General features: G+C 55.3%; 6 protein-coding genes and 1 pseudogene across 9 annotated transcripts; 3 read left to right on the top strand and 4 right to left on the bottom strand.

The window, feature by feature from the left end:
* Nucleotides 1-1394: 1394 nt before the first annotated feature.
* Nucleotides 1395-18070, bottom strand: LOC122902347 (serine/threonine kinase 11 interacting protein). Its single transcript, XM_044241679.1, has 25 exons — nucleotides 17974-18070; nucleotides 17719-17804; nucleotides 15087-15292; nucleotides 14818-14892; nucleotides 14441-14536; nucleotides 13939-14046; nucleotides 13745-13816; nucleotides 12508-12634; nucleotides 12177-12280; nucleotides 11952-12047; nucleotides 11679-11720; nucleotides 11350-11496; nucleotides 11067-11151; nucleotides 9977-10300; nucleotides 9622-9815; nucleotides 8307-8423; nucleotides 8031-8205; nucleotides 5323-5553; nucleotides 5125-5228; nucleotides 4014-4111; nucleotides 3741-3919; nucleotides 3439-3520; nucleotides 3158-3228; nucleotides 2414-2661; nucleotides 1395-1789 (listed from the first exon to the last, which is right to left on the bottom strand). The coding sequence occupies exons 2-25, from the start codon at nucleotides 17777-17779 to the stop codon at nucleotides 1640-1642; spliced, it is 3192 nt and encodes a 1063-aa protein (XP_044097614.1). The 5' UTR covers nucleotides 17780-17804; nucleotides 17974-18070; the 3' UTR covers nucleotides 1395-1639.
* A 9660-nt stretch (nucleotides 18071-27730) lies between these two features.
* LOC122903481 lies at nucleotides 27731-28360 on the top strand (annotated as a pseudogene).
* An 11142-nt stretch (nucleotides 28361-39502) lies between these two features.
* INHA (inhibin subunit alpha) lies at nucleotides 39503-42922 on the bottom strand. Its single transcript, XM_044240857.1, has 2 exons — nucleotides 42285-42922; nucleotides 39503-40455 (listed from the first exon to the last, which is right to left on the bottom strand). Exons 1-2 carry the CDS (start codon nucleotides 42556-42558, stop codon nucleotides 39620-39622), a joined length of 1110 nt encoding a protein of 369 aa, XP_044096792.1. The 5' UTR covers nucleotides 42559-42922; the 3' UTR covers nucleotides 39503-39619.
* A 710-nt stretch (nucleotides 42923-43632) lies between these two features.
* OBSL1 (obscurin like cytoskeletal adaptor 1) lies at nucleotides 43633-62793 on the top strand. 2 transcript variants are annotated; one of them, XM_044241675.1, is made up of 20 exons: nucleotides 43660-44671; nucleotides 47080-47349; nucleotides 47428-47679; nucleotides 47811-48113; nucleotides 48295-48591; nucleotides 49565-49837; nucleotides 51005-51277; nucleotides 51868-52140; nucleotides 55232-55504; nucleotides 56264-56539; nucleotides 56614-56901; nucleotides 57088-57363; nucleotides 57940-58209; nucleotides 58356-58628; nucleotides 59623-59889; nucleotides 60756-60868; nucleotides 61301-61457; nucleotides 61618-61779; nucleotides 62107-62211; nucleotides 62516-62793. In XM_044241675.1, the coding sequence occupies exons 1-20, from the start codon at nucleotides 43660-43662 to the stop codon at nucleotides 62791-62793; spliced, it is 5691 nt and encodes a 1896-aa protein (XP_044097610.1). The 2 variants fall into 2 exon arrangements, with proteins under 2 accessions (XP_044097609.1, XP_044097610.1); XM_044241674.1 differs by lacking the exons at nucleotides 55232-55504; nucleotides 56264-56539; nucleotides 56614-56901; ... (7 more) ...; nucleotides 62107-62211; nucleotides 62516-62793 and adding an exon at nucleotides 52525-52832 and having other exon boundaries at nucleotides 43633-44671.
* A 989-nt stretch (nucleotides 62794-63782) lies between these two features.
* On the bottom strand, nucleotides 63783-70308 carry TMEM198 (transmembrane protein 198). 2 transcript variants are annotated; one of them, XM_044241678.1, is made up of 5 exons: nucleotides 70211-70308; nucleotides 69233-69983; nucleotides 66355-66930; nucleotides 65072-65274; nucleotides 63783-64684 (listed from the first exon to the last, which is right to left on the bottom strand). In XM_044241678.1, exons 2-5 carry the CDS (start codon nucleotides 69396-69398, stop codon nucleotides 64547-64549), a joined length of 1083 nt encoding a protein of 360 aa, XP_044097613.1. In that variant the 5' UTR covers nucleotides 69399-69983; nucleotides 70211-70308; the 3' UTR covers nucleotides 63783-64546. The 2 variants fall into 2 exon arrangements, with proteins under 2 accessions (XP_044097613.1, XP_044097612.1); XM_044241677.1 differs by lacking the exon at nucleotides 70211-70308 and having other exon boundaries at nucleotides 69233-70080.
* A 10-nt stretch (nucleotides 70309-70318) lies between these two features.
* CHPF (chondroitin polymerizing factor) lies at nucleotides 70319-75511 on the top strand. Its single transcript, XM_044241676.1, has 4 exons — nucleotides 70319-70868; nucleotides 71929-72502; nucleotides 73070-73249; nucleotides 73802-75511. Exons 1-4 carry the CDS (start codon nucleotides 70567-70569, stop codon nucleotides 75059-75061), a joined length of 2316 nt encoding a protein of 771 aa, XP_044097611.1. The 5' UTR covers nucleotides 70319-70566; the 3' UTR covers nucleotides 75062-75511.
* Nucleotides 75512-75681: 170 nt separating this feature from the next.
* ASIC4 (acid sensing ion channel subunit family member 4) lies at nucleotides 75682-98133 on the bottom strand. Of its 2 annotated transcripts, XM_044240854.1 has the most exons (10): nucleotides 97488-98133; nucleotides 82833-82977; nucleotides 82608-82735; nucleotides 82244-82406; nucleotides 81496-81552; nucleotides 78979-79132; nucleotides 77323-77414; nucleotides 77156-77235; nucleotides 76710-76814; nucleotides 75682-76523 (listed from the first exon to the last, which is right to left on the bottom strand). In XM_044240854.1, exons 1-10 carry the CDS (start codon nucleotides 98067-98069, stop codon nucleotides 76410-76412), a joined length of 1620 nt encoding a protein of 539 aa, XP_044096789.1. In that variant the 5' UTR covers nucleotides 98070-98133; the 3' UTR covers nucleotides 75682-76409. The 2 variants fall into 2 exon arrangements, with proteins under 2 accessions (XP_044096789.1, XP_044096790.1); XM_044240855.1 differs by lacking the exon at nucleotides 81496-81552.
* Between the last annotated feature and the right edge of the window lie 7482 nt (nucleotides 98134-105615).

Below are 105615 nucleotides of genomic sequence, written 5' to 3'. Positions count from 1 at the left end.
TCACCCATGAATGAATACATCACCTAACATCTCACTGCTTCAGATACGTACAGTCCACCCGGCTTGCCCGTCCTGGACAAGTGGAGAATTGTGCAGGGCTGAGTGGGCCGGGCTCCCTCTCTGTGAGTGGGGCTGGGCCTAGAGAGCAGAGGGGAGGCAGGGAGGCTCCATGGTTTGTAGACTGCCCTGGCTGTGAAGTTGTATGAGCCTGAACACAGCAGGGCTCCTCCTTTCACTGATGTGACCTTGAACACGTTGTTTTAACTCCTCTAAGCCTATTTCCTGTAACAAGATGTCACCCCTTTCCCAGGACCCCCCATGAGTAGCAGAGACCATCACTAGGCACCTGGCTCAGCGGCCTCCGCATTAAGTGCTCAGTAGAGAAGAGCCACTCCAAAACCACCCAGCAGACTCGAACAGAGCCCACCCTCCGCATGCAAGGGCGGCCTGACGAGCCTCCAAGGCTCCCTGCCCAAGCCTTCCTCCCAGGGCCTCTCTACACAAACATGTGGACACCACTCCTGCTACATTCATTTTCAGGAGCAAAAATGAAACCCCAAGACAGGCCAGCTCACGTCAGAGTGCGGATTTATGCAGTTAGGACCCTTTCTGTGGCGCATTATTTGATTTAACTAGCCTAGGCCAACAAAAGAGAGACAGGAGGGGGGTCTCCTTTAGTTCACATAACCTGAAGTCCCAGGGGCACCTGCCTGCAGGCACAGCTGGATCCAAGAACTCCAAACACACCTCCAGGACCTGGCCTGTGTGCCCCTGATCTCGGCTCTGCCTCTCTCTGCATGGCTCCGCTCTCAGGAAAAGGCTGGCAGCTCTGGGCTCACCCTCTCAACACCCCTCACAGGGAAAGTATACCTCTCTCTTGGGTGCTCCAGCAACCAAACTGAGTCACGTGACCACCCCTGAATGGATCACTGTGGCATCAGGGTCAGAGGTGACAGCATGGGCTCTACCCAACCAGGCCCCTGGGATGCACGAGGCAGGGCTGAGAGGAGGCGACTACTCCCTCCACAGCCCCAAGTCCAGATACCTACTCCGCAGACAGCCCCCCATACTGAGCGCCCACTGCCAGCGGCAGAGATCCTCATTAGGGCCCCCGCTGGAAAGAGAAAGCGAGAACCCAGCTGGCCCAGCCGTTTGTCCCGCAGTGATTCCCACGTCAGGTCCCCGTAACAGGCATGGCTGGCTGAGGCCTGGGGCCCATGGTTCAGGGATCCCATTTGCTCCCATTGCCTGGGGCAGAGGGGGTCTGGAGATGCGGCCTCACGGGACTGATAAGGCTTGGGCTATCCACTGAGGGAGAGCTGTGGGCAGGGCGGTTTCTGTGAGAAGTGGAGAGCAGACCACCTGACTGACACACGGAAACACTCCCCATGGCATCTGGAAGGGAAACCATTTTATTGATACCTGAGAAAAAGTGCAGGAGAAACATTCCTACTGCCCATGTAGCCTGTCCCCTTGGGCTAGACCAGGCCAGGCGACTTCTCTCACCGCGTCTTGAGCTGTGGGCCGTCTGGGGCCTCACTGACGAGCGCCCACGGCTGGAGAAGTTGGCAGCCAGACTCGGGACAGAGAGCTTCAGCAGCCAGGGCTCCAAGGCCGGGGCGGGCTTGGCAGGGAAGCCTCACCGATCGAGATCCAGAGTCTCTTGGGTCACTGTCCGGAGTCCGATGGAAAATAGCTCCTCCCAGGGCTCCCGGATCCAGGCCAGCAGGGCCGTCAGCTGCTCTGGACACACAACACGAAGGGCCCAAAAACTCTCCAGCCGGGACACCTGGAAAGCAAGTGGTAGTGAGGGGAGACTCGTGGAGGATCTGCCGCCCCTCCCTGCCTCAAGGCCTGCTCCTGCCCCAGGCCTGTGTCTTCCACAGAAGACTCAGACTTCGGGCTTTTTAAGCAGAACACTTACTGAAGGCCCCCACACAGAGGCTTCCATGTGTACTGTCTTGTTTCTTTAATTCACCCTCTTTTCCAGAATGTACGGTCTGAACTCCAAGAAACTGGTTGGAGTTTGATTCCTGATCGACCACTTGTGACCCAGACAAACTGGTTAATGCCCCCAAGCCTCAGTTTCCCCATCTGTAACAGGCCTAAGGACAGAACCTCGTCCCACGGAGTCTAGGAAGAGCAAAGGGCTGGCACCTGGGGCCCCTTCACATGCGAACACCAAGCAGCAGCCGATGCGTTACTGAAGGCCTCCCCCTGACACAGGCTGGGCTCCAGGTCCTCAGGCTTCCACTGCCCACAGCAGCTGCCCTCTCTGCCTGCTGCTCCTCCAAACCCAGCGAGCCCCCCAGCTACTCACCCCACTTCTTTGTGCGCCCTCCACCACAAGGGCCCATCGCAATTCCACCCCAGCCCCTGCCTCTCCCTCTCCCTCTCTCATGTGCGCACACACCTCATCGTAGAAAACCAGCCGCAGGTCCCCTGGGGCGCTGCGATAGAGCAGCACAGAGCTCAAGCTGCTGAGGGGCCACTGCTCCCTGACACGCACAGAGGGGCCCGGCCCCAAGGGCAGGGACGTCTCAGAGGCTTCACCAGATGCTGCCGAAAGAGCGGGCTCCACCGGGGAGCCTGCAAGGTCTTCCTCTAACAGGTACAGGGTGGACAGAGTCATCAACAGGGACACTGGGCAGGTGGCAGGGCCTGGAGGGAAAGAGATAGGGTGAGACCCAGAGTGGAAAGCCACAGAGGAGCCCAGATCCCCAGGGCGGCCTCCTGGTGCCACTCTAGAGCGATGAACCACATCATGCCAAGGTGGTCACGGAGCAGCCCCTGGAGGCCAGCTCTCCTTTTTGTCCAACTCCTGGCATCTCTAGACTCCAAAACCCCTGAGGCCAAAGACAGAAGGAACCTGCCCCACACCCAGCCCGCCAGGAAAATCCGTGCGCTCCTCTGACAGGATGAGCAGACCCAGCCCATCTGCTCCACCTCACAGAAAGCCTAACCTCAAAGCAAACATCTCTGAGGGCTCAGGAAACCTGTCACCCCACTCAGAGAGGCCTGAAGACCGAGGCTGTCATTTGGGTGTGCCTGTGAAAGAAGTCCAGATTCCAGAAACTGAAAATACTACAAGGGCACAGAGGCACAATGCGGGCGCCTATCCAGGGGCCTGAGGCAAGACAGAAGAGAGAAGCCTCACCTTCAACCAGGAACACCTGAAGGTAGAAGAACAGGGGAGGCTCAGAGGAAGGGTCTGTCTCCAGCAACGGCCTGAGGGACAAGGAGTGGTCAGCCCGGGGGTAGGAAATACTGAGAGGAACAGGGGGGACGAACCCAGGCGGGGTCAGGAGGCGGGAGCATGACCACAGGCAGGCCCAGAGGCTCAGGGCCCAACCCCAGTGGGTGCTTGTGGAGGGGGCCCCCGGCTCCTAGAGCGGCTGTCTGGGCACCAACCATGGCCTCAATCTTCTACCCACTCACCAGAGGCGGTGCTTCGGGGTCACCTCCTCCTCCGTGGCACGGACACTGCTCCTCCAGCTAGGGGGCAGAGCCTGTAAGACATCTGGACGGAGCCAGCCAGGGACAGGGAACCTCAGAGACTCCAGCTCTTCCATCCCAACCTCTCCACCTTCCTGATTTCAACTTCTAGATTCCAGAAACCTCTATAGGGGATGAGTCCCGCTACCTGTCCATCTCCACCGTGGCCTTGAAACGTGGGCAGCTGTGACCCCTCGGCCCCCACTCGCCCTCCCCACCACTCCCCTCCCTCTTCCCTCTCTCACCAGTGAGTTCATCTAGAAAGGCCCGGCAACGCTTGGCATCTCGGGGCAGCAGGACACAGCTACCTGCCCCAGCAGCCCACTCCAGCCGCAGACTCTGTCCTGCCAGCCCCAGCTCGATGCCGCTCAGGTCGTGCAAAGGAACGGCCAGGGCTGGCTGCAGCCAGCTAGCTGGAGGCCCGCTGTAGGGAGGGAGAGCCAGAGCAGCGGCAAAAAGTGAGTGGCGGGACACCCAGCGGGAGCCCTGCCCCGTCCCTGGCGGCCCCACTTGCTCACCATATCTCCCCAGTCACCTTCAACACATAGAGCCTGAGGTCAGACACCACCACAAGACACACAGACTCCCCAGTGTGGCCTGCCAACACCAGTGGCACCTAAGGGGAAGAGGAAGGCAATGAGAAAGGGGACAAGGGAGGCAGCTGCCAGGCTGAGCACAGAGTCACTACCGCTGACCCTCCCCACTACTCACACATCCAGCCTCGCCCGCCACCCCCCTGCACCCTGGCCTGCAGGCGGGCTCAAGGGGTTTCCCTGCCTGGCATCGCACTCCCTCTGACCTGGCCTCCACACTCAGCCAGACTCCTGGCAGGACTCGGGGAGAACAAAACCAACGGCTGCTCCCCTGCCTCCGGGGCTCCTGCGGCCCTTGGGATCAAGTCCAAGCTCCCTGGCAGACACTTGAGGCTACCCGGGAACAGACCCCTGCCTGCCCCTCAGGGTCCCTGCCCCCTCCCGACCCCACCCCCTGTCGCCCCAAAGGCAACAATTTTTCCCCACTAGCTGCCCCTCCTTTAGGACCCTGACACAGGTGCTGCTTCCTTTCCCCACATCACACCCCCACTCCCGGAGAACTCATCCTTCAAGACCTGGATTAGATCTTAGATTGGCTCCCGGAGAAGCAGAGGCCCCATCACTCCAACTGAATCTGATGCCTCAGCCTGATTCTAGCACTTTCCTAGCTCATGATCATCGGGTTTCTCACACCAAAATATAAGACAGATGGCAAGACTGCTTTACTCTAAACCCTAGTGTCTTGCCAATGCCAGGTGCTCGCAGAGGGACCGATAACACCAGGTCCTTGTAGTAGTGACAGAAGGCCCCACGTGAGTCAGGTTGCGGGCTGGGCAGCTTCCAGACCCCGGAGCTCACTGATGCTAGCACACTCTACGAGGTAGGCATCGCCATCCCCGAAGCAGAGTGCCAACGACAGGTCACTGTCCAGGACCGTGTCCACAGCCACACTGCAAGTGACTGCAGGAGCTGCAACTGGGCACCTGACCCAGAGCTTTCAGAGCCCCTGTGCAGACACCGTCGTCTGCGGGGTACACAGCAGCCCCCCGTCACTGGCCAGAGGAGGAACACAGGGCAGCGCCGGGCTGGCACAGACCTTGAGGCAGCACTGGAACTCCTCCTGGGTATCGGCGAACACCTCAACATCTAGGAAGAGCCGGAGTCGGTGGTCCACAGAGCGGAGGCCACGGCGCTCAGGGGCTGGGGGCAAGCAGGGGGCCATTAGCCTGCCCAGGCTACCACCGCGCTCTCCCGCCTCCCTAAACCACCTTGGTCCTGTTTCCCCGCTACTCACGGGGACTGAGGCTCCAACTGTGGCGCTCTCGGGAGACCACCGTTTGCGACGGGGTCCCGTCAGCCCTGCTGCTGTGGTCACTGTGGTCAGGAGAGTCACAGACAGGGCTGGCCGTCTGCAAGGTAGCTGGTGATCGTTCGTCTTGTCTGTGCTCCCTGTCATTGATTCCCAGGGACCGAGCCAGGAGAACCACATGATCACTACCACAGTTTGGACACACAGCAGGGGATTCTGGAAGGATGAGCACAGTCCCTGTGAAGCCCCACACACAGCACCACAATCCCGCACTCTGTCATGTTTCCCACCCCCTCTTGGACTCACCTTGGCCAACATCCCTAGTTTCCTAGGCTCCCCACCATTCCCAACAGGCCCCCTCCACTTCCTAGGCAGGCCAGTTCACCAATTGCTCTCCATCCCAGTGAGGGAGGAGCAAACCCAGACCCAGGGCCCACAGTCACCTCAAACTATACCCCCCTTCTTATTTTAGGCTTTCCCAGAGAGGATCAAACTCAGCCAGACCCTGCCCTGGCCCCCTTCCACAGCCTCAGGCTATCATGTGCTCTGAAGCTCCACCAGCCTCGTCTAAAAGCCCCAAATCAACAGATCAGGAAGGCAGGGTGCCAGGTATGGGTCCAATTCCAGGCTCCGTCACTTAACGGCTGTGATCTAAGCAATCCCAAGCCACCTAAGCTCTCTGAGCCTGGTTCCTCCTCTATAACAGGGAGCGCAGACAGTGCCTGTCCTATAGGGTTGTCAGGATGGGTGATGGGATCAGGTAAAAAATCCAGGTCAGGGGGGTGCCTGGGTGGCTCAGTGGGTTAAGCCTCTGCCTACGGCTCAGGTCATGATCCCAGGGTCCTGGGATGGAGCCCCACATTGGGCTCTCTGCTCAGCGGGGAGCCTGCTTTCTCCTCTCTTCTGCCTGCCTCTCTGCCTACTTGTCATCTCTGTCTGTCAAATAAATAAATAAAATTAAGAAGAAAAAAAGAATCCAAGTCAGGGATCGGCAGTGAGAGAGGAAACATTCTCTGAGCAGCTGTCGTGGGCATATGCTGGACCCTTTGACAGTGGAATCAATACTCCCTTGAGGTACGTGGGAGGCTCAGTGTTAAAGCCTCTGCCTTCAGCTCAGGTCATGATCCCAGGGTCCTGGGATGAGGCCCTTGCCAGGCTCCACGCTCAGCAGGGAGTCTAGCTGTCCCTCTCCCTCTGTTCCTTTCCCCACTCATGAGACTGATGCACTCTCTCAAATAAGTAAACTCTTTAAAAAAAAAAAAAAAAAAAAAAAAAAGAATTGGGTGCCTGGGCAGCTAACCATCTGCCTGCAGCTCATGTCATGATTCCACCGTCCTGGGACGGAGTCAGCGGGGATGTGGCTTCTCCCTCTGCCTGCCGCTCCCCCTGCTTGTGTTCTCTCTCTCTCAAGATAAAACAAGAATCCTGACACACCCTGTCCAAGACCGTGTGGCTGAGGCTGGAGCAGCAGCAGCTGCCATTTACACAGAACCTCTGATTTGTGCCTGACACTGTACCTGGTATCTTCCTGTGACATTTAAATCTAACAGCACAGAGGATGAGTTCACGCTCTTCTTGCTCCAGATAAGGTAACCAAGGCTCAAATAAAAGGAGAACATAGCATTCAGCAATGTCCAATTTAATGACCCAACGAAGGGACCCCAGGGGCCATATAACCCTGCACAGCACAAAAAGGTCTCAAAGAGGACGAGGCTATTTCCACTGCATACATTGTGTTTCTGGACCTCTGGGGAGGTTCAGGGTGGGGGACAGTGAAGGGTCCATTTTCTCAATAAATTTTAAACTCCTGTTCTAGCTGCTGCCAGGAAGACAAAGTGGCTAATAAAAGTTATGCATTTCGGGTTGCCTGGGTGGCTCAGTCGGTTAAACATCTGCCTTCAGCTCAAGTCATGATCCCAGGGTCCTGGGATTGAGTTCCGCACTGGGCTCCCTGCTTGGCAGAGAGCCTGCTTCTCCCTCTCCCTCTGCCTGCCGCTCCCCCTGCTTATGCTCTCTCTCCCCCTCTCTGTATCTATCTATGGATCGAATGATTGACAGATACATATTTTTTTAAAAGTTATGCATTTCAACACAAATGCTATCAAGGATATCTCTTTTCCTCTTAAAATCCTTAAAGAAAAAAAATTTTTAAGATTTTTAAAAATCTGTAAAAAAATTCTGACTGATCTGCAATGGAAAAAATATAGAACAGGGTGTGAAGAAATCCCATGAGGCACCACTTGATCTCAAGTAGCTCATAAGGTCAGTCAAGGCAGGACAACCTCAGCCAACTCACAAAGCACCTTACTCAACAGCCAACCATGCTCAGAGGACAGCACTACACCCAGTACTGCAGTGAGGGTTAAGCAGCTTTTATGGAGTTTCCAAGTATTAGCCAAAAAAGCAGAAAAAGCCTGCAAGTTATGAAAAAATAATGAGTATGTTTCAAGAATTACAGAGATTGTATTTCCTGACTTTTAAAGAGCAAAAAAAGAGGATCTAATTTCTTTTGCTCCTTGTCTTTTTTTTGGAGGGGTAAATGTACCAGACAGTTTTATTTTCCTTCCAGACAGAAGAGCTGGTCCCCACCTCTTCCTTCCCTGGGTTCCCGCTTTATATTCCCTCCCTCAAAGCCAATATCTCTGAAATGGTAGGAGTCCCATGCGCAGGAAGGTCAAGGGTAAGACGTGTACCTGTCTTTTGGAACAGAGGCCTCCAGCCTTCCTCACTGTCTAACAACCTGGGCTCCTCTGGCTTGAACTCATGGCCACAGCGTAGACACTGGAGTCTGCCCCCCAGCAGGTCTCTCACTTCCCCAAGCTCACGCTGAGCCGCGGTGGCTGCTGGGGTCAGCACAGCAAGCAGCTCCTGAAACAGGGTGGGCCAGAAGCAGCTGTGAGCAGTGGACCCTGGCCCTCCGCCTTTCAGGCCCCCCCCAGTCCCGTGAGCCTCACTCTAGGCCCCGTTACCTGGAGAGCTGCATGGGCATCGGGCTCTAGCACCACATAGCGACGCAGCTGCCGGTCACGGCAAATGTACGAGAAACGCAGAGCAAGGACAGGGGCCCTGGGGAGCGGATCTGAGCCCTGTGCACAAAGTGGGGAACCGGGTAGAAAAAAAGGAGGGAGGGAAAAAATGTTCATCACTAGCCATCAGGGAAATTGAAATCAAAACTACGTTGAGATACCACCTTACACCAGTTAGAATGGCAAAAATTAACAAGGCAGGAAAAAAACAAATGTTGGAGAGGATGTGGAGAAACGGGAACCCTCTTATACTGTCGATGGGAATGCAAGCTGGTGCAGACACTTTGGAAAACAGTGTGGAGATTCCTCAAAAAATTAAAAACAGAGCTTCCCTATGACCCAGCAATTGCACTACTGGGCATTTACCCCAAAAATACAGATGTAATGAAAAGAAGGGCCATCTGTACCCCAGGGTTCACAGCAGAAATGTTGACAATGGCCAAACTGTGGAAAGAGCTGAGATGCCCTTCCGCGGATGAATGGATAAAGAAGATGTGGTCCATATATACAATGGAGTATTACGCAACCCTCAGAAAGGATGAATACCCAACTTTTATATCAACATGGACAGGACTGGAAGAGATTATGCTGAGTGAAATAAGTCAAGCAGAGAGGGTCAATTATCATATGGTTTCACTTACTTGTGGAGAATAAGGAATAACACGGAGGACACTGGGAGAAGTAACAGAAAAGTGAATTGGGGGAAATCAGAGGGGGAGATGAACCAAGAGAGACTGTGGACTCCGAGAAACAAACCGAGGGTTTTTGAGGGGGTGGGGGCTGGGTCAGCCTGGTGGCAGGTATGAAGGAGGCCACGGATTGCATGGAGCCCTGGGTGTGGTGCATAAACAATGAACCCTGGAACACTGCATCAAAAACTAATGAGGTACTGTATGGTGACTAACATAACACAGTCAAAATTCAAAAAAAAAAAAAAAAAAAGAGCAGAAATAAAAGAGTTTTTTTAAAAAAAAGGAGGGAGGAGATGAGAGAGATCTGGAAACCGCAGCTCTGGATGTCTCGGAAACGCTCTAGCTCACACCCACACTAGCTCAGCAGCCCCGCTCCTCAGCCCAGCCTTCCAAACCGTCTGGGACCTCGCCTTCGCCCCCCGCGGCTCCCCTGCTCTGCTCCAAGTGCCAGCCAGACACTGTGGGAAACTCGCAACCCAGCGCCCGGCACCCAAGAGCTGTCTGCCGAGGGGGCTCCAACGACAAGCCCAGCCCCGCTTCCAGGACCCCCCAGTGCTGGCGCTCACCTCGAGTGCTGCCTCGCTCTCGGGCTCCACCTCGGCTGCCTCTAGGCTCTGGAGCTCCAGCCGAGCCAGGGTCCGAGCAGCTTGGAGCTCCACCTCAAACAGGTGGCCGGAAGTGACCCGGAGAAAGCACTCCCTACCGCGCACGCCCTGGGGCCCCTCCAAGGGACACACCAACATGGGGCGACACAGTTCGGCTGAGGAGAGACCAGGAGAACAACCCTGTAAGAAGCAGAGAGGTATCCCCGACTCCACCCATCCAGAAGGGGTCAGCCACCCCGAGTCCGGGTTTGCCCAGCTCTCCCAGACACACCCAGCAGCACGGGGCCCGGGCGCTGAATGAGCGCTCACTGCTCACCTTCCACTTCGCCCTCCTCCTGCTCCTCCTCTTCCTCCTCTCCTTCTTCCTCTTTTTCCTGCTCCTCCACCTCCTCTTCCTCCCGGGGCTCCGGCAGGAACCTGACCTCTGCCATTTCCTGCGGTGACTCCTTCTCTGGGGGCGGAGGGCCAGGCACAGACCCTGGGCTCAGGGGCAGTGTGCTGAGGGCAGGGGTGCTGGGGGTAGCCAGAACAGGGGTACCGGAGGTCTCCAGGTGATTCCTATACTGCAGCCAGTCACAGCCAAACCGTTCCCGGAAGCTGTTCATGAGTTCGAGTTCCCGATGCTGCTGCACAAACCGCCCTGGGCCGGTGGTGGGGTGCACCGCTTAGCGAGCCTGCGCCCTCACCACGACCCCCCAACGACCCCAGCTTCTTCTGCAACTGCTCCTTGGGGTGAAGTCAGAGGACGTGTGATGTGATGGGGGCTGGGGATCAGAGGGAGGCTCAAGGCTTCCCCTCAGCACCACGTCCCAAAGCGTGTCCTATGGAGCCCTGTGCTCATGGGCAAGTCAGAAGCACACAGCATACGCTGTTGGGGAGTGTGCTGGAGGTCCTGAGGTATCCTGCAGGGAGGACGCCTACTAACTCTGGTCAGCCCAGCCTTTCCCATGCAACCTTTTCAGCAAGTGACCTTTCTACATCCCATACAATTCAAGTTCCTGGAATAACACTTTGGAAAATGCTGCCCAGGGTCTCTTTTTTCCTTAAACTAGAAAGAAGGAGGAAAGCCTAAGAGACCCTCTGCAATGCTCTGCTCCAGCTCAAACAATCCCTCCGACCCAGCAGACTGGGGCGGGAGCCTTAAGACAAGACTAGGGCAGGGCGCCTGGGTGGCTCTGTCCTTAAGTGTCTGCCTTCCACTCAGAACATGATCCTGGGGTCCTAGGATCGAGCCCCCTACATTAAGCTCCCCACTCACCAGGAAGTCTGCTTCTCCCTCTCCTACTCCCACTCCCCCTGCTTGTGTTCCCTCTCTTGCTGTATCTCTCTCTGCCAAATAAATCAAATCTAAAAAAAAAAAAAAGACATGAGTAGGGCAAGGACAGCTGGGGCTGCCAGTGACTTACCAGCCGGGGAGGGGTCCAGAGTCCGGGGCTCTGCGTCGGTATCACTGGGTTCCGAGATGCTTGCTCGCCTCACACGGACTCGGCTCTGAAGGCGGACGCAGGACAGATGGTCTAGGAGAACTGGGTCCCCCGCCCTGCTGTCTGTGGCCACATACCCAACTTTACTCAGAAAGCCCCACCCACAAGCAAGGATGAGGCCTTTCTATTCCCAGCCCATCCACAACCCAGAGCCCCCAAAAAGGGACCTGAGCCCAGGCACAAGGGGGTCCAGGACACTGTTTACCTTAACCTTCCGGGGCAGATGCTGGGCTACCACACCCCCTGAGGAGATGCTGTCACTCAAGTCAGGGCCACCTGAGGTTTCGACAGTACTCCCCGCTGACCAGGGCACAGGTGGGGCAGAGGAGCCAAGCCCCGAAGAGGTAGAGGTCTGGCAAGCGACAACAGGAAGGAGAGCAGGGCTGGAGCCGGAGCTGCACCTCTGCCCACCAGGCTAGCTGAGGGAGGGGCCCTACTCTGTAGCTACCCGGAGAGACCCCCACCCTCACACCCCGTCATGTCCTCCCAAATCGGTCCTGGATGGCCTACTCCTGGTGCTCCCAGCACACTAACCTGCAAGTCAGTCAATGACAAGACTTTCCCATCAAGAAGGAACTGGGCAAAGATAAAAGGGAAGGGGCCGAGTTGGTGGCCGAGTACCTGCCCGCCCACCCAGGGGGGCCCTCCCTGCCCCACAGGGACCAGCGGGAGGGAGCAGCTGAACAAGCAGGGGGTCCTGGGCTGTGGTCCCTCCCCCAGGGCTGGGGTGGGGGGGGGCGGAGGAGGGGACAGGAGGCAGGACAGGCAGCACAAGGAAGGCAGAGCAAACAGGAGAAGACAGCTCACGCCGGCCGCAGCGTCCCTGGCGCGGGGTGACAAGTACTGGGCAGTGGCCACTCGATGCGCGGGGTGAAACCACAGAGGGTTCCCCTCCAGGTAGAGCTGAAGGGCAGAAGGGGAGACTGAGATGGGCCGTGAGGAAGGGCACTCACCAAATCAGCCTGGGAGGCAGGGAGAGGTCCCAAGCTGGCTCCCAGGTCCCAGAAGGTCCTGGAAGCGTTCAGGACGCACCTTGCGGAGCTCAGCCAGCAGCCACAGAGGCGTCAGCTCCCTGTGGCCTTCCAGAAGGTTGTACGCCACATCCAGGTGCCGCAAGCTCCTCAGCTGCTCCAGGCCTAGGGTGAAGGCGAGCAGGTAAGGGCATGGGAGGGGGGCTGTGCTGATGGAGGATAGAGCAGAAAGACCAGCCAGGGCACCTCAGACCTACCCGCAAGCCCACCTGAGGCTCTGGAGGCATGAGGGTCCTAGGCTGAGTCTCACACTGCCCCTCTACCCCTTCACACTCGCCCCACCCTCTCCTACTCCCCGGCCCCCCACCTCCTTCCCCAAACTACCCCCTCACCCTGCAGGCTCCGGAGCTCATTGCCTCGAAGTATCAGGGTCCCCAGAGCAGCACTCGAGGGTCCCATTCTTGGCACCAAATGCAGGTGGTTATAGGAGATGTCCAGGTGGTAGAGCTCAGACAAGTCCTGAGAGGGGGTGGTGACAAAGATTTTCTCCTTGACCAGACTCGAGCCGGGCTTCTCTGAGCCTTCTTTTCAAGTAGGCCTAAAAAGTAGCCTTCTTTTCAAGTAGGCCTTTTCAACTTTGGTCCAAAAAGACTACATACTCCCTGCACAAATGAGTTCATCCCATCCTCCAGCCCCCCAAAGTCAACAGAGTTAAACAAATCCTAGAATAGTTCCTAATAGCTCAGGATCATATCCTTGGGAGGACAACTCCAGCCCCTTACCTTCCCCCCTACAATAACCCAGGCTGCCAGGAGAATTCAGTTTGTTTCAGTCAACAGCTGAAGACAGAGCCCCTGTCTCCCAGCCTCTGTAGGAAGGTAGGAGGCTAACTCTGGAAAGCGCCAGTTAGCAAACCCAGATGGATTTCATATGGACCAACACCCCCTTCCTGCTTTTTGTAAATTTCCACTTCCTTGACTCCAGAGAAAACGGAGTAGTTCCGTGAAGGAGAGAACCTGCTTAAGCCCCTGCCTTCTCACGCCCACTCCCTCACTCTGCCTTTAAAACATCCAGCAATCTCTGCACAAATCGAATCTGAGATTCATTCACCCTAAAGTCTGTTACAAATTAAAACGGTTTTACTACTGATTATATACCCTGATGCCTTATTACTACCGCACTAGCGTGTGACTAAAATCTGTTCTCACCACAATAACTGCTGTCCAGCTTTTTCTCTGAGAGTGAGACCTGGGAGAAGGTTCCTCACCATCATCCCCAAGCTACCTTTCCTGAGCTAGACGCCGGGCTAAGTAACGTGACACAATCTCCAGGACCGCTCTAATACTACAAGAGCAGGTACTCCTAGCTAGGATTCCTGCTTGACAAGTTAAGAGGGCCCCAGTTTAGTTTGCCCCAAATCACCCAAGGATTAGGAGTTGAGATTTGAATGCTGGCTTCTCTTATGCTCCCGCCTGAGTCCCCAAGGAGAATGGCTTCCAGGATGTAGCCCCACCTGGGAGAGGGTGAGGGAGGGGAGTAAGGTGGGAGCAAAACCAGGTCCAGGAGAGATGTTCAGAGTGGAATGATCAGAGCCCCAGGGCCAGCCCCAAGCAGCCTACTCACACTCACCATCAGGAAGCCCTCACAGTCCTGGACTTGATTGTGGCTCAGATTCAGGAAGCGCAGAGCTGACAAGAGACGCTGGGGTGGGTGGGGGGAGGGTGGGCAGCAGACAATCAGATACCTCCAGGTAGCCAGCTGGCCCTCCCCACTAAGGGCCTCCTCTGTCTTTCCCCAAACCCCCTTCCCTCTGAGGCACTCACCAGGGAGCTGTCTAAGGAAGTCAGTGCATTGTAGCTGAAGTTGGCAGACAGCAGAGCCAACCAGGGCAGGGCAGAGCACAGGTCACCACCGCAGGCGGAGAGGAGCTCCTGAGATAGGGTGCTCCATTACCTCCACTGTCCCCTCCTCCCCATTCCAAGCCATTGTCCCCCAGCCATTCATTCATTCTTTACATACTAAACTTGGCCTGCAGAGACAGACTGAAAGCAAACCCAGGGACCTGCCCTCAGGAGTCTGTTGTGGGGAGAATGGGGAGATGGACACGAGAATACTGAATATAAGATGATAAGTGTGACCATAAACATACAGACAGGAACACAGCACTCCGGCAGCACCACAGAGGGGGCAAGAACACTGTCCAAAGGGACATGGGAAGCAGGGAAGGCTGCAGAGGGAATGTTCCCTACAGAGGGAACAGCAGAGTGTGGTCCTCTATGTCGTCCCTAAGAACAGGGATCTGGGCCCAGCCCTTATCCTCCTTACCTCCAAGGCCTGGATGCTCCTGCTGCAAATCAGGGTCTCTAGCTGGGAGTAGATGCCACAGAGGCCACGGAGGCAATGAAGAGGAACACCTCGGAGCTGAGGGGAAGGGAGGGAGAGAGGAGAGAGAGAGGGAGACAGACAGAATTTCACAAAAGACAGAGGCTTCACCTCACTTCCTCCTTTTACGGGGAGGGAAAAGATGACAAAGCCAACCATGGTTGAAGGCAGTATTAAATGAAAGAAAAGATGCTGTGTTACTGCAGAGTAGTGAACACACTCAGGCCTGGCCCACCCACCAAAGGGGGGCCCTTCTTCCCATTCCCAAAACATTGTCTCAAACAGGGCTTTGCATGCCGGCATCCTCCAATACTCCATACCTCCAGCTGCCGAAGGGACTTGAAGGGAAAAATCTTGATGGGCCCAGGGAGGGAAGAACCAGGAATGTGGACCAGCTAAAAGAAAAAAACCTCATGTCACCGAGGCCACACACCTCCTTTCCTTGGTCTCTCCACCCTCACACAGCCACACACAGTTCTCACACCTTCTTGATCTGGGCCCTGCAGACTTCTCGTGCCCCTGCCCCTGCCCCTCCCCGCCCCCAGCTCTTGGGCTCTTCCCACACCCTACACTGTTCCCACTGTAGGACCTTAAGGGAAAGAGTTTTCTGCAGCACATCAAAGAGGAACTGAAGCTGGAGGATGACAGGGGAGTCGGCGGGGTGAGAGGGCAGAGCCACAAAGCCTGTCTGGCCAGGGCCCCATGGCCCCAGATGCAGCTCGAATACATGGTTCAGCTGTTGCAGGGTGGCGGTCAACAAGCTCAGGGTGGAACAGCCGGACAAGACCACGTCACCTGCAGGGAAAGGCGCAGACAATAAGGAGAACATGATAAAGGGGTCTTTTTTTTTTTTTTAAAGATTTTATTTATTTATTTGACAGACAGAGATCACAAGTAGGCAGAGAGACAGAAGGAAGCAGACTCCCCGCCGAGCAGAGAGCCCGATGTAGGGCTCGATCCCAGGACCCTGAGATCATGACCTAAGCTGAAGGCAGAGGCTTTAACCCACTGAGCCACCCAGGCACCCCAACAAAGGAGTCTTTCCCTTTATTCTGAGACTCTGTGACCCTGGGATACACCCACTCCAATCCATATTGTAGAGCTCCTATTGCTGGGGTCATTCTCTCTCCTCCTTGCTCAACAGTCTTCCACAGCTCACCTCCAGCTTCACAAAAATCCTAACTCTTCAGTCTGATGACAGGAGTTTGTGTTTGCTACAGCCAACCAACTTTTTCAAATTTTCTTTCACCGTCTGGTCTATTCAAGGTGCTGGGAATACAGTAGGCTGGGTTTACAGATTCCTCATTTTCTGACACATTCCCTTCCACTCTGCCCAGTTGAGACCTTCCTCCTCTAGAAAGGCTTCTCAGTACGTGACACAGCTGCCCTTCTATACTATAATCACTCACTTGACATAAAAGCTGGTTGGGTGTTTCACTTTTTTTTTTTTTTTTTAAGTACATTCTGCACCCAACGTGGGACTCAAGCCCACAACCCCAAGATCAAGACTTGCGTGTTTCACCGCTGAACCAGCTAAGTGTCCCATGTGTTTCATCTTTACTTCTCTGGGATTACAAAAGTAATATGCACACTTACAGAAATTTTCTAACCATCCCAAAATGCATGTCACAGAGAAAAGAACCACTCGTTATAGCACTGAAGCATTATTCACCATCTCCATGTTAAAATTGCTCTCTCTAATAAGACTGTCATCTTTGAGGACATCTTTTGATCACCTTGGTATCAATCACTGCACCTAAGAAGTATAGCTATGAGGTAGGCATGGAGAAATATTTTTTTAACTTTTTTTTTTTTAAAAAAAACAAGGATAGAGTCAAAACATGTTACAAAAATATTACAGAAAGGTACCCTACATTCTCCACCCAGTTTCCCCCAATGTTTACATTTTATGTAAACATGACACAATATCAAAGTCAGGAAACTGAAACAGTCTGTACCTATAGTTCTCTGCTACTTGTCTGGCAGTGGCGTGGATTCCTGTAACCACATCACAATCAAGATACAAAACTATGCCAGCACCATTAAAATCTCTTGCTACCTCTTATAGTCACACACACACATACCCCATCATCCCTAACCCTGGAACACCAGATCAGATTTGTGCTGAATGAACTGATAAATCCTGCAACCTCACATGAAAGATGTTCAGATACTAGACACTAAGGCTAGACGCAGACAGGGTTCAAAGACTCTTCTCACCCTCAAAGAGCCTCCTAGTATAGAAGAGATAAAACATGTACACAGTTAATAAAACAAGTCAGAGGGTAAAACCGCTCTAAAGAGAGATTTCACAGGCACCACCAATGCGAGTACAGGCAGCGGGCAAGTGGCTAACATTAATCAGGTGGTATGTGGCAGACAACTTTTTAACCTCACTTAAACTTCATCGGAATCTCCTAAAGAGAGGCACTACTGACCACCCCTTAAAGAGATGGAAACTGGGGCTTGGAGAAGAACACTAATTGAGCTGATATAAATGGCAGTAAGTTGTTACTTCTGTCTGATCTCAAATCAAGGCTTGCTTTACCACAACGAATGTCAACCATACATTGAACAACCAGTGTGGCTCCACCGAGCCCAGGAACTGAAAGAAGAAACTGTAGTAACAATAGCTACCAGTTTTCAGCCCTTACATAGTATGCAAACATTGTCCCAAGCCCTTCACGCGGGTTAAGATTAACCCCCACAACAACCATTTGAGTTAAGTACAATCGTTATGCCATATTCCTACTGTGGAAAACTGAAGCTCAGAAAACTTAAACAACTTTGCCGCGTTTGAAAGAGTTGGGATTCCAAGCCAAGTGCATCTGACTCCAAATCTCGTGCTTTTAACTCTACTAAGGGTTTTGCCACTAGAGCAATGATTATGCCAGTCCCAGGTATCCAGAGATTTACAGCCAAGTAAAGATCCCTTTCCTCTTAGAGTATCAGAGAACGCATTGAGGAAGTGGTACTGGAGTTGGGTCTCGAAGGATGGCTAAGGTCTGAAATGTCAAAAACAAAGGACCCCGTAAGCAAGGGCACCAAAGAATAAACTTCAGAGAAGTAAAAAAAAAAATAAAATAAAATAAAAATTGACGCCAAAAACCTCGTAACCTTAAACAGCTGTAACTCTATGACTTCTAAGGCGAGAGTGTCTCTGGAAGGCAGGGTGCACCCCCACCTTGCCGCAGCCCCAGATCAACCGTGTACCCACTCACCGGAATCACGCAGCAGCCCCGCGAGCCTCCACACTAGGGAGTCCCGCTGGGCGGTCGTCATGGCCACGGGACGCTGGGGGCGGAGCCTGGGAAAAGAGGAAGCGGAAGAGCCTCAAGTGGGTGGTGGTACCAAAATCCCAGGACGTCCGCGCAAACCGAGGACTCGCGGGGAGAAAGAAGTAAGAAACAGGGCGAGGAAGAGCGTCCTCCCAGGTACCCTTTCGAGAAGCGTAAGGTCCGGCCACCCACACTGACCTTCTGTGTGCTCCTCCCACCAGCTCTGCAGTCCGGCATCTATCAATAATGACCAGGAAGTCCCGCCCCGGAAGGAAGTCGGGTAGGCGGGACAACCGGAAAGCACGCCGGAGCTGCCGGAAGCCACGGTCTCAGTCGTGCTTACGTGTTCGACAGAGGCGGGGACAGATTGGTGCGGATGGGGCGGTCCCTCGGCAGTCAGGCCCGCTGGGGCCCGGACTCCAGCCCGCAGTCCCTGCCCCCACCACTCCCGCCCCATTTATGGGCCTCGCTCAGGGTGGGTCTCCTGCTCGGCTCTCCAGAGCCCCTCTAGGCCTGAGAGGAAAACCTGACTTCTTGTTTGCAGACTGGGCGTGGAAGCACAGTTTGGAGAAATGGAGTTTTCTCTGTGAGGAAAGGACTCGGCCAAAGCGAACGAAGGAGAACGCGTTCGCCATGTGAAGTTTTTTGGTGTCTGCTGGAAGAGCTGGGGCTTGCCAAGATACACCTCTGGAGTTACCCTAACACTGTTACCTAATGTCCCTCCAAACTCATTGTTTTTTCTTTCGCTAGGTCAGACTCACACTGGGATTGGTAATGTGTCACGTGTATCCAGGCCTTTGCTTTTTGTGTTTCCTTCCATAACCCCTGAATCTAAGGATTGTTATGCCGGTTTGAAAATGAGAAAGCAGTTTCACAGAGGCTAGGTTACCTGCGAAGGTCGTTCAATTAGTAACCAGTTTAGTCAAGACTGCCAGTTTCCTGGCTCCCAAGTTCCCATTGTACCTTTAACCTGGCTCCCAGTCAAAAAAAGGAAGTCAAGTACTGAGCTAGATTAGGGAAGGAAAAAGGTAGTTTCTCCTTCCCAGCAGGCCTGGTGGCAGCCCTTTCCCATCCCAGTCCCTGTCCCAAGGGTCAGTCCCCGCCCCCATCCTGCCTGCTGCCCTCTGTCCAGGTTCTCCCTCCCACTCCTGCAGTGAAATAAAGCCCTCTACCAGGCCAAAAAAAAAAAAAAAAAAAAAAGTCTTGTAGCAGAATTTGATTTTCAAGGAAAGTTTTCATTTTTGTTTTTGAATAAGTGCCTTTTCTACAGAGAAAAATCAAAATGAATCATATGCCAGTTTAGAGTGGCAATATAGTTATCTTTATCTCAAATTGCAAAATTGGAAGGATCTTATTTTCTACAGCCAATATATTTGAAATGGCAATTTATGTCCCTAAACCACACAGTTCAGTGTTTATGGGATACTACGCAATCTGAGCCAAAATGAAGTAAGCAGAAGCACACGGTGACCAGCAAAGCAGTAGGGACTCAATATATTTTTGTTGAATTATTAATCCCAGAGCAGTGATGATTGTCAGTCCCTGTTTATCAGTCATCTGGAACTAGGAAGGGAGGGTTCTCCCACACCATTTCTGCCAACTCTAACCCTCTTAGGCGAGAAGAGACAATTTGTTTTCAAATTCCTGACCTTACAGAGCTTTGAAATCCGTGTCAGGAGTCGATCCAGTCACAGATGCTGAGAAATGCTCCATTCACATGCATAGACCCTGTAGCCAGATTTGCTCTATATCGCCTTGCTTCCCAGAAATGTGGAGCGGGACAAAGAGAGCAGCAGAGAAAGCTAAAAACTACAGATGGAGAGGAAAACATCTACTGAAAAGCAACACAGAGAAACTAAGCAGTTCTTGTTTCCAGGCCCCCTCCTGAGGCCCACTCCCCCTTCTGCCCTCAGGCTGCAGAGGAGGCCTTGGCCAGCTTCCAAAGAATTCCAACCCCCTCCCTTTTTTTGCCTTAGAGTATATCTCTGTAAATTGCTACCATGGGAACCTTGACTAAGACAAAACCTGTTTAAAAAAATTAACATCTGAAATGGAAAAACAAACAACAACAAAAAAACTCCCATTGGCTGAAACAGAAAAAAAAAAAAAAGTATATACCTGGAACATTTTGAGAAATATATGAAGAAAACCAGAGAACTTTAAAGACATTAACAATGACCTAAATAAATGAAAAGTCAACATGTTCCTGATTAGAAGATTTGATATTCTGATGATGTCAATTTAATGCAATTTCCATCAAAATCCCGATGTGGAGATTTTGGAACTTAACAAGTTGATTCTGAAATTCCTCTGGAAGACTCACATGAGCACAGCCAAAACATTTTGAGGGTAAAAAAGGAGTAGGAGGCAGTCATAGGGTCCTTGCCCTAGCAGTAGCAAAATGTCCTGTAAAGAAAGCAGCAGTAACCGGGACAGCATGAAACTGACAAAGAGGTAGACAAAAATGGTTAGATCAGTAGAGCACAATACAGAAATAAGCATGATTATATGGATTTTTTTTTTTGCTATACGTGATAAGTTGACTTCAATGATAAAAATAATGAGTTGTTCAGTCGTTTGAGGACAATAAGCTGTCCTAAAATCGGAAATGCTCAGCTGCACCTTCCAGGCATACGACTAAAACCTCCCAAAGTTAATTGTGTGAGGAAAGCAGTGAATTGAAAGCAGCTGCCACTGGTAGCACCCATGACATCTTTAATTTCCCTGGGGTAGCCTCTACAAAATGCTTGTGATCAAAGGCGTTAAGGAAAGGCAAGCCGGTTACCAGCTTAGGCGGCAGGGGTGCAGCTCTGGAAGGGAGGAAAGAGTCCTCATACGAGGAAAACAGAGTCAGAAGCGCCCAGGAGGCTCAGTCGGTTGAGTGTCCGACTCTTGATTTCACCTCAGGTTGTGATTTCGGGGTTGAGATCCAGCCCCTCCTTGGGCTTCGCGCTAGGTTTGGAGGGAGTCTGCTTGAAATTGCCTCTCTCCTTCTGCTCCCTGCTCCCCTACTGGTGCTCTTTCTCTCCTTCTCCCTTTCTGCTTCTCCCTCTCCCTCTGCTGCTGCTCCCCCTGCTTGTGCTCTCTTTCTCTCTGCCAAATAAATAAAAAAATCTTCAAAAAAAGAGACAAAGTCAGCCACCAAGAGAATACAGACCCCAGAGTCCTGTCCTGCTTGTTTCTGATGCCTTCGGAGCATGCAGACCTCTAGACCGTTGTCCACAGGGGAACAGAAATAACAGCTCATTGTTAGGACAGGAGCCATCATCTTAGATCTGGACCTCACTTCTGTAGTGCCCCAGCCTCCTGCAGCAGATCCGATGATGGAGACCTAAGGATTCCTCCAAAATGAAAAGTTCACGCCTGAAATTGAGTTGTAGGGAGGGTGAAATTGGATGATCTACTTGTTTCATTAACTAGGTATCTTCATGGAGTAGGGGGGCGGGGGGACAGGGCAATTGGAAAAGAATTAAGAGGTGTGAATATTACCTACAAAAATAGAGTTGTGTTAAGGAGTCTGCCCTTGAGCGGCATCCCCGTGCCTGGTTCAGACGGCACCAGGACCCAGTGGTCAAAGGCAGCAATCTCACTATGTAAGTTTCCACACATTGATTCTCTTGGCTCTGCTACCAGACCTAGCCACAAAAGACTGCCCAGGAATTGGCCCGGTTACCAGAATCAAACATATGGAACAAATCAGCAGCATTACAGGAGGTCTGGCATGAGAACGCTGCGTTAGACCGTGACCAAGCGAGCCCATCAGAGCCTGGTTCCAGGAGAGACTGAACACAAGGCACACGAAAGGAAAGCCAGAAGGCAGAAGCCAAACTCAACTCAGGATGAGAGAAGCCAGGGCCTGAGAATGGCTGCCTGAGAAGGCAGCAACAAAATAACAGTATCGCAGTGACCCAGCAACAGCTCAGAAAGCCCAGCCTAGGGAATTTTGCAGTTCTGCTGAAAATGAACTGAGGGAGTCCCTGAACGGCATTGTAGTAAACCCAAGGTGGCCTGAGAGTGCCTTTAAGTCTTTTCATTGTCTCTCCTGGAAACTGCTGGGACCATATGAGAAGGTTTCAGAAATGTTGCAAGGAAGATGGGAACCTTGCGGTTAAAGGAAGAGATGAACCAAAAGCTGTCCCTCATTCAAGCCGCTTGGCAAAGTGCAGAAGCTGGCTGGGGGAAGAGGAAGGGAGGCAGCTGAGAGAAGAAAGGAAAGCAGGCAGGATCCCAGAGAGGAAGAAAACATTCGTTTCAGGCATAACCCCCCAGAAGCCCTGTGGGCAAAGTTGGGTACATATGTGATACGAGTCTTCCATCCCAATTCTTGCTGCACACAGGGCTGGAGAGGGGAAGGACACAGTCCCCAGCAGGGGAGGCAGCTGCAAGTGCATTCACCTAAGACCTGCAGGGGGGGACAAGGAAAACCAAGAAAAGTGAGATCAAAGGGCTTCGGGTTTCCAGGACCTGGGGAAGGGGAAAGGCAGTGACTGCTTTGCAATCTCAGAGCCTGGGTGTAACGTCAAAGAGTGAGAGCAGCCTTTCCTTCCCTCATTCGTTCCACAAATATTGGCTAAGCCAGGACTGTATCCCAGATCCTGTGCTGGATTCCCAGTAAATAAAGGAGACAACAGTATGGCTCTTGTTCTCCAGAAGCTGGCAGTGAGGTAGAAGGACAGACACCAACAATCACATTTCAACATTGTGTTCACTTCCTATTGTCGCTGTAACAAATTACACCCAACTTAGCTGCTTAAAACTGCCCACATTTGTTATCTTACAGTTCAAGGTCAGCAGTCCAAAATGGATCTCACTGGGCTAAAATAAAGGTGTGGGCAGGGCTACGTTCATTTTTGGAGATTCTAGGCCAGAAATCTGTTTCTTATCTTTTCCAGCTTAAAGGGGCTGCCCACTTCCTTGGCCCCCTTCTATCCTCACCCCCAGCGGTGGCCAGTTGGGTTTTTCATCACATCAATCCCTCTGACACTAACTCTTCTTCCTCCCTTTTCCACATTTAAAGACCCTTGTGATTATGTAGAGCCCACCCAGATAATCCAGGACAATCTCGTTATTGTAAGGTCGAGCTGTTCGGCAACTGTAACCGCATCTGGATTCTTAATTCTCCCTTGGTATCTAGCATAGCATTCGCACAGCTTCCAGGGATTAGGACACTGACCTCCTGGAGGAAGGGAAGAGGCCATTATTCTGCCTGCCATCAACATTGGTGTTACGGTGGAGAGAGGCCAGTGGGAGATGGTTCCAGTCCCAGATTACAGACGGAATACAAGCTGCAGCCTTTCCTTCCCATCCCAGCTGGTTAGAAGTGAAAACTTACAAAAGATAGAAAAATAAGTAATACAGGAGCACCTGGCTGGCTCAGTCAGTAGAGCATAGGACTCTTGATCTCGAGGTGGCAAATTCGAGCCCTACGTTGGGTGTGGAGATTACTTAAAAATAAAATCTTTTAAAAAAAGTAATATAAATTCATAATCACCCTGGACAACAAGGAGAGCCCTTGGTGGAGCCTAAACCCTGAGAATTCCGAGAGCTAGTTGGCAGGTGGGAACTGGTCAGAGAAGAAAACCACAGCCCAAAATGTGCAGAGCTAGAGACTGACCACCACAGGATTTGAAAACAGCACCGAAATCACTCCAGGCTCAAAGAGGGTGGAACCTGGGGGCTTTGGGGCTCAGAAGTCACCGACAAGGCACTGATGACTCAGGATGTCGCAACAGGCACCACCAAGCCTGTTAACCACGCCACACACTCCCCCTTCTAGTCTCCTGGGGCTGAGAAACTCCAGCAAGACTACCTGCCTCCGGGTGAGAGCAGTGGTTAGGAGATCATTAGGTGAAAGGAAGGACAGCAGTGGTCCTGATGACTGATGACATGGAGGAGGAAAGGGAAGCACCGTTTGCAGAAGACGAGCAGCCCAAATACCCGCCATCGTGATATGCCCCCCGCCAGCTATTGACAACATAGCACCATCGCACCAGGACTGGTCTCATCCCCCTTTTGTTAAGGAGCATAGACATGGAGAGCACAAACGGTCTAACGGGAAATCTCAGATAAAAGCTGAGCTTCTAAGGAGCAATTACCAAACATAAGAAGAAAATCAACATCTTGAAAGAGCTATCAAATCCAGCGTTGAGAAGAACTTTTGCCCAGTGAAATAGCTCATAGAGCAAGAACAAGACTTCAGAATAATTATAACATTCTTGGAGGCAAAGGATAACACATGCATTTTTAAAAAAACAAAAACTGAAAAACTGAACATGCTTACAAAACAACAAAAACCCCTCAATAGAACACCCCAAATGGACACTGTTTTTATATCACACAGTACAAGGCAAAATGCAAACATGATTATTCATGTACTCATTTTGTATTCAAAATATGAAAAATTGAACGTGATTATGAAACAAAAATCCTCCAACGGAACAACCAAAATGAGCAATATGTTTTTGTATCACACAGCACAGGACAAAATACAAACACAATTGTTCATTATATATTTCGTGTTGAAAATAGGAAAATGTGAGCATGATTATGAGACAACAAAAACCCCTCAACAGAGCAACCAAAATGGGCAATATGTTTTTGTATCACACAGTACAAGACAAAATAAGGAAAATATTTATTGAAAGGAAAATCTAAGATATATGGAGGACCAATTTAAAACTTTCAATATCAGCTAATAAGAGTTCTGAAGTAGGGGCACCTGGGTGGCTCAGTGGCTTAAGCCTCTGCCTTAAGGCTCAGGTCATGATCTCAGGGTCCTAGGATTGAGCCCCCTATCGGGCTCTCTGCTCAGCAGGGAGCCTGCTTCCCCCTCTCTCTGCCTGTCTCTCTGCCTACTTGTGATCTCTCTCTGTCAAATAAATAAACAAAATCTTAAAAAGAAAAAAGGGGCTCTGAAGTAGATGGGTGGCTGGGGGGCTTAGTTGGTTAAGTGTCTGCCTTCGGCTCAGGCCATGATCCTAGGGTCCTAGGATCTAGCCCCATGTTGTGAGCCCCATGTTGGCCTCCATGCTCAGTGGGGACTCTGCTTCTCCCTCTCCCTCTGCTCCTTCCCCTCGCTCTCTCTTCCTCTCAAATACATAAATAAAATCTCTTTTTTAAGAGCTCTGAAGTAGAAAATACAATATAAGAGGAAGTTTTTATTTTTTTTAATTTAATTTTTAAAAATCAATTAACTCAAGTATAGTGTAGTATTAGTTTCAGAGGTAGAGTTCAGTGATTCATTAGTTTTATATAACACCTGGTACTCATTACATCACATGCCCTCCTTAATGCCCATCACCCAATTACCCCAATCCCTCCACTCCCCTCCTCTCCATCAACCCTCAGTTTGTTTCCCTTGTTTTTTTTTTTCCCTAGATTTTATTTATTTGTTTGACAGAGAGAGTGCACAAGAAGGGGGAGTGCAGGCAGAGGGAGAGGGGGAAGCAAACTCCAGCTCAGCAGAGTCCAACTTGGGGCTCATTCCAGGACCCTGGGATCACGAACTGAGCTGAAGGCAGATGCTTAAATGACTGTGCCACCCGGGAGCCCCTCTCAGTTTGTTTCCTATACTTCAGAGTCTCTTACTGTTTCTCTCCCTCTCTGATGTCTTCTTGTTTTATTTTTCCCTCCCTTCCCCTATGATCCTCTATTTCTTAAATTCCACATATGAGTGAAATCATATGATAACTGTCTTTCTCTGACTGACTTACTTTGTTTGCACAAACCCTCTAGTTCCACCCACGTCATTGCAAATGGCAAGATTTCATTTTTGATGGCTGAGTAGTATTCCATTGTATATACACACCACATCTTCTTTATCCATTCATCTGTCGATGGACATCTGGGCTCTTGCCACAGTTTGGCTATTGTGGACATTGATGCTATAAACATTGGGGTGCAGGTGCCCCTTCAGATCACTACATTTGTATCTTTGGGGTAAATACCCAGTAGTGCAATTGTTGGGTCGTAGGGTAGCTCTGTTTCCAACTTTTTGAGGAACCTCCATACTGTTTTCCAGAGTAGCTGCACCAACTTGCATTCCCACCAAAAGTGTAAGTGGAGTCTCTTGGTTTTTCCACATAAAGTTTTGTGTCATCTTCAAAGAGTGAGAGTTCAACTTTTTCTTTGCTGATTTGGATGCCTTTTATTTCTTTTCATTGTCTGATTTCTGATGCTAGGACTTCTAGTACTATGTTGAACAGCAATGGTGATAGTGGACATCCCTGTCCTGTTCCTGAACTTAGGGGAGAAGCTCTCAGTTTTCCCCCATTGAGAATGATATTTGCTGTGGGCTTTTTGTGTATGGCTTTTATGATATTGAGGTATGTTTCCTCTATCTCTACACTGTGGAGAGTTGTAATCAAGAAAGGATGCTGTACTATGTCAACTGCTTTTTCTGCTTCTATTGAGAAGATCATACAGTTCTTGTCCATTCTTTATTAATATAGTGTATCACATTGATTGAGTTGTAGATGTCAAACCACTCTTGCAGCCCAGGAATAAATCCCACCTGGTCGTGGTGAATAATCTTCTTAAAGTACTGTGGATCCTACTGGCTGGCATCTTGATGAGAATTTTTGCATCTGTGTTCATCAGGGATATGGATCTGTAATTGTGAGAAGAAGTTTCACTCAAATAAATAAAAGAAGGAAATGTCCCAAGAAGAGAAAACCATGAACCCTTCAAATGCCAATCAGGATCTTTTTATAAAAGCAACATGCAGATCTGTTGTGACAGTGGTAGATGCCAGGAATGAAGGAAACCCTGGCAATTTCCAGTGGGGGTGGGGAGAGATGAACTACAAAGTTATGACCATTGTATTGACAGGAAGTCTCTCACTGAAAAGCAGAGGCAAGAAAAAAAAAGGGAGAGAATTTTTAAAGTTCAGAGGAAAAAATCTCTCTCTCTCTCTTTTTTTTTTAATGAAAAGTGGCCTTTATTTTTTATTTTTTAATATATTTTTAAGGGGGCTCCATGCCCAATCTGGGACTCGAACTCACAACCCCAAGATCAAGAGTTGCATGCTTTACCAACTGAACTCACCAGATGCCCCAAGAGGAAAAATCTCTTTGAATCTAGAATTACGTACACAGCCCAAACATGATTCAAGCATGAAAATAAAAAGACTTGGGGCGCCTGGGTGGCTCAGTGGGTTAAAGCCTCTGCCTTCAGCCCAGGTCATGATCCCAGGGTCCTGGGATCGAGCCCCACATCGAGCCTGCTTCCTCTTCTCTCTCTCTCTGCCTGCCTCTCTGCCTACTTGTGATCTCTGTCTGTCAAATAAATAAATAAAATCTTTAAAAAAAAAAAAAAAGAAAGAAAGAAAAGAAAAGAAAAAGACTTTTTCAGTTGGGAGTGGACTCCGGAAGTTTAACACTTAGAGACTTACTGTGAAGTAAATATAAAGGAGGGTAGATCAGCACTAAGAGAAAAATGAATCTGAGAGGAAGAAGTGAGGAAGCAAACAGCAATGGTAAGCAAAGATTTTAGTAAATTCATTCAAACTAAAAAGTAGGAAAAAATAGGCATGCAGACCCACACAGGAGGGAGGGAGTTTAAAAAAGAAATAAATGATAAGATTGGAGGAGTTGGCTAGAGAGGGCTGGAGGGTAAGAGAGGAAGTCTACAGGGTCAAGCCCCGTCCCCCCCGCCCCCCACCAACACACAAGATTTGCAGAATTTTTTTTTCTTAAGTAGGCTTCACACCCAAAGTGGAGCTTGAAAGCAAGACCCTGAAATCAAGAGTCACATGTTCTACTGACTGAGCCAGCCAGGGCCCCCAGAATTTATAGAATGTAATAAGAGGGTAAAGACCTGGGGCACCTGGGTGGCTTAGTTGGTCAAGCGTCAGACTCTTGATCTCAGCTCCAGTCTTGATCTCAGTGTTGTGAGTTCGAGCCCCACACTGGGCTCCAAACTGGGCATGGAGTCTACTTAAAAAAAAAAAAAAAAAAAAAAAGTGAAGACTAAAAATAAGAAACCTGAAAACAACCAAAGTGATGACGTATCAAGAAATAAATTGGCCTGGGCAGAATTAGTTAAAAATGAAATGAAAGGCAAATCTTCCAAATGTGACAGGCCTACAGTTACAGTCTTTAAAAGCGCATGCACACCACCGCGAAGGTTTCCTGCTCTTAGAGATATATTCCCTTGGCTGAGGTGCTGACCACCACATCACTGACTGTCTATGAAAGTGAACACAAATGCAGAGGATCACATGTAATTCAAACTTCAACTGGAAAAATTGTGAGTGACCTTTACAAAGATACAAGGGAACATGGGACTGTCCCTCTAAATAAAGCTACAAGAGCTTTGAGTGATGACAAATTGAAGTCATTTGCATGTAGAGGGGACAGAGTGAGGCATTCCTTTCGTAGGCAGTCTCTATACATCTATGGAGAAAATCAGCCACAAGATGTTCAGATTTTGCTTACAACAGTTTCAGCAACAACTTGCGTTTAGATGATGAGGAGTCAAAACCATACAATGACCCAACAAATGCTGAATTTCTGGAATCTGTTAAGAGAAGGGTGACTCTGCATGTATGCCTGAAATCCAGCAACTTATATTAGAAATCCTTTAACATGACATTACTGGTGTCAGAATATTTCCAAAAAGAGACTCCCCTCGAACTTCAGTGACTGGCTTGTGGTGGCCAAGTGAATTTGGGTATGGAGGATCGTCAAGGTCAAGTATACCGAAAACCTAGAATAAGGTTCAGGGCTTTTAATGGAGAAAGGCAAAAACTTGGAAGCCTTACCCCTGAAAGAGCACACCTTCCTCCCCAGAAGTCGAGGAGAAGTCACTACTTAATGTAGCTGTGTTTATTCATGATTCAGGGACAACAATAAAAATTCAAACCCGGGGCGCCTAGCTGCCTCCATCAGTAGACAATGTGACTCTTGATTTCAGGATCATGAGTTTGAGCCCTACATTGGGCATAGAGATCACTTAAAAAAAGTTTTCAAACCCTGTTAGCCAACGATAGTCATTTGATACAAAGATTCAATAGTGTTGAATCCCCAGGTTCCTGGATGTTGGGGTCTTTTTTGTACAGTCTTGTCCCGATTTTGCGACTTACAAGACTTTATTCTTGGGACGTCATTTCCACAGAGCTGATGAAAAGCCTACCACAAGAAGCAGATATTCTTTTTTTTTTTTTTTAAGATTTTATTTATTTATTTGACAGAGAGAGAGAGAGATCACAAGTAGGCAGAGAGGCAGGCAGAGAGAGAAAGGGGGAAGCAGGTTCCCTGCTGAGCAGAGAGCCTGATGTGGGGCTCGATCCCAGGAACCTGAGATCATGACCTGAGCCAAAGGCAGAAGCTTAACCCACTGAGCCACACAGGCGCCCCAAGAAGCAGATATTCTTAATACAGACAATCCTGGAACATCATGAGGGTTGGGGTGCTGACCCTTCCCCCCACAGTTGAAAATCTATGTATAACTTTGACTTTCCCCAAACTTAACTACTAATAACGTATTGTTGACCAGAGCCTTAATGATAACATAAAGTTGATGATCATGTATTTTGTATACTATATGTAGTATATACTGTATTCTTTTTCAGAAATCTGAAGAAAAAATTGTTGATAAGAAAATCATAAGGAGGAGCGCCTGGGTGGCTCAGTTATTAAGCATCTGCCTTTGGCTCAGGTCATGATCCCAGGGTCCTAGTATCGAGTCCCACATCGGGGTTCCCTGCTCAGCGGGAAGCCTGCTTCTCTTTCTCCCACTCCCCCTGTTTGTGTTCCCTTTCTCATTCTGTCTCTCTGTGTCGAATAAATAAATAAAATCTTTAAAAGAAAATCATAAGGAAAAGAAAATAGATTTACAATACTGCACTGTGTTTATCAGGAAAAATCTATGTATGAATCGACTCTCATAGTTCAAACCCATGTTGTTCAAGGATCAACTATACTATGATGTTTGAGCAACTAAAATAATATTGCTCTTATCCATGAAGCAGAAGGTAGGAAGGATTATGTGCCATTTTAATATAATAAAATACTTCCAGCATTAAAACAATCAAATTATTTTTATTACTTAAATACATTTTAATACTTAAATACATTGAATACATTTTATACATAAATAGATTTTGGTCCTATTCTGTCTTCCAGCCTAAATATAGATAATATTGGACTAGAGATGGATCTTGAAATTACTGTTTGAGTTTTTAGTTGCAGGGCGGGTTTATGGTGATAGCCTTTTCTTTTTCTTTTTCTTTAGTAAACTCTACACCCAACATACGGCTCAAATTCATGACCCCATGATCAAGAGTGTCATGCTGTACTGACTGAACTAGCCAAGTGTCCCATGGTGATTGATAGCTTTTAAATATCGAGTCAAACCAATCTGTTACATTCTCAATATTAATATAATAACACTTATTTGCAGGAAAAGGGAACAAAACCCCCGTTTTGATGAATGCATTTGGTAGAATTTGCACTAAACTTCCTTGGTGCTTCATTGGTCAACAGCCATTAAGTAATTGTTTTATGGGACACCTGGATGGCTCAGTTGGTTGAGCGGCTGCCTTCAGCTCAGGTCATGATCCCAGCGTCCTGGGATCGAGTCCCACATTGGGCTCCTTGCTCAGCAGGGAGCCTGCTTCTCTCTCTGTCTCTTCCTGCCACTCTGTCTGCGTGTGCTCTCTCTCTCTCTGACAAATAAATAAATAAAATCTTTAAAAAAAAAAAAAAAGAAATTGTTTTATGGGGCGCCTGGGTGGCTCAGTGGGTTAAAGCCTCTGCCTTCGGCTCAGGTCATGGTCCCAGGGTCGTGGGATCGAGCCCCGCATCGGACTCTCTGCTCAGCAGGGAGCCTGCTTCCTCCTCTCTCTGCCTGCTTGTGATCTCTGTCTATCAAATAAATAAATAAAATCTTAAAAAAAAAAGAAAAAAAAAGAAGTTGTTTTATGAAATTAAGTTGAAAGTTTTTCTATGCTATATACTGGAGAGTACCTGTATTCTGATTTTGAAATAGTTTGATCATATAATAATTATTTCTCTCATTTAGGTTTTTAAAAAATATTTTACTTATTATTTAATTGAGAGAAAGAGAGAGCATGAGCAGTGGGAGTAGCAGGCAGAGGGAGAATCAGGCCCCCTGCTGAGGAGGGAGTGCAACACAGGACTTGATCCCAGGACCCTGAGATCATGACCCAAGCAGAAGGCAGATGCTCAGCAGGCAGCCACTCAGAAGCCCCTTCTATTTATTTAGTTTTTATACATCTTTTTTACTTATCAACTTAGGTACATTACTAGTATTAAAAAATACAGTTTGGCATTGTATTTTATAGAGCTGTGATCATCATAAACCAGAAATAAAAGGACACAAATGTCAGCAGTCCTTGAGAAGATGTGATAAAGAACACTTGATTTTTATTTATTTATTTTTTAAGGTTTTATTTTTACTTTTTTTTAAGATTTATTTATTTATTTTACAGATACAGAGACAGACCCTGCCCCTGTGCGCATGTGCACGTGTGAGCAGGGGAGGGGCAGAGGGAGAGGGAGACAAGTGAACTCCCCGTGGATTGGGGAGCCTGACAGGTATTCAATTCCAGAAACCTGAGATCACGATCTGATCTGAAATCAAGAGTCAGATGCCACCCAGGCACTCCAAGCTTTTATTTTTAAACAATCCTTACACCTAACATGGGGCTTGAACTCACAACCCTGAGACCACATGTCCCACCCTCCACTAACTGGAGCCAGACAGATGCCCCCAAGAGTACTTTAAAATGGAGTTATTGGGGCACCTGGCTGGCTCACTGGGTTAATGCCTCTGCCTTCGGCTTAGGTCATGATCTCAGGGTCCTGAGATTGAGCCCCACATAGTGCTCTCTGCTTGGCGGGGAGCCTGCTTCCCCCCCCCTCCCCGCCTTCCTCTCTGCCTACTTGTGATCTCTCTCTCTCTGTCAAATAAATAAATAAAATATTTTAAATAAATAAAAAATGGAGTTATTAGGGTGCCTGAGGGTGGCTCACGGGTAAGCGACTGCCTTCGGCTCAGGTTGTGATCCCAGGATCTTGGGATCAAATCCCGCATTAGGCTCCCTGCTCAGTGGGGGGTCTGATTCTCCCTGTGCCTGCTACTCCCACTGCTCATACTCTCTCTCTTCCTGTGTCAAATAAACAAATAAAATAAAATGGAGTCATTCCAGTCTCTCCCAGAGCCTGTCCTTATCACATTCATTTATTCACTCAACACAGGGGGACCCCCAATTTCTAGGGGACCCACTTTATACACTGAAAACTGTTGTAACTGCTCAGTATATTCTATTCCAGGACAAAACTAGTGTAGAATCTCATGAATGTTTTTTCTGTTAGACACACCGGATCTAAGGACTGACAGCATGTTTGCATTTCTGCTGAAGCCAAGCATTTCGTGGGCTAGGCTGGCTACATCAGGAACAACAGAAAAATGCTTTTTCTTCTTCCCAGATATGACTTCATCTTCGGTCTCTACCCCTCATTAATAATAAAGTAAGAGTTTCCTATCACTGCTATAACAGAGTACTACAAGTTTAGTGCCTTAAAAGAACACAGATTTTCAATCTTACCGTTCTATACATGAGAAGTCCACCGTGGGTGTTGCTGGACTAAAATCAAGGTGGCAGGGATGCCTGGGTGGCTCAGCCAGGTCAGCGTCTGACATCAGCTCAGGTCACATGATCCCCAGGTGCTGGGATGGAGTCTCTGAGCGTCAGCCTCCTTGCTCAACAGGGAGCCTGCTGCCCCTCCCCCGCCACCACCTGCCCCTCCCCATGCTTGTGCTTTCTCTCTCTCTCTCTCGCTCTCTCTGACAAATCTTAAACAATAAAATCAAGGTGACAGTGGGGCTGCATTTTTCTCAGGAGGCTGTAGGGGAGAATCACTTCCTTACCTTTCCAGCTTCTAGAGCCTACCTGCATTTCTTGGCTCGTACCCCCTTTTTGGCACCGTTCAGGCCCCCCCTCCCATAATCCCATCTCTCTGCAACAGCCAGGGAAATTTCTCTGTGTTTAGGGGCTCATGTGATTAGATTGGCCCACTGGATAATCCAGGATTATTACCCCATCTTAAATCTGTAGGAACCTCAATCCCCCTGCAAAGTTGAGGGGCCTTTACCATGTTAATTAACACATCACAGCTTCCTTCTGGTTGCTCCAGGGGAAACCTGTCCTTCACCTCTTCCAGTTTGCAGAGGCAGCTGGCATCCCTTGGCTCAAGGCCATATCATGGCAATCTCTGCTTCTGGTCTTAAATCTTTTACAGTTTTGATTCTCTTGCTTCCCTCTTACAAGGACCCTTGTGATCACACTTTTTAAAGATGTATTTGTCTATTTCGGAGAGAGGGAGGGGACAGAGGGAGAGAGAGAATCCCCTGCAGGCTCCTTGCTGAGCGCGGAGCCCAATATGGAGGTTATCTCTCTCCATCCCAAGATCATGACCTGGGCAGAAATCAACCAACTGAGGCAGCAATCAACCAACTGAGGCAGCCAGGCTCCCCTCCTTGTGATTATGTTTATTTAGCTCACCCAGATGATCCAGAATAATCTCCTCATCTCAAAATGTTGGATTTCATCATATCTGCAAAGTCCCCTTTTTCATATAAGGTTAACTACTCACAGATTTGGGGGTTAGGACATGAACATTTTTGGAGGGACATTATTCTGCCTGCCATAGCTGACCTTTGCCCCCAAAGTCTGCATCCAACCCATATAAACGCATCCCAGCCAAAAGTGCTCAAAAGCCTCAACCCATGACAACATCAACTCAAAGTCCAAAATTTTATCAGAATCTCACCATTGGGGCGCCTGGGGGGCTCAGTCTGTTGGGTGGCTGCCTTCAGCTCAGTGATGCCAGGGTTCTGGGATCGAGCCCCACATGGGGCTCCCTACTTCATTAGGGGTCTGCTTCTCCCTCTCCCTCTGTCCCTCCCCTACTCCCTGACCTTGTTCCCTCTCTCATTCAAATAAATAAATAAAATCTTAAAAAAAAAAAAAAAAGATCTCACTACCTCGAAAGTCCCAAATCTCATTATTTAAATTACTTGACATTTGGTGAGGACTTGGGTATGATTCCTGGGGCACAGTTTCTCTCCCTCTGTGCACCTGCAAACCTACAAAACAAGTTCTCGGCTCCCAGATATAAGAATAAGACAGTTCTAGAAAAATAGTCACAGATACTCCCATTTAAAAAGCAGAAAATGGAATGAATGATGGAGCCACCAATGTCCCAAGCAATGTAGAAACCCAGCCAGGCAGGCAGCGTTCATTAGCCTTTAAGGCCTGGGAATAATCTGTGGCTCCTGGCTCCATCCTCTGGGCCTGGAAACTCCGCAGCAGAGCAGGCTTCCCTTTCCCACGAGAGGCACCACGCGTTTGCAGCTGACGCGTTTTATCAGCTGGTTTCCTGCCTGTAGATGAGCAGTTCTTTCGCACCTGCTGTGGAGTGTTCTGGTCTTAAATCATCTTCCTAAGTTCTTTTTAGTGAATTCCTGCACTCACTGTAACTTTTAAAAAATGTGTAATCAGGGGCGCCTGGGTGGCTCAGTGGATTAAGCCCTCTGCCTTCAGCTCAGGTCATGATCCCAGGGTCCTGGGATCGAGCCCCACATTGGGCTCTCTGCTCAGTGGGGAGCCTGCTTCCTCCTCTCTCTCTGCCTGCCTCTCTGCCTACTTGTGATCTCTGTCTGTCAAATAAATAAATAATCTTTAAAAAAAATGTGTAATCAGGGTGCCTGGGTAGCTCAGTTGGGTAAATGTCTGCCTTCGGTTCAGGTCGTGATCCTGAAGTCCTTGGTTCTAGTCCCATGTCATCTCCCTGCTCAGCAAGCGTGTCTGCTTCTCCCTCTCCCTCTGCCTGCTGTTCCCCCTGCTTGTGCTCTCTTGCTCTCTCTCTGCAAATAAATAAATAAAATCTTTTTAAAAAATATAATCATCTCAAGAAAGATTATGTCACAACGAGCAGAAAGACAGCCATGGGTGAGGTCAGTCATTTTGCATCTGCTTATCAGTAAAGAATGTTGTTGGGGAAAAAAAAAAAAAAAGGATAAGACTTTCAGAGATTGGAAGTGACTGAGCAAAAAAAAAAAAAGACGGCGGGGTCAGGTGGGGGACGCGTGGGTGGCTCAGTCATTAAGCATCTGCCTTTGGCTCAGGTCATGGTCTCAGGGTCCTGGGATGGAGCCCCCTACCAATCAGGCTCCCTGCTCAGCGGGGCGTCTGCCCCTCCCCCGTGTTTGTGCTCTTTTGCTTACGTTCGCACTCTCTCTCAAATAAATGAAATCTTTTTTAAAAAATGACAGAAAGAAAGAAGTTGCCATCTTCACAAGTGTCCTGGGGCTGGATTGTCTTCCTTATCAATGGACACATTTTCATCTCCTCACCTGGGCAAATTTGAAGAAGAGTGGTGAGGAGAGGCCAAGTGACCACGTATCCTAGAGGCGGAATCAGACTTCCGGAGTCCCAATCCTGGCTCTACTACTTCTTAGGGATGTGACTCTGGGTAAATTATTTAATCTCTCTGTAACTCAGTTTTCTCATCTGTGCAATGGGTATGGCATCGGTGCATGACTCATAGGATAGTTATGAGGATTGCATGCACTTTTACTTGTAACCTATCCGGCACATAGTAAGTTCTGTATATGTGTTTGTTATCTAAATACTTAAGTTAATAGAAGAAGATTATTTGGCGTGGGGTGCATGATTTCTAAGAAAAACAAAAAAAAGGTAAAAGGTAATAAGGGATAGAAATAAAATCAAAGAAATTCCCCAGAACATAAAGTAAAAGAGTTTCAGTACAATGCATAAGGCATGGTACCATTTGTGGCGGGGGGGTGTCTATTTCTACAAGGTATGTGTCTGTACGTAAACTCACAGAAATGTGTCTGGCAGGATATTTAGCTCTCTAGAGGGGACAGTCAGACAAGGAGAGCCTCTGCGTTATTTTCCACAGCTGAATGGTTACCATGAGAACATATCTATGTGTTCTTTGTTTTTTGGGTTTTTGATTTTTTTGTTTGTTTGTTTGTTTTTGTTTTTGTTTTTTTGCAAATCAACGTTCAAGAACAAAGCCCCCAGGAAGCAATGAGGAAGAGTGGCCAGGTCGCTATCTGGGAGTGAAGAGAAGTCACAGAATAGATGACATCAGAATTGGATCTTCAAGGAGGCATCACCTGAGGAAAAGAGACTGCTGAAGCCAGGGCAGCGGGAGAAGAAAATGATGTGTATGAGGAAGGATCGGAATTTATCTGAGCAGAGTTCTGGCCTGTGTGGTTGGGCAGGGAGAGGAAGGAAGGGACAGGTCTGAGACTGGGCTGTGGGGATGGGTTTAGGGTCGGTTGGGAAGGGCTGTTAGACACACAGAGGAGGTTGAACTTTGTGGAGACGACTTTTTAAGCTGTTATGGGGCATGATTACACTAGAAGTATCCTTTGGCAGCCAGGTGGGAAGTGGACCAGACAGGTAGGGAATGGTTGCTTGGCGACTGGTTAAGGAGACTGCTGCACTGCCCCTGGAGAATTGCCCCGCAAATGACAGAACAGGGTCTGCACGTGACAGCATAGGGTCTGTGTAGGGTTGGAAGAAGGTCTGGGTTTTAGAGAGAACTAGGAGGAGGCATCCACAGTACCTGCCCTCAGCATCAACTCCCCATTTTTGTGGTAACTGTATCCTGCTTTGGGGGACCACGTTTTGTCGCCTTTGTCCTCTGTGCTTTTGGCTCTGGGCTCCAAGGGTAGGACACAGGATGTAAGTCATTAAGGCATGCTGTCTGCTCAACCACCTTTCCTGGAGCACATGATCCCAAGCAGAACAATCAGGGGCACCAAGACCTGTTCTGGGACATCCACAAGCCGTGAGACGATGGGAACCTGAAAGTGCTGAAGCCCCTGTGTGCCCAAGGGAAGGGAAGCCTATAGCTGGATCTTGGCAGCATCCTTGGAGCCCCAAATGAAGCTAAACCTTAGCCAGCTGTGGCCACAGACTTCTCACAAGCCAGTGATTTTTTAAATTCAGTTCAATTTAATTTAGTTTGGGGTTGCCTGGGTGGCTCAGTTGGTTAAGTGTCCACCCTCAGCTTGGGTCATGATCCTGGGGTTCTTGCTCAATGCGGAACCTGCTTCTCCCTCTCCCTCTGCCTGCTGATTCCCCTGTTGTGTGTGCTATCTCTTGCTCTCTCTCTCTCTCTGACAAATAAATAAGCGAAATCTTTAAAAAAATTAATTTAGTTTGGTTTAAGTCAGTTTCAGTAGCATTTTCCGTTCAAACTGAACTGAATTAAGAGTATTCAGCGTTTCTGGGCGCCTGGGTGGCTCAGTGGGTTAAGCCGCTGCCTTCGGCTCAGGTCATGATCTCAGGGTCCTGGGATCGAGTCCCGCATCGGGCTCTCTGCTCAGCAGGGAGCCTGCTTCCCTCTCTCTCTCTCTGCCTGCCTCTCCATCTACTTGTGATTTCTCTCTGTCAAATAAATAAATAAATAAAATCTTTAAAAAAAAAAAAAAAAAGAGTATTCAGCGTTTCTAATGATTAGCCCTGGGAACAAAGAGCATCTCTGAAATCTATTGCTCTTGGTCTTCTGGTAGTAAATAAGGACAAAAAGATGTCCTTAGCCACTGTCAGGCCCTCTTAGGGAGAGGAGGATGTGTCGCTCTGATTTGCTAAGTTAACAGAATTTAATAAGGCTTTTGAGATTCTGGAAGGGGTGGCCCAGGACTGTGTGACTACCAGACTTTGGGATTTCACAGAATTCAGCAGCAAAGTTACAAAGACAAATCTTAGGGTCCAAATTAGAATCCCAAGTGGTTTGTTGTTTTGGTTTTCTTTTTTTTTAAGATTTTTTCAAAAGAGAGAGCGGGGGAAGGGAAAGGTATGGGGAGGGACAAAGGGAAAGGGAGAACAAGAGACTCTCGGGCAGATTCCCCACTGAAAGCAGAGCCTGTCCCAGATATCGTGACCTGAGCTAAAACCAAGAGTCAGATGCCCAACTGACTAAGCCACCTGGGCACCCCCAAAATTGCCAACTTTTAATTTTGGTAAGTAATCATAAAAGAATATATCATAATACCATAAAAGAAATAATATTTTTGCACTCTCTCTCTCTCTCACGCACACATATCGACACATACACACACAGAGAAAGGATAACTTTCAAATAAAGTATATCCCTTTCCAGTGAAAATGTCCGGCGGGTTTGTAAAGGACACTACCTTGTCCTCACGATTCTCTCTCTGTCTCAGGTACGAGAAAACTTTTTACCAGCAGTGCCTAGTGGAGAATACCGTGTCCCTCGGTAGAGCCCTCAGATGTCATCCACATTCCTGGGATAGGGTAAGACTGAGCTACACAGGCCCAGGCCTAGGAGGAGGATTGCAGATCCCAGGGAAAGGCCTTTCTCAAGGAGAGGCTTGGCAGGGGAGGCTCTGGCAAGGGAAGCCAGACAGCGAGCGCATGAAGCTCGGAGAGACTGGTGGAAATCTCGTTCCCACCACTGCCCGAGTCCAGCCAGCCCTCTCGCCAGTCCACCACCTGAGTGGGGACCCCAGGAGCCCAGAGTATAGACTAGTTGCAGTGCTGGGTCTAGAGGAGGGTGCTTGGAGAGACTGGGGACAGTGAACAGGCAGGGTCCCCCCTCTGGAGCAGCAGCGGCCTCGCTGGGGTTTCGGCATCAACAGAGACTGGGGCCAAGCTCCAGAGTGTGGCGTGGGCTGCTCTTTTGTGCCCTGAGGAAGAGTAGCTCCTTCAGCTCAGCTCAGAGAGGGGGAAGACATTAGCCTAAGGGTGACGGGATGGAAGTCTTGCCCCTCCACAGCCCCTTCCTAGAGCAGGCACTTAACCACCCAGTGAAGCGGGGTTCATAGGAAGGAGATTCTGACGAGTCACCGTTAGCAGGCACGTGCACTGCGGTCGTGCGGTCACTATCAGAAAGTGCTCCAACTTTCAGTCAGAGGGACCTGAATATCCCTGTTTTATAAGGGAGACTGGATGGAAACTACTGGCTGAGAGCCAAGACCCTGGGGCAGGGCAGGAGGACAACCGGATGGAGGGGCTGGGGGAGAGTGAACAAAGCATGGAGGAAGGCCAGGGAAGCAGGCCCAGACAAGGCAGGCAGGAATGGAGTGATGGGAAACATAGTGGGAAAAGTACTCTCTGCACCCCGCTCTGGACACGGAGTATATGTACGTGCATACACAGACCCGAGAGCTTGTTTCTCTGGTAGTAGGCTCTGCTCTTCCAGAGTGTTCTCCCCGCTCTCTGCCCTTGTCAGCTTCCAGGCCCTGCCAACTCATCTGTCTTTGCCTTATCTCCCACCCAAGTTCCTGAGAAACCCAAGATCTAAGCTGCTCGGAATGTCTGTCTCCAGTGAGGCCCTGAAAATCATCATCTCCAGCCAGCCTACAACTCCCCTGACCTTGAACTAGGGGTCCATCAGCTCGGGCAGAGAAGAGCAGGGGTTCCAGCGGTCTCCGGAGCGGCCACCAACAACTCAGAACACTTTGTGTCTTCTGCAAGAGTTGCAGCTTCCCACCGGAGGCATACCCAATCCCAGCTCTGGAACTCCATGATTTCAAGGTCGAGTGAGGCTATGTGACCTGAGATCCTATGATCCCATGCTCCTGGGGCCCAGACCTGCCCCCCACCATATCAGAGAAGCCAGAGGATGTGTGCCAAGTCATATGCACTGTGTTGTTTATTGTCCCATGTTACCCATGGGACAGGGGTGGGATGGGGAAGGGAGCCCTGGGGCAGAGAGAGACGGAAGGAGGGGGCAGTGGGAACCATCCGTTTTCTGAACTCTGCCCTTTCTTCCAGCTGGTGATGGGTGCGGGCTCAGCTACCAGCAGGACGGAGTCAGATACAACCACAGTGTTGTGTGAGAAGGTTGGGCACCGTCTCATACTTGAAAGAGTAGCCGCCGTCTGAGGTGGTACGGACACGTAGGGGCCTCATGGTCCCAGGGAGGGCAGCACAGCAGGGCTGTGCCCCTGGCAACAAGGAAAGAGGTTGGACTGGGGTGGGAGGAACCCCGGGCCCTGGCAGGGACAGGTCCGGTGGGGCAGACAGCCCACATCCCCCATGGCAATAGTGGAAGATGAAACTGGGCGGGTATACAATCCACCGGTCCCAGCCCAGCTCCTGGAAGGAGATATTGAGGGCGGCTCTGTGACAGTCGACATAGGAGGCAGGTTCCTCTGGAGGCCTCTGGAGCAGACGCAGCGCCGCCGCCGGAGACCAGGGCCAGGGCAACGGGGGAGTGGAACGTCGGGCTCGCTCCCCCACACTGGGTGGCCTGGCCCGGGTGTGGGCCACCAGGAAGGGTGTGGCCTCGGGCCGGGCTGAGCAGGAACAGAGAGGGCAGTGGAGCAGCAGCACCAAGACTGGGTTGGTCAGCAGAGGGAGGGCAGAGGGGGCGAGCTGCAGCACCGCCCAGCGAGGGGGTGCCTGGCCCAACGACATGGGCACGGCCATGGGGACCCCCGATGACAGCGCCAGCAGGCTTAGCAGGGGCCCAGAGCTATTGGAAGCCACTTTGCTCCGCCTGTCCAGTCCCGTATGGAACCACAGGTGGGCTGAAGTCACTTGGCGGCTGCGCGTGTGCTGGGATGGCCGGAACACGTATGTGAAGAGGCCGTCCTCTGCCTCTGGGGTCAGCTCTCTAGCCACTGGCTGGTCCGTGCACCTGGCACCTGAGGAGACAGAGGGAAGGAAGAGGGCAGCCCCAACTGGGAGAGCATGGGACCTCTCCTCTTCCCCAATGGCAGGGACGGGACTGCTGGCCACCAGCCAGCCATACTCTGAGCACTCTGCCCATGCACAGAAGTTCTCCATTTGTTATTTCATCCCTAAAGGACTTTAAAAATACAAGATGCTGCCAACTTCTCTCCGAAATGGTTTTACCAATTAATATTCCCGTCAGCCACATATAAAAGAGGCCCTGCCCGCCCTTCATCAGCGCTTGGCATTGTTAGACCTAAATGTTTGCTCACCGGTCATGTGAAACAATCTTGAATGAAGGTGCCTTGAATACAGGGGCATTTGTTTTATTCCCCCAGAGAGCTTTTAAAAAAATTTTTTAAGATTTTATTTTTAAGTGATCTCGACACCCAACGTGGGGCTCAAACTCACAACCCCAAGATCAAGGGTCACACGCTCTCCTGACTGAGCCAGCCAGGCGCCCCACCCCGTGTATCTTTTTTCTTTTCTTTTTTAGATTTTATTTATTTATGTATCAGAGAGAGAGGGCGAGAGAGCAAGCACAGGCAGACAGAGTGGCAGGCAGAGGCAGAGGGAGAAGCAGGCTCCCTGCAGAGCAAGGAGCCCGATGCGGGACTCGATCCCAGGACGCTGGGATCATGACCTGAGCCGAAGGCAGCTGCTTAACCAACTGAGCCACCCAGGCGTCCCCCGTGCATCTTTTTATATTGTCAGAAATACTGCATGATACAGTCTTTAAAACAATTCCGCGTTTAGGGGCACCTGGATGGCGCGTCCGTTGAGCATCCTACTCTCGGTTTCAGCTCAGGTCATGATCTCAGGGTTGTGGGATGGAGCCCCCCACTGGGCTCCACACCAGCATGGACTCTGCTTGATATCCTCTGCCCCTCCAGCTTGTGCTCTCTCTTTCTTAAAAAAAAAAAAATAATAAGTATTTTTTTAAATTTCACTTAAAAAAAATAGGTTCACATCTGAAAGAAAAAGCAGCAGGGGTGGGGGGTTGGGAGGAGAAAGCATATCACCCAGGATAGAGGGCAGTGCTTTCTAAGAAAGGCAGTTGGCGTCCTTCCACAACAGGTACGCAGATAGGGGAAGGACTAGAGATTGGGACGACACTGTCCCACGCATTCTCTCATTTAAAATCTCACGATTGATCTATTCTGCGGATAAGGAAACAGGGTGACAAAGAGGAAGGGACATTTAACGACTAAGTGGGCAGGCTGGGATTCTGCCTGATCCCAAAGCCGCCCTGAGTCACTGCGCTGCACAAGGCACAAGACCAAGGCACAAGGAGGAAGGAACTCCTCTCTGAAGCAAAGGATAAGCCGGATTACGAGAAAGTCCACCTGGAAGAGGGCTTTACTGGTTCCATCAGTGGAACTGCAAAACACACATAGGGAGATGAAAGGCAATTTAAGAGAAAGTAGATTAATTTCCTGGAAAGGTTTCCCAACAAATCTTACCCCTGCATTTCTGATATCTTTTCAAGTCTCAGCTAATTGGGCCAAAAGAAACAAGGTTTGAAGTAGGGAGCAGAGGCAGAGGAAGAAGGAAAGGTGAAGGAAAGGGGCCCAGACCCAAATGTCTGTCTCTAGAGACTCTTGGTCTCCCAGATGAATGTCTCCCAAATGCCTCCCCTGAGCCTTGCACCTTTTCGCTTAATCCTGAGAGGTAGGCATTATTGCCCATTTTCGGGTGAGGAGACGGGAGATTCAAACCCAGACCCGTCTGGCCCTGAAGCCCACGCTGTATGTACCACACTGCTTCTCCAAGTCGCCCTGCCGGTTCCCACTTTCATTACCTGTAGCTGGGAAAAGGATGGCCTGGGAGACATCCTCCTCCTCCCTGGGCTCAGAGCCCCTGCGCAGGAAGCCCCCCTGGGCATGTCTTCGGGGCAGACGCCTGCCTCCAGGATCCCCGCCTTCCCCGGCCAGTGTGGGGGGCCCCAGAGCATCCAAGAACAGGGCCCTCACCTTGGCCAGCACAAGTGCCCGGTCCAGCTCTGGCCCATGGCAGCCATGCCCACTCTTTGGGGACAGCAGCAAGAGGAGCAGGAATGGCAGATGGGGCGACATAGTTCACCTAGCCCTGCCAACTGTGAACCCGCTCCCTGCCCTGTGCCCCTTCTGTCAGGGTCTGCCCCCTGCTTCCCCACTCTGCCCTCAGCATCCCACCACCGGGCCTCTTCTACCCTTCTCATCCTGATCTCCCCAGTCCTTCCCACGCCCTGCAATCCAGAGTGGCCCCTGCCCATGGCATTGAGACCTCCTATCTCTGACGCAGATGTCTGTGGCCCTGAGCCTTATCTTCCACTCCTGCCAAGCGTGTGGGGGAGGGGGCTGGTGAGGGTTTTCACCCCGAGTGACCTGACCCACACATACCACCCCTTCCCCTACACACACACACACACACACTCTCTCTCTCACACACACACACACACACAGCCACATCCCTATACCCAGCACAGAGGTGACATCAGGTGGGACAGGAGCCTCGGAGCTGGGGTCTGCCAGCTCCTAAGAGTGTTATTCGTCGCAAAGACAGAATGTGCCAGCCCCTCAGACCTTCTTGGGGCCCCTTTCAACCAAGCAGTTGCTAGGCCAGTCCTGGGGGGAAGGGCTGAGGCTGGGGCTAGAACTGGGGTTAAGGTGGGGGGCAGGTGGTCCCGCCTGCTCTAAACTTAGCCCGGAGGAGCCAGTCTGGGCTCTTGTCCCTCCAGCTGTGTCATCAGAGAATATTTTTGGGATTGGCAGCTGCAGGCGCCTCTGCCACTCAGGCCCCAGCCTGGCGGGCGGTTGGGGACCTGGCGGCTGGAGGTGGGAGGGAGGAGGGGAGAGAGGCCCGGGCTGTGGGAGGGGGCTGGGAAGAGAGGCTCTCCGGAGCAGGAAGCCAGGCCGCGGGCAGAAGAGGCTGCGGGGCCCCTCGCAGCAAAGGCAAACAGGAAGGACTGCCCCTGAGCGCTCGGCTCGGGGCCCGGGAATCGCCGCCGCCACAGAGCCGCAGCTCCCGGCCGAGGGTAAGGAGACGAACCGGGAGCCGGCGGCCGGGGGAGAGCTCCGAGGCCGGGACCCAGCAGCTCACCGCCTCGCAGGCCCCCGCCGCCGCCCCCGGCCTCCGCGCGCCCGCCGCCCGCCCTTCCCCCGCGCCGCTGCGGGCGGGCCACGACCGCCGCCACGATGAAGGCGGGCTCCGGGGATCAGGGGAGCCCCCCGTGCTTCCTGCGCTTCCCGCGGCCCGTGCGGGTGGTAAGTGGCGCCGAGGCCGAGCTCAAGTGCGTCGTCCTCGGGGAGCCGCCGCCCATTGTCGTGTGGGAGAAGGGCGGCCAGCAGCTGGTGGCCTCGGAGCGCCTGAGCTTCCCGGCCGACGGCGCCGAGCACGGCCTGCTGCTGAGCGGCGCGCTGCCCACCGACGCGGGGGTCTACGTGTGTCGCGCCCGCAACGCGGCCGGGGAGGCCTACGCGGCGGCCGCCGTCACCGTGCTGGAGCCGCCGGCCCCCGAGTCCGAGCCCCAGCCCGCCGAGCGCCCGCTGCCGCCTCCCGGGGCCGGGGAGGGCGCCCCGGTGTTCCTGGCGGGGCCCCGGTCCCAGTGGGTGCTGCGGGGGGCGCAGGTGGTGCTGACGTGCCAGGTGGGGGGCCTCCCCGCGCCCGCGCTCTACTGGGAGAAGGACGGGATGGCCCTGGACGAAGTGTGGGACAGCGGCCACTTCACGCTCGAGCCTGGCCGCGCCGAAGGCGGCCAGGGCGTGAGCCTAGCGCTGCGCATCCTGGCGGCGCGGCTGCCCGACTCGGGCGTCTACGTGTGCCACGCCCGCAACGCGCACGGCCACGCGCAGGCCGGAGCGCTGCTGCAGGTGCACCAGCCCCCCGAGAACCCGCCCGAGGACCCCGATGAGGCCCCCAAGCCGGTGGTGGAGCCTCTCAAGTGCGCGCCCAAGACCTTCTGGGTGAACGAGGGCAAGCACGCCAAGTTCCGGTGCTACGTGATGGGCAAGCCGGAGCCCGAGATCGAATGGCACTGGGAGGGCCGCCCGCTGCTCTCCGACCGCCGCCGCCTCATGTACCGCGACCGCGACGGCGGCTTCGTGCTTAAGGTGCTCTACTGCCAGGCCAAGGACCGCGGGCTCTACGTTTGCGCAGCGCGCAACTCCGCGGGGCAGACGCTCAGTGCCGTGCAGCTGCACGTCAAAGGTACTGAGACGCACCCCCCCATCCCCGCCCGGGTTTCCCGGGCACTGAGGAGGGGCCTCCAGCGCAGCCGCAGAAACGGTGGGGGGGGGGGAGTGGCGGAGTAGTCACATACCTTTAACTGTCCGCCTCCCACCCCGCAGAGATTCGGAAGTAGTAGATCTCCAGGGTACCCAGGAACTACTTAGCAACCCCCCTAAGGGATTCTGAGGCTGAGAGTGGAAAATGACCCTTTGATAACCGGCTTTAAGGAATGATTGATGGACCAGCCAAGAGGGAGTGCTTTTAGTCCAGTGGATTTCAGCCTTTTTGTTTTACTCCCCCTCCCTCAATTGAAATCCCATGTGGGGCCCCAACATAGGAGACTGATATAAGAAACATTTTAGTTCTAGGTCCAGATTTATACCATGTACTTATAAAGCCTATCAGTGAGGACAAGCGTCTTATTTTATTGAATATACACTGAATTCCTAACTGGGTCTCCTCGGTGAGTCCTGTGGGAAAGTCTCGGGCTGCAGGGAACACACTGAGAAACTCCTGATTCACACCAAAGGGAAGCTTGAGGGAGGAAACATGCCCTTTCACGAAATTGCTCGCCATGTTCGAAAGAAGAAGGTGAAGGAGAGGAAATTTCTATTGCACAGTTGAATCATCAACAATATTTCACAAATGCTTACAGTGCTCATAAACAGAAAACCCGAAGGAGGGGGAACGCAGCCCCCCACTGGAAGGTAAACTCCATAATTGGAGCTCATCACAGCTGGAGGGATTATACCGTCACTAGTTATTACCCACCTTGTTCCCTCGGAAGAAGAAAAGTTGGCAAATACCACGAGCCCTGCCTGGTGCTCAGTCAGGCGTATGGTCCCTGTGTTGTCCTGCTAAGGTCTGATATACCCCAAACCTGAGGGGCCACACTAACTAACACCACCAGGAAAGAAAAGCCCAGTGGGAAGGCAGAGCTTGCCTACACCTTTGGGACAAAGTTGATGCCCCAATGGCCTCATAACCCACCGGTCATTTCTATCATCATTTCTTTTGGTAAAGTGCCATTTTGAAAATGATGAAAGGACTTTTTATATATATTTTTCACCACACTTTTAAAAAAACATCTTGTGTATTTATTTATTTATGTTCACCAGGATAATTGTACCCCTTGACCATCATCCTCTATTCCCCTTTCCACCCTCCCCTCTGGTACCCAGCAGTTTGTTCTCTATACTTAAGAGTCTCTTTCTTGGTGTGCCCCCCCCACCACTTTTTTCCCTGTTTGCTCGTTTGTTTTGATTCTTAAATTCTACATACGAGTGAGATCATATGGTATTTGTCTTTTTCTGAGTGACTTATCTCACTCAGCATTCTATTCTCTAGCTCCATCCAGGTGAAATCAACTAAAGTATTTTATTTTTTTAAATGTATTTTTTAAGATTTTATTTATTTGACAGAGAGAGACACAACAAGAGAGGGAACACAGCAGAGGAGAGGGAGAGGGAGAAGCAGGCTTCCCTCTGAGCCGGGAGCCTGATGTGGGGCTCGATCCCAGGACCCTGAGATCATGACCTGAGCTGAAGGCAGACACCTAACGACTGAGCCACCCAGGCGCCCCGATTAAAGTACTTTAAAAAAGAAATTCCTGGGACGCAGGTGGCTCACTGGGTTAAGCCGATGCTTTCGGCTCAGGTCATGATCCCCAGGGTCCTGGGATCGAGTCCCGAATCGGGCTCCTTGCTCAGCAGGGAGCCTGCCTCTCTCTCCTCCTCTGCCTGCCTCTCTGCCTGCTTGCGTGCTTTCTCTCTCTCTCTTTCTGACAAATAAATAAATAAAATCTTAAAAAAAAAAAAGAGAGAGAGAGAGAGAAATTCGACTCAGACCCTTGCAGAATTTGTGTAGGGCCCTGAGAGACCCCAGGGAACAACTTGAAACTCACTGATGTGTTCCAGTGAGTTCCAAGCCCTTCCATCCCTTTCCCAACTTTAAAGTCAGGAAACTTGAGTGGCTGACTCTAGATTTTGGCTTCGGTCTTAACCCTGGGGTCCTGGGATCAAGCCCCACATCCCGCATCAGCTCTGCGCTCAGTGGGGAGTCTGCTTCAGGATTCTCTCTCTAAAATAAATATGTAATTTTTTAATGAATATGTACTTTTTAAAAAATAATAAAGTCAGGAAACTGAGGCCCAGGATCACCAGAATGGCCTTGCTCAAGGTGATGTGGCTGACGAGTGTCAGGGTCAGATGAGAGTTTAGGCCATCTCACTTCCCTTCTGGTGGTTTTCCTGTGATTCTAGAACCCCTGCAGGCCCTGGGAGAAAAATGGCAGGAGCTCATTTGGGTTTAGGCAGTTGATGATGCAAGAAGTCCTTCCCCTGGCTGGGCCCCCTTCAGAGCCTTTTCCTGCCTCTCCCCTCCACACAGAGCCCCGCCTCCGCTTCACCAGGCCCCTGCAGGACGTGGAAGGCCGGGAGCATGGGATCGCCGTGCTGGAGTGTAAAGTGCCCAACTCTCGCATTCCCACGGCCTGGTTCCGCGAGGACCAGAGGCTGCTGCCGTGTCGCAAGTACGAGCAGATCGAGGAGGGTACCGTCCGGCGCCTCATCATCCACAGGCTGAAGGCAGACGACGACGGTGTCTACCTGTGCGAGATGCGGGGCCGGGTGCGCACCGTGGCCAACGTGACCGTCAAAGGTGGGCTAGCCAGCGGGAGGATGCCGGGGCGGAGGCCGGCCCAGACCCCAGGCTGAGGGATTTGCATGCCTGTCTCAGGGCCCATCCTGAAGCGGCTGCCCCGGAAGCTGGACGTCCTTGAGGGAGAGAACGCCGTGCTGCTGGTGGAGACACAAGAAGCTGGGGTCGAGGGACGCTGGAGCCGTGATGGGGAGGACCTGCCGGCTACCTGCCAGAGCAGCTCTGGCCACATGCACGCCCTGGTCCTTCCAGGGGTCACCCGAGAAGATGCTGGCGAGGTCACCTTTAGCCTGGGCAACTCCCGGACCACCACTCTGCTCAGAGTCAAATGTGAGGGCATGAGCGCCTGTGGGCAGGAGGGCCACCAGATGCGTGAGCCTGGGCTGGCGAGACGGACTCACGGTGGGAGGGCCGCGGGAGGCTGGAGCAGGGCCGGAATGCACACCCTGCCCTTGTCCTAGGTGTCAAGCACAGCCCACCGGGACCCCCCGTGTTGGCAGAGATGTTCAAGGGCCATAAGAACACGGTTCTGCTGACCTGGAAGCCCCCCGAGCCAGCCCCTGAAACCCCCTTCATCTATCGGCTGGAGCGGCAGGAGGTGGGCTCCGAAGACTGGATTCAGTGCTTCAGCATCGAGAAGGCCGGAGCTGTGGAGGTCCCCGGAGACTGTGTGCCCTCCGAGGGCGACTACCGCTTCCGCGTCTGCACGGTCAGCGAACACGGCCGCAGCCCGCATGTCGTGTTCCACGGGTCCGCTCACCTTGGTGAGTCAATCCCGTTGGCCCCCACCTGATGGTAGCCGTGCCCCGGTCAGGCCCTCCCCATCTTCTTTCCTCCCTTCCCCAGCCTTTGGTCCCCAGCCTGTTCTCGGCCTTCTCTGTGCTGCGCACCATTGCCCTCTGCTGCCCCTCTGGTTCTGATGGCCGCGCTCTGTCCCCATCGCAGTGCCCACGGCTCGCCTGGTGGCCGGGCTGGAAGATGTTCAGGTGTACGATGGGGAAGATGCTGTCTTCTCCCTGGATCTTTCCACCATCATCCAGGGCACCTGGTTCCTTAACGGGGAAGAACTCAAGAGTCACGAGCCGGAGGGCCAGGTGGAGCCCGGGGCCCTGCGCTACTGCATCGAGCAGAAAGGCCTACAGCACAGGCTCCTCCTGCGAGCCGTCCAGCACCAGCACAGCGGGGCCCTGGTGGGCTTCAGCTGCCCGGGCGTTCAGGACTCAGCCGCCCTCACCATCCAAGGTTGGTGCGGGTGGGGACCAGGGCAGACAGATAGGGCACAAGGCCCATGTCAACCTACATGCAATGTAGAGAACACTCCTTAGTATCTTCACCTCATAGCCACCTTCTCTGGCGTGCTTTGTGGTTGAGGGGATTCGGTCACTTTTTATCTCCAAGACATGGACCCTGGTCCCTAGTACCTGACTGCTTCCTGTAACCTGTAATGTTATCAAAGCAACCTCCTATGTGCCAGGCACAACCCTAATCGTCTCACATACATTGTGTTCATTAACACAGTTCTCTCAACAGCCCTATAAGGTAGAGCTCTTTTGTTATCCTGTTTTACAGATAGAGCAGCTGAGTCACCGAGAGGCTAAGTGACTTGGCCAGAATCACCAAGCTGAGTGTTAGTGCTGGGTGATGAGGCTAGGCAGTCTGGCTCCAGAAGCATCCTGTGCCACCTGGTGACACAGGGAAGGAAGGAAATGAGGCCCCCCTGAGCAAGACAGCTCTCGGTGGGCATCTGAAAGTGCAGGGACATGTGGCACTTGCCATCTCTCCATTGCTGGCATGTGTAAGGCCAATTGAGGAATTCCTGGGTGCCCAAGCACAGGGCCCAGAGGCGGTCAGCTGCCGGCACCCTGGGGGGAGGGCAGAGTAAGAACCAGCAACCAGAGTAGCATTTCCAGAATGCAAACTGGGATGTTGCCTGGAGGGCTGGTTGATAAGGCAGATTCTTCGGCCCTTAGACATGTGGGGGGTGCCTAAGAATCTGCATTTCAGCAAACTTCCTAGGAATTCTGTACACTGCACTTGAGAGTTGGTGTGTAAGCCCCAGATGATTTTTTTTTTCAATTCCAACAAATGCACTGACAATGACTGCATTGTGTAGCCTGACGCAGGAACACCCCACCCCCCCAGAGCAGAGAGGGGTGCTGATCCCAGGCAGAGGGTGACGAGGGTGCTGCCTGTGCCCACGCCTCTCCCCACACAGAGAGCCCCGTGCACATCCTGAGCCCCGAGGACAAGGTGTCGTTCACCTTCACGACCTCAGAGCGGGTAGTGCTGACCTGTGAGCTCTCCCGGGTGGACTTCCCAGCGTGCTGGTACAAGGATGGGCAGGAGGTGGAGGAGAGCGAGTCGCTGGTGGTGAAGATGGATGGGCGCAAACACCGTCTGATCCTACCGGCTGCGGAGGTTCGGGACAGCGGCGAGTTCGAGTGCAGGACGGAGGGGGTCTCTGCCTTCTTCAGTGTCACCGTCCGAGGTCAGCAACTGTGGCGGTCCGGGCTCCTGCCCCTGAGGCTGACTCGAGGGGGCCATGTAAGCCCCACCCCTCGGTCTGCCTGCTTGGGGGGTCCCTTCCAGGGATAGCCTTGCGGGTCAGGAGACATGTTTTCAAATTATTCTGTACTTGCTTCTAAGTCTGCCTTTCACCAGCACCCTCCAGTGTTCTTGCCCTCCACATACCCTGCTCTGAGTAGGGGGTGGGGAAACAAAATTCAAGGGAAGGAGAGACAGGGGGGCCTACCAGGAGGTGGACATTGTACCAAATACTTCATATATATGCTATTTCGTGTAATCTTCATAATTGGATGAGAAGGAACAGATCTCCAATTCACAGAGAAAGAAACTGAGGCTCAGAGAGGTTGTGCAACTTACCCATTATCACACAGCCAGCAAACACCATAGCTGGGTTCACACCCAGGTCTGTGCTTACCCAACTGCCTCAGGTGCCCCAGGTCAAAGGGGAGCTTTAAGTGTAGTGGTCCAGTGGTTCTCAAGCCAGTTCATGTTCTGGGAGCTTCAGAACCACTCTGGAAGCTTATTAAAAATGCATATGCCCAGGACCCCCCAGACACCAGACTGTCCAGGGCAGAGCCCAGGGATCCGCTCTGGGAGGGCAGCTTAGGAACCCCTGATTCAGTTCATCATCTCCCTTTGAGTGGAAATCTATTTCAGCCCCATTGCCAGGAGGTCATCCAGCTGCTGCCTGCATGTGCCCAATGATGGGGAACTTACTACCTGTAGAGAGCAGCTGTATTACTTAGCGGCACTGCTAAGTGGTTCCCACCTCCGACCTGTCCTGGGGCCAGTGCTCCAGGGGCTCTCTTGAAAGCCGCAGCAAGCGTGGCACTCATGGGGCCCATGATAGTGACCTCCTCTCAATTGAAACAAAGGCTGGCTATGCCTCCCCCCGGCCCGTGTCCCCGCGGAACCACTTCTGAACCTCTTGGGACTCAGGGAGCTACCTCTGACCCTCAGGTGCCACGCAATCTCATTGCCTTGCCAGCCACACACTCAGTACTCCACGTCCTTGCCCAGACCCCCTGCACAGCATGGCCCTCAACTCTCCAGCGTCTCCCCAGGAGGAAGTGGTCCTCTGTGTGGGGGAGGGGGGTATCTGTGTGACCCCGTCTCTGCTCCCCACCAGACCCCCCGGTGCATATCCTGGACCCCCAGGAGCACGTGTTCGTGCACGCCATCACCTCAGAGTGTGTCATGCTGACCTGCGAGGTGGACCGAGAGGACGCACCCGTGCGCTGGTACAAGGATGGGCAGGAGGTGGAAGAAAGTGACTTCGTGGTCCTGGAGAAGGAAGGGACCCACCACCGCCTGGTGCTGCCTGCTGCCCAGCCTCCGGACGGGGGCGAATTTCAGTGTGTCGCTGGAGACGAGCGTGCCTACTTCACGGTCACCATCACAGGTGGGGGGCCAGGCAGGCCCGTGGGATACCTTCCGGGCAGCCACTGTCCCCAGGCCATGCTTCTCTCTCCCCTTGGCTGATCCCATGCCCCTCCTTGGCCTGCACCCTGAGGGTCAGTCACCCATAGGAAACGTGTTGTCATTAACACTGGCCAGGGCTGCATGATCCACAGGGAAGCTCTGCCCTCTCTGTTCCCCTGCAGAGGGGACCTTTAGGAATGGCAGCTGTACAGCGAGGCGGGGTCTGGGGCAGGTGGGCCCCTGCACTAGGGGACTTAGAAGATCTGAGGAGCCTGTGGGAGACTCTGGCTTCATCTGGGCACCCAGCCCACCTCTCCGTGGTTCCACCTTTCATACGGTCCCTGTCCCAACCCTGAGAATGTAGCACGTTTCTTTAGCAGAGGGTGCCTCCTTGCCTGTGATGTGCTTTGGTGACTGTGGTGGGGTCTCCCACCCGGCGTGGCTAGTCTGAGCAGCCATGAGACCTAATCTCTCCGACACATGGCCCACTTGCCAGGAGGAGGGAACGGCACAGATCAGGCAGGGCAGCGGGGCCCCTGGGTCCCAGCTATGACTGTCCCTGTCCTCCAGACGTCTCCTCGTGGATCGTGTACCCCAGCGGGAAGGTGTATGTGGCAGCCGTGCGCCTGGAGCGCGTGGTGCTGACCTGTGAGCTGTGTCGGCCTTGGGCCGAGGTGCGCTGGACCAAGGACGGCGAGGAGGTGGTGGAGAGTCCCGCACTGCTCCTGCAGAAGGAGGACACTGTCCGCCGCCTGGTGTTGCCCGCTGTCCAGCTTGAGGACTCCGGCGAGTACTTGTGTGAAATCGATGACGAGTCGGCCTCCTTCACCGTCACTGTCACAGGTGTGGGTTCCCCCCAGCTGCCCGGAGCACAGTTTTGAGCCCTTGGGGGAGCTGGCCCGGACCCCCTAGTTAGCTCGCTGGGGAGGAGGGAGGCAGGGCTGCGGGGCATGGACCAAGGATCCCTGCCCCGAAGACCCTGGAGCCCCTGTTCCAGAGGGAACAGTCTCCTCCCTGGCCCAGGGCCACCGCAGGGAAGAGCTGTGTTCCAACGGCTTGTTTGCTGAGCACTTCCTGTGTGCCGGCCACTGGGCCAGGGGCTGTGGACGCACGCGGGCTCCGTGCCCTGAGAGCTGCCAGATTAGCTGGCAGCTGTTAACCAGGGGTCGCAAACGGGCAGTCCTAGGGCCCCATGCAGCCCACAGATGTGTTTTGTTTGGCCTGCAGAGTCTTACCAAAGTCAGGACAGTTCAAATAACAATCCGGAGTTATGCGTCCTCTTGAAAAAGCCGAAGACCCGGCGGCTCTGGTCCCGTTTCCCCCCGTGGCGACGAACAGCTGGCGCTGAGTAGCAGCTGCCCCCATAACACGGGGCCCACGGTCCTCGGTCCTTGCCTCCTCGCCATGCCTCTCTACCCCTCCCCAGACTGCTTCAGCCTCTGACCTTCCCACCTGGCCCCTGTGGGCGTTTGAGTTTGCGACCCCTGTGTTAAACCAATAAACGCGCAAATAAATGTACAGTGGACACCTCGTGACAAGTGCTGTGAAGGATGAGAGCCGAGGGCTCGAGAGAGGAGAACAGGAGAGTCAGGGCGGGCATCGGAGAGAGGTCCCGTGCCACCCGTAGGAGCCAGCCCTGGGCTGGGTCTGGACACTTGGCGGCAAGCGAGACATATTCACTTCTCCCTGGGAGCGCACAGCCCGGCAGGAAAGCCAGACACGCGAGACGGTCTTAGATGTGCATTGTCCAGTGTTGTGATAGGGTGCGGCGGGAGCTCGAGGCCGGGGGGCTGCTGGCCCTGTGCGCAGGCAGGAAGTGCCTTCAAACTGGATACTTGCAGCAGGAGCTGAGTTAGCTAAGCTAACTCAGTGGGATCAGGCGTGGACTGAAGGTTGTGGGGAGAATGTTTAAAGCTGGAAAAGCACAGGACGACTATGGAAGCGATGGGTTCATTCGGTGCTGGAAACGAGGGCTGCAGCCCACGGTGCCATTCCCAGTGTGTCGGGGGGAGGGGGAGCGTGATAGGGGAGGGTTGTTGCAGGGCCTAGGCAGCTCTGGGGGGCACAGAAGAACCCCGCTGGCTTCACTGGAGTGCCCACCCCTGTACCTGGCACCGTCTCGTTGCCCTGGCCCCTGCCCGGGCCCAGGAGTAATGACGCTTCAGTCCAGGCTGAGCAATTTAGCACCCCCCACCCACGAACACACACTCTCTCTGCATTCCAGATGCAGCCTGGCACACACAAGCCACAATGCCAAAGAGGCCTTCCTGCACATGTTCTGTCCTATAGTGAGGCCCTTCAGGCTCTGGCCAGACATAATGGCAGCCACACACATTTCCGCCCACACTTGGCCTCTCCACAAAACACCAGATTCTTCACGGGGAAGTTGATACAAGCACCACCTTGGCTTTGGGCCAGGGAGAACCAAGTCTGATGCCAAGCTGAGGTCCCGCAGCTGTGCCCACACCCCAGCCCCATCACCGTACCCCATCTTCACCCGAGTGCCCTTTACCTCCCCCTCCACCACAGGCAGCCACTCCTCTGCAATTTGCCAGCCTTGCTGGTCCCCAGAGAACCAGCCGGCATCCTCTAGAGTCTAAGAACCAACCGTCAGGGAGGTGGGTGGTGGAGGCAGAGGACTTGAGTGTGTGCTGGTGAGCTCACCCGCCCATGCGCACCTCTGCAAACAGTGGGACCGGGAAGCTAGCAGTTCCTGAGACTCACCACCAGGGGGCTGAAGGTTAGAGGCGCTCTGAAAGTGTCCTGGAAGCTAGAAGATTCTGAGACAGACATCCAGGGAGCTTGGGAGCAAGGGCAGGCTTGGGCTCAGGGCAGGGCACCAGTCACTTCTTGTGTTGACACAGCTCCTTTTCTGTGGAAGAGCGACCGGTTTGGAGCAGTTGGAAATGAACTCCCAGAATCAGTGTTTAGCGTCCCTGGGGAACCTTCCGACAGGTGTTGGCAACTCATGCACAGATGCAAAAATCATTACCGAGTTCTGCCAACCTTGGCTTGCAATCCCTATCACTGCTCACAGAGTCTGAGCCTCACTTTCCCAGATGCCGGTTTTTCCTGTCCCCACCCCCCCACCCCTTGCCACAGAGCAGGTGTAGCCAGGTGTTACCTCTTTAGAGGTTGGGTAATCACTCTGTGCCTCAGTTTCTTTGTCTGGAAAACAGGGATAAGACAATACTTACCTCTTCGGATCGCTGTGAGGGTTCAATGTGTAAGGTGCTGAGGGCTGTTCTGGAATGTTAGGAAATAATACTTGTTATTAGAATCCCGGATCTCTCTCTCTCTCTCTCTTTTTTTTTAAGATTTTATTTATTTACTTGACAGATAGCACAAGTAGGCAGAGAGGCCGGCAGAGAGGAGGGAGCAGGCTCCCTTCTGAGCAGAGAGCCTGATGCAGGGCTCGATCCCAGGACCGTGGGATCATGGCCTGAGCCGAAGGCAGAGGTTTTAACCCACTGAGCCACCCAGGCACCCCAGAAATCCCGGATCTCTTATACACAATTCTGCTCTAAAAGAACCTCTTAAGATCAGAAGTCTTTTTGTTAATTTGGTTATGCAAAGTCATTTCAGTAAAACCTGACATTAACTTCTGTGAAACGATTTCTATTCTTTAATTATCCTGCCTAGAGTGTGCCCATAGGCTACCCAGGAGAAATGTTAGTATGGTTGATGGGGGGCGGAGAAGCAGTTAGTATGGTTGATGCAAGGAGAAGCAGGCGTGTGATCTATGATAAATGCACCATTTCCGGGATCTGACGCTTTCTGGATATCCAGCCCCGTGGATTTCAGAGAGCATGTCCTAGACCTCTTACCATTGTTATGAGTATCCTTATCACATTATTGTGAGTGACAGGGACTTCTTGTTGTCTGGGAGGCTGAGGGCGAGTGTGTGACAGCTTGTGATCGCCCCCCTCTGCAGAGCCCCCAGTGCGCATCATATATCCCCGGGATGAGATGACCTTGATCGCCGTGAGCTTGGAATGTGTGGTGCTGAGGTGTGAGCTGTCCCGGCAGGACGCCCCTGTGCGCTGGTACAAGGATGGGCTGGAGGTCGAGGAGAGCGAGGCCCTGGTGCTGGAGAGCGACGGGCCGCACCGCCGCCTGGTGCTGCCTGCCGCCCAGCCCGAGCAGGGGGGCGAGTTCGTATGTGATGCCGGAGATGACTCGGCCTTCTTCACTGTCACAATCACAGGTGGGCAGTCTCTGCATCCTGGGGAGCTAGAGAGGCAGGAGGCTAAGGGACAGACACCCTACCTTCTCACTTCCTGCATCTTAGGGCCCCCTCCACACACCTGCCCCAGGAAGCCTACCCCTCCCCCAGCTTCCTCATTCTCAGCCAGCAGAGAGCTCTGACTTGCCCAGATCAGGCCGTGACAGTGACTGGAGGCCTGGTAGAGGGAGCCCAGCAGTTAGGAGCCTTCGTTCATCAAATATTTATTGAGCAACTCCTGTGTGCTCAGCACCATTCTGAATGCGGATAGAGAAGCAAGCCAGTAAGAGCAGCCCTCCAGTTCTCCACTCGAATTCCAGTTTGTGGAACTCGAATTCTAGTGAGGATGGACAGACAACCAGTAGGTGATAAGTACATCAAAGGAAAGAGGGGTACGGAGTCAGGGCCACATGGGGGGAGTGTGCACTGGGGCCAGCTAGGTCGGGGACTACCTCTCCCTGTCGGTGGGACTGTGGACAGATTCTTTTCCTCTAAAGAGTCCTCAAGTCCTCATCCACAAAGCGAAGCCGACATCGGTGCGGTAGTGTCAGGAGTACCTGTACCTGTGCTAAGCGTGGCTCCTGGGACACAGCAGTGCCTGTGGAGGTCGCCACCGGAGGCCCAAGAGCTGCTCTGGGAAGACAGAGGGCTGAGAAGCCAGCGGTGGGGGGTGGGGGAGGACTCAGGTAGAGGCCTGTGGCCGAGCCTGAGCCCCACTCCCTCCGTCTGTCCGTCCGCCAGCCCCTCCAGAGAAGATAGTGCACCCGGCAGCCCGCTCACTGGACCTGCAGTTTGGGGCCCCAGGGCGCGTGGAGCTGCGCTGCGAGGTGGCCCCTGCCGGGTCCCAGGTGCGCTGGTACAAAGATGGGCTGGAGGTGGAGGCATCAGACACGTTGCTGCTGGGAGCTGAGGGGCCTGTGCGCACCCTGACTCTGCCCCATGCCCAGCCTGAGGACGCCGGGGAGTATGTGTGCGAGACTCGTGACGAAGCTGTCACCTTCAATGTCAGCGTGGCTGGTGGGTGCCTCCTGCTGGCCTGGGTGCGGGAGGGGGGAGTAAGGCCAAGCCGACATGCTCCTCTCTCTGTCCAGAGCCCCCAGTCCAGTTCCTCGCCCCAGAGGCATCCCCTGCCCCACTCTGTGTGGCCCCCGGTGAGCCAGTAGTGCTGAGCTGTGAAGTGTCCCGGGCTGGCGCCCTGGTCTTCTGGAGTCACAACGGGAGCCCCGTGCAGGAGGGCGAGGGCCTGGAGTTCCAGGCCGAGGGCCCCCGCCGCATCCTCCGCATCCGGGCTGCAGAGCTGACCCACGCAGGCCTCTACACCTGCCAATCGGGGACAGCCCCGGGGGCCCCCAGCCTCAGCTTCACCGTGCAAGTGGCTGGTAAGTATGGCCTGGACTGAAGGCCTGAGAGAGCTGTCCCCCCAAACCCGTATGAATCTCTCCCCCAACTTCTCTAGCGTGCCTTGTCCATCCCTCACCCACCTCCCTCGGCATCTTGCTTCTCACTGCCCCCCTCTTAGCCCTCAGGCCTCTCCCTCCCAGTGACCCCCCCGCTCTGACCCACAGAGCCCCCCGTGCGGGTGGTGGCCCCCGAGGCAGCCCAGACGAGGGTTCGCAGCACCCCAGGCGGGGACCTAGAGCTGGTGGTGCACCTCTCCGGGCCAGGGGGCCCTGTGCGCTGGTACAAGGACGGGGAGCGACTGGCAAGCCAGGGGCGGGTGCGGTTGGAGCAGGCCGGGGCGAGGCAGGTGCTGCGGGTGCAGGGGGCACGGAGCGGGGACGCTGGGGAGTACCTGTGCGACACGCCCCAGGACAGCCGCATCTTCCTCGTCAGCGTGGAAGGTAACAATGCACCCCTCACACCCTGTGGGCCCTGGCACCCCAAATTCCACACCTTTGCCCCATCCTGGGACCCCCTCCGCCCCTGACCCCCTCCTTGCTACCTCTGCCTCTAACCGATGCATGCACAACTGGGATGAGGGTTAAGGCCTCCTTTTCTCAGGAACCCTCTCTATAAGAGAAGACATAGCACAGTGGTTAAAAGCAGGGGCTCTGAGGTCAACTCACCCTGGTTCCGACCTGGGTTCTGCTTGCCAGTAGTGTATGACTCTGGCAAGTTGCTTCCCCTCCCTGAGCCCTGGCTCTGAAGTAGAGAGATGATGCTTGTCTTCTAAGGCTGTGGTGACAGTTAAGAGAAATGGGGTCCATGGTAAATGATCTGTTATGGAGTCAGAGGCAGGCCAGGATTGAGAGAAGGTGGCTAGGAGGGGCAGGGATCTGGCATCTTGTCCTTCGGGACACCCTCATGGTCCTCAGGAAAGATGTTTCCAATAACTGGGAGATGCACCCCCCGGCGAGGAGGAAAAGGAGGGAGAGGGAAAGACACAGCCCACCTCACTGCCTGACCCCATCCCCCAGAACCACCACAGGCAAAGCTGGTCTCAGAGCTGACACCTCTCACTGTCCACGAGGGAGATGATGCCACCTTCCGGTGTGAAGTCTCCCCACCGGACGCCGAGGTCACCTGGCTACGCAATGGGGCCGTTGTTACTCCAGGGCCCCAGCTAGAGATAGGCGAACACGGTTTGAGCCGCACACTGACAGTGCGAGGCTGCCAGCTCAACGACGCGGGAACGGTGACCGCCCGAGCAGGGGGCACAGCCACGAGTGCCCGGCTCCACGTTCGAGGTCTGGTCCTGATGGGGAGGGAGTGGTCTTGGCTTCTGTCCCTGTTTGCCCAACCCTGGCCCTAGCAGATATGTCCACGCGCCCCGGGATCATGGGCCAGGGAGCAGGGTGTCAGGCTCTGTGCCCCCTCCCCCTTCCGTCTCAAGAAACAGAGCTACTGTTCCTGCGGCGCCTGCAGGACGTGCGGGCTGAGGAAGGCCAGGATGTGTGCCTTGAAGTGGAGACGGGTCGAGTGGGTGCAGCGGGGGCCGTGCGCTGGCTGCGAGCTGGGGAGCCCTTACCCCATGACTCTCGCATGTCCATGGCCCAGGATGGCCATGTCTACCGCCTCTTCATCCATGGTGTCGTGCTGGCTGACCAGGGCACGTACAGCTGTGAGAGTCACCATGATCGCACCCTGGCCAGACTCAGCGTGAGGCGTGAGTGTCTTGTCCTCTGCTAATGCACCGCCTACCCCCTGACACAGCCTTTCCTGGCTGGCCCAGGGCCCCTCAAACCCCCACCAAAGTGCCCCTCACCACTGAGGCAAGTTAGCCCTGCCTGGCCTCTAGAAGTGTGACCTGAAGCAGCCTGCCCAAAGCAAAACTTTCCTTTTTTAGTGTTTTCTATGTACCTTAGAAGTCCATGTGGATTTTGCATTCCATTTCACATGTCCAAGTTGGCTTTGCTGTAAACATAAATATTATACTCCAGAAAGACCTGCGGTGTTATCCCTCGGTCACACGCCCCAGGATACATGGGCCCATTTGGCAAAGAGCAATCCCACCCCACAAGCCAGAGCTTTCCATTAACTGTGAGACCTCATGCAAATGAGTTAACCTTTCTGAGCCAAGTCTTCTTAAGAATGCGGGTGATCCCAACTTCGGGGATCTTTGGGAACATTCATGAAGATAACATAAAAGATGCCCACACAGAGCTTGGTAAATTATTGCTGTTGCTGATATGGATTCTCTTCTAATTTATTTCATTCATTTAATCACAATAAACCCATGTCTCAATGCTATTCACCTTGTACAATTGGGAAAACTAAGGCCCAGAGAGGTCAAGCAGTTTGCAAAAGGTCACACAGCACCCAAACTACGTGGCAGAGTTGGGGTCGAATCCCAGCATGTCTGACTTCAATTTCTGTGCTCCTTCCGGTGTCAGAGCACCCCTCACCCAGATCTCTCAACCCTCCAACCGCAGCTCACCCCCTTCGTGTGTGCCCTCCCCTAACAGCAACAAGCCCTTCTCCCCAAGTTGGCCTGCTGGGCTCCTTTCTCCCTGTACCCTGGTTCTGAGCTTCCTTCCACACGGGCTCAGATTGGGTGGTAGAGGTGGTACAGGCAGGGCCAAGGGGGTGCATGAGCCCTCAAAACCCCTGCCCAGAGCTGGAGCCCTCATTCTCCCTCTCTCTCCATCTCCCCCAATCAGCGAAGCAGCTGAGGGTGCTGCGGCCTCTGGAGGATATGACCATCATTGAGGGGGGCAGTGCCACCTTCCAGCTGGAGCTGTCCCAGGAGGGTGTGGCTGGGGAGTGGGCCCGGGGTGGAGTGCGGCTGCAGCCGGGGCCTAAGTGCCACGTGCATGCCGAGGGCCGCACTCACCGCCTGGTGCTCAGCAGCCTGGGCCTGGCAGACTCGGGCTGCGTCTCCTTCACTGTGGATTCCCTGCGCTGTGCAGCCAGACTCACTGTGAGAGGTGCGGATGCTGTGCCCACTGCCTGCCTACTGACTGCCCCAAGTGTGACTCTACTGATCCCCCTACCTGTGTGGCCCTCACTGACCAAGCCTGTCAGAGTGTGATATCCCTGATACGTTGGCCCCGTGTGGCCCCAGAGACTGCCCTGTTTGAGTGTGACTCCTTTGACCCATCCGATCATCCAGCATGACTCCACTGACCTTCTGGTCCCTGCAAACCACTGACCATGCCACTGTGAGCCAGCCTGTGCTGGTGTGGTCCCTATTGTCTGCCTGCCTGACCATGGCCCCACTGACCACTCTGAGTGTGACCCCACTGACCACATCTGCCTGCTGTGACCCCCCCCCCACTGTTTGCCTCATTGGGCCTCTCTGGCCACTCCAGTCCTAGTGATCCACTAACTGCCTGAGGATGACACCTCTAGCAACTCTGCTTGAGTGTCCCCCATTTGTCCAGCCCACCATGTTCCCTTCTAACTGCACCTGTTCTAGAGTTACCCCCATTGCCCTTCTGAACCCATCATGTTCCCCACTGGCCAGTGTCACTTGTCCATTCCAGCCAAGTGTGGTCCTCACCGACCATGCTTGCCTATGGGTGACTCCACTAGCATTTCTGCTTTGGTCACCACCCCATGCCCCTCTAGCCCCAGCATGTCCCCCACTGGCCACCTTAAAGTATGACACCCCCTGCTGGTCACTCCTGTCCCATTGACCCCCATAGCCCTGTCCTATCCTCCACTGACCAGCATCCCACTTGGATCCCCAGCACATTCTCTGCCTCACTAGTGGCCTCCACTGATCACCTTTCCTAAATGTGTCCACCACTGACCCCTGCACCCAAGTATGTCTTCCGTCTCCCACTCCCAGAGGCCCCAGTGACCATTGTGCGGGGGCTGCAGGACCTAGAGGTGACCGAGGGAGACACAGCTACATTGGAGTGCGAGCTTTCTCAGGCCTTGGCTGATGTCACCTGGGAGAAGGTCAGAGCCCAGCCCACGTTGGCATCATAAGGACGGAAACAACTAATATTCACTGTAGGGGTGTGCCTGGCACTGTGCTCAGATTTACATTTACTTTACACTTAAACCTCTAATCCTAACAACAGCCCTATGAGGAAGGTCTTGCGATCTCAGTGTTAACCTGGAAGGAGCCTGAGGCTCAGTGGGGTTAGATATTGCCCAGGGACAAGACAAAAGGGGTAGAGCCCTAACGTCCACAAAGGGGACACCTTCCCAACAAGGCTCCTCGCTCTTAGCGAGGCCCTGAAGGCTTGGGACAGCCAGATCCCAGCTTGAGAGCCAGAAAGGCAAAAACGCGCCTGGAAACCGCCTGACAACAGAGGGCGCCGCCGCGGCCACCCAGGACCGTGTCCAGCGGAGTTCACTCTGACCCTCTGCAACTCTCGCCCATAGGACGGGTGCCCCCTCACCCCCAGCCCTCGGCTCAGGCTCCAGGTCCTCGGCACGCGTCGCCTTCTCCAGCTGCGGCGATGCAGCCCCTTGGACGCCGGGACCTACAGCTGTGCAGTGGGGGCGGCTCGTGCCGGGCCCGTCCGCCTGGTTGTGCGCGGTGGGTTCCGGGTGCTGCTGGGGCTGGGCAACGCTGTGAGCGCGGGGGCTGCGGACCCAAATGGCCCGGGACTGACTGCTGTGCTTCCAGAGAGAAGGGCGGAGCGTGGGCGTGGTCGGGTTCCGCCCCGCCCCGCCTCACGCCTCCCGCTCCGCCCCAGAGCGCAAAGTGTCTGTGCTCTCCGAGCTCCGGTCTGTTCGCGTCCGCGAAGGTGACGGCGCCACGTTCGAGTGCACCGTGTCGGAAGTCGAGACCACGGGGAGCTGGGAACTCGGAGGCCGTCAGCTGAGACCCGGAGGCCACGTCCGCATCCGACAGGAAGGTCTGGAAGACTTTCTTCCCACTCCCGTCCCTTGCTGCCCCGCCCCTGACTCAGATAGGCCCCGCCCCACTAGGATAAGCCCCGCCCCAGCTCGAGTGGGCGCCGCCCCATAGCCCAAAGAGCAGTCTCCCGGTGTTTCCCGGGTCTCCAGCTCTCAGCCCTCCTACCTGGACCGCTCCTCTTTCCCTTCGGCGACCTAGTTCTGCCCAGCCCGGCACACATTTGCCGCGTCCAAACCGACCCGGGGACCTACACCGGCCCACCCTCATTCCCGAACCTTCCCCAGTGGCGGCTCTGCCTCGCTTAGCGCCTCCCTCACGTACGCAGGGAAGAAACATATTCTGGTGCTGAGCGAGCTGCGCCCAGAGGACGCCGGTGAGGTCCGTTTCCAGGCGGGTCCCGCCCAGTCCGTAGCTCAGCTGGAGGTAGAGGGTAAGCTACTGGGGAGGAACGGGAGGGAGTGGGCGTCATCTTCCCTCCCCCTCGGGAGTCCCAGGCTGGCGGCTGGTCCTGGGAACGCTGCCTCCCTGCCTCCCCGCCTCCCTTCCTCGAGGGACTCTTCTTCTGGGGAGGGTCCCCTTCTTGGGGAGGAGGAGACTTTGGGGTACGGAGGAATGGGCTAGTGCCATGGAGATCTGAGACCAGGAGTGGAGGCTGCAGAGGGAGGGAAGATGCGTCTCTCCTCCTGGGGCCCCTGGGTGTTCCTATTAACTTAAGCTCTCCTCCTCACCCCCAGCACTGCCTCTCCAGATGTGCCGCCGCCCCCCTAGAGAGAAGACGGTTCTGGTCGGCCGCAGGGCCATACTGGAGGTGACTGTGTCCCGCTCGGGGGGCCACGTGTGCTGGTTGCGGGAGGGGGTCGAGCTGTGCCCCGGAGACAAGTATGAGCTGCGCAGCCACGGCCCCACCCACAGCCTGGTCATCCATGACGTGCGACCTGAGGACCAGGGCACCTACAGCTGCCAGGCGGGTCAGGACAGCGCCCACACACGGTTGCTGGTAGAGGGTGAGTGAAGCTGACTGGGCAGAGGTCAGAGGGGCAGGCTGGCTGGCTAGGAAGGAGGGGTGGCCTGGCAGCTGGTAGGCTGAGACACACCTACCAGAGGTTTTCCAGGACTTGGGATGACCAGTTGGTTCTGGGGTATACTGGAGGTTTGGAGTGGGGGAAGGGCTGAGGAGAGGAGGGAGACCTGTGTTCTCCACAGGAACCATTTGCTTCAGGTCAGCTGTTCCCGCCTTTCTGTGCCCTTTCCCGTTCAGACTTCTCGCTCCCTCCTGATTCTGGACCACATCTGTCTCTCTTGAATGCCCCATTGGTACCTTAGTTTCTCTCCTTCCCACCTACTGGCCCCCTGGTCTGCGCCCCCACCTTCTTCTCACCCCCCTCCTGCTCTCTGCCGTCCTGGCTTCTGCCCTTCCGGGCGAGCTCCATATCAGTCTGAGCAGAAGGCTCCTGAGCTAGTCCCATTTCCTTCTTCTTCCACTTGGAATGCCCCACCCTCCTGCACCTCCTCCAGACTCGTGTCTTGTCCCACACCTAACCAGGGGCCGACCCCTGTTTTCCTCCCCCCACTGCCCACCGCACCCCACAGACATCCCTGACAGAGGCCCAGGAAGGGTGGGGCAGGGGGTGAGGACCCAGCTCTTCCTATGTGGGTTCCTGGGCTCTGCCAGGGGAGAGGACGGTGGTGCCCACTCTCTCCCCAGCCCCACGCCGAGTCATTCCTCTGCAGGTAGCTAGGAGGACCGAACCAGGCCAGGCAGGTGCCCTCGGACAGCTTGGAAGGCGTGTGCCCATACCCTGGGCAGGGGTTGGTGGGGCAGGGGAACCAGAGGTGTTGAGAGACAATAAAATGGTATATTCCTTTTCCCTGGCTCTCTGTGTGATGTAGGAGGGCAGAAGTTGTCCGGGTGCCCTGTGTTGTAAGTGACACAGGAAACCCAAGGCTGCAGCCCCTCCAGTTTGGCCCCTGAAAGTGCCAGCCACTGAAGACCACCACCACTCTTGGCAGAAGCCACACAGTTTGGCACATTTATAAAATATGTAAAACAGGGTGGGGTGAGGGGAGACAGAAGCATGAGGTGTCCAGGGTGGTGTGACAGACACCAGGCATGCACCGTGCATTGAAGCCCCCTCCCCCAGCCCCTCTCCCTAACCCAGCCCAGAGCAGCACCCCCTGCCCCCCTCCCCTGCCCCTGCCCTCAGGCTGGTGGCTTTGCAGAGGACAGGGGACCAGGGTGAGGGGTGCTGCCGTTTGCCCCATGGACAAGGACAAGAAGCCTTAGATGAGTCTGTTTGAGAGGTGGAGCAATGGGGGAGGAAGGCAGACCTCCTCCACGTTGACATGCAGGAGAGTGGCCTGTGGGACCCCAGCGGTGGGAGAGGAGGCAGGGCCAACCTTAGACAAGCCCTATCAATCAGAAATCTAAGGCAAGGGTCCCAGTGTCTCCTCCAAGCCCACCCCTCCATACACATACACACACACACACACAGGCGACACACTCACAACCCTGAGCACACCCCAGTGGGGCTCACACCCCGCATCCCTCAGGAGCCCCTCTGGAGCTAGGGAGGAGGCTTGCCCCTTAGACCAGGGCTAGCCTGAGACAGGTCCTCCCTTCTGGTAGCCAGGCCAGCCCTCTTCAGGGTGGGGAGAGGGACAGCCAAGGCCACAAGGCCAGGTGGGCTGTGTGGTGATCCAGCAGGCCTCCCCAAGCCGGCAGAGCTGGTGACCGTAGAGTCTAGGTGGGCGGGTGTGCAGGACCGCTATACCCGCACAGGGGGCCCTGAACAGGCCGTCAGCGGCCCTCGAGACCCATACTCATAGTCCGCATCTGTGGGCGAGGCCATGAAGGAGCTCAGTGAGCTCCCGGTCTGCCGGTCCCGGAAGCTCTGGATGTAGCTCTGTGGGGAGTGAAGACAGGAATGAGAGACGCACTGCATACCCTGCCCAGAAGGCCACCTTGGGCAGAGAGCCTGTCCCTGCACCCCATGGCCTGAGACTCAGCCCACATGCCTTAGGCCCAGGACCTCACCACACTGGGAGTCCACAGCCCTGAGACCCTCATTAATGTTCATACCTCATACCTCATTAATATTCATACTCAGGACACCTTTCCCCCAATCCTAGAGCTGGAACCCTCTGGCCCATTGGGCAGGGGTTACAATAGGTAGACGAATGCTAGGCCTGCTAGATAGTGATCAGCCCCCGGGGAGGCCTAGCCCTGCTGGGGCAGAGTCTGCCACATTCTCTTCTTCCCCTTTGGGGCTGGAGAGGCTCGGGGTGCTCACCGGGGAGAGGACATCTCCGTTGAAGCGTTTGATGGGCACCGGCCTGCGCCGATAAGCCGGGTCAGGGGGCCCGGGCCTTGGAGGAGCCCGGGGGCCTCTGGATGGTGCCCGAGGGGGTCTCTTCTTCCTCCGCTTCTCTTTGCGCTGCTCCTGCTGCCGAATCCGCATCAGCTGCACGCGTCGCCGCTGCCGGCTGATGACCACTGTGAGGGGTGGGGCAGAGAAGGGTCTCACAGGCCACCTGCCTTGTCTTCCTCAGGCCTCCCCGATCCACCCTATCGGAGGGCTCCAGGCTTCCAGAATCCCCTTGTCTGCGACCCCCCCATTTCCGCTTCCTTTCCTGGTCTCCCACCTCCCAAGTGGGACTTCTTGCAGTTGTTTTTGTCTTCCGAGAGTCACGTAGAAGATTCCTAGACTTCTAAGTACTCCTTCTCCAGCTGTTACCCCTTTTCCCACCCTGAGCCCCAGGTGACTCACCTAAACCAGCCCTCATTCTCCATCAATGGGGCAACTGCTGTCTCCTTCTCACTGATCTGCCTTTCTACACTTGCCCTCCCCGATGTTGTCTACACTTAGCAGCCAGAGTGACCATCCCAAATCCTAAATGAGATTATAGCCCCCCTGTTTAAACCTACAGTAGCATCCCATTGCCTTCCTGGTAAAATCTAGAGTCCCCGTCATGGCCCAAAGGGCCCACACTAACGGCATGCCTCCACCCACCACACTCCCGCCCACGTCCTCAGCAAGCCAAGCTCTTGCTTCTGTGGACCTGCTCCTGCTGTTCCCTCTTCTCTAGCTCTTTGCATGTGGCCTCTTATCCTTCAGCACTCTACTTAAATGTCACCTCTCCCAAGTGGCCTTCCCTGCCTACCCTATCTATAATAGCCTCTGTAAGTCACTTGTTCACGTTGTCCTGCATTTCTCTTTCATATAACTCCAGACCTGGAATTACCTAGTGCCTGCATTCTGTTATCTGTCTCCCTCCACTTGAATGTAATCCCATGAGGGCAGGGACCTTTTCTGTTGGATCCCCTGTGCCTGAAATGGGCTTGCCACAGACCCCACACAACCCTATACCTTGTTGCAGAACGAAGGTTGGGCTAAGGTCCTGCCTTCCCAGACCCTGAGTGGGTCAGCTCTCCAACTCTTCTGAGGTGTGCACAGCTCACCTGGCCACTGGTGTACACAGCCCTATTCCCCCACACCCCATTCTCTCCGTCCCCCACCCACCCATCCCTGACCACTCATTTCTCTCTCATCCACCCTGGCTTGTACCCTCTCACCTTCCGTGTGGGAGTCCCCCTCGGCCGTCACCCGCCACTGCACCAGAACGCCCATCAGGCTGAGCAGGGGCCAAAGTGCCAGCAGGGCCCAGCTCCGCCAACAGAGGGGGGGTACCGGGGCGGCACGCAGTCGCTCCACCGCATAGCGCCCCAGCAGCAGCAGCTCGGCAAAGTAGTCGGCGGCAGTGGCAATGAGCGCAGCACCAGTCACAGCGGTGGCCAGGGTGGTGAGGGGTCGGGGCCAGCGCAGTGTGAGCAGGGCACAGAGTAGGCCGCCCCCCAGCAGCAGCCCCAGTGGGCCCCACACGGAGCCCGGCTGGTAGTAGGGCGCGGAGCCCAGCAGGGCGGCAGCAGCGAGCAGCAGACCGAGCAGCAGCCCAACCAGGAAGAGGCCCACGCTGCGCACCAGCATGGCCACCAGCCCGCAGAGCAGCCCAATGCCCAGTGCGATGCCTGCACTTGCCCCAGCGCTCAGCTGCGTCTCCAGCACCCGCTCTCGGTAGCACAGCAGGAAGATGACCACCGAGCCAAACAGCAACCCAGTGAGGAAGAGCACTGCCTTGAAGCAGCGGTAACCTGGAGGGGAACAAGGGCTAGTAAGGGCCCAAAATGAAGTCACCGGATAGTAAGGGCCCAAAATGAAGTCACCGGACTCCAGGCAGGAGATTGGAGGGTTCATGGACATGGAATCACAGGGGAAGCAGTAGCAGGACACTAAGATCAGAGACCCCCCCCCCAGGTCACTGGTGTCCTGAAGGCATCAGTGATGGGACCACTGAGGTCGAGGCAGATCAGAGATCTAGGTCACTGGGAGTCACTGGGAAAATAGAGAGACAGAGTTATTGAGATGAGTGTTGGGTCTTTGAGGGTCACAGGAGTCAGATAAGTCATTGGAGTCAAGAGTGAATCAGTGATAGGGACATTAGGATCTTTGGAATCATAGGGCTCAGAGAGATAGGTCATTGGAGTCACAGGGGGATCAACAATCAGAATCATCATGGTCTTGGGAGGTACTGCTCAAAGAGATGAAGGATTCAGAAGTCAGAACTTGAGAGATGAGGGTAACACAGGTTCAGAAAGATGAAGTCTTTGAGGGGTCACAGGGCTTCAGAGATATGACATTATTAGAAAATGACAAAAAGAATGGAGAAGCAGGGTTATTGGGAGGGGTTCCAGAAGATGAGGTCATTGCAAGTAGGGAAATCAACAGACATGGAAATGTTGAGAGTTTTAAAGGGTTTCTGAGAGAGGCTAATATTGAGGCCAAAGAAATAGGAGATCATGGTGGGGGAAGTGTAGACAATGGCATCACAGGGGTCAAAGTGTTTGGAGTAATAGAGGGAGACAGATGGACGGGAGGTAATGAGATAACGAGGTAGTTGGGGATCACTAGGGTCATAGGGTGTCAAAGAGGATTATGAGGGGAAACAGTGGTCATGGAGTTTCATCAAAATGGAAGTTACACCCATTAAAAGTACCTGAAAGGGTGAGGGATTTGTAAATACTGAACAGTTGGGAAGAGGGAAGTCAGAGATGGAGATTAAGGGGTCATGGAGCACTAAAGAGAATGTTCATAAAGAGGAGATTGAGTTTTAGGAATGAGGGGAGGCATCAAAGTCCAGGAGGTTCTGGGATTAGAAAGAGGAATAGGGCATACAGCAGGGCTCAGGGTCCAAGAGCCTGGGAGTGAGAGCATCTAAGGAGGATAGGGTGGAGGAAAGCCCAGGAGAGGGCATGTCAGGGTGCACTGAGCAACTGCAGAGGGAGTAGATATGGGCAGTGGAGGGCAAGGGATGACAGACTCCTTGGAGATTTAGAATGTGTCCTGAACCCTTAGAAGGGCATTTCCTCTTGCTCATCCTGCAGTTGTTCAGGCTAGAGTTTGGGGGTGGAAGGGGAGGAACCATCTGGCTCCCATACGTGCCTACTACGCAGCCATTCTAGGGAGAGGTATGAAGGCTACAGAGCACTAATCTCAAGGCACCTCTGCCCAGTCCGGAATCCAGACCTTTGTACCTCCTTTGTACTTCTTCCAGTTGCCTATAATGCTCCCCTGGAGGCCCCCAGCCCATGGAGCTTGTTCCCCATTCTGAAATTCTGTAACTCCTGCTGTAGTCATTGGGTACTTACTTCACTAGCCCATCTCACACCTTTATGTGAATTAGAAAAAGTCTTGTCTTCCCCTAGGCAAAGCAGCCTGTGCCAAGACCTAGAGTTTGGCAAGTGGAACAAGGGCTAGATTTAAGCCCCCAGTTACCTATTCAGCTGAACTCCCTTGTGCAGTGCCCCATCCTATACAACTCTTCACAGCAGCCCTGATTACTAGAGCCTGCCTTGTAGGCTATCTCCCATGTATGTGACTACTATTTAGCCTACCCTAACATGTATTACAGGGATGAATGTCCTAGAAGTCTCTCCCCTATTGGATAATAAGTCCTGTGGTAAAGGACTATGTTCAATCACTCTACTAAATATATTCAGTACCTACCTAGCAAACACATCTTTACCACAATAGCTATTATTTATTGAGTGCCTACTATGTTCACAACAACGCAATGTGAGACAAATATCATTGTCCCCACTGTTCAGATGAGAAAACTGAGGCTCAGACAGTCATGGGCTAAAGTATCACAATTAGTAAGGTGCAAAGCCAGTTTCAAATTCAAGCATGCCTAATTCAAAAACCTGTGTTTTCTAGGATCTAGAGTCTAGATGATCCATGAACATGTATGGGATGAAAGAAAGAGAAAAGAAAGATAGCTATGGTGGTGGTGGTGCTGGTGATGTTCTAGAGAAGATTTGGTGGGGTGAGGGGACCTAGAGAAATAATTGGGGAAACAGTGGGGAGCCCAGATAAGGGATGAGGTAGGGGTCTCACCGAAGAAGCAGTAGACGACTCCAAACAAACAGCACATGATGCAGACGAGGGCCGGCAGTGCCTGGTACCTGCGCTCCAGGGGCTGCTCACAGGGTGCACCCCAGAAGGCATCATCTGGCTCGGGGGGCAGCAGCTGGAACCGCAGTGTCGCCACAGTGCCTGGCATAGTGCTGGGAATGGAAGGGAGTCACCCTCCCAGGTCAGCCTGACAGAGAGGAAGTTGGGGTCAAGGAGGAGTCCTGGGTCTCCACCAGGATGGGGGCAAGAATGGGAGTGGGAGAACCAGGCAAGGACACCAGTAGACAAGGGAGTGGTGCCCAGATCATGCAGCTCTGCAAGCATTTCTGAAGTGGACAAAAGACAAAGGAAAACAAAGTGCCCGGCTAAAGGAGGCTAGGATGAAGAAGTTAAAAGGGGCAGTGGGTTGAGGAAAGAGGAGGGCAATGTGCTGCCGGTAAGAAGGAGGCAGCCAGGAGACTCCTCTGTGGGCGGCTAAATCTGGGATTGTCCAAGATCTACCTGGGCTGGAGGCGACCTGAGCTTCTGAGCGAAAGAGGCTGTACAGGGGTCGGAGGGTCCGGGGGTGCGGAGCGCCAGAGGCCCCAGCTGACTGGGGTCCGGGAAAAGTCCGCCGTGTGGGGATGGGGGCTGCTGGGCCGGAGGGACTGGTCTCTGTGCGGCGGCGTCGCTGCTCCGCCTCCAACACCGGCTGGCACTCCAGTCCCGCGAAGTCTCCGGACCCAGGCTGGGCCTGGGGAAGGGAAAGGAGCAGGAGCTGGGGCTTGGGCTGCCCCAGAGCCGCGGCCCCATGCCCTGAGCCCGCCCGCGGCCTTTGGTGCTGATGGACAGCTCCGGCCTCTGCTCCTGACGTCACTCAGGGCGCACCATCCAGGCAGGGGCGGGCTGCTTCTGACGTCACCCGGGACGCACCAACCACGCCGGGGAGGCAGAGGACTCCGCCCCCGGCGTTTCCCTCACCCGCACTGAGGAGGGGGCACTTCCGGGGGTCCTTCCCCTTTAACCTCCCCCTTCTGCTCTGTCTCCGGTAGCTGGAGCACGAGACCCCACCCCGGGGGCGGGGATCTCGCAGTGACACGTCGGACAGCGGCGGCGGTGGCCGAGGCTCCCGCGCTGAGCGCTGGAACCCTGCGCCCTACGGAGGATCGGAGCGCTGCGCAGGGGATTCAACCAGGGCCGCGTCCGTGGGGAGGGAGCGGGCCCGCCCGCTTGGCCCGGGCCCTCCGGATCCGCCCCCTCCCCGGTCCCGCCCCCTCGGAGCTTCCTCTGGCTGCTGTGGGGCTACTTCGCGGCCGGGGGCCCGCGGTCCCGGCGCCATGCGGGCATCGCTGCTGCTGTCGGTGCTGCGGCCCGCAGGGCCCGTGGCCGTGGGCATCTCCCTGGGCTTCACTCTGAGTCTGCTCAGCGTGACCTGGGTGGAGGAGCCGTGCGGCCCAGGGCCGCCCCAACCCGGAGATTCAGAGCTGCCGCCGCGCGGCAACACGAACGCGGCGCGCCGGCCCAACTCGGTGCAGCCCGGAGCGGAGCGCGAGAGGCCCGGAGCCGGGGAGAACTGGGAGCCGCGTGTCTTGCCCTACCATCCTGCACAGCCTGGCCAGGCCGCCAAAAAGGCCGTCAGGTAGGGATCAGCCCCGCCAGCCCCACCCCCTGGGCACTGTCGGGGACGGGCGCGCTGGGGAGGCCGCCGGAGGCTGGGTCAGGCTCCGGAAGGAAGGGGCCGGCTGGCCAGGAAGTCTTTGGCCCCGATGACTTCCGATGGCCCTGCTTCCCCAGGAGCTGTGGAACCCATCGGACGCCCGTTCTGGGCCCCGTCCAGGCCTGAGCTGAACTTGCCCTTCTCCTTCCTAAACTGGCTCGATCCTATGCCGTCGTCCTTAATAGATTCTATTAGCTCCCTAGTTGGGCTGTTGGATTTGGAGAAATGACTGACATATAGGGTGGGTGCCTAGAGAGAGGGAAAGAGGAAAGAGAAAACTAGGATCTACCTGTTTCTCTTGTTCTGGGGTGAGACACTTCAGGATGAGATTTGTGGGGGAGGGGTGAGGTACCATCCCATTAATGCCTCTGCCCATAACTTGAAATTATTTTCTCCTAAGTAACCCCGAGTTCAGATTTCAGTTTTGCAACTTACCTTCTGCATTATGAAAGGTAAGTTGCTGGAACCACTGAGCCCCAGTTTGCCCTTGTTCCAAACACACTCAGTGCATTCCTATGCCATGTATTCCCTTACATCCTTTGTGTGATGTGTTTGTGGTATCATGGCATTATCATTATCATGGCATATTTATACGTGGTGTGTGGGGTACCTGTATGCTGAGCACTTGGCTAAGTGCTTTGATTAGATGCAATCAACCCCTTTTTGCAGAGCAGGCCACTGAGTGAGGTTGCAGTAGGTTAAATTACTTGCTCAAGGACACAACTAAGTGGTGAGACAGAGAATCAGACCCACAGTGTATCTCTCATCTCTGCATGGATATTGCCATCTCCCCAAGGCACTGTGTAGGTAAGGCCAGTATTTCAGGTAAACCCTCATGACTCCTAAGAGAGAGTTGTTGTTCTTATCAATGTGTAGGGAAAGAAACAGGCCCAGAGAGGATGGGACCTGCCAGAGCCTGTGTATGCTCTCTCCTGGCCGCCCTCTTGGCTTTTGGATAACCTTGTTCCCTCTTCTCCCCCAGGACCCGATACATCAGCACGGAGCTGGGCATCAGGCAGAGGCTGCTTGTGGCGGTGCTGACCTCACAAGCCACGTTGCCCACATTGGGTGTGGCCGTGAACCGCACGCTGGGGCACCGGCTAGAGCGTGTGGTGTTCCTGACTGGCTCTCGGGGCCGCCGGGCACCGCCGGGCATGGCCGTGGTGACTCTGGGCGAGGAGCGGCCCATCGGGCACCTGCACTTGGCGCTGCGCCACCTACTGGAACAACACGGTGACGACTTTGACTGGTTCTTCATCGTGCCGGATGCCACCTACACCGAAGCCCATGGACTGGCTCGCCTAGCCGGCCGTCTCAGCCTGGCAGCCGCCGCCCACCTCTATCTGGGCCGGCCGCAGGACTTCATCGGGGGGGAGCCCGCCCCAGGCCGCTACTGCCATGGCGGCTTTGGGGTGCTGCTGTCTCGCACACTGCTGCATCAGTTGCGCCCCCACCTGGAAAGCTGCCGCAACGACATTGTCAGCGCGCGCCCGGATGAGTGGCTGGGGCGCTGCATACTGGATGCCACCGGGGTGGGCTGCACGGGTGACCACGAGGTGGGCAGATAAGCCGCCCCACCGACACCTCCTGTCTGAGCTTGTACACTTGCCCCTCAGAGGCGAGGGGGTAGTTGGAAATAATATCCCTGGGTTTTCCATGCCAGGGCTGTCAATTTCTGTCCCTGTTACCTGGGGTAATTTTATTTACCCCTGTAACCTGGGGTTACAGCGCACATATCACTGCATCTCCTGAACTTCAGTATCCTTCTCCAGACCAATGAAAATAACTATTGCTCAGGGTTGTTATAAGGATTAGAAAAAATTAGGGAGCCTTGCACATAGTGGGTGTTCAGTGTTGGCTATTATTATTTTCTTTGAGCCCCTGAACAGCACTGAGGTAGGATACGTATGCCCATTTCATAGATGAGCTAGCAGAAGCTTGCCCAAAGTCACACAGGCTCACAACTGGTCAAAGTAGACTTAAACCCAGTAATCCTGTTGTGGACTACCCAGGTCCACAACAGGTCATAAGATGGGAAGATGAGGCACACACTGGGGGTGGGATGGGTGGGGAGGCTATCTCATCCCTCTTTCCATTATGGACCTTACTCTTCCTCTCTCCAGGGAGTCCACTATAACTTCCTGGAGCTGAGCCCTGGGGAACATGTGCAGGAAGGAGACCCCCGTTTCCGCAGCGCCCTGACAGCCCACCCTGTGCATGACCCCATACATATGTACCAGCTGCACAAAGCTTTTGCCCGAGCTGAGCTGGAACGCACATACCAGGAGATCCAGGAGCTACAGGTATGGCCTGGGGCCCCAGGGATAGAGGGGACAGGTCCTGAGACATTTCACAGATCCCAGGGAAGTAAAAACTAGCACTAGAGGGGTGCCTGGGTGGCTCAGTCAGTTGGGTGTGCTCCTTCGGCTCAGGTCATGTTCTTGGGGTCCTGCAATCGAGCTCCACGTTGGGCTCCTTGCCCAGTGGGCAGTCTGCTTCTCCCTCTCTCCCTCCCTCTCCCTCCGCTTATGCTTGTACACTCACACTCTGTCTCTCAAATAAATAAATAAAATATTAAACAAACAAACAAACGCTAGCACTAGAGTCCAAGAACAAACCAGCTTCCCAGTCCCTGTTTGTTTATGCCTTTTCTGAGCACCTCCTCTGGAAACTTCCCTTTTCACTCTCAGGCTGCCCCAACCTGGGGAAATGTTAGGTGGGACCCTGAGATTGCAGAGGTTGGCAGGGGAGTGGGGACCCATCCTAAGTAGTGCTGGCCAGCTGCTTAGTCCTCCAGCTGTGTGCTGGCCCCGCCATGGTCTTTGCCTTACTCATGGTCTGTTTCTCCAACCTAGTGGGAGATCCAGAACACCAGCCATCTGGCAGCCGATGGGGAGCGGGCAGCCGCCTGGCCTGTGGGGATCCCTGCACCATCCCGCCCGGCCTCCCGCTTTGAGGTGCTGCGCTGGGACTACTTCACAGAGCAGCATGCTTTCTCCTGTGCTGATGGTTCGCCCCGCTGCCCGCTGCGAGGTGCCGACCAGGCCGATGTGGCTGACGTTCTGGGGGCAGCCCTGGAAGAGCTCAATCGTCGCTACCATCCAGCCCTGCGGCTCCAGAAGCAACAGCTGGTTAACGGCTACCGACGCTTTGATCCTGCCCGGGGCATGGAATACACGCTGGACTTGCAGCTGGAGGCGCTGACCCCCCAGGGCGGTCGCCGGCCCCTCACCCGCCGCGTGCAGCTGCTGCGGCCGCTGAGCCGTGTGGAGATCCTGCCTGTGCCCTATGTCACAGAGGCCTCACGTCTCACCGTGTTACTGCCTCTGGCTGCAGCCGAGCGTGACCTGGCCCCTGCCTTCCTGGAGGCCTTCGCCGCCGCGGCCCTGGAACCTGGCGATGCGGCGGCAGCCTTGACCCTTTTGCTCCTGTATGAGCCCCGACAGGCCCAGCGGGCAGCCCACGCCGATGTCTTTGCACCTGTCAAGGCCCATGTGGCTGAACTGGAGCGGCGGTTCCCCGGCGCCCGGGTGCCCTGGCTCAGTGTGCAGACAGCCGCACCCTCCCCACTGCGCCTCATGGATCTGCTCTCCAAGAAGCACCCACTGGACACACTGTTCCTGCTGGCCGGGCCAGACACAGTGCTCACGCCTGACTTCCTGAACCGCTGCCGCATGCATGCCATCTCAGGCTGGCAGGCCTTCTTCCCCATGCACTTCCAGGCCTTCCACCCGGCCGTGGCCCCCCCTCAGGGCCCTGGACCCCCGGAGCTGGGCCGAGACACGGGCCACTTTGACCGCCAGGCAGCCAGTGAGGCCTGTTTCTACAACTCTGACTACGTGGCGGCCCGCGGGCAGCTGGCAGCAGCGTCGGAGCAGGAGGAGGAGCTGTTGGAGAGCCTGGACGTGTATGAGCTGTTCCTGCGCTTCTCCAGCCTGCACGTGCTGCGGGCCGTGGAACCCGCGCTGCTGCAGCGCTACCGGGCCCAGACGTGCAGTGCGCGGCTCAGCGAGGACCTGTACCACCGCTGCCGCCAGAGCGAGCTGGAGGGCCTGGGCTCCCGCACGCAGCTAGCCATGCTGCTCTTTGAGCAGGAGCAGGGCAACAGCACCTGAGCCCGCCCCGCACCCCAGAATCCTGGCATGACAGCATGCCCCCTCCTCCCCAGCAACCCAGAGCCACCTGCCAAGCCTCTCCAGACAGGGCTAGCTGCAGCCTCAGACCCCAGGGCCACCCACGGGCCCCCTCGCTCTGGCTCTGTGGGTCCTCAGGCCCAGGACAGGCCCCCAGGGGAGGTGCCTCCGGAGCCACCCCTCCCTGTCCCAGCCCTGGTCTCCCTGTTCGCCCCCCTCCCTTGACGCTGCTGATTCAGGCTGTGGCCTCTTGAGTATTTATGCAGTGCAGTCTGCCTGACGCCGGCCTGGTCTCCTAGGGCCTCCTGGGGGCTGGGCTGTAGATGAGGGGTTGGGGAAGAGGGCAGCTGAGAGAAGAAGTGGGGTGTCTCCCAACTTCTCCCTTTTGGACCTGGATGAAGCTCCCTGCCTTTAATAAACTGGCTGAGTGTAGATTCGTGGTTTTGAGTTTTCAAAAGGTGGCCTGGGGACGGGGAGGGCTGACCGTGAGGATGGAGGCTCCCTTGTCCTGGCTGGCGGGGGCCTGGGTTTCCTTTTCCCAGGGACCAAGCCATGTCTGTGCCCAGCCCTGCCCCAGCTTGGTCACACAGGCACACAGAGAATTCTTTATGCCTCTTTATTCTCAGTTTCATCAGCACTTTATAAAACCAGACCAGAGGCAGAGAGGCCCATCGAGAAGGCTCCCTTCCCCACCCCCAAGCTCAGCCAAGGTCTAATGGGTCAGCCTGCTCCCTGTGGAGGAGACTCTGAAGGTGGGGTTGGGGCAGGGGGAATTGGGAGCTGGGCCAGGCCTGCTGGGCCTCCCAATCCCCCTGCCAAAAGGGGAGCTGGGCCTGGAGAGGGAAAGGAAGTAGGACCAGTCCAGCACTCCTGAGTCCCCGGGGTTCTCCTTCTCCTGCTGACATTCTAGGGCTGGGACTCTGGCTGTCCCTGAATCACCCACCCCCATAGCCCCACCCACTTTCTACATCTGTTTCCCCACCCCCACCCTGTCCTCCCTAAATATATACAAATGTACAGGGGGTTCCACCCCTGCTAGGGTGGGCCCCTTCCTCCACCTCCCTCACTCCCTTCCTTCCTTCCCCTCCAGCCCTCCCTGGGCACCAGCCTGAGGGGTGGGGGGGTGGACAGGAAAGACCCTTGTGCAAAGCAGCTGGCGCCAGAGCTGGTGAGAGCCTGAACTGAATCCCCACCCTCCCAGTGAGGACTGCCCTCTTCCCTCTCCCCCTTCCCTCGGGCTGCCCCCAGGCCTTGTGTCCCAGGAGGGAGGAGACTGTTGGGGATCCTGGAAGGGTTCCCAGACCCCTGGGTCTTTTTAGACAGCACCGTCCTAGCAAGCAAAGTCTTCAAAGAGGCCTCCTCGGGGGCCAGGAGGGTGGTGGTGGTTGGGGAGCAGGCCGCTGGCTCCCCCACCTTCAGCACAGCCCCGGCTTGGGCATGGACTCTGCAAAGTGAAGAGGGAATGAGACATGGAGAATGCGAGCCAGACCCCTGGGCCCCGCACAGCCAGCCTTTCCTTGTGCCCTGGGGCAGGGGCTACAGCCGAGCTCTGACAGGCTAGGTCAGAAGTGGCAGAGGCCTTCAGTCCTAGGAGAGAGCCCTGGCTGCGCTCAGCAGAGCTCACCCTCACCTGCTCCTTCAGCTCCTGCAGCCCCAGGGTGGAGATGCCCCCGGTGGAGGTCCGCAGGGGGGTCTTGGGACGACGCCACACCCGCTTCAGTCGGTCCCAGGACACCTTGGGGTTCAGGGTGGGGGGACAGCAGTGGGCTCAGGAAACTTGGTAGAGGAGAAGGGCAGGCCTTACCGAGGCCCACTTTGTAGGACTTGCTGCCCAGCAAACCCCCAGGAAGACTCCCTAATCCTCCCCGCCCATCCCTTTCTCCTAACTCCTCAGCACCCTCATGCCTGCCTTCCAGCTGGTCAGGAGACCCTAGCCCAAAACCCCAAGCTTGGCTTCATGGCCAGGCCAGCTGCACCAGGAAACCTGTACTGCCCCCTTGCTTCTTCCACAGCCCCTCCTCCCACCCTCCATACCCCCTCTGGGGGGGGGTCCCTACCAGGCCCCCCATCTCTTGCCTCATAAATGTAGTCCAGGATCTCCAGTAGTGTGAGGATGCTGGCCCCAATGAAGAGGCCCATCTGTCCCCCGAGATCTCCTGAGGAGCATGAGAGCAGGTCAGAAGCACTGGCCAGGCCGATCCCCACCTCCATCCCGCCAGAACTGGGTCAGGGCGGCATCTCACCCAGAAGGGCTGACAGGCCATAGGCTGCTCGCTGCTCCATGGCCTCGGAGGTCAGGGCTTCAAAAAAGACATCAAGGACCAGGAAGTTCTCCCTGTGGAGACAGGAGACAGAGTGTCCCTGTGGGGCTGTCTTCCTGAGGAGGCGGCTGGCAGGGACATTCCAGGTCCAGCAGATCCTGATCCAAGGTCCCCTACCCCAAGAAGCCAGCGAGAACCACCCTCAGACTCCCAAAGGCTGTGAGGGGAGATTGTCCTAGATCCTTGTCTGCTTCATATTCTGAGGGTTAGCCAGGAGCCCGGGAGAGCAAAATAAAACTCCTGGGCCTGAAGGAGTCCCTCCTGCCTTCTGCTGTAAAGCAGCAAATACCATTCACTTCACATCCCCGCAATACCTCTCTGGAACTTTCACAGGCTCCCTATTGACCGGCAGTTCACCCCCAAACTCTTTTTCCAGACCTCCAAGACTGCCCATGATCTGTGCCTTCTTGGCCAGATTGCTTTCTTATCTGCTTGTCTCCAGACAGCCTTCCTGCCGCTCAGGCTCATCTCTATACGATCCCATACTTCTCTAGTCGGGAGGCCTCCCCCGTCTCCTCTCACACACCCCGTGTCCTCAGAGGCCAGGCCCATGCCTTTCCCAGCTTCATCATCTGCCCCGCCTGGTAATCTCAGGGGAGGCCTGACAGTCGGTACCACACATGGGTACACTGTGGCGGTACACACACTGTGGCAGGAGCTTTGTGGTGTAATCATCTCTGTCCCCACAGACAGACCGTGGCGCCTGGGCACCCACAGGATGCTCAGCATTTATAGATTGGCTGCAGGGGACCAGACCCAAGGCTCAATGAGTCCTCTTCTGCTGGCTGGCCACCTGGTCCCTCTCCCTTAGGGCAGCATTCCCTCAGTGTGCATTTAATGGCACCTGGGTTGCTGGGGGAGAAAGACACAGCAGTGGGTGGGAAAGCAACAGGTGGGTGCAACAAGAGAGAGAGAGAGAGAGAGGTACAGGCTGTTGAGGAGCTCAGAGGAAAGGCATTTGGATCAAGAAGAGCCTTCCTGGGTGGCTCAGTTGGTTAAGAGACTACCTTTAGCTCGGGTCCTGATCCTGGAGTCCTGAGACGGAGTCCCACATCAGGCTCCCAGCTCCATGGGGAGTCTGCTTCTCCCTCTGACTTCCCCTCTCATGGTCTCTCACTCTCTCTCTCAAATAAATAAATAAAATCTTTTTTTTTAAAAGCGGCGCGGGGGAGGGGCCTCCCTGGAGGTGCCTGGGTGGCTGAGTTGGTTTAAGGGCTGCCTTCGGCTCAGGTCATGAGCTCAGGGTCCAGCAATGGAGTCCCACGTCAGGCTCTGTGCTCAGCCTGGAGCTGGCTTCACCCTCTCCCTCTCCCCTTCCCTGTACTCATACACACTCTCTCTCAAATAAATAATAATCTTTATTTTAAAAAGAAGGGGACCTCCTTGGCAGTGGGGACACAGGATGTGACTTGGCGGATGGGTAGGGATTAATTAGAGGAAAAGGACTGTGAGAGGCATCCGCGCAGAAGCCTCCTTAGTAAGAAACACGCAGCCCACTCCTCGTGTGCACCACACTCCGGGCCTGTGCCTCCACCACGCACGCGCGCACGCATGCACAACACGCACGCGCACACATACCGGATGTAGGTCTCATTGCGGTTGTACTTCCTCGCCAGGTACCGGGCTGAGCCCCTGTTGGGGATCCTGACCATTGAGATTTCTTTCCCGTAGCGAGTCAGGTTGCAGGGAGTAGGGCAGAAACACGGGCCCTCGGAGCCCCCTCCCAAGGAGTCTGCAACACAGAGGCACCAGCTGCAGTGGGGGAGGGCACATGGCCCCAAGGCCCACTAGCTGCCGGGAGAAGGCACGTCCACAGGGAGGGCCTCTACGGGCCACCCTGGCACTGCCTAGGGAAGACTCTCTGGGGGCTCCTTCCTGGACCAGCTTCAGACTACCTAAGAAAGCAGGTGAAGGCAGAAACCCCCAGCACCTTCCTACAGGCTTATCCTTCTGTGTCCCAGCCCCCTGGGACCAAGAAGTCCTCATGACTCAGACGGAGGACACAGCCCATCCATCAGAGCTAATCAGTCACACGAGGGCTCAGACACACACGGGGCTTGGAGAGGATGCTGGATGAATGGAATTCTATGCCTGCTTTTACTTATGCTGACCGATGAGTGGATGGACAGATGGGCAGAAAGACAAATGCTGTGTTTAATATGCTGGATTTTCTTGGGGGCATCTTGGTGGTCCAGTCAGTTAGGCATCTGACTCTTGGTTTCAGCTCAGGTCATGATCTCATGGGTCTGGGTCTGTGCTCCGCAGGGAGTCTGCTTGACAATTCTTCGCCTCTGCCCCTCCCCCCACTTGTGTGCAGGAGCACACACACTGTCTCTCACGCTCTCTCTCCCTCAAATAAATAAATAAATCTGTCTGTCTTTCTTTCTTTTTTTTTTTTTTAAAGATTTTATTTATTTGACGGAGAGAGAGGAATCACAAGTAGGCAGAGAGGCAGGCAGAGATAGAGAAGGAAGGAAGCAGGCTTCCCGCGGAGCAGAGAGCCCGACGTGGGGCTCGATCCCAGGCCCCTGGGATCATGACCTGAGCCGAAGGCAGCAGCTTTAACCCACTGAGCCACCCAGGCGCCCCTGTCTTTCTTTTTTTAATATGCTGGATTTTCTGTTCCCCTCTTCAGATTCACTCTTCACTCTCCTCCACTTTTCTCTGTGCCCAGGAGGCAGGGCTCTCTGCCTGATGCATCCACTGGACTCCCTCATCTTCTGGCTTTGGGTTGGGTTGAACCAAGGGGAGAGATGCCTGCAGGGGCAGAGGGGAAGCGGGGGAAAGATGCCAGGGCTTCGTCTTCACCAGGCTGTGGGTCAGCTGAGGCCACTCCCCCCTCTTGTGGTCCTAGCTCCTGTCCTCTGGAACAGCCACAGATCTCTGGGCCCCAGCAGTGTTCCTCCCTTTTCCCCCCCTTAGGCCTGCACAAGTTGAGGCTGCCCGATGTTGCTAGTTCTGTGGAGTTTCACCATCACTGTGGTTCCCAAGTCCCTACTTCCACATCTGCCCCTTCGTTAACTGTCCTTCCGATGCCCCTCTGGCTGTGATGCGGTTGGGATACGGGACAGAGACAGTCTCCATGTGGTTCCACTGCCCTTCCACTCCCCACGGCCCCACCATCCGGAGGACTGCAATGCCCTCCTGACCACTTGCCCTGCTTCTGCTCTTACTCATGCCTTCCATTCTCCGCGGCTGATCAGCACCTTGCTAACTTCAGAGGGTGCTCTTGCCTTGCCTTGAGCCACTGTGGGCTTCCCAGAGTCCCCTCCCCTCTTGCTGCCTACTCATGTGTTCTCTGCCCTCCAGCAGTGCTGACCTTTCCGTGCCTCCCCAAGCACATTCTCTCCAGCTCTCTCTCTGGCCACAGATGTCTAGCACAGAACTGTCCCCAGGGCCTAGATCATGCCTCCGCTTTTCACCAGGCTGAGTTTTCCACACCCTTCAAGTCTCAGCTAATCAATCACTTCCTCCAAGGATCCTCCTGCCTTCCCAGGTGGAGCTACGTGCCCCACCCGGGGACCCTGTAGCACCCCTGAGTTTCCTGTCTGCAAGGACTAGCACCGGGCCATCGTGCTGGTCCACAGCCCTGCAGGCCGGGAAGCTCCATAAGGACAGCCTCTTGTTCCCACTCTCCCCTCCAGCACCAGACCAGCCTGGGAACGTCTGCAGAAGAGGGAATGGATGGACAGATGAGAGAATGAGAGAATCACAGCCCAAGTGAGACCTAGGGACCCATGCGGTTTGCCTTACCCACACTGATACTTAGCCATGCATCTCTCCTCAGACACAGAGAGAAGTCCTTTCGCTTCCCCAGAGAAGGTGAGCTCATTGGCTGAGCCACAACGGAAAGCCCAGCCCTTCACTCCCAGTCCTGGTTTTCTGCACCCCCTCACCCTGCTGCCTCCACTTACCCAAGTGTCCACACCTGCAAAGTCCTCAGAACCCCTAGAAGTACGGAATAAGGCTCAACCCTGGGAAGAACCATCCCGGGAGAGACTAGGAGGAGGGGAGCCAAGGCAGAGAGGAGAACAGTGGACAGAGATGAAGAGGAGGATGATGGAGAGGCAGGGGAAGGGAGAAGGCAGCACGGACCCAGTGTGTGGTCGGCACACTCGATGTAGATATTCGGCGGGCAGATGGTCTCATTGCCTGAAAGGAGAGAAGATTATTCCTGGAGTCTACGGTTCCACCCCCTCTCCCCCAGCACATTCCCAAATGTGGACACACACCTGTGTGCATGCACACAGAAACACGTGTGTCTGTACATCCCTGTACATGCATGAGCTTCTACGTGCCTGTGCATGTATGCCTAAAATGCAAACATATGCACACTTGCATGCACATGTATATACACACACATCTGTTTGCGTGTGTTCAAGCACACCCACACAGCCCTGTCCATAAACATATGTATTATGCATAGATACATATTAACACGGCCACAAGCACGCATGAGTGTATTCCCAGATACACATGTGAAAACACGTAAAATCCCAGACAGGGGCGCCTGGGGGGCACAGTCTGTTACAGACAAACTCTTGATTTCAGCTCAGCTCCTCATTTCAGGGTCATGAGATCAAGCCCCTGTGCAGCTCCAGGCTCGGCAGGAAGTCTGCTTCTCTCTCTCTCCCTCTGCCCCTCCTCCCCGCACTTTTTCTTTCAAATAAATAAATAGATCTTTTTTAAAAATCTCCAACATACATGCACACGCTCACAGGAGTACGGGCAGGCACGCATGCTGCGGTGCACGTGCTGGTGCACAGGAGCAGCATTCCACCCAGGGAGGTTCTGGAGCATGGCGGGGTGGCCCGGAGGGCTGGCGGGAGGAGTGGGTGCCCACCTGGCATGTGCACCATCCGGCAGTGGCAGCGCTGAAGCACGGCCTCCTTTTCACAGCGCAGCCGGCAGGCAGACACACTGTAGGCTGAGTAGCCCTGAAGCTCGGGCTCCCGGAGCCCATTCTCCGCCCGGCAGTTGCCCCAGGGCTGGGGCAGATAGGTCAGCTGCAGGGAGGGGGCGTGCACATAGGGTCATGCCTCAGAGTCCCACCTAGCCCTCCATTGCCCACAGCTCCAACAAAGTCCTTGGGGTGGGGGGGTTGCTGGTGGGCAGTGAGCTTTTGGAGAGCAGGGCCAGTGGGCTTCCCCACAGTGCCCAAAGACCCTGCCTGACGTCCAATTCAGGGCCCAACTGGAGGTGCTCACCCGCTGTTCCTGGCAGGACACAAAGGTCTGGAAGCCTGGGGACACACCGAAGCCCAACTGGTGGATGTAGGGGGGCTCCTCTTGGCTATGGATCTGCACCCGGATGCCAGCCTCGAATGATGTCTCATCTGCACAGTGGAGATGGGGACCTTTGGAAACCCATCCCAGCCAGAGGGCATCTCTCTGAGTGCCCCCAAAGTGGCCCCCGTCCATTTCCCTGCATACTTGTTTCTCTCCAGATGGGCAGGTATTCCTCCTGCTGGATGTCCAACATGATCTCCAGGCCACTGCCCATGCCCCCTGCCCGACTGGGCAGTGAATTCTGTGGATCAGCGTTGAAGGTATAACACTTCCCGTAGCGAGTATAGACCTGTGGGTGACAGAGAGGAGGAGAGGAGATGAATGGAGGGGCTAAGACAATTCCTGAAGCTCAAGGTTCCCTGTGCTGTGAAAGGGCCACTACACCTGCCTGGACACCACTGTCCAACAGCAACCATTCTGCAGCCCAGCCTCTTCCCCAAGTGCTATCTTTGCTAGTGACATCTTCTCTTAGATGATTAAGCAGCTTCTCCAGCGTAACCTATCAATAACAGAACTCTTGCTATCTTCCCAAACCCTGTGCCCTCCCCAATTAAAGGCCCCACCGTCTATCCCGTTTCTCAAATCAGAATCCCTGACACTTCCCTCTCCCTCACCCCTGCATTCCATCCAGCATGTACCCCAGGTGATTCTACTTCTGGAACCTATTTAGAATCCAACCACTTTCCTTCCGTCTTGTGCCCCACCCCCTTTCACCGCTGTCTCCCATCTGGCCCCGTGGTTAGCTTAGCTGTCTTAAAAGAGACTTAAAAGATTCTGCTTACGTGTCCCCTCTTCAGACCCATGCCCATATTACCACATACACTGTGTATTAAGTGACACCCTCCATTCATCAAGGTGTTCATCGGTTTGCTAAGTCCTTATCAAGACCTGAGATGATCTTGTGTATCTGTTTGTCTCCTTGTCCAGTGTCCATCTCTCCCTCCACTGAGGTTTATGCCGCACAGGAGCAATGAGCTTGTCTGGTGTCCCCAGCCCTGGCCCAGTGCCTAGCACAAGGGATGCTTAGAAGCAGCTACCGGCGCGCGCACCTAAGCTCCCTTTCCCCGTACGGAGAGTTCCCCAGCATGGACACCAGATGGCGCTGGCGCCCCGGAGATGGAAGCTGTGGCCCCGCCAGCCCTGACTACGATGGAGTGTTGGGGAGCCGCAGGGGCGAGGAGTGGGGGGGCGTGGTCAAAGGAGAGGCGAGGCAAGTTCCCCGCAGCCATGCTCGCCCCACAGAGACGAGCCCCTGGGTCAAACCCATCACAGGCAGCACCTTCCCTGGGGGCAAGGGGTCAGTGCACTCAATCACTCTCGCGCTCCCTCTCCCCTCTCCTTGGGAACATTTCGCACTGGTGAAAGCTGGGAGAAAAGGAAGGGCGGTGTTGGGAAAAGATATCCTAAATGCCTAGCTTCAGAGAGACGGTGTAGAAGAGAGAGGGGCTGGGTTGGGGGCAGCGGGAGGGAAGATCTCTGAGAACTGGGGGCCTGGGGCATCCTTGCTGGGGAGCAGGGTTAAGTGTCCCATGCCCCTTAGATTAATCAATTACCCCGTGGATGCTCTCCTCTCACACCCCTCTCACACTGTTCTTCTGTCACCCAAACACCCTGTCTCTTGGACCTCAAACAAAAATGGGTGCATAATAAGCACCGTGCAATTTACAAAACATGGCAGCGTCAACACCCACACCCACCCCATTTCAGGAACTCAGCAGCTCTAGTGTGGATAGGTGTAATTTTTTTTTTTTTTAAGATTTATTTATTTATTTATTTATTTGACAGACAGAGATCACAAGTAGGCAAGGCAGAGAGGCAGGCAGAGAGAGAGGAGGAAGCAGGCTCCCTGCTGAACAAAGATCCCGATGCAGGGCTCAATCCCAGGACCCTGAGATCGTGACCTGAGTCAAAGGCAGAGGCTTTAACCCACTGAGCCACCCAGGTGCCCTGGATAGGTGTAATTAACTTGTTGCTTATAGACCAGGAAAGGACTACTCAGAGAGATGATGTGACTTGCTCAAGGTCACACTAGCAGTCACCTAGTTGGTGGGAGAGGTGGAATTCATCTGGAGGCAGGACTTGAGCTGTTCCCAGAACCCACTGCTGGCAGCTGCCCTCCTGCCCAGCCAGGCCCCAGCTCCTTCTCAGCCCCGCCCAGCAGAAAAAAAGCAGGAGTGTGACTCCACACCCATCTGTCCCCCTTTCCCCTCCTCCTCCTTTCCTTGCACTCCACTCCTGTACACCTTCCTCACTCTGTTCTACAGATCGGCTGCCTCTCAGTTCCTCTTCTGTTCCGCCCCTCCTGCTCTGCCCCCTCACCTGATTCTGGGTTCCCTTCCTTGGCCTCGTCTGGATCAACCCTGTCCACTCTGCGCTGGGGCAGGAGGAGGCAGCACTCAAAGTCCCCGAGTATTTGCTGTGCCCAGGCATTAAAGCTAGAAGGCTTCACATGCTCTTTCCCATGGGATCCTCACAACCACCCCAGATCCCACAGCTGAAGAAATGCAGGCTCAGAGAGGTGGGCTGATTTACCAAAGGTCTCTGAGGTCTTTGAAAAGTTTGCTTTTCAAACTTTAATGTGTGCACAAAGCACCAGGGGACCTTGCTAAAATACAGATTCTGATTCATTAATGTGTGGGATTCCACATTTCTAACCACCTGCGGGTCCTTGGACCACACTTCAAGTAGAAAGGCCCTAAATGAACAGGTGAGAGTCCAGTAAGACTACTCTGCTTTAGAACTGCGCTCTGACCTGTCACTGGAGGGAGGAGAACCCAGAAACCCCATCTCAGGGTGCAAGATTCCTGGATTCTCAGTGGTGAGGAAAGACATATGGGGCAAATACATAAGTATAAGCCTCAAATCTCAAAGCACCACCCTCTTCCTATTTAAAGCCAAGAAGATGCTGGAATCCCTTGCCAAAGCAGCCAGTTGTGAGTGTGTGCTCTAGTTGAGAGGCTGAATACGGCATGGGCTTTGTGGGGGACAGGGTTAGTGAGCTGCCGCCTACCTCCACCTACCCCACCTGGGGAGCACTACCTCCACTCTCCCTGACAGCCAGGAACCATCATGGTCTCTCCACAGCTTGGCCCAACCCATGGGACTGTGGCCTGCCTGCGGGCGCTTACCATCTTCACTTGCAAAGAGCCCAGCACAACTTGTAGAAGGAGGCATGTGGTGGAGGGAAGGAGTGCCAGGTGAGCCCTTCCAAAGGCGCTATTGTGTTTTTTATTTATTTTCTCCTTTGAGCCTTCCAGAAAACACGCAATTGTTGCCTCCATTTAATGGTGAGGAAGCTCAGAAAAGGAAAATTACTTGGCTAAGAGCAGAGAGCAAGTAAATGACAACAGAGATTCAAACCCAGCTGAGCCCATCGCCAAAGCACCTAAGCAGAGTGAGTGCTTATAAACACCAGGCAGGTATTCTGGGAATCCGTGTTTCCGGCAGGCTCCTGACCCTGGGTGGGGCTGGGCAGCCTCCCTTCCTAATACCCCCAACATGTTCGCACAGACGCATGCTGCGTGACCCGGAGCCCAGCCCCGTGCAGGGCAGAGGTGACCAGGAAGGTTTGGACTACAATGACATTGTGGGGGCGGGGGGTTCCTGACCCCCACCCTGCCCCCACCCCGCCCTTGAGGTGGTGGTGCAGAGCAGCCATGGCCTAGGGAGGAAGAGCTCTGGGTCCAAAGGATATACACAGCAGGGAACAGACAGGCCGGATTGGCAGGGCCACCTGCACCGCCCAGGTCAGGCCTGACTGCTGGGCAGAGCAGAGCGTTGCCCCGGAGACGGTCCCCGGGCCAGGCAGGCAGCGGCAGGTGGAGTCGCCAGCCCCTAAGTGGCAGCACTCTGGCGGCGGCACAGCCCATGGCCTCTTCCATGGAGACGGCACGGCAGCTCTGCCTCGAGGTCCTCTAGGCTGGCCGCTGCTCTCTTCCCCATGGACTGGCCCAGGAGCAGGCTATGTGTACAGGAGAGTCCAGGGTCCAGCCACAGAGAGCGACAGGGGCTGGGCCACCATGTGCCTTTGTGTGCTGAGGGTCTGTCTCCAAAAGACCCACCCATCCCCATCTCAGACCCCCACCTCTTCCTTTGGTCTATCCTCCCCCCGTCTCGCTCTCTGCCTTAGCTTCCAGGTCCACCTTCTGGACCCAGGCTGAACAGCTTCCGGATAGGAATCTGTCTGTGCTCCGTGTGGACTCTTGAACTCCTCCGTGACCTTTTTCTGGCCAGCCCTCTGCCTGTCCCTCTCAGAGCACTTTACCCTTTCTTGGCCTGGGCTCTGGCCTGGGTTTGCCTCCCTAGTCTCTGTCCCCTGATCTTGGTGTGTATCTCAAGGCCTTTCTCTAGTCTCCTGGCCCGGCCGTCCTCAGCATCTGAGAAACGATGCATCTGGCCTCTGTCAGCTTGTCACCCTAGCCTGTCTTCCTCTCCCATTGGCCTGGCTGCCCCCCACCCCCATCCTCTCTGTCCCCTTGACCTCTGCATCTGCATCCTCTTTATCCTTAGCCTGAATCCAGTCTCTGTCTCTTGTCTTCCTACTAGACTTTTCCTGGGCCTGATACTGCCCCTGTCAAGCCAGGAACCCCTGCCCAGGTGTGTTTCCCTCCTTCTCTCTGCCCTCTCCTCCAGGTCTGCCCCAGACAACGTCGGAGCTTGGGAGAAAGCCATCCAGAGCTCCCCACTCTGAGCAGTGGCTCCTCTCAGCCCCTCGGGGTCCATCTATCCGCAGCCCATTTCCCCAGAAAGCTCTCCTTGGCTGGCTGGCTTGCACGTGCCCCCCCCCACCCTCCCCATTCCTCATCCTCCCTGCAGCCACGGAGCCCACTGGAGCCCACGGGGTTAACAGGCAATTAGCAGGGCCAGGGCTCAGAGCTGTGGGGGAGATAAGAAGCAGCCCAGAGCAGCCTAGAGCAGCCGAGACAGGGCTAATCCTGGAGCTAATCTGCGGCCTGGACTTTTATCTCCACTGCCTTCTGGGTGCTCTGCCTCTGCTGAAGGCCCTGGCATCTCGCCCCTGACTTTTCCACAGTAGCTTCATCCCCCCACATTCCATTAGCCCTCCCCTGATGTGGTCCAGCCCCAGGCTTTTCGCAGCCCCCTGGAATGAACTCCCCTTAACCCTACGGGACTCTGGAGTCCACAGGAGGCAGTGCCTCTTCTCTGGTCCTGGACGAAGGTGACTAGCACAGCAGGTTGAACAACTCCTGAACAACCCCCGTGTTCAAGTTCAAAGCCTCCTGCTTCTCTATCCTCATGGGGTAGGAAGAAAACACCAACTCAAGACGCGTGGAGTGTCTATACTGGGCCTATAAAGGCCAAAACAGAAGCCTAGTCCAAGGGCACAGAGGAAGACAGGGCAAATTCAGAGCCAGAGTCCAGTCCCTCTCCCCCAACACTCTTCTCTGACCCCCCCAGGGAGTCAGTAGGCCCTCGTGCCAGCCTCAGCAGCCTGCCACAGACAGCCTGTGTAACCTCGACTAGTAAAGTGATTGGCCTCTCTGGACCCATCTGTCAAGTGGGACTAGAAATTCTTTTTTTGGCGGCGGCGGGGGGGGGGGGGGGGCGACTAGAAATTCTTGCCTGAGGCCTCAGCAACAGCAAGAATGGTGTGGTCGAGACCAATAACCCGGGGCCGAGATAAACCACTGGAGGTGGTACTGGCGATGGACGCATATAACATAGCTTCTTAGCTTGGGGAAAGGAGCTCAGATTTTCAAGTCCCACAGAACAGGGTTCAAATCCTGGCTCTGCCACCAGCCTCAGACAAACCCTCTTGGGTAGCGGGTGCATGATTTAATCTCCCTGAGCCTAGGGTTGCTCATCTGTTAAAGGGAAGTGGTAATTTCTCCTCCTAAAGTTAGTCGTGAGGATGAGAGATAAGTTCAGAATGATGCGTGGTGGGGTGTTCAAGGAAGGCAACGGGCGGTGGCGTGGGGTGGAGATTTGTGAATGGAGCTTCTTGCCAAATGGTGCAGCTTTTCTCTCTCTCTTTCTTTCTAATATTGACGTATACTTGACATTGGTGCAGCATTTTGATCTTGGATTCCCAGTGGTCCCATTCTTAGGGCACCCTGCGCCTTGGTAAAGGCTCTCTCAGCAATCTGTCAGAGCAGGACACCCCCCCCTCCCCCAGTGCTGAGATATGGCTCCCCTACGAGCTGGGAAGCTGCACTCAGGTCAACAGGTCTGTTGTTCACCCTGGTTCACATCTGGGCCGCGCCTTCACTGTCTGTGGCCTTCGGGTTCAGTCATTTAACCTCTCTGATCCTCCATTTCTCACCTGTAAAATGGGAATAATAATAGGCACCCTTCAGAGGTGTCCCAAGGAAAGAGATAATCTACATAAATAATAGCAATGGCTAACATTTATTTAGGGCTTACTCTATGCCAAGCATGGCCCTTATATAAATTAGCTCCTTACTCCCCACAGAAACCATCTACAGAGGTCACTTATCCCCATTTTATAGACAAGATAATAGAGGCCCAAAGAGGGTAAGGGACCTGGCAGGGTCCCCTCCCACAGCTCAGCAGGTGCCAGGCCATCTGGAGCCCGAGGCTGCACTCCTACTCATGTGTGATGATACACACCTATGTGCTCTGGACATGGCAGGTGTTCACACAACATCCACGTGTCCAGCACTATTGCCTGAGCCTGGGCACTGTGTCGCACCATGCGTGGCGCTGGGGATGGTTCAGAGAACCAAACAGACGGTCTCCGCCCTGAGGGCCTTTGCTGTCTGAATGCAGAGGGATTCATTTATTCAAAACGTGTTTATTGAGCCGCCTACACTAAGAGGCAGGTGAACAGCGGTGGGGAACAAGACAGACCGGACAACCGCAGGGATAGGCAGATCATTACTAGCTGTGATTATTGCTGTGATGGGGCGAGGTGGGGGGGCGCGGAGGGGACCAGCACAAGTCCTCTGACAGTAGGACAAGAGCTGGAGTTAAGTTGGAGAGGCAATCTTCTCGGAGCAAGCCCACCCACCCCCACATGAAGGGCTTCAGATCGTGCCACACGGCAGAGATGAGGAGAACGACACCCCCCACACCTTCCCACCCCGCCAAGGAGGCCTAGCCGCCTCCCCTAGCACACCCCCACAGCCACCCCGGGGCTTTGCCCAGCGACTTCCTCCCCAAGGTTGCTGCGCTCCCGCTCCCAGCCCGGGAGGAAATCCGGGCAGTGTTTGTTCAAATGTAAATGTGTGAGCGGTGGTGGAAGAGAAGTAGCGGACGGCCTAGGCCGCGTGACTCCCGGCTGAGGTCGGGCCAGGAGCGGGGAGAGCTTGGGGGCCCGCAGCAGAATGCGAGGATTCCAGGCGCGCGTCGCGTTTCCACGGGAGAGGAGAGCGCGCGGCCTCCAGCACGCAGGTAAATAGGCAAACCTGCTCCCAAGTAGCGACCACTTAGGCCTTAAACCCCAGAAAGTCATTTTCCCAGACGGGAATGTTTTTAATTTGTAACGAAGCCCTTCCCTGACATTGCCGCCCCTCGATGCAAAGTTATTCGTTAGAGTTGTGTTGACACAGTGGAGCGAGCACACACCCACCGCCGGGCGGGAGTTCCCGGGCCAAGACCCAGGCGGTGGCGGGGGCGGCGGTGGGTTGGTAGGTGTGCGCCCCCCCCCCCCAGCACACGCTCCCAGGCAGCCCGGCCCGGCCCACCCGCACCCGGGGGACCGCACCCAGCGCCGCGCGCTCCCTGCTGCTCCCTCCTCCCTCCCGCGGGGCAGGCATCCATCACCGCGCCCGAGCGCCCTCCCTCCCGTCTCCTCCGGGCGCCTCGGCTCTCCTCCCTGGGTTTGCCTCATTTGCATTCCCCCGGCTCCCGGCTCCTCGGCAAAGTGACCTCCGCACACAGCAGCGCCAGAGGCTTCCACCGCGGAGGGAGACACTGCCTCCCGCCGCCCACCGCGCCCGGGGAGGGCCGAGGGGGCGCGAGCCCGGACGGCGGGGCGGGGGCCCGAAGAGGCGGCTCTGCGGGGGCAGCTGGCGGGCTCGGGAGCAGCGGTAGAGGCCCTGGGCTCGAGGGGCGCCCACTGAAGCTGATGGGATATGAACCTGCGACCTCAGATCCTACGCGGGGCGGGAGTGGGACGTGGAGGTCAGCACCAGGCTCGCGGAGCTGTGCCCCAGAAGGGGAACCCCTGTTTGGAACCTGGGGCTCCCCAACACCCCGTGCCCTCCGCCCCCGCACCGCCCCCGGAGAGGGGCCAGCCCTAATGGGCAGTCGCCCAGTGGTCTCCAGTCCCCCTAGGGGCCTGACCAACCCCTGCCCCGGTCCCCTGGCCCGCCGAGCCGCCTCCCCTCCCCCCACTTGGTATTTACACCTTTCACACATTTGTAAGCTATTATCCTGTCCACGCTTAGTCACCGCTGAGCCAAGCGCCACGGATTTAGCTCCTTTAATCTTTCCTCCTAAATCAATCCTCCATTTCCCCTTAATCATCCCGTGGCTCCTCTCTGAACTCTCTCGCTGCTGCCTCGCCTGCTGCAGCCGATGCCTGACTCTGGAACTGCTCCCCCTCCAATACCAAACGGGTGTCCCAAGGGCATGGTGAACATTTGGGGGGTAGGTTGGCTTTCCGGCGCTGCCGGCCCCCTGCTTGGGAGCCAGGAGAAGAAGTGCAGACACTCCTCCTCCACCCCCTACCCTCTTTCTGGAAACACAGCACTCTGAACCTTCTTGTCTCCACCCTCCGGGTCTCTGTTCTCCTCCCGCCTTCCCACCCCCATTCCTCTGGATGGCTCCAAGACCCTAACCCTCAGGTCTCCTGTCCACGGCTCTGGCCGTCCCTACCCCCTCTGGCAGCTGCTATAAGGAGGAAGCACTGCCGAGACAGCCTGGAAGGCCGGGGAAACACTAACTCACCAGCCCCAGGAAGCCTCATCCCCTCCTCCAGGGTGCCTGTCCATCTTTTCCCGGCCACCCTCTCTCCACCCCGCATTTTCTCCTGTCCAGGGGGACCCACTGACTCAGGGGCCTCAGCCCGAGCAGTCTCGAAGCTCTCCATCCCTAGTGCTCTCTGGGATGCTCCTGCCTCCCCGCCTCCCATCCCACATCCTTTCTGCCCCCACAAGCCCGCCCTGCGGAGGCAGCCCGGCTGCCAGCCACAAGAGGGAGCAGGTCCGGGGAAGCAGAAGGGTAGGGGTGGGGGTCTAGGAAGGAGCACGGGTAGGGGAGAAAGAGGGAGGACAGGAGGGCGATACAGGGGCCATTTCTTCAAATGCTAATCAGCATCTTCCGGCAGTGCCACAAGAAGCTGAGCTGATAATGAGCCCAGCTCGGGGCTGATTCCTGATTAATGAAGAGGCCACAGGGCTGCTGAGTGGGGCTGGGTGGAGCACATCCCTCATGGCCCTCCCCGCTGCCCTTGCAGACCAGTCCTCTGTAGCAGTAACAGCCCCTGCCCTTGGATGCTCGGCCACACCACTCAGATCTCCGGGTCACCCACTCCACGGGCCAACGGGAAGCGGCAGGGCTGAGAGCGCCCTCTCCAGGAGGGTCTGAGGGTGACAGCCGGCACCGGGCAGGAGGTGGGGAGAGCATACTGGGTTCTGAAATTCAGGAGCTGTAGGTAGCCCTTGGAGTATTTTTTAAATCAGGAACATTTTTATTAAAATTATCAAGACTTGGGCTTCCCTGGATGCCCCCCCAACACACACACACACATCCCTGGGCATCCATCCCTGACCGAGGGCTCTGGTTAGCTGGGGCTGAGGAGCAGCTGCTCCCCTCAGGGATAAGTGATCTTCAGTTTTGTTCAGGTCTCACCATACCTGCTGTGTGCCCTCCACGACCTGACCTGCCTGGCTCCCCGAAGGCAGGACCAACCCTGAACTAGATGTTGAACTAAATGTTCTCAACATTCATGCCTCAGGGGAGTACGGGGCCTGAGGGAACAGAGAGCTGGACAGAGGGTGAGGATAAGAGGTCAGCTTGCCTGCCCGGACCAACCCCAACGGGAAGCCCATCCCTTCTTGAGTCAAGGGGATGAGGGGCAGACCTCAGCCCTTTGGGGCCAGGAACAAAGGTTTGGAGTTGGCATGTTCTTGGGGGTAGCCCTCCCACAACCAAGGAGGCAGGACAGAGATGATCAGTATTGTTCTGACCACGCCAGGGACAGGGACAGGCTCAGGAGGCAGCTGGGATGGGTGGCAGGGGACTGCCGAGGATCTGGGGGCGGGCTGGGAGTGCTAGAGGGCCTCCCTGCTTGCTTCTCCCTCTGTCTCAGCTGTCCTGGCTGGCAGCTGGGTGGGGCTGGGAGCGAAGGGAGGAGGGCAGGGAGGGGGACTGCCCAGCTGGAAGAGGCCTTGTCTAATTGTGCCTGATTAGTAGAGAGGAAGAGAACAGGGCGAGTGATTAATAGTCACGGCAGTCACCAGCGAGTGGGGAGGGAGGGCTGGGAGGGGGAGGGAAGTCTGGGAACCAAGAGGGGATGGAAGCCCACTGGTCCCTGGTCATCTGCCCACCCAGGGACTGCCTGGACCCCTGACAACCCTGCAGAGAGGGGCCAGATTCTACCTCTGCCTCCTCAAGGATTCTCCATGTCCCCCATGCTTCCATTTTCCAGACACTAGAATGGAAGAGAAAAGACCAAGGTCATGTCCCACACCTGGGAAGAAAGGTCTGTCTGCTCATGTGGTGTTTCCAGAAACCCCGATGTCCCCAGACACAGACCCTAACCTCAGCCCGGATCGGAGATGGTGGCACTTCCAACCAGAGCCCACAGCCACCGCCTTCCATCCTTGGACCCCAGCTGGAAGTCCTAGCCCTGCCCATTGAGGTAGTCTGAGCCTCATTCCTTGGACCATCGAGAACTATGCTGTCCCATACGCTTGGCCCTAGCCACATGCGATTGTTTGAACTGACCATTCCTTTTCCCTATCACACTGATCCCCTGTCAGATGCCCCGCAGCCAGTGTGGCCCGTGACTACCCTGCTGGACAGTGCAGATATAGACCCCCTCCACCATGCCCGATATGTCCGGTGGGAGAGCACTGATCTGGAGAGTGTGTGTGCACACACGTGTGTGCACATGCAGGAATATTTGGGAGGGCTGGGCCACAGGGCAATGCTGGCAAGGCTGCAGTAGTGTGGGGGGGGGTCAAATTTTTTAGGTCCTACTATTGTATTTATTGAATATAGAAACTGTAGCTCATGGAGGCTTTTTGAGTTCTCCAAGGCCACACTGCTTCAAGGGGAGAGCCGAAGTTCGAATCCAGCCAGTCTGGCTTGGGAAACCGCACACTTGACTGCCCCAACACACTCCCCAGCGGAGAGGCGATGCTGAATTTTAGAGCCACCCTTGCATTTTACAGCTAAAGAAATGAAGCCTAGGGAGAAAGAGTGATTTCTGCCTTCTAGTAAGTGGGCAGGCTGAGAGCAAGCCGCAATGGGGAAAGTATGGATAGGGCTTGGAGCACCAGGGTGGGGGGGAGCAGATGGTGGTGGGAATTGGGAGGAAGGGAGAGAACATATAGGTGGTGAGAGCAGGAGGCTAGGTGGGTGTGGGTGGGTGGGGATGAGACTGAGTAAGGAGGGGGAGGGGAGGAGGAGAAGGGACGGGGTGAACTAGGTGGAGGGGAGCATGGGTGAAGCCTAGAGCTTCTCCCCGCTGTCTGCTCTTCTCTCCAGACCTCCCAGACCTGCCTCATGCCTTGAACCTTTCTAGTCCTCTTCAGCCCAGAGTGCCCCCCTCCCCCACCTCTCTGAACTCAGGCTCTTACTCTTCATGTCCCTCTTTTGGCAATTAATCCTGGCACCTCATGCACCGCCTGCATGGCTGGGTAACTCTTGCATGGTTGGTTAAGCTTCTGAGCATCCCTATCTCTGCTCCATCTGGAGAGTGTAGGCTGCTTGAGGACAGGGACTGGGGCCAGGGCTTCCCTTCTTTGCTCTCCCCCCATGCCACCTAGCAGGCACGGAGTGGGCACGCAGTGCTCCATGTTGACTGGGTGAGTGACTGGAAGTCAGTGAGGGGGTACCAGGGAGCGTGGGGGTGAAAGCAATTGCAGTGGTAAGAGAAGCCGGGAGCAGTAGCTTAGGGGACTGGGGGAGGGCACGTTACCCGGAGTAAAAATAGGCTGGAAAATGTGACATTTATTAACTTGGATTCCGGAGGAAAGGTCACAGCAGAGTGGGGAGTGGGAAGGAGGAAACAGGGAAAGCAACAGAAAACACGTTGCAGCCCCTTACCCAAAGCCTGTCACTGTCACTGACCATCTCGCTACCCGTGCTCTGGGCAGGATCCTCAACACCTGGTCCCCATACCCATCTCCCTACCATTGATCCCCAGTATGAGCTCCATGTTCTCACCACAGGGTCTGTTGTGGACCTCCTGTCCTCTGTAGAGATCCTATGTCTTCCTCTCTTACCCCTTTTCCCATCTTGCCCCACAATACATCCCCATCTCGCCCGTGGCCAGGGGTCATGGCTGGCCATCCCAGCCAATAATCCCAGACCCCATTGTATTTGCAGCAGACTCAACTCCAGAAGGCCAGGTCCAAGGGAGAGTTACACTCAGCAAATGGGGGATGGGATGTGGGTAGAAGGGTATGGGGTCTAGACTGGGTGGGGGACACAGAAAGCAGGATTAAAAGGGGAATTGCTGTCCCCCAGTGCTTGCTTTGTCCCTCTGCCCCTCTAGGATATGCTGCAACCCCTAAGCTGAGACCCACAAACTTCTCCCACCCTCCTCACCCTCCTGTCTGCAGTCCAGCATATGAAAAGGCCTGTGGGGACGTCCATCCTTCTCATCCGCCCACCTCTGGATTCCCAGAGACCCTGTTCCCATAACCAGGAACCTCTCCCTTTCCTAGAGCGGGGCAGGAAATCCCTGCTTCCCTTACCTTACTTCCCTCTTCCCCGTCTCTCCCTCCTCTCTTCTCCCCTCCTTCCCACTAAGGTTTCCACAGGACACACTTCCCCTTTCCTTTCTATCCCCAACCGGGGCCTAAGATGCAACCTCCTGCTTAGGGACACAAAGATCCCATTGATTTCTGCCCCCATAGCACCTGCTGAGACTGGGCTCTGCCTGCCCCCCCCAACTCTGAGGGGTGAGGATGTCAGTCAGAGGGGCCCCAGGGACCCCAAAGGCCACATGCACACTCTCAACACCTCACCTCCTCCTTGGGGACTCCTGCAGTCCTGGGCTTAGGGGTAGTGATTTTTTTTTTTCCCTAGAAGAGGGGCATGTATCCGCACAAAAGCCCAGGCCCCTCCACCCCGACCCAGCAGTGTCCCTCCTTTCTGTCGCTTCTTCCATTTCTACCCAGCTCTCCCCACATCCCATGGCAGGATCACCCAGAGGCTGAGGAATGGGTGGCGGTGCAAGGAGCCTTAGGAGGCCTACTAGGGGCATGTTTCCCGCTGATGCTGAGGTGGTGAGTGAATGGGAACCTGGGCAGGGGGCTGCTGGGGAGGAGGAAGGTGAGCCCCCCACTCCGGCTCCCATCTGTGGGGCGGGCCACTAGAGGCCGGCTGGAGTGGGTACCGTGTTGCTGCCATGTATATGTACACAATGCTGGGAGCCAACGGGGGACTGGGGACAGGCAGCACAAGCACCAGGGATGAGGGATACCCCCGTGATCCTGGGCGAATGGAGCACGGGTGGACAGACACACAGACAGCACGTGAGACACACCCCCAATGCTCACAGCTGACTATGGGAGGGCAGCCCGAGTGGACACTTCAATGCCAGTGAGTGTGTGTCTGTGTTCACACCCATGTGAGATGGCACCAGCAGTCCCCACACGGGGAGCAGGGATTGAGATAGATGAGGGGTGGGGGGGGCATCAGGAGGGGGATGGCATCCACTGTGTGGTCCCGTCCTCAGCTAAGTGAGCACTGAGATGGGGGCACGGAGATGAGCTCTCGGTGTGTGGGTGTGCAGGTGTGCACGTGAGTGTCGTGACACGGACCCTGAGTACAAGACAGGCAGTGCAGGAAACTGTCCCCAGCAGCAGGGCTGTGTGTGTGTGTGTGTGTGTGTGTGTGTGTGTGCGTGTGTGTGCGCGCGCGCGCGCGTGCTGGGTTGCAGCGAGGGTGAACCAGGCACACAAGAGTGAATGAGTGATTCTCAGTGTAAGAGCCAGAGCCGGGCAAGGGAACAGCAAGACCCAGGAAACGGAGGGAGGGAAAGCGGGAGAAGCTGGAGGGGCAGCATGAAAGAGGGATGTGTGAGAGAGTCTGTGAAAGGGGGTGTGTATGAGAGACACAGAGACCGAGAAGAGACACTGGTACCCAGTGTACGGGAAGATCAAGATCTTTGCTTCTAGCCTGCCGGTCGGGCCAGCTCCCCAGGAGGCAGTCCTGAGTCCCTCTCTTGCTGGAGCCCCCCAGACACCCTCTACCCATCACCCTCGTCCAGTGGGGAGAAGAATCCAGTAGCCACAGAAGCAAAAGGGAACAACAGACAAGTGGGGGTCAGTTGCTCCAGCTTCGGCACAGGGCATCCCTCGCCTGCAAGCTGCCTGGTTTCCGGGCTCCTGGGCCCACTCCAGGCACCACCCCGCCCCCCCACCCCCGGCCCCCAGACCTGGGCACTGCAGCAGCAGCAGAGTGGAGGAGAGCAGCAGCAGCAGCACCCGGGTAAGCCCAGAGGAGCGTCCCCTGCTTCGTGGCCCGGGAAGCCAGAGGGAAACACCGGGCTTGGGGAAGACACGAGGCCAGCTGCTGATGGTGGAAGGAAGGGAAGCCCCAGTGAGGATACCCCAGGGCCCTCCCTGCCCCCCACCCCTGCTCCCTGCCAGCCTCTGGCCACCCCAGGCCAGGCGGCCCGCCAGCAGGACTTACCACGGAGAAGTTGCTGGCGGAACAGTGATGCCCACTGAAGTTGCAGCTCTTGAGCATGTCTGCAAGCTGGTGGCCGGTGCGGTTGAGGATGTCTACCATGTCGGGCTCCGGGTAGCGCAGGCCGGCAGCACGGTGCCCATCCCGGTCCTTGGGGGGCAGCCCCGTCAGGTTGGCCAGGTGGAAGATGTCGGCATCGCTGAGGGCCGAGTGCCGGAAGCGGTTGATGTTACAGAGGGTGACGGCGGGGAAGCCCGCTGTTGGGGCTGGCGCGGCGGGATCCATGGCCACCAGGTGAGGCCGGGTTAGGTAGCCCCGCGCCAGGCCGGCAGCCTGGTACAGGAAAGCGGCCAGTGAGGTGAGTAGGGCCAGTGCCCACAGGCTTCTGCGTAGTCCGTGGGGGCCTGGGCCACAGGCCCGGCCCAGCCCGTGCAGAGTGCTGGTGCTGGCAAAGGTGGCCAGGTCCCGGGGGGCTGCTGTCCCCTGTGCTGCCCCCAGGAGGCTTTGCTCATCCCCTGCCTCCTTCTCCTTGGGTTTCGCATCTTCCTCTGCGAATTTGATTTTGCACACAATCTCGATCGGCATCTGTCCCCGGCTGCTGGGACTGGCCGGAGCCTCCCTGCCCCTGTCCCTCCCTGGCTGGCAGCCCCCGGTGCCCTCCGGAGTGGCGGTGGTGGCAGCGGCTGCTCTTCTAAACTCAGGGCAAGCGGGAGGAGGACAGGGACAGGGTGGGGGCCTGAGGTGGGGGAGTCACTCCCACTCCCAGCAGCTCCGCAGCCCTGGTGCTGCCTGTGCTGCTGCTGCCTCTGCCGCTGCTTGTCTCTCTCCTCGATCGTCTCCTTGTGGCTTCCCTTATCAGCACCAGCACAGCTGTCAGCCCCTGCGTGTGTCCCTGCGAGCGAGCGAGCGAGCGAGGGAGTGAGCGCTGCTCCGCCACGCCGCGCAGCCCCAGCCGCTCCGCTCAGCATGTGCTCCGGAGCCCACCCCATGCTTAATAATTCAGGACATGTCAACAGCGTATCACCGGCGCCACTGGCTGCAGGAGCCAGGCCAGGGGCGGGGGGCAGCCCCCACCACTGGCCCAGGACAAGGATCACCAGCCCCTGCCCTAGATCTCATTGGGCTGCCCCCCAAACTCTCGCTACAGCCTAGGCACTCATGGGGTCCCCAGACAGCCCCACTGCCAGGCGACCCAGGGAAGGCATCTGCACCCAGAGTCCTCCCTCATTCTGCCACTTCTCTCGGGACCACGCCCCCGGGGAAGGGTCAGCCAACTCCATCCCCCACTTCCCTGACTCCTGACTCCCGCGCCCAGCTACCACCTGCCCCCACTACCCCACTCACAGCAGCTTCCAGAAACTCCTTGGGAGAGCCACTTGTTTGAATGAGGGAGGGGAGGGCAGAGGAGAGCAGGCAAGACAGAAAAGGGCAACAGTGACTCCACCAAGATTCTTGGCTTCCCTGGAGCCTTGTTCCCAACTTCAACACCTACCATACCCCTGCCTGCCCCGGGGCTCTGGCCGCCCCCAACCATCCCCCCAAACTCAGTCACTCATGGGTCTGGGGCAGAGGAACGCCCTGACTGACTTGCACATCTGTGGCCACTGGGCTAATCCAAACATCCGAAATCTGAAATCTCTTTCCAGGCTGGGCTGGGGGTGAGGGGAGGGGAGGGTGAACAGGCCAGGGAGCAGAGAAGAGTCCTGATGGGTGGAGGAGAGGGTGTGGAATGGAGAGAGGGGAAGAGCCCAGATGCGGATTTCAGAGGGAGGAGAAATGTGTGGGCTTGACCAGGAGAGAGTCCTATCCCAGAAGCAGAAGCGGAGGGTGGAGGGCACGGTAGGGTGGAGGGAGCCCTGGCGTGGCTGTGGGTTTGCGGAGGGGAAGCAGGCACGTGGGTTGTTATCACAGGCAGGGGTGGGGCCCCTGTTGGCAGCCCAGGAGGAAATGCCTTGGTGCTCCTGGGGCGGGGTGGTCACAGTGAGCCGCCGGTGCTCTGGGGGGCCCAGGTGAGAACGTGCGCCCTCCCGGGGGGAGAGGAAGACCTTGTCCCTAGACGAAAGGGGGGCGCTGATTAATCGGGGCGCTAATGAGCAGCAGGGAGAGGAAGCTCGGAGGGGCGGGGGAGGCGGCTCCATCGATCCGAGCCGCGGAACCAGCAGCTGAAAAAAAAGTGAGAAGGGAATCGATCTGAGGGAAACGGCAGCTGCTGGGGATTAGAGCCCCAGGTCCACACGTTGCCCAGAGGCCACCCCTCCCCTGCGTCAGGCCTGCCCTGCCAGTCGCAGCCCCCGCCTGGACCCCGAGGAGGGGTGGCTACCCTGGGGAGCAGGGACTCAGTGCCCACTCTGTCTACGAGGCCAGGTCAGGCCTCATCAGTCACCGGTCACCCCAGCATGGAGCCCACCAACCCGGAGCCCCAGCCATGCTTGGCACCCTGCTGGGGTGGTCCCCAGCCTCTTCAAAGTAACTTGCGGGGGTGGGGGGGTGCTGCGGCTAGGCTTCCCCCAAGCTGGCTCCCCCAGCCAGGAAGAGGAGACCCCTGGGGTCAGGGCTACTTCTGGCAGCATCCCAGAGGGGAAAGTAGGGAAGGCACAGGAAGCAGCTGCTGAGTTAGCAGTCAGAGCCTGAGTGACCACAGACAGTGCCCCCTGCCCAGGAAGCCCCCTGCCATGCTCTGCCCTCCCCGCTAGCCTCCCAGACCCTTCTAGTGCTTCCACCCCACCTCCTCCTCCCCCAGCCTCTCCCCCTTTCTCCTAGTATTGATTTTTCTTTACTGGGTTTTTTTTTTTTAAAAGGTGATTTAATTGCTTTTTTAAGGTTACTTCAGTCTGGGGCTCTGCCAAGAAAGCGGGGAGCTGCCCCCCAAGCTCTCCCCAGTCCTCACTACCCTGGACTCAATGCATGTTCCTAAATTACCCTGCTATCTATTAGGATCACAGGGTCATACTCCCCTAACATACTGGCCTCCATCATCAGCGCACATTACACCCTCTTTCCTCCAGAGGGCAAGGCAGGAAGCCTCTGAAGGAATGAAATTGGGGAGTGGGTGGAGGGGGGGAGTTTCAGGCCATGCGGAAGTGAAGCAGCGAGCAGTTCACTGCATTCACCCCTACCCCACAGCCATCTGTCTCCAATTGTCCCCAGGTCCCCATCACCCAGTCTTCCAGACCCCTAGGAATCTGTTTATGCTTGGTGGGAGCCCCCTCCCACATCCCCTCCGCTCATCCTGTGCCTCCCCCTCTGGTCTCTTCTGTCTCCTCTCTCCCCCTTTCCCTTATACCCCCTTCCCCTCTGGCCCCCCGTCCTTTTTCCCCCTCCCTCTCCCCAGTTCCCTGCTTGCCTCCCTCTCTGCCCGGCTGCAGTTGGGTGATAATCTCCCTCATTTAGCCTCCCGGCTGCTTCCCCGGCTCATTGCCCAGCTGGTCCCTGGGGCCCGGCCCAGCTTCTTCCCCACCCCCATCCCCCGCCCTGTGCCCAAACTCCCCCATCCCCTCCTGGCTTCCCCCACCTACCCTCCAGGGACCAGCTGCACCCCTGCAGTGAGCATGGGGGGGAGCCCAAGTGTGGTTGACCAGGACCTGTGCTGGATGAGAGCAGAGGGGGAGGGTCCATCTGGAACTCAGCTGGGAGTGGGTGTGGGGCACCGGAGAGACACAGGGGTGAGGGGGCTGCAGGGCCAGGCTTCCTCCGCTCTTCAATTGTCCCCATTCCTGGTGCAATTCTCCACCCACTCCCATCCCCTAGAGGGTGAACGAGGCTTCCTGATGGCTGTGGAGGGACCGTTAGGCAGAGAGATTAGAGTGGCATCTGTACAGCCGGACAAGGCCGACAGCATGGGAATGGGGGGCAGAAGAGTGAGCGAGGTGACAGGGCAAGAAGGTTCTGCCAGAGAACCCGAGAAGGTACAGGTTTTACTTGGGCAAGAGGCTTCAAAGGCAGAACTAAAGACCTCTGTGATCCAGCTTGGGGGTTCAAAGGGAGCCTCCAAGGTCCTTATTGCACCCGAGCTTTCGGGACTTCCCCTCCCCCCACCTCTGCAGATTCCGCCCCCCCCACTGTCTGCATTTGTCCCTTCTCACCTTGGGTGGACCCCAGCCCCCTTTCCTGGGTGGCCCACTCATAAATGACATGATTCCCAAACTCTTAGCATTCTCCTAGAGAGTCCCCAGCCTCCTCTGCTCCCAGAGGATGGACGGCACCTCCTGGCCACCCTTCCCAGCCCAGACACCTGTCCCAACCCTGGCTCTGGTGCGGACCAAGGGATGAGCTAGTGTGGGACAGACGTGGGCGGGAAGGGACAAGGATGGGGGGGCGGAGGCCGGGACTGGGCCAAGCCTGGCTGGTGAGCGAGCAGCGGTGACAAACGGGCTGTGCGGGGGCCGAGGGGCGGGGGGCGGACGGCGGCTGATTTATCTGGGTTATTTATGCTGCGGACGAGGCAGGAGAAGCGGTTAATGAGAGTTCCAGTGAAGGGGGTGGGGAGGCCAGGACGTGATCGGAGGCGACTGAAGAGGGTTAGCGTCCCACCGCCAGGCCCTGCCCCCACTGCTGGCCAGCATTCTGCCCCCACTACCCCGTCCTACGTAGGGCCAGCCTGGCCTGATCCCATCCTCTTCTGGGGATGCCCAAGCTGAGGCCATGGATCACTGGGGGCTGAAGGGCACCAGGCCCAAGATCGAGGAGCCAGTGGCTAGAGGAACTGAGAAGGGGACCAGAAAAGGGAGAGCAGGGAAGAAAGACAGAAAGAAGAAAAAATCTTGGCGAGGCAGAAGCTGCCCAAGTCTGTGGGGCCTGCAGGGTTGCGGGGGGGTAGGTTGGGAGGAGGAAGGGACCTGAGTGGGCGTGGGTGGGCAACCTCAGACTGGAGCGTGGAGACAGGGCAAAGGGTACTGGAGTGCAAATTTGGTGTCAGCTAGAAGCCATCCTGGGAGCCTGAGAGGCAGAGAGAGGCTGGGAGTGGGGGTGCTGGTCAGAGAGAAGAGGGAGCCAGGAAAGGAGGGGGAGAAGATCCAGAGAAGGAGGGGGAGAGGGCTTTGCAGCAGTGAAAGCTGCTGGGAGCAGATAAGGCGGCACAGCAGCAGGAGGGATTAAAGCTCTGAGGGGCAGGGGCGGGGGCACGGCGCTGGACGGGGGACTGGGGTGCGGGGCAGGAAGGAGAGGGCTGAGGGCAGGACATCAGGACCAAGAAGATGAGCAGGAGAAGCGAGGGCTGGGAAAGGGGCCAGATTAAATCAGGGGGCCAGAAGGTGGCTATCTCCTGGCAAAGACAGGAAAGAAGGGGTCCCTGCTCATCTCTCTGGGGATAGGGACTTGACCACTACTGGCGAGCCCTCATGCCCTGCACACGCCAAGGGTAGCAGAGCTAAGCAGTGGAGTGCATGCCAGATTGAGGGGTGGCAGGGAATAGCCCCAGGAGCCTCGGAGCTCCAGGCTAAAGAACAGAGGGCACGCAGCGCCTCCTTGAGGTGGTTGATGGAACACCGTCACGGGGAGCACCAGTCAAGGGTGCTCAGCCAGCTGGCCCTGGGATAGAGACGACATCACACCCAAAGAGGCACGAACCAGAGCTCCACAGGGGATTTCTTTGTGGCGAGGAGTATGGGCATGGAGGGAGGACAGCGGCTTTGCCCAGGCTCCTGGCTCAGACCTGCAGCTCTCACTACCTCCTGCCCTCCAGTTCTCCAGGCCTCTCAGAAAGGGGCGCTTGGGAAAGGGGAGGCCCCTGCTCCCTCCAGAAGAACCGAGGTGGCCCAGGCAGCAGAGGGGAACCTGGAGGGAAGGAAGGGGAGGAGGAAGAAGGGGCGGGAGGAGGGGAGCGGGGGTGGCGGGCGGGGCAGAGTAATTGCGTGTTTGTCAGTTCTCCTGTCTGCACAGGAGGGAGCGCGTGTGTGGTGGTGGTGGGTGTAGCTTCACCCTGAGGAGTGTGTCTGTTGGCAGAGGTGTCAGTGTGTCTGTCTCCAGGGTCTAGGCTCTCCTTGGCCCCCGCCCTCCCCTTTGTGTTTTGGGGAGCGCGGCTCTGGGCACACCCAGCTGTGCTCCGTGCTGATGCGGCAGATGTGGCGGGGCCCCAGCTGTGCCTGCTTCCCGGAGAGGGGGAGGGGGTGGCAATCTGCTCCCCCGATAATGGCTGCTAAGCGCCAGGGGGAGGGGATGGAGACTGGGGTGGGACTGGGGCCCAGGTCAGCCTCGCCAAAGGGAACAGGAGGGAGAGGAGGGCCCTGCCCCCACTCCACCCCACCCCGGCCAACCTCCCCCCAATCTGTGTTCTTGGCTCGGCCTCTTCCCCTCGCTGGCTCCTGAAGCCCATCCAAATTTCTCTCCAAGCTCAGTCCCCATCCCCAGCCCTCCTCCCATCGCCCCATCCAGCTCGGCGCCAGGGACCTGCCCCCCCCTCCACAAGCCTGCTCCCCCTCACTGATTTTACAGAATAATCTTTTTATGGAAACCTAAAAAAGCACTAATGGCAGGAGCGCACCCCTCCCCCGCATCCCTTCCCCCGCTCATCCCCCCACCTCCCACCCCAGTTCCCTTGGTTTTCTCTCCTCAAACCCTTTGGGGACCAGCACCCTCCTACCCATACAGGGCCAATGAAGACCTAGACGTGGAGGAGCAGGGGGCTCCCACATCGTGGGCCCTGAGCTGTGCCCTCAGAGATGAATGGGCGCACGTCTTTCCCAGGGCAGACAAGAGCCGGAGAGGAGTGGAGGGCGTTACGATTCCTAAGACCTCCCCCACCTCCCCAGGAGCCCGCGATAGGGACTCTGCCAGCCTGGTGGGAGGGGACAGGTTTCAAAGATCCCAGCTACACTAGCTATCCCCCCATCCCAAACACTGACCCTTTCCCCTTCCAGTGCCTCTCCCCACCCCCACTGGGCCTAGGAGGGGGGTCCCGGGGGCCAGGGCCTGACACAGACTTATTGGATTTCACGGTGTTTTGCTGAGAAAATAATTAAATTATCATATTTATGATGGAGCTGCCATGGCCTCTGCCAACCACTTGGAACAGAAGGGTCAGGACTGGGGTGGGGGGCAGGGAAGAGACCCCGGCCCCAGACCCATAGCCCAGCCGTCTCGTCTCCTTCAGGGAGCTGACCCCAGGCCCAGAGGAGGCATCTGTGGCCCCCTCCCCACCCCATGCAAATGGAAGATCTGGGCTGGAGGTAGGGCAGGGAGATGGGGAAGAGTCTAAGCACAGGCAGGTTGTAGGTCTGGGCCGCTGAAGCCCGGCTCCTTTCACGCCTGCTCTCATGCAGCCTGCTGGGCCGGAGGGGGCCCGGGAGCGCAAATCCAACCCAATCCCCACACTACCCTCAGCCCGGCTACTGGGGGAGCGGGTCTTCCCCATGGCCCAGCTAAGAAGCTATGAAACCCCAGACTCCGGTGCTGATAACGAGGTCCCGGCGCCCCGCCGCCTGCCACCCCTGCCTGCTGCCAGGACCCCCTCCTCCCTCCCACCCACGCCCTGCCCCCCCATTCTCTTTGGGTAATTAGATTCCTCTCAATTAGCAGATTACGATCATTACCAGCTCATCTGGCAACTAAGCTCTGCACCCACAGCTGGGGAAAGGGGGGGTACCAAGAGGGGGCACATGGGGGTCATGGGCAAACATGAGAGATGGCTGGGTTGCTGTGGGGCTAGGGGAATGTGGAGAGGACTAAGATCTCCCAAAGGGCGGAGTCAGGGTGGTGGGAGGTGGCCAGGGCCCCTCCCCTCCCAGCACGAGCACCCACCCCCCCAACTCCGGGACTTGGAGAGGATGAGGCACCAGCTTAGGTCTGCCCCACCTGCCAGGGGAGTAAGAGACAGACACCACGCAGGCCTCGGGTGGGGAGAACCCCCACTCCGCCAAAAGCCAGGCTAGGAGCAGATGGAGCTGGCAAAGCGGAAAACAGGCTGGGGCCGGGCCGGGCTGGGCAGGAACTGAAAAGCAGCCACTGGTGACCCAGTATCAGGCCCGTGGCTCTCAGTCCCTGAGCCCACCGCCAGCGTCCCAAAGCCCAGCCAGAATCCTGCACCCTTCCTTTTGGAATCCTTACACTCGGAGCTCGAGCCAGGCCCAGTGAAGAGGAACAGGAAGGCGGGCGAGCCCTCAGTGCTGGAGCAGGGGTGAAGGCAGGGGCCAGACAG

This window comes from Neovison vison, chromosome 3 (genome assembly GCF_020171115.1).
Source record: "Neovison vison isolate M4711 chromosome 3, ASM_NN_V1, whole genome shotgun sequence".
In the NCBI taxonomy this organism is placed as follows: Eukaryota; Metazoa; Chordata; class Mammalia; order Carnivora; family Mustelidae; genus Neogale; species Neogale vison.
This window is presented reverse-complemented; position numbering and strand designations above follow the sequence as displayed.

Excerpts from the sequence above, each read along its gene's own strand:
- OBSL1 (XM_044241675.1), top strand. The coding sequence starts at position 43,660 with ATGAAGGCGGGCTCCGGGGATCAGGGGAGCCCCCCGTGCTTCCTGCGC. Across the intron at positions 56,540-56,613 it reads CTTCAATGTCAGCGTGGCTG|AGCCCCCAGTCCAGTTCCTC; the intron begins GTGGGTGCCTCC and ends CTCTCTGTCCAG. Across the intron at positions 60,869-61,300 it reads CTGATGTCACCTGGGAGAAG|GACGGGTGCCCCCTCACCCC; the intron begins GTCAGAGCCCAG and ends TCTCGCCCATAG.
- ASIC4 (XM_044240854.1), bottom strand. The coding sequence starts at position 98,069 with ATGCCGATCGAGATTGTGTGCAAAATCAAATTCGCAGAGGAAGATGCG. Across the intron at positions 82,736-82,832 it reads GCCCATCTGGAGAGAAACAA|ATGAGACATCATTCGAGGCT; the intron begins GTATGCAGGGAA and ends TCCACTGTGCAG. Across the intron at positions 77,415-78,978 it reads CGCAATGAGACCTACATCCG|GGAGAACTTCCTGGTCCTTG; the intron begins GTATGTGTGCGC and ends CTGTCTCCACAG.
- LOC122902347 (XM_044241679.1), bottom strand. The coding sequence starts at position 17,779 with ATGACGACCGCCCAGCGGGACTCCCTAGTGTGGAGGCTCGCGGGGCTG. Across the intron at positions 11,497-11,678 it reads TGTCATTGACTGACTTGCAG|ACCTCTACCTCTTCGGGGCT; the intron begins GTTAGTGTGCTG and ends GTCGCTTGCCAG. Across the intron at positions 3,229-3,438 it reads ACCCCGAAGCACCGCCTCTG|GCCGTTGCTGGAGACAGACC; the intron begins GTGAGTGGGTAG and ends CTTGTCCCTCAG.
- INHA (XM_044240857.1), bottom strand. The coding sequence starts at position 42,558 with ATGTCGCCCCATCTGCCATTCCTGCTCCTCTTGCTGCTGTCCCCAAAG. Across the intron at positions 40,456-42,284 it reads CATCCTTTTCCCAGCTACAG|GTGCCAGGTGCACGGACCAG; the intron begins GTAATGAAAGTG and ends CTGTCTCCTCAG.
- CHPF (XM_044241676.1), top strand. The coding sequence starts at position 70,567 with ATGCGGGCATCGCTGCTGCTGTCGGTGCTGCGGCCCGCAGGGCCCGTG. Across the intron at positions 72,503-73,069 it reads GCTGCACGGGTGACCACGAG|GGAGTCCACTATAACTTCCT; the intron begins GTGGGCAGATAA and ends TCCTCTCTCCAG. Across the intron at positions 73,250-73,801 it reads AGGAGATCCAGGAGCTACAG|TGGGAGATCCAGAACACCAG; the intron begins GTATGGCCTGGG and ends TCTCCAACCTAG.
- TMEM198 (XM_044241678.1), bottom strand. The coding sequence starts at position 69,398 with ATGCCAGGCACTGTGGCGACACTGCGGTTCCAGCTGCTGCCCCCCGAG. Across the intron at positions 66,931-69,232 it reads AGTCGTCTACTGCTTCTTCG|GTTACCGCTGCTTCAAGGCA; the intron begins GTGAGACCCCTA and ends GTTCCCCTCCAG. Across the intron at positions 64,685-65,071 it reads ACGGAGATGTCCTCTCCCCG|AGCTACATCCAGAGCTTCCG; the intron begins GTGAGCACCCCG and ends CACTCCCCACAG.